This window comes from Coregonus lavaretus (assembly GCF_964263955.1).
Source record: "Coregonus lavaretus genome assembly, chromosome: 18".
Taxonomy (NCBI): Eukaryota; Metazoa; Chordata; class Actinopteri; order Salmoniformes; family Salmonidae; genus Coregonus; species Coregonus lavaretus.
In genome coordinates this window covers 3,653,572-3,797,750 of record NC_140005.1, presented here as the reverse complement: position 1 = coordinate 3,797,750, position 144,179 = coordinate 3,653,572, and the positions used below count along the sequence as shown (strand labels likewise).

The following is a 144,179-nucleotide window of genomic DNA, read 5'->3' as shown; positions in this document are numbered from 1 at the left end:
GCTGCGTTTGACGTTGCATGTGACGGGGAACTGCACAACCCTTCATGGACGCAGCCGGAAAATGAGTCTATATAATGATCATTCGCTTGAAGGACATTTACTGTTTGTTAGGCTGGTTCTTGGTGTGCCTTGAGTTATCTTTTTTAACATAATCCTACAAAACAAACTGAGTCCATCTCACAAACAGTGGTCCTTCGAGACAGATATGAACCAACCAACCTTTTGTACAATAATCAACCGAGCAGTGTGGAACAACACTGTGTGTGTGTGTGTGTGGTTGTGTGGTTGTGTGTGTGTGGTTGTGTGGTTGTGTGTGTGTGTGTGTGTGTGTGTGTGTGTGTGTGGTTGTGTGTGTGTGGTTGTGTGTGTGTGGTTGTGTGTGTGTGTGTGTGTGTGTGTGTGTGTGTGTGTGTGTGTGTGTGTGTGTGTGTGTGTGTGTGGTTGTGTGTGTGTGTGTGTGTGTGTGTGTGTGTGTGTGTGTGTGTGTGTGTGTGTGTGTGTGTGTGTGTGTGTGTGTGTGTGTGTGTGTGGTTGTGTGTGTGTGGTTGTGTGACAGAGTAAGTTATTGAGAGAGAGTGAGGGATGCTGAAGGAGGAGCAGGCAACAGATCCAGGAAGTGTGGATGGGTTAATAAGCACCACCAATCTTCTTCCTGTATCGTGTCATTGGCTAACTGTCCAGCCACACCTCTCTCTCTGGGTTGCCATGGAAACGGCTCTACTTTCTCTTAATTGACGTTACAGGGGGAGGTTCTTTATTTACTGCAGTGTCCCATATAACACTCTATTCTCTATATAGTGCACCCTATGGGCCCTAGTCAATGGTAGTGCACTACATAAGGAAATAGGGTGTCATTTGGGATGCGGCCAGTGACTGCTGCACCAGCACCTTAGTCACAACACAGGGGACAGCAAGTTTGATCTATCGCTCTCACTACTTATGAATCAATGACAACCACATAAGTTGTGGTCCTCTGTAGCTCAGCTGGTAGAGCACGGCGCTTGTAACGCCAAGGTAGTGGGTTCGATCCCCGGGACCACCCATACACAAAAAATGTATGCACGCATGACTGTAAGTCGCTTTGGATAAAAGCGTCTGCTAAATGGCATATTATAAGATCATTCAATGATAAAACTGGGCAGTAACGTAGCACGCTAACTGCTTTTTTTGCCCACCTGGGTTGTTCTGGACCTCTGATCTGGTGGTTATTTTAGCACTCTCACTAGAACACCATGTCACCATACTGTGACGCAATCTAAACCACATTCATTGAGATCATTCTTTGAAAAAAACTGTGGGTAAAATGAATTAATAGTGTAGCCAGTTTACTGCGTTTGTGGCAGAGAAACTTGTAGTGTGTATTTTGTGTGTGTGTGTGTGTATGTACAGTGCATTCAGAAACTATTCAGAACCCCTTCCCTTTTTCCAAATGTTGTTATGTTACAGCCTTATTCTAAAATGGTTAAAAAACTATAAAAACAATAAAAAGATCCTCATCAATCTACACACAACAGCACACAACGACAAAACAAAAACAGGTTTTTAGATTTTTCTGACAAAAAACAGAAATACCTTATTTACATTCGTTTTCAGACCCTTTGCTATGAGACTCGAAATTGATCTCAGGTGCATCCTGTTTCCATTGATCATCCTTGAGATGTTTCTACAATTTGATCTGATGAAACCAAGATTAAACTCTTTGGCCTGAATGCCAAGCGTCACGTCTGGAGGAAACCTGGCACCATCCCTACGGGGAAGCACGGTGGTGGCAGCATCATGCTGTGGGGATGTTTTTCAGCGGCAGGGACTGGGAAACTAGTCAGGATCGAGGGAAAGATGAAGGGAGCAAAGTACAGCGAGATAGATTATCTAATCTGTTGGCGTAGTGATGTGAACATGTGTGGTCTGTCTGTTGTCACGCTTTGCCTCTGGTGTGTCCAAACCTTTGACTGGTACTGTATATCCATGCATTCCGATTAGGGGAACGGTGCTGACTGATGCCGTGTCCAAATACCCATACTTGCATCCTAATTAATAGTAAGACATTTGACATTTGAGTTTCCGGGAAAAGGAATGTTTTATAGTAAGTGAAATTGTAAAAAAATCAAGTATCATTTAAATACCCGGATGCCATACTCGTTTCAGTTGTTCACCTTGTTGAAAATTCACTGCACACTATTGAGGAAGATCATTGTTTTTTCACACCCACGTGTGTTCAACAACGGCTGATAATCAGAATAGGGGGCGCACTCTACAAAAATGAATGAATGGCGATGAACAAAAATGAATGAATGGCGGGGAACAAAAATGAATGAATGGCGGGGAACAAAAATGAATGAATGGCGGGGAACAAAAATGAATGAATGGCGGGGAACAAAAATGAATGAATGGCGGGGAACAAGCGTGATTGCGCATTTCGATGACGCCTTCTCAGTATGGATGAGTAGTCTGTTGATATTTGTTGCTTACTGCATTGTACTAAACAGTACGTTCTAAATAGTATGCAGTACGATACAGTACACAGTATGCAGTTTTAGTAAGTAGTAGGCAAGCCACGGCCTGAGTGTTCCTGTAAACAACTTAACTGCCACGCTAGGCGAGTCATTAGACAGAGATGGAGGATTTGGATCCTGCAGCCCTATATCCATCCATCAATATATCCATCCGTCCATCCATCCATCCATCCATCCATCCCACAAGAGGAGAGAGGCTGCCTGGATCTTTAATTTAAAGACCCTTTGCTCCCTTCGGTCTCAACGTAGACTTTGATCTGAAAACATTCTTGTGATTATTGTGATTTTGCTATTCATTGTAAATGTTTTGTGGGCCTATGTAGCCAAGTTGTATCTATGATCGTATGCTATCTATTCATGTTTTTTTGTATGTTCTGTTTATCTGTGAATTAACCAATGCTATTAGGCCACAACTGGCCATGATTACAGACACCTGTGTGTGTCCTTTGACACTATATAAACTAGTGACCCGCCGTGTTTGTCATTAAACCCTGATGAAGACAGCTTGTCTGTCCAAACGTTGGTTATTAGGTTATTAAATTATTGCATCTGAGCTCCTAGAGTGTGAGACGCTCCTCTTCTTTTTCAAGTGTTCTACTCTGCTAGCCAGCACCTCTCCTAAACAGGTGTTCTACTCTGCTAGCCAGCACCTCTCCTAAACAGGTGTTCTACTCTGCTAGCCAGCACCTCGCCTAAACAGGTGTTCTACTCTGTTAGCCAGCACCTCTCCTAAACAGGTGTTCTACTCTGCTAGCCAGCACCTCGCCTAAACAGGTGTTCTACTCTGTTAGCCAGCACCTCTCCTAAACAGGTGTTCTACTCTGCTAGCCAGCACCTCTCCTAAACAGGTGTTCTACTCTGCTAGCCAGCACCTCTCCTAAACAGGTGTTCTACTCTGTTAGCCAGCACCTCTCCTAAACAGGTGTTCTACAATGCTACCCAGCACCTCTCCTAAACAGGTGCTCTACTCTGCTAGCCAGCACCTCTCCTAAACAGGTGTTCTACTCTGCTAGCCAGCACCTCTCCTAAACAGGTGTTCTACTCTGCTAGCCAGCACCTCTCCTAAACAGGTGTTCTACTCTGTTAGCCAGCACCTCTCCTAAACAGGTGTTCTACTCTGCTAGCCAGCACCTCTCCTAAACAGGTGTTCTACTCTGCTAGCCAGCACCTCTCCTAAACAGGTGTTCTACTCTGTTAGCCAGCACCTCTCCTAAACAGGTGTTCTACTCTGCTAGCCAGCACCTCTCCTAAACAGGTGTTCTACTCTGCTAGCCAGCACCTCTCCTAAACAGGTGTGCGTTTCTTTCGCCTCTATATTACTGAGTGAGAGTCTATCTCAACAATTGGTCTTCAGCAACCTATAAGAGATGGTTATTGGAACTTCAGGAAGCAACCTCCAATTACTACACCCGCTATAACATCTGCTAAACACGTGTATGTGACATAAAATTTGATTTGATTTGATTGGTGGAGTGCTCCAGAGATGGTTGTCCTTCTGGAAGGTTCTCCCATCTCCACAGAGGAACTCTAGAGCTCTGTCAGAGTGACCATCGGGTTCTTGGTCACCTCCCAGACCAAGGCCCTTCTCCCCCAATTGCTCAGTTTGGCCGGGCGGCCAGCTCTAGGAAGAGTCTTGGTGGTTCCAAACTTCTTCCATTTAAGAATGATGGAGGCCACTGTATTCTTGGGGACCTTCAATGCTGAAGAAATGTTGTGGTACCATTCCCCCAGATCTGTGCCTCGACACAATCCTGTCTCGGAGCTCTACGGACAATTCCTTCGACCTCATGGCTTGGGTTTTGCTCTGACATGCACTGTCAACTGTGGGACCTTATATAGACAGGTGTGTGTCTTTCCAAATCATGTCCAATCAATTGAATTTACCACAGGTGGACTCCAATCAAGTTGTAGAAACATCTCAAGGATGATCAATGGAAACAGGATGCACCTGAGCTCAATTTCGAGTCTCATAGCAAAGGGTCTGAATACTTGTAAGGTATTTCTGTATTATTTATTTCTAAAAACCTGTTTTCGCTTTGTCATTATGGGGTATTGTGTGTAGATTGCGGAGGACATTTTTTAAAAAAAATCCATTTTAGAATAAGGCTGTAACTTAACAAAATGTGGAAAAAGTCAAGGGGTTTGAATACTTTCCGAAGGCACTGTATGTACAGTGGGGAGAACAAGTATTTGATACACTGCCGATTTTGCAGGTTTTCCTACTTACAAAGCATGTAGAGGTCTGTAATTTTTATCATAGGTACACTTCAACTGTGAGAGACGGAATCTAAAACAAAAATCCAGAAAATCACATTGTATGATTTTTAAGTAATTAATTTGCATTTTATTGCATGACATAAGTATTTGATCACCTACCGACCAGTAAGAATTCCGGCTCTCACAAACCTGTTAGTTTTTCTTTAAGAAGCCCTCCTGTTCTCCACTCATTACCTGTATTAACTGCACCTGTTTGAACTCGTTACCTGTATAAAAGACACCTGTCCACACACTCAATCAAACAGACTCCAACCTCTCCACAATGGCCAAGACCAGAGAGCTGTGTAAGGACATCAGGGATAAAATTGTAGACCTGCACAAGGCTGGGATGGGCTACAGGACAATAGGCAAGCAGCTTGGTGAGAAGGCAACAACTGTTGGCGCAATTATTAGAAAATGGAAGAAGTTCAAGATGACGGTCAATCACCCTCGGTCTGGGGCTCCATGCAAGATCTCACCTTGTGGGGCATCAATGATCATGAGGAAGGTGAGGGATCAGCCCAGAACTACATGGCAGGACCTGGTCAATGACCTGAAGAGAGCTGGGACCACAGTCTCAAAGAAAACCATTAGTAACACACTACGCCGTCATGGATTAAAATCCTGCAGCGCACGCAAGGTCCCCCTGCTCAAGCCAGCGCATGTCCAGGCCCGTCTGAAGTTTGCCAATGACCATCTGGATGATCCAGAGGAGGAATGGGAGAAGGTCATGTGGTCTGATGAGATAAAAATAGAGCTTTTTGGTCTAAACTCCACTCGCCGTGTTTGGAGGAAGAAGAAGGATGAGTACAACCCCAAGAACACCATCCCAACCGTGAAGAATGGAGGTGGAAACATCATTCTTTGGGGATGCTTTTCTGCAAAGGGGGCAGGACGACTGCACCGTATTGAGGGGAGGATGGATGGGGCCATGTATCGCGAGATCTTGGCCAACAACCTCCTTCCCTCAGTAAGAGCATTGAAGATGGGTCGTGGCTGGGTCTTCCAGCATGACAACGACCCGAAACACACAGCCAGGGCAACTAAGGAGTGGCTCCGTAAGAAGCATCTCAAGGTCCTGGAGTGGCCTAGCCAGTCTCCAGACCTGAACCCAATAGAAAATCTTTGGAGGGAGCTGAAAGTCCGTATTGCCCAGTAACAGCCCCGAAACCTGAAGGATCTGGAGAAGGTCTGTATGGAGGAGTGGGCCAAAATCCCTGCTGCAGTGTGTGCAAACCTGGTCAAGACCTACAGGAAACGTATGATCTCTGTATTTGCAAACAAAGGATTCTGTACCAAATATTAAGTTCTGCATTTCTGATGTATCAAATACTTATGTCATGCAATAAAATGCAAATTAATTACTTAAAAATCATACAATGTGATTTTCTGGATTTTTGTTTTAGATTCCGTCTCTCACAGTTGAAGTGTACCTATGATAAAAATTACAGACCTCTACATGCTTTGTAAGTAGGAAAACCTGCAAAATCGGCAGTGTATCAAATACTTGTTCTCCCCACTGTATCTCTATTGCCTCTCTGTCCCTGGATGGATGGATGCTGTCAGTCTCTGGTTACGCAGACAGAGGCAGGCAGGCACTGGAGAGAGGAGATGAGAGGAGAGCTGACAGAAGGCAGTCAGAAGTAGCAGCAGTCTGGACCAGAGCCAGGCAGGCAGGCAGGCAGGCAGGCCCTCCGCTCTGCTCCACTGTGCTCCACTCCGCTCCGCTGTGCTCCACTGTGCTCCGCTCCGCTGTGCTCCACTCCGCTCCGCTGTGCTCCACTGTGCTCCGCTGTGCTCCACTCTGCTCCGCTCCGCTCCGCTGTGCTCCACCGTGTGCTCCACTGTGCTCCACTGTGCTCCACTGTGCTCCGCTCCACTCCGCTGTGCTCCACTGTGCTCCGCTCCGCTGTGCTCCACTCCGCTCCGCTGTGCTCCACTCCACTGTGCTCCGCTGTGCTCCACTCCACTGTGCTCCGCTGTGCTCCACTCTGCTCCGCTCCGCTCCGCTGTGCTCCACTGTGTGCTCCACTGTGCTCCACTGTGCTCCACTGTGCTCCACTGTGCTCCGCTCCGCTCCGCTGTGCTCCACTGTGCTCCGCTCCGCTGTGCTCCACTGTGCATTAGCCCTGCTGGTCTCCTGCCCCTCCTCTGACTGAACGTCGCCCAGCAAGAGAGGGGATCTGGCAGCGTCTCAAATGGCGCCCTGTTCCCTGCATAGTGCACTGCTTTTGACCAGAGCTCTGGGTATGGTCTTAACATGTGCAAACTTTGCCGTTTAAAAGTAGTGCACTATCTAGGAAATAGGGTGCCATTTGGGATGCAGATTCTTTCTGTGGACAGGAAGAGCCACAGCAGCACAGAACACTGCACTTGACAGGGAAATGGGCAAGCTGCGGTCTGCTGGGTGTCATGTCCGTCGGTCAAAAGGTCATCAAACAGATCAGACTGATATTCTGATTTACCACATTGAAATGGAGGCACTGAAATGGCTTGGATGCACTGCCTTGAAAATGAACTATTGAAATAAAGTTTTTGGGCCTCTCAACCTAAATATTATATATGGTTAAGATTTAGCAGCCAAAAATAACATTGACTGGGGGTGGGGGGGGGTGAAGTGGTGGAAAACATGTTGAAAATAACATTTACCGTCTGGGGAGGATGTTTGGTGATGGTGGAGCAGGATCCAGAATGAGGAAAGTCCCCAATGGCAACAATGCATGACACAGCAGACAACTAGACGTTAGGCTAGACAATGAGTTTCAGCTGAGTCATTTAACAGCCACCTAGTGATAGAAGGTTAACGAGGTATGACCGTAACCCCTGCTGTGGCAGACAGCCAATCAAGAAGACAGCAGACCTCAGGAGGCTCCTGTCTGCGTGCATGCGTGAGTGGACTACATTACCCAGGATGCTCCAGGAGTCCTCAGCTCCTCTCCTCCGACACTCAGTGTCTCATACAATATTCAGTCCTGGTAGGAGATGGGGTCTCCATGCGACAGAGTACAAACAACCAGAAGGGGGAACACACACACACACAGGGAGGCCCTGCCACTGATGCTGCCTGCCTGTTAGACAGCCCAGTGAACACACCAGGACACCCCAACCCAAAATATCCCCCCCTTCCACATCCATACAATTTCCCCTTGCCCCAAGCGACAGGAACGACTAGGCTGAATCCTTCTTCTAATAGTACTCATAAATCGTAAACAGACAATAATGTAGTAAAGGCTCTGTGTGTGTGTGTGTGTGTGTGTGTATTAGAGAGACTGTTACTGAAAGGGGTCCTCTGTGCCTAAAAGGCCTGGGGGACAGAGAGAGAGCGAGACACCCCCCACCCCCTCTAATAAAAATGAAGCATGAAATTCACAACACGTGCCTACCCTCCCCATCCCTCCCCTCGGTGGCGTCTCTATTGTCAGGCCGAACAGCTCAATAATTGACTTCTTATCATTTATTAACAGAGAGGGCTATTAGGCAGGTGGGGACGTCTGCTCTGCACCGGGACCTCACTGTGTCTGATCTGAGAGACAAAGCACTGCGCTACACTGGTGGCACGCGACGGACGGGGTGGTGCCACCTCTTATCCCCCATGTACCATGCCGCTCTGTCATTGCATGTCCATGTACAGTGGGGGAGAACAAGTATTTTTGATACACTGCCGATTTTGCAGGTTTTCCTACTTACAAAGCATGTAGGAGGTCTGTCATTTTTTATCATAGGTACACTTCAACTGTGCGAGACGGAATCTAAAACAAAAATCCAGAAAATCACATTGTATGATTTTTAAGTAATTATTTTGCATTTTATTGCATGACATAAGTATTTGATACATCAGAAAAGCAGAACTTAATATTTGGTACAGAACCAAAATATATATATCCATATATACATTACATAATATATACTCCCCACTGTATATTACTACGACACTCAGCTGTAAGGAGAACATTAAGAATATATATCCTCTTTTATATATTATTTAAGACAAGTGTAGCTGCTAAAACGGTGCCTTGTCCAGGTCTAAAACCACATTAAGAATGGAATGAGAAGTTTAAAAGTTCTTGGCTGAGAGTTTGCCAGTGATTCTAATATTTTTGCAAGGCAAGATAGTTTTTTAGAAATTGGGCGGTAGTTATCTAGGTCAGAAGGATCTCCATCTTTGTAAAGAGGGAGGACGTGCGCCACCTTCCAGATCTGAGGGATAGCACCAGAAGCAGTTGTTAAATAGAAAATGTAGGTCAAAGGTTCTACAATGAGGGGGGAAGAAAGCTGCAGTAGAAAGAGTTCATGCGAATCAGCTCCTGTGGATTTTTTATATATAAATGTTTTGCAAGGCACTTAGTACATCATTGGCACACCTGTATTTGGGGAGTTTCTCCCATTCTTCTCCTGCAGATCCTCTCAAGCTCTGTCAGGTTGGATGGGGAGCGTCGCTACACAGCTATTTTCAGTTCTCTCCAGAGATGTTCGATTGGGTTCAAGTCCGGGCTCTGGCTGGGCCACTCAAGGACATTCAGAGACTTGTCCCGAAGCCACTCCTGCATTGTCTTGGCTGTGCTTAGGGTCGTTGTCCTTTTGGAAGGTGAACCTTTGCCTCAGTCTGAGGTCCTGAGTGCTCTGGAGCAGGTTTTCATCAAGGATCTCTCTGCACTTTGCTCCGTTCATCTTTGCCTCGATCCTGACTAGTCTCCCAGTCCCTGCTGCTGAAAAACATCCCCACAGCATGATGCTGCCACCACCATGCTTCACCGTAGGGATGGTTTTGGCCAGGTGATGAGTGGTGCCAGATTTCCTCCAGACGTAACACTTGGCATTAGTATTTGTATTTATTAGGGATCCCCACTAGCCAAGGCAGCAGCTACTCTTCCTGGGGTCCAAACATATTAAAACACTTACATTACATATAAAACAAAATATAAAACAGTACATCATATGACATTATTACACCACTACATATCTACAATACAAAATGTTTAATACCACCATACAACAATATCACAATGTGTGCGTATGCATGTGTATACCCTTGTGTGTGTCTCTTCACAGTCCCCGCTGTTCCATAAGGTGTATTTTTACCTGTTTTTTTTTTTATCTGATTCTACTGCTTGCATCAGTTACAGTTGAAGTCGGAAGTTTACATACAGTAAAATTGCATTTCATCTGGTCAAACACCATTTTTTCCAATTGTTTACTAAGGGTTGGTAACAGGCTGATTGGTCGGCTGTTTGAGCCAGTAAAGGGGGCTTTACTATTCTTGGGTAGCGGAAATACTTTAGCTTCCCTCCAGGCCTGAGGGCACACAAATTCTAGTAGGCATAAATTGAAGATATGGCAAATAGGAGTGGCAATATCGTACTGCTATTGTCCTCAGTAATTTTCCATCCAAGTTGTCAGACCCCGGTGGCTTGTCATTGTTGATAGACAACAATACTTTTTTCACCTCTTCCACACTCACTTTACGGAATTCAAAATTACAATGCTTGTCTTTCATAATTTGGTCAGATATACCTGGATGTGTAGTGTCAGCAATTGTTGCTGGCATGTCATGCCTAAGTTTGCTAATCTTGCCAATGCAAAAATTATTAAAGTAGTTTTGTGATGAATGAGCCATCTGATTAAATGACTGATGGAGCTTCGCCTATTCCACTCTGAAAAACACCATTGCACAAAGAACATGCTTATCTAGGCCTACACCAGGTTGCATTAAGTTAGCTGTGTTTTCTCTGACTCTTAGTACATTTAGCAAGCTAACTAACGTTAGCCAGCTAACTAGCAATTAGCATTAGTGGCTAACACAATTTATTTCAGCCACAACTTGCAAAGAAAAGACAGTAATAGCAGACAGTAGTTTGTAGACAGTAATTATATAACGCTTGTGGAAAGCGGCATCATTTTCACCAACATATTGTTGCATCCATCTGACCATGCAGACTGCAGAGTGAATGGCAAGAAAGTGCTCGTGGCGCCGTCGTCAAGCAATGGCTCTCTCCTTGAGTGACAGGGGGCGGGGCTTGGTGTGGGAAGCGGCATGCAGAAGGAGGAGGGGGAGGGTCTACACTTGACACTTTTACAGGACCAGTCAAAAGTTTGGACACACCTACTCATTCAAGGGTTTTTCTTTATTTTTACTATTTTCTACATTGTAGAATAATAGTGAAGACATAAAAAATATGAAATAACACATATGGAATCATGTAGTAACCAAACCAAAAAAGTGTTAAACAAATCAAAATATATTTGAGATTATTCAAAGTAGCCACCCTTTGCCTTGATGACAGCTTTGCACACTCTTGGCATTCTCTCAACCAGCTTCATGAGGTAGTTACCTGGAATGCATTTCAATTAACAGGTGTGCCTTCTTAAAAGTGAATTTGTGGAATTTATATCCTTCTTAATGCGTTTGAGCCAATCAGTTGTGTTGTGACAAGGTAGGGGGGGTATACAGAAGATAGCCCTATTTGGTAAAAGACCAAGTCCATATTATGGCAAGAACAGCTCAAATAAGCAAAGAGAAATGACAGTCCATCATTACTTTAAGACATGAAGGTCAGTCAATACAGAACATTTCAAGAACTTTGAAAGTTTCTTCAAGTGCAGTCGCAAAAACCATCTAGGGCTATGATGAAACTGGCTCTCATGAGGACCGCCACAGGAATGGAAGACCCAGAGTTACCTTTGCTGCAGAGGATAAGTTCATTAGAGTTACCAGCCTCAGAAATTGCAGCCCAAATAAATGCTTCACAGAGTTCAAGTCACAGACACATCTCAACATCAACTGTTCAGAGGGGACTGTGTGAATCAGGCCTTCATGGTCGAATTGCTGCAAAGAAACTACTACTAAAGGACACCAATAATAAGAAGAGACCTGCTTGAGCCAAGAAACACGAGCAACGGACTTTGACCGGTGGAAATTTGTCCTTTGGTCTGGAGTTCAAATGTGAGATTTTTGGTTCCAACCACCGTGTCTTTGTGAGACGCAGTGTGGGTGAACAGATGATCTCCGCATGTGTAGTTCCCCACCGTAAAGCATGGAGGAGGAGGTGTTATGATGTGGGGGTCCTTTGCAGGTGACACAACGTGTAGGTGTGTCCAAACTTTTGACTGGTACTGTACTACACTTGACACTTACATGTGACTTCTGCTATCAGAATACGAAGATCACATTGAAAACGCGGGTCTAGACGCACAAAAGTCTCATTGTGGTCTGATTGTGTTCAGATCGGGCTGACCAATTCCTGCACTGTGTGCGGACTTCTCCTCAGTTTGGACGCAATCGAAAGCGCATACAGTGGGCGACGTCATCAGCACTCCGCCCTCAAGTCTCTAGAAAACTTGTGTTTCAGGACCGAGAGGCACCTTTTCATTATAACGTTGGAGGAACATGTTCGCTGCAAGGGGCCAGGGTTCCGGTCTAGTAGCACAGTTTCGACTGCTCCTACAGTTATGTATAGTCTTCTAGTGTATATAGTTCCAATCATAACAATTGTCGTCTTCTTTTTTGAACTACTTTATTACTTATCAATTTGTGTATATTTTTTTATCATGTGTATTGCGTTGTTGGCCTCCTGTAGCTCAATTGGTAGAGCATGGCGCTTGCAACGCCAGGGTTGTGGGTTCACAGCCAAATCCTTCTGCATGCACACTGTACTTATTACAGTGATAATAGCCTGCAAAGGAGTAGAGTGTAGGTCAAAGTCTTGGGCTGCACTGCTTCATATTTTACACAGAGGTCAGGGGGTCATTGCATGAGGATGAATTGAACATTTTTGAAAGGCCATTTGCCAAATCAATAACATTTATTTACTTAAATGACCATTTTCTAGCATTAATGGTTCATAGTTAACATGGGATGGTAAAACAGACATGAATAGATAAGTAAAGTTACAAGGAAGCGTTTTTGGTGTAAATGTTACATAGAGAACGCAAAGTTCAAGAAGGCCCTATCATGGTAGCAGAGAGGCCTTATCAAGTAGCAGAGAGGCCCTATCAAGTAGCAGAGAGGCCCTACCAAGTAGAAGAGAAGCCCTATCAAGTAGTAGAGGTCCTATCAAGTAGCAGAGAGGCCCTATCAAGTATTAGAGAGGCCCTATCAAGTAGCAGAGAGGCCCTATCAAGTAGCAGAGAAGCCCTATCAAGTAGCAGAGAGGCCCTATCAAGTAGTAGAGAGGCTCTATCAAGTAGTAGAGAGGCCCAATCAAGTAGCAGAGAGGCCATATCAAGTAGCAGAGAGGCCCTATCAAGTAGCAGAGAGGCCATATCAAGTAGCAGAGAGGCCCTATCAAGTAGTAGAGAGGCCCTATCAAGTAGCAGAGAGGCCCTATCATGGTAGCAGAGAGGCCCTATCATGGTAGCAGAGAGGCCCTATCAAGTAGCAGAGAGGCCCTACCAAGTAGCAGAGAGGCCCTACCAAGTAGCAGAGAGGCCCTACCAAGTAGCAGAGAGGCCCTATCATGGTAGCAGAGAGGTCCTATCATGGTAGCAGAGAGGCCCTATCATGGTAGCAGAGAGGCCCTATCATGGTAGCAGAGAGGCCCTATCATGGTAGCAGAGAGGCCCTATCATGGTAGCAGAGAGGCCCTATCATGGTAGCAGAGAGGCCCTATCGTGGTAGCAGAGAGGCCCTATCATGGTAGCAGAGAGGCCCTATCATGGTAGCAGAGAGGCCCTATCATGGTAGCAGAGAGGCCCTAATAGTATCAAAGAGGCCTAAAGGTATCAAAGACGCCCTATTTCAGGTTGCATAGAGGCCTTTACAGATCTCTCTCTATCTCGCTCGCTCTCTCACCAGTAAAAAGCTACTGAATACCCTAAATAATATCTACTGTGCTTCAAAAGCTCTGTGATCCCATTCTACGGTTTCATCCCAAATGGCACCCCATTCCCTACAAAGTGCACTACTTTAGACAAGAGCACTATTTGTAATACAGTGCCATTTGGGACGCACCATCCTCCTGCTGCCCAGCGCCAAGCAGACCACACTGGCACTCGGAGAGAACATGGAGAGAACATATTCCCTTCCCTCCTCCCTCCTCCTCTCCTCCCTTCCCCCCTCCCTCCTCCTCTCCTCCTCTCCTCCCTTCCCTCCTCCCTCCTCCTCTCCTCCCTTCCCTCCTCCTCTCCTCCCTTCCCTCCTCCCTCCTCCTCTCCTCCCTTCCCTCCTCCCTCCTCCTCTCCTCTCCTCCCTTCCCTCCTCCCTCCTCCTCTCCTCCTCTCCTCCCTTCCCTCCTCCCTCCTCCTCTCCTCCCTTCCCTCCTCCCTCCTCCTCTCCTCCCTTCCCTCCTCCTCCTTCCCCTCCTCCCTCCTCCGTCCCTTCCTCCCCCCCTCCCTACTTCCCCCTCCCTCCCTGCAGTTGAGGAACAATGGGAAAGTCATTCTGCTTTGAAAGTTGATAAACTTGTAACCCCACTTTTGAGAAAATGGCCCTTGAATGTTTTGGTACACCCACTGGAGAGCTTTTCTTTGTCTACACCCATTCAGCATCGTTCACACCCTCTTAAGCCTTAGCCCCACCCAGGATTCACATGTGAGGCCATGTGCTAAACAGAGTGAGTAGTTTAGTAAACAACCAAAGATTTCAAGACTAAAAGTGGTAAAAGTAGTAGTCTACAATAAGGAAAAACTCCAGGTAAAAATATACTCTATCTAGTCCTTGGCCTATATCCTAATCTGACTTTGGTGCAGGTCATGTTGTTCTTCACATTACCGTCTCTGGTAAACACACACTATATCAAATAAAATCTAAGTTTATTGGTCACATGCACAGGATACAGAAGGTGTAAACGGTACAGTGAAATGGTTACTTGGATATTTGCATAGCAGCACTATCAAAAAAGTGTCTAATTGTTAGATGACGCTTACCCAACACACTTGTCTAAATTGATGGGTCATGTGAAGGAAATGCTGTGGGCGAGCGGTTTGCTGATGTCAACGTTGTGAACAGAGTGCCCTATGGTGGCGGTGGGGTTATGGAATGGGCAGGCATAAGCTACGGACAACGAACACAATTGCATTTTATTGATGGCAATTTGAATGCACAAAAATACCGTGACGAGATCCTGAGGCCCATTGTGAGGCCCATGTTTAAGGTATGTGTGTCCAACAGATGCATATCTGTATTCCCAGTCATGTGAAATCCATAGATTAGGGCCTAATGAATTTATTTCAATTAATAATTTCCTCATATGAACTGTAACTCAGTAAAATCTTTGAAATTGTTGCATGTTGCGTTTATATTTTTGTTCAGTATAGCTGCATTTCCAATCAGATGTCTTACCGCCAAACCGGTCAAGCACAACTGTTTTGTCCTGCCGAGACAATGTTGGAGTGAAAGGAGGGCATATCAGTTGCCCTTTTTAATCCCTGAAAACAAATTGAAGAAATAACAAATATTTGCTACATGTCATTAGCTGGCTAGCAAGTTCCCCAATTCAGGATTTAAAAACTGTCTGGGGGTTTACAATTAACACATTGTTGAATTTACAATTAAGTTCGTTTAGCTGTTCATCTCTACACAACTGATAAGCAGGACGACGTCGTCTATCGCGTCCCATTTAGCTAGCTAGCTTGGCTAGCCGGCTGATAAACACAAGGTGACTCAATTTGAATTCAACATTTATATAAAGTAGCTAATTTGTTAAACATTTTTTTACATACATTTGTGAATAAATAACCTTATTCTTCTGGAGAGAAAAAAAAATGCTCCCATATCGGGGACTTCTGCAATTAATTCAGTTCCAATCATTGAGCTAGGTTCCAATGGGACACTTTTAGTCACTACTTTGCCTTACGATCTCGTTCAAGGGCTTTGGAACCAATGACCTATTTAACCTTTTCCACTTTTAATATTGCAGATAAATTGTGGATTATATCATTTTAATTGTTTGCATCATTTCTAATCCCTTAATTTTGTATGTATTTATTTATTATTATTTTTCCCTAACTGTACCATCCCTCCCCTGATTGGAGTAAACTAACGGACAACAATCATTCTACTGCTATTTACAGCTATTTTTCGCTCACATCTACGGTACCTGTAGTTAAATAATGATACATACACTACCGGTCAAAAGTTTTAGAACACCCCCATTTTTCCAGTTTTTTTTTAAATTTCAGCAGTTCAAAGTCCAGTGAATGACCTGAAATGGTACAAAAGGTAAGCGGTAAACTGCCAGAGGTTTAGAAAAAAAGTTTTGGTTACCAAAAACTGAAAAATAATGTACATTTCAGAGTTATAAAAAAATGCCTTTTTCAGGGAACAAGTAATGGGTTAACAACCTACAGCTGTTCTGCAGCAATGGAAGTAAATTACATTTACATTTTAGTCATTCAGCAGACGCTCTTATCCAGAGCGACTTACAGGAGCAATTAGGGTTAAGTGCCTTGCTCAAGGGCACATCGACAGATTTTTCACCTAGTCGGCTCGGGGATTAGAACCAGCGACCTTTCGGTTACTGGCACTACGCTCTTAACCACTAAGCTACCTGCCGCCCAAATTAAGCCTTGAAAGTTGATGCTAACAATTACTACAGGTGTCCCAACTTTTGTTGATTACTTACAAACCCTCTGTCTGTATAAAAGCAGCGTTGGAACAGACTGTATTACTATACCCTCTTCAGCATTATTTGGACAGTATTGTCCTGCAGGAAGTAGTATATTGCTATCATAATGGCAAGAAAAAGGGCAATTAACAAAGGAAGACAGACAGACCATTATAACCCTTAAAAGTGTAGGTATTTCCTTTAAAGAAATTGCAAAGAAAGCCAAGGTGTCCTACACCATCAAAAGGCACTTGGAAACTGGAGGAAACTCTGACAGGAAGGGGTCTGGCAGACCCAAAGCCACAACAGATGGACTGAACATCAGGGGGGAGATGGTATATGAAAAAGCAGAGGTTGCCAATGAATTCAACTCTTTTTTTTTTACTTCTGTTGCCAGCAAGCTGGTTAGCAAGCTGCCCACCAGTTCTGGTTTGTATGGAAACAAACAAGTCAAGAAGTATTATGCCGAGTTAGGGGTTCAGCCAAACTCTTTTTCTTTTGCAAATGTAGCAACAGCCAACTGCTTAAATGCTCCAAAGCCACAGGCCTAGATAATATTCCTGCAAGGTTTCTTAGAGATTCTGCTGAGCAAATTTCCCCTTGTATTACGCATATCGTTAATCTCTCTCTTGGACAAGGCATCTTTCCCAGGGACATGAAACACACTAAAGGTATACCTCTGTATAAGAAGGGGATAAAGTCTGACTCTGGGAATTATAGGCCTCTATCTATCCTCAGTATAACATCAAATATCCTGGAGAGAGTTGTACACAAACAAATGTATGAACATGTCAACAAACAAAGTCTAATGTATGATTTTCAGTCGGGTTTTAGAAAGACGTACTCCACTGATTCATGTCTACTTTACTTGACTGACTTCATCAGGGAAGAGATTGATGAGGGAAATCTCTGTGGAATGGTACTCTTGACCTACAGAAGGCCTTTGATACAGTTAACCACTGTCTCCTAATCTCCAAACTGGAGGCGCTGGGGTTAAGCAGTATCCCTCTAGGCAGGGTAAAGTCCTATTTATCAGGTAGGAAGCAAGTGGTAGAGGTTAATGGTTCACTGTCTCAGGCAAAACCAATGAGTTGTGGCGTTCCGCAGGGAAGCGTGCTTGGGCCTCTACTGTTTTTACTGTATATTAACGATACGAAAGATGCTTGTTCTTGCCGTCTTTTCCTTCATGCGGATGACTCTACACTTCTGGTGTCTCACAAAAGTAAAACTATGTTGGAGAGCATACTTAGCACAGCGCTTACTAACATTAGCAAATGGCTTGGAGATAATAAGCTGTCTCTGCACTTAGGTAGAACTGAGGCAATTCATTTTGGATCCAGACCTAAATTGAGCAGGTCCTCTGAAAGTTATGGGGTGAGGTGCTGACTACAAAAACCTCTGTTAGCTACCTGGGATGCATCCTTGATGGAAGCTTGGGAGGTGTGAGCATGGCCACTAACGTGCTAGGGAAGGTTAATGCCAGTCCTACGTTTTGGGCTAGAAAGTCCAAGCTGCTTGATAAGGACGCCATGAAAGTGCTAGCCACTTCCCTCATTCAATGCCATTTTGACTACACTAGTACTTCCTGGTTTGGGGGCTTCTCTAAGCTTATGAAGGGGAAGCTCCAGATAGCCGAGAATAAGCTGATCAGGGTGGTATTGAAGGTGAGCCCACGTACTCACATAGGCAGGAGCTGCTTTCAGGAACTCAACTGGCTGCCTGTTGAGACTAGGGTGTCCCAGATTAGACTGGGTTTGGTTTACAGGAGAATTTATGGTTCTAAGCCCAGATATCTAACTGATTACTTTTCCCGTGTTAGGGATGCACACAATCACAGCACCAGATCAGGTGTTGCTAATGTGTGCTTATACAGGTTCAGGAGTAATGCTGGGAAAGGTACTTCAGAGTGGAATGAGTTGCCTCTGCCCATAAAACGACGTCCTCTCTGGGCAGCGTTAAAAATAAAGTAAAAAACTGTTTGATGTCTTCTGTGCCCATATGAATGACCCCTATGATGTAACTGCAATGATGAGATAGATGTTCTTCTTCTTAGTCTTTTGTTTTATTATCTTGTTGTCGTACTGTGTTCAACCGTGTTCCATCTTGCCCAGCCATCTTGTTTCCAGAGGACCACAATGGAAATAAGTCCCAGACTTTATTGTGTGTTATCCTCGAGGATTTTACTCATGTGCATGTATGGCTTTTTCAAGTTTTATGTGTGCTTATTTTTTTTTAAATGGTTGAATTATTAAACAAACAAAAAAAAGTTTTGAGAGTCAACAGCTTGCGTGATAGGCGGCTCACAGGACAACAGCTTCAAGCACAGCTTAACACTGGTCGAAGTAAGCAAGTCTCAGTTTCAACTGTGAAGAGAAGACTTGGAGCTGCAGGTTTGACAGGTGGAGTGGCAGTAAGAAATCCATTCATTGCTAAGATGGCAAAATAAGAAAAAGAGTCTTGCCTGGGTCATGAAGCACCGCCAGCGGACTACTGAAGACTGGAAGAAGGTCATATGGACCGATTGAAATATTCGGTTCATCACGCAGGATTTTTGTACGCCGTCGAGAAGGCGAAAGGATGGATCCTCAGTGTGTGACACCAACTGTCAAACATGAGCGAGCAGAAGGGTGAAAGCAAAGCAACCTACAAGTGCAACACGTTTGTGGGAACTTCTGCAACAGTGTTGGGAAGAGCTTTCCGAACAATATTTGATTTCCATTATAGAAAGACAAGTGTGTTCGGCTGTTATGGCTGCAAAAGGTGGCTACTTTGATGAGTAAAAAACGTAGATTACATTTTGTTAAACAAAGTAAATCCATGATTTATTTTTTGTCTCCAATTGTTTATTTGTTCTATGCTTTAATTTCATCGTACATTAAGACATTAAACTGTGTGAATTTCAATAAAAACTGGAAAAATTGAGGTGTTTAAAACTTCTGACCGGTAGTCTCCGACCACTACTTTGTATCCTTTTCTCTCTCGCTCTCCTCCAACACTACTCACTCTGCCCCTACTCAGATGGTAATGTGCCGTCGCAACCTTCGCTCTCTCTCTCTCTCCCGCTACTCTCTCCTCTTCCATCCTATCATCTCTTCCCTCTGCTAAATCCTTCTCCCTCCGATCTCCGGATTCTGCCTCCTCAACCCTCCTCTCCGCCCTTTCTGCATCTTTTGACTCTCTATGTCCCCTATCCTCCCGGCCGGCTCGGTCCTCCCCTCCTGCTCCGTGGCTTGACGACTCATTGCGAGCTCACAGAAGAGCGGAAATGGAGGAAAACTAGACTCCCTGCGGACCTGTCATCTTTTCACTCCTTCCTCTCTACATTTTCTTCCTCTGTTTACGCTGCTAAAGCCACTTTCTACCACTCTATATTTCAAGCCTCTGCCTCTAACCCTAGGAAGCTCTTTGCCACCTTCTCCTCCCTGCCGAATCCTCCTCCTCCCCCTCCCTCCTCCCTCTCTGTGGATGACTTCGTCAACCATTTTGAAAAGAAGGTTGACGACATCCGATCCTCATTTATTAAGTCAAATTACACCGCTGGTCCTGCTCACACTGCCCTACCCTATGCTTTGACTTTTTTCTCCCCTCTCTCTCCAGATGAAATCTTGCGACGGCCGGCCGCCCAACAACCTGCCCGCTTGACCCTATCCCCTCCTCTCTTCTCCAGACCATTTCCGGAGACCTTCTCCCTTACCTCCCCTCGCTCATCAACTCATCCTTGACCGCTGGCCATGTCCCTTCATTCTTCAAGACAGCGAGAGTTGCACCCCTCCTCAAAAAACCTACACCCGATCCCTCCGATGTCAACAACTACAGACCAGTATCCCTGCTTTCTTTTCTCTCCAAAACTATTGAGCGTGCCATCTCTAGCCAACTCTCCTGCTATCTCTCTCAGAATGACCTTCTTGATCCAAACCAGTCAGGTTTCAAGACTGGTCATTCAACTGAGACTGCTCTTCTCTGTGTCACGGAGGCTCTCCGCACTGCTAAAGCTAACTCTCTCTCCTCTGCTCTTATCCTTCTAGACCTATCTGCTGCCTTTGATACTGTGAACCATCAGATCCTCCTCTCCACCCTCTCTGAGTTGGGCATCTCCGGCGCTGCTCACTCTTGGATTGCGTCCTACCTGACAGGTCGCTCCTACCAGGTGGCGTGGCGAGAATCTGTCTCCGCACCACGTGCTCTCACCACTGGTGTCCCCCAGGGCTCAGTTCTAGAACCTCTCCTAATCTCTCTATACACCAAGTCACTTGGCTCTGTCATATCCTCACATGGTCTCTCCTATCATTGCTACGCAGATGACACACAATTCATTTTCTCCTTTCCCCCTTCTGATAACCAGGTGGCGAATCGCATCTCTGCATGTCTGGCAGACATATCAGTGTGGATGTCGGATCACCACCTCAAGCTGAACCTCAGCAAGATGGAGCTGCTCTTCCTCCCGGGGAAGGACTGCCCGCTCCATGATTTCGCCATCACGGTTGACAACTCCATTGTGTCCTCCTCCCAGAGTGCAAAGAACCTGGGCGTGACCCTGGACAACACCCTGTCGTTCTCCGCTAACATCAAAGCGGTGACCCGATCCTGCAGGTTCATGCTCTACAACATTCGGAGAGTACGACCCTACCTTACACAGAAAGCGGCACAGGTCCTAATCCAGGCACTTGTCATCTCCGTCTGGATTACTGCAACTCGCTGTTGGCTGGGCTCCCTGCCTGTGCCATTAAACCCCTACAACTTATCCAGAACGCTGCAGCCCGTCTGGTGTTCAACCTTCCCAAGATCTCTCATGTCACCCCGCTCCTCCGCACACTCCACTGGCTTCCAGTTGAGGCTCGCATCTACTACAAGACCATGGTGCTTGCCTACGGAGCTGTGAGGGGAACGGCACATCCTTACCTTCAGGCTCTGATCAGACCCTACACCCAAACGAGGGCACTACGTTCATCCACCTCTGGCCTGCTAGCCCCCCTACCTCTACAGAAGCACAGTTCCCGCTCAGCCCAGTCAAAGCTATTCGCTGCTCTGGCACCCCAATGGTGGAACAAGCTCCCCCACGACGCCAGGACAGCGGAGTCACTGACCACCTTCCGGAGACACTTGAAACCCTACCTCTTTAAGGAATACCTGGAATAGTATAAAAGTAATCATTCTACCCCCCCTCCCCCACACAAAAAAAAGGGGTTGTCCCACTGGCTATCATAAGTTGAATGCACCAATTTGTAAGTCGCTCTGGATAAGAGCGTCTGCTAAATGACGTAAATAGGGAATAGGGTGCCATTCTCTGGTCAAAAGTAGTGCACTATATAGGGAATAGGGTGCCATTTGGGACTCACCCTTGGTCAGCCCCTCTGTCAGGTTTGCTGAAGTTCAAAGTCATAAATAAACCCTTATGGGCCAGGGGTCTTGGGTAATGCCTTTACAGGTCATAAATAAACCCTTATGGGCCAGGGGTCTTGGGTAATGTCTTTACAGGTCATAAATAAACCCTTATGGGCCAGGGGTCTTGGGTAATGTCTTTACAGGTCATAAATAAACCCTTATGGGCCAGGGGTCTTGGGTAATGCCTTTACAGGTCATAAATAAACCCTTATGGGCCAGGGGTCTTGGGTAATGTCTTTACAGGTCATAAACAAACCCTTATGGGCCAGGGGTCTTGGGTAATGCCTTTACAGGTCATAAACAAACCCTTATGGGCCAGGGGTCTTGGGTAATGCCTTTACAGGTCATAAACAAACCCTTATGGGCCAGGGGTCTTGGGTAATGTCTTTACAGGTCATAAATAAACCCTTATGGGCCAGGGGTCTTGGGTAATGCCTTTACAGGTCATAAATAAACCCTTATGGGCCAGGGGTCTTGGGTAATGTCTTTACAGGTCATAAATAAACCCTTATGGGCCAGGGGTCTTGGGTAATGTCTTTACAGGTCATAAACAAACCCTTATGGGCCAGGGGTCTTGGGTAATGCCTTTACAGGTCATAAATAAACCCTTATGGGCCAGGGGTCTTGGGTAATGTCTTTACAGGTCATAAATAAACCCTTATGGGCCAGGGGTCTTGGGTAATGCCTTTACAGGTCATAAATAAACCCTTATGGGCCAGGGGTCTTGGGTAATGCCTTTACTGACATTTCACAAAATTACTAATATCTTGACGTGGGGAGGTAAATAAATAATGAGCCTATTTAATGCACTAGGCAGTGGCTGCGCCTCAAAGAAAACCCTATAACACACGTGTTATATTGGCCCTGGTCAAAAGTAGTGCACAACATGTGAACTACTACATAGGGAATAGGGTGCCATTTGGGACTCGCAGTGAGTCGTGACTGACAATGCGTTTATCGGACTGCAAAACAAGAGTACAGATAAGAGAAAGAAGCAGGGAATTATGAAAAAAGGAGTGATTAAAAGAGGGAGGGAGGGAGAGAAAGAGGGAGGGAGGGAGGGAGAGAGGGAGGGAGGGAGAGAGGGAGAGAGGGAGAGAGGGTAGGAGGGAGAGAGGGAGGGAGGGAGGGAGGGAGGGAGGGAGAGAGAGGGTAGGAGGGAGAGAGGGTAGGAGGGAGAGAGGGAACATTTGGAGGATTAGTAGCTCATGACCATTCCAAGCCTGTAACTCTGTCCTGTAACTCTGTCCTGTAACTCTGTCCTGTACCTGTAACTCTGTCCTGTACCTGTAACTCTGTCCTGTACCTCTGTCCTGTAACTCGGTCCTGTACCTGTAACTCTGTCCTGTAACTCTGTCCTGTAACTCTGTCCTGTCCTGTAACTCTGTCCTGTACCTGTAACTCTGTCCTGTACCTCTGTCCTGTAACTCGGTCCTGTACCTGTAACTCTGTCCTGTAACTCTGTCCTGTAACTCTGTCCTGTAACTCTGTCCTGTAACTCTGTCCTGTAACTCTGTCCTGTACCTGTAACTCTGTCCTGTAACTCTGTCCTGTAACTCTGTCCTGTCCTGTAACTCTGTCCTGTCCTGTAACTCTGTCCTGTAACTCTGTCCTGTACCTGTAACTCTGTCCTGTAACTCTGTCCTGTCCTGTAACTCTGTCCTGTACCTGTAACTCTGTCCTGTAACTCTGTCCTGTACCTGTAACTCTGTCCTGTCCTGTAACTCTGTCCTGTCCTGTAACTCTGTCCTGTACCTCTGTCCTGTACCTGTAACTCTGTCCTGTACCTGTAACTCTGTCCTGTCCTGTAACTCTGTCCTGTCCTGTAACTCTGTCCTGTACCTGTAACTCTGTCCTGTAACTCTGTCCTGTACCTGTAACTCTGTCCTGTCCTGTAACTCTGTCCTGTCCTGTAACTCTGTCCTGTAACTCTGTCCTGTACCTGTAACTCTGTCCTGTACCTGTAACTCTGTCCTGTAACTCTGTCCTGTAACTCTGTCCTGTAACTCTGTCCTGTAACTCTGTCCTGTACCTGTAACTCTGTCCTGTAACTCTGTCCTGTAACTCGGTCCTGTACCTGTAACTGTACCTGTAACTCTGTCCTGTAACTCTGTACCTGTAACTCTGTCCTGTAACTCTGTCCTGTAACTCTGTCCTGTACCTGTAACTCTGTCCTGTACCTGTAACTCTGTCCTGTAACTCTGTCCTGTACCTGTAACTCTGTCCTGTACCTGTAACTCTGTCCTGTAACTCTGTCCTGTACCTGTAACTCTGTCCTGTAACTCTGTCCTATACCTGTAACTCTGTCCTGTAACTCTGTCCTGTAACTCTGTCCTGTAACTCTGTCCTGTACCTGTAACTCTGTCCTGTAACTCTGTCCTGTAACTCTGTCCTGTAACTCTGTCCTGTAACTCTGTCCTGTACCTGTAACTCTGTCCTGTAACTCTGTCCTGTAACTCTGTCCTGTAACTCTGTCCTGTAACTCTGTCCTGTACCTGTAACTCTGTCCTGTAACTCTGTCCTGTAACTCTGTCCTGTAACGCTGTCCTGTAACGCTGTCCTGTAACTCTGTCCTGTAACTCTGTCCTGTAACTCTGTCCTGTAACTCTGTCCTGTAACTCGGTCCTGTAACTGTCCTCCAATCATTTCTAATTTTTCCTGAATTGTGCACTCGTTCCCTTCTCTCCACAAATTTAAAATCATTAGATTGGTGTAGGCATGAGCTATAAGGAATTTCCAATATATTTCTTAAACCAATAATTTCCTTTCAAATCCATGAAGGGAAGTGAACAAGTGTACACGTCAGAAGAAAGGAGCGATGGGGCCTCCCGAGTCGCGCAGCGGTCTAAGGCACTGCATCGCTGTGCTTGAGGCGTCACTACAGACCCGGGTTCGATCCCAGGCTGTGTCGCAGTGAGTCCGTACGGGAGTTGCAGCGATGGGACAAGACTAACTACCAATTGGGGAGAAAAAGGGGTAAAAAGTACAACAACAAAAAAGAAAGGAGAGATTATTGGGCCGTAATCCTAGTCTGATCTGTAATCTGTAATCTAGTCTGACACTGTAAGGTCTTTCTGGGTTTATTGTCTCACCATTAACCTCATTCTCTGTCTGCAATCTCCATTAATAGCCCAAAAAGGTCCTGGAGCATTTAAGCTTCATCATTTACTAATCTCTCATTTTTCTCCCCAATTGGCGGTTACAGTCTTGTCCCATCGCTGCAACTCCCCTACGGACTCGGGAGAGGCGAAGGTCGAGAGCCGCGCGTCCTCCGAAACACGGCCCTGCCAAGACGCACTGCTTCTTGAAGTACTAACAGATCTCACAACGAACGAACGCACCATAATCACAGAGCTATTTGGTTCATATGAACCACACGTTTGGAAATAAGGAGGTCACTTCCCTGTAACATCTAGGATGATCAAAGGAAACAGGATGTAAACCTGGCCAGGAATCCCACAGAGGAACACGTAGAGTCGGGTAGGCTGCATTCGGAAAGTATTCAGACCCCTTGACTTCTTCCACATTTTGTTACGTCACAGCCTTATTCTAAAATTGATTAATTTAATATTTTTCCTCATCAATCTACACACAATACCCCATAATGACAAAGCAAAAACAGGTTTTTAGAAATGTGAGCTCAGGGGCATCCTGTTTCCATTGATCATCTTTGAGATGTTTCTACAACTTGATTGGAGTCCACCTGTGGTAAATTCAATTGATTGGACATGATTTGGAAAGGCACACACCTGTCTATATAAGGTCCCGCAGATTGACAGTGCATGTCAGAGCATAAACCAAGCCACAAGGTCAAAATAATTGTCCGTAGAGCTCCGAGACAGGATCGTGTCGAGGCACAGATCTGGGGAAGGGTACCAGAAAATGCCTGCAGCATTGAAGGTCCCCAAGAACACAGTGGCCTCCATCATTCTTAAATGGAAGAAGTTTGGAACCACCAAGACTCATAGTGCCCTCTTCTATATATAGTGCCCTATTCTATATATAGTGCCCTATTCTATACGTAGTGCCCTATTCTATATATAGTGCCCTATTCTATATATAGTACCCTATTCTATATATAGTACCCTATTCTATACATAGTGCCCTATTCTATATATAGTACCCTATTCTATACAAAGTGCCCTATTCTATACGTAGTGCCCTATTCTATACGTAGTGCCCTATTCTATATATAGTACCCTATTCTATACATAGTGCCCTATTCTATACATAGTGCCCTATTCTACAGTGGGGAAAAAAAGTATTTAGTCGGCCACCAATTGTGCAAGTTCTCCCACTTAAAAAGATGAGAGAGGCCTGTAATTTTCATCATAGGTACACGTCAACTATGACAGACAAAATGAGGAAAACAAATCCAGAAAATCACATTGTAGGATTTTTAATGAATATATTTGCAAATTATGGTGGAAAATAAGTATTTGGTCAATAACAAAAGTTTCTCAATACTTTGTTATATACACTTTGTTGGCAATGACACAGGTCAAACGTTTTCTGTAAGTCTTCACAAGGTTTTCACACACTGTTGCTGGTATTTTGGCCCATTCCTCCATGCAGGTCTCCTCTAGAGCAGTGATGTTTTGGGGCTGTCGCTGGGCAACACGGACTTTCAACTCCCTCCAAAGATTTTCTATGGGGTTGAGATCTGGAGACTGGCTAGGCCACTCCAGGACCTTGAAATGCTTCTTGCGAAGCCACTCCTTCGTTGCCCAGGCGGTGTGTTTGGGATCATTGTCATGCTGAAAGACCCAGCCACGTTTCATCTTCAATGCCCTTGCTGATGGAAGGAGGTTTTCACTCAAAATCACACGATACATGGCCCCATTCATTCTTTCCTTTACACGGATCAGTCGTCCTGGTCCCTTTGTAGAAAAATAGCCCCAAAGCATGATGTTTCCACCCCCATGCTTCACAGTAGGTATGGTGTTCTTTGGATGCAACTCAGCATTATTTGTCCTCCAAACACGACGAGTTGAGTTTTTACCAAAAAGTTCTATTTTGGTTTCATCTGACCATATGACATTCTCCCAATCCTCTTCTGGATCATCCAAATGCACTCTAGCAAACTTCAGACGGGCCTGGACATGTACTGGCTTAAGCAGGGGGACACGTCTGGCACTGCAGGATTTGAGTCCCTGGCGGCGTAGTGTGTTACTGATGGTAGGCTTTGTTACTTTGGTCCCAGCTCTCTGCAGGTCATTCACTAGGTCCCCACGTGTGGTTCTGGGATTTTTGCTCACCGTTCTTGTGATCATTTTGACCCCACGGGGTGAGATCTTGCGTGGAGCCCCAGATCGAGGGAGATTATCAGTGGTCTTGCATGTCTTCCATTTCCTAATAATTGCTCCCACAGTTGATTTCTTCAAACCAAGCTGCTTACCTATTGCAGATTCAGTCTTCCCAGCCTGGTGCAGGTCTACAATTTTGTTTCTGGTGTCCTTTGACAGCTCTTTGGTCTTGGCCATAGTGGAGTTTAGAGTGTGACTGTTTGAGGTTGTGGACAGGTGTCTTTTATACTGATAACAAGTTCAAACAGGTGCCATTAATACAGGTAACGAGTGGAGGACAGAGGAGCCTCTTAAAGAAGAAGTTACAGGTCTGTGAGAGCCAGAAATCTTGCTTGTTTGTAGGTGACCAAATACTTATTTTCCACCATAATTTGCAAATAAATTCATTAAAAATCCTACAATGTGATTTTCTGGATTTTTTTCTCTCAATTTGTCTGTCATAGTTGACGTGTACCTAAGATGAAAATTACAGGCCTCTCTCATCTTTTTAAGTGGGAGAACTTGCACAATTGGTGGCTGACTAAATACTTTTTCCCCCCACTGTATATATAGTACCCTATTCTATACATAGTGCCCTATTCTATACATAGTGCCCTATTCTATACATAGTACACTATTCTATACGTAGTGCCCTATTCTATATATAGTGCCCTATTCTATATATAGTACCCTATTCTATATATAGTACCCTATTCTATACATAGTGCCCTATTCTATATATAGTACCCTATTCTATACAAAGTGCCCTATTCTATACGTAGTGCCCTATTCTATACGTAGTGCCCTATTCTATACGTAGTGCCCTATTCTATACATAGTACACTATTCTATACGTAGTGCCCTATTCTATACGTAGTGCCCTATTCTATACATAGTGCCCTATTCTATATATAGTACCCTATTCTATACATAGTGCCCTATTCTATACATAGTGCCATATTCTATACATAGTACACTATTCTATACGTAGTGCCCTATTCTATATATAGTGTCCAATTCTATATATAGTACCCTATTCTATTTATATATATATATATATATATATATATATATATATATATATATATATATATATTTCCCTATTCTATGCATAGTGCCCTATTCTATACATAGTACCCTATTCTATACATAGCACACTATTCTATACGTAGTGCCCTATTCTATACGTAGTGCCCTATTCTATATATAGTGTCCAATTCTATATATAGTACCCTATTCTATTTATATATATATATATATATATATAGTACCCTATTCTATATATAGTGCCCTATTCTATATATAGTGCCCTATTCTAAATATAGTGCCCTCGGTAGAGCATGGCGTTTGCAACGCCAGGGTTGTGGGTTCGATAAAATAATGTATGTGCTAACTGTAAGTCGCTCTGGATAAGAGCGTTTGCTAAATGACTAAAATGTAAAATGTAAATGTCTTTTCTATACATAGTACCCTATTCTATATATAGTACCCTATTCTATATATAGTGCCCTATTCTATACATAGTGCCCTATTCTATATATAGTACCCTATTCTATTTATATACATAGTGCCCTATTATATTTATAGTGCCCTATTCTATACATAGTGCCCTATTCTATACATAGTGCCCTATTCTATATATAGTGCCCTATTCTATATATAGTACCCTATTCTATACATAGTGCCCTATTCTATACATAGTGCCCTATTCTATTTATATATATAGTACCCTATTCTATATATAGTGCCCTATTCTATATATAATACCCTATTATATACATAGTGCCCTATTCTATTAATATATATAGTGCCCTATTCTATACATAGTACCCTATTCTATACATAGTGCCCTATTCTATACATAGTACCCTATTCTATACATAGTGCCCTATTCTATACATAGTGCCCTATTCTATACATAGTGCCCTATTCTATACATAGTGCCCTATTCTATACATAGTGCCCTATTCTATACATAAATAATAATAATAATTGGTCATTTAGCAGACGCTCTTATCCAGAGCGACTTACAGGAGCAATTAGGGTTAAGTGCCTTGCTCAAGGGCACATCGACAGATTTTTCACCTAGTCGGCTCGGGGATTAGAACCAGCGACCTTTCGGTTACTGGCACAACGCTCTTAACCACTAAGCTACCTGCCGCCCACATAGTGCCCTATTCTATACATAGTGCCCTATTCTATACATAGTGCACTAACAGAAGTAGTTATACTGAATAGGATGCCATTTGTCATGGGGCCATTGGTTCAACAATCTAATTAACTTTCATTTAGGCAAACTGATTAAGGTGCAACTCGAATAGAGAGCAATATGTTTAAAAAAAAAAATATTTCTTGATTAGAAACATGTACCACAAACTTCAGAAGAGGTCATCTCCATGTGAAAGGACCCATGAGCACCACCATGTGAAGTCCATAGGAGCGTGTCAAATTCAGTCTATATTTTTTTAGAAATTAAGACGAATAGAGAGCAATATGTTTAAAAAAAAAATGATTTCTTGATTAGAAACATGTACCACAAACTTCAGAAGAGGTCATCTCCATGTGAAAGGACCCATGAGCACCACCATGTGAAGTCCATAGGAGCGTGTCAAATTCAGTCTATATTTTTTTAGAAATTAAGACACACAAAGTATTCAGACCGCTTCACTTTTTCCACATTTTGTTACGTTACAGCCTTATTCTAAATTGGATTCAATTGTTGTTGTTGTCCCCCCCAAGTGTGACCATCGGGTTCTTGGTCACCTCCCTGACCAAGGCCCTTCTCCCCCGATTGCTCAGTTTGGCCAGGCGGCCAGCTCTAGGAAGAGTCTTGGTGGTTCCAAACTTCTTCCATTTAAGAATGATGGAGGCCACTGTGTTCTTAGGGACCTTCAATGCTGCAGACATTTTTTGGTACACCTTCCCCAGAGCTGTGCTTCAACATGATCCTTTCTCTGAGCTCTACGGACAATTACTTCGACCTCAAGGTTTGGTTTTTGCTCTGACATCCATTGTCAACTTTGGGACCTTATTTAGACAGGTGTGTGTCTTTCCTAATCATGTCCAATCAATTGAACTTACCACAGGTGGACTCCAATCAAGTTGTAGAAACATCTCAAGGATGATCAATGGAAACAGGATTCACCTGAGCTCAATTTGGAGTCTCATAGCAAAGGGTCTGAATACTTATATAAATAAGGTATTCCTGTTTTTTTTATTTTTAATACATTTGCAAACATTTCTAAAAGCCTGTTTTCGCTTTGTCATTATGGGGTGTGGTGTGTAGATTGATGAGGATTTATTTGTATTTAATCTATTTTAGAATAAGGCTTTTACGTAACAAAATTTGGAAAAATTCAAGTGGTCTGAATACTTTCCAAATGCACTGTATACCATGGAACAATATCAGTTAAACAGGGTTTGCTGCCTGCTGCCATGTCGCCCCTTGACTCGTGATTGGAACCCTGGAAAACGCGGAACAGTACAGAAACACACATGAATGGCCTGGACGGTGTTGTTTAAATGGACATCATCTACACATTAAAACACACTGCGGTGCAATATCAAAGACTGGATATCGTGACAAGGCTAAAAAGAAAGTACTGAAAACAGGAGATGTTTTATTTCCAGGAAGAGATAACAAGTGAAAAAATGAGACGAGTGGAGTGAATGAGGAAATGGAAGGAAGGCAGGCAGCCAATAAGGTGTGGCGGTGTTGTGCAGTGACGCTTAGTAGAGTCAGCCGAAAGCAGGATTGATCGGCCAGCAGAGAGAGAGAGGGTATCAAAGCACTTCATGAGGGGTGACGGGCGGACATCTGCATCCCAGAGGAAACCCAATTACCTATATAGTGCACTACTTTTGACCAGAGCCCTACGGGTGAGGCAGATATGGGCCCTGGTCAAAATCAGTGCACTACATAGGGAACAGGGTGCCATTTGGCATGCATCCTAGTAGGGTAACGGTTGCTCTCGCCAGCCCTGTCCTGTCTGCCCTCTAGGGCCTGCAGTCTCAGCAACCTGGGGTGTGTGTGTGTGTGTGTGTGTGTGCGTGTGTGGTGTGTGTGTGTGGTATGTGTGTGTGTGTGCGTGTGTGGTATGTGTGTGGTATGTGTGTGTGTGTGCGTGTGGTGTGTGGTATGTGTGCGTGTGTGTGTGTGTGTGCGTGTGGTGTGTGGTGTGTGTGGTGTGTGTGTGTGTGTGTGGTGTGTGGTGTGTGGTGTGTGTGTGTGTGTGTGTGTGTGTGTGTGCGTGTGTGTGTGTGTGTGCGTGGTGTGTGTGGTGTGTGGTGTGTGTGGTATGTGTGGTATGTGTGTGAGTGTGCGTGTGGTGTGTGTGTGTGTGTTTGCGTGTGTGTTGTGTGTGTGTGTGTAAGTTGGTTGATCCTGATGGTAGTGTTGGATATCTCTTACATAACAGTAGCAACACTTACTGAATGACATACACATTCCAGCAGTTACATCGTCTTCTGGATCCTAAACCACGTCGAGACACATCATACATCTCTATGGTCTAGTCTTCATTCACAGTACAGTAAATAGTTCTAGCATCTTCCTCAGCTCAGGGACACTAAACCACGTCTGGCACACATCATTCAATAAACCAAATGAATTATAGGATATCTATGGTCTAGTTAGCCTTCATTTTGATTTGTGTGGGAATCGAAACTAGTGTGGATTCACAAGAACAAAAGAAAACATCAACAATGCTACCCATTTAGCCTGCTACTGCCAGGACCCCACCAGTCCTACTCTACATTCCCTGTGCGGTGCGGTCGGTGCGAGGGAGCTGCAGGAAGGGGGGACAAAGAGTTGAGTGTTCAGATACCCGGGGACTCCAAGGCTGCGTCCCAAACGGCACCCTATTCCCTATTTAGTGCACTACTTTAGACCAGGGCCCTAGTCAAAAGTAGTGCACTACATAGGGAACAGGGTGGCATTTGGGACGATCCTAAAGTGACATCTCAGCATTCTCAGCCTCCAACACACGGGACAGAATAGGACTGTTGGTCAGCCTACTGGGTCCAGCTGCTGCTGTTCAAGGGTCCACTCAACCCCTCAAGCCCTCCTCGGTCTCAACACACACACACACACACACACACACACACACACACACACACACACACACACACACACACACCCTGCTCTCGGTGTGTCTCAGGGTGTCAAGGAACAGAACAGCACTGATAGCACACACACAGGGTTCACCACACACACACACACACACACACACACACACACAGGGTTCACTACAGCACAGCACCACTGATCAGACAGACAGACTGAAAGACAGACAGACACAAACACAGCTCTGCAGTAGAGTGGGCTACAGAACAATATTTACGTCAAGGCATCAAGGGCCCAAGGAGAACAATCCACTGTAGTGTATGATGGAAAGCCTGACTTCTGACTTTGTGACCAAGTCAGCGGAAAGTGGCAACGTCCAGATGTTGTAGAGGTGACGGTTGCTGCAGCCATCATCCTGTTGCCTATAGGCTAACAATCAATCGGAGTGAATCAATGATGAAGCCTGAATGTACACTGAACAAAAATATAAATGCAACATGTAAAGTGTTGGTCCCATGTTTCATGAGCTGAAATAAAAGATCCCCAGAAATGTTCTATACGCACAAAAAAATCGTATTTATCTCACATTTTGAGCACACATTTGTTAACATCCCTGTTAGTGAGCATTTCTCCTTTGCCAAGATAATCCATCCACCTGACAGGTGTGGCATATCAAGAAGCTGATTAAACAGCATTATCATTACACAGGTGCACCTTGTGCTGAGGACAATAAAAGGCCACTAAAATGTACAGTTTTGTCACACAACACAATGCCACAGATGTCTCAAGTTTTGAGGGAGCGTGCAATTGGCATGCGGACTGCAGGAACGTCCACCAGAGCTGTTGCTAGATAATTTAAATGTTCATTTCTCTACAATAAGACTCCTCCAATGTCATTTTAGAGAATTTGGCAGTATGTCCATCCAGCCTCATGTTGCAAGGATCTGTACACAATTTCTGGAAGCTGAAAATGTCCCAGTTCTTCCATGGCCTACATACTCACCAGACATGTCACCCATTGAGCATGTTTGGGATGCTCTGGATCGACGTGTACTACAGCGTGTTCCAGTTCCCGCCAATATCCAGCAACTTCACACAGCCATTGAAGAGGAGTGGGACAACATTCCACAGGCCACAATCCACAGCATGATCAACTCTATGCGAAGGACATGTGTCGCGCTGCATGAGGCAACTGATGGTCACACCAGATACTGACTGGTTTTCTGATCCACCCCCCTTCCTTTTTTGTGACCAACAAATGCATATCTATATTCCCAAATCATGTGAAATCCATAGATTAGGGTCTAATGAATTCATTTCAATTGACTGATTTCCTTATATGAACTGTAACTCAGTAAAATCTTTGAAATGTGTTTATATTTTTTGTTCAGTGTAGTTTTAGCGCATCTACTTGACCATAATGACCATAATCATTGCGCATCTACTTGTCTGGTCTGTGCGGAGCAGACGGGAAAAACGGAGAGAAGAGCAGATAATGTGCGATGGAGAGGGACAGAGAGCAGTCGCTTCGTGAGGTATCTCTACCTGAAAATACATGATCTAAGTGATTGATAGTTGATATTCAGCAGTCATTCAAGTCTGCCTTATTTACTTTGAAGAACTACTAAAATTGTGATTTAGTCAGTCAGCATAGGCAGCAGCTCTATAGAAGTGAGATGACTTGGAATGAAATAATAAAGTCATCAAATAAAACTAATGGAATATACACAACAACTGAAATATTTTATTATAGTCTTATTTATAAATGATGTTTAATAAGTGATAAGCGGTAATGGGCAGTCACTACCATCACGGGACTTTTACTAATTGTTTTATTCTGTGTTACAGCGTTCAACCCACATAATTCATACTGCAAAAATATTCGAAAACTGAAATAGAAAACCGTGATTGTTTTTAAGTTTCAAACCGAAACGGAACCGACCTCAAAAAGCACTAATCGCTCAGCACTATTCAACAGGGAAGTCCCTCAGATCTTTGTTCTACTAAAAGGACCCAGAGCCATGTATATAAAGTCTCTAAACATGAATAGAGTCAGGGTAATGTTATATGACCATACAAGTCTAGGGAGTCAGGGGGTAGTGCGTCCAGCCCAGTACATCCCTGGGGCCAAGCTTCCTGCCATCCAGGACCTACAATACCAGTCAACGGTTTGGACACACCTACTCATTCAAAGGTTTTTCTATATTTTTACATTGTAGAATAATAGTGAAGACATCACAACTATGAAATAACACACATGTAGTAACCTAAAAAGTGTTAAACAAATCAAAATATATATATTTTTTGAGATTATTCAAAGTAGCCACATTTTGCCTTGATGACAGCTTTGCACACTCTTGGCATTCTCTCAACCAGCTTCATGAGGTAGTCACCTGGAATGCATTTCAATTAACAGGTGTGCCTTCTTAAAAGTTAATTTGTGGAATTTCTTTCCTTCTTAATGCATTTGAGCCAATCAGTTGTGTTGTGACAAGGTAGGGGGGGTATACAGAAGATAGCTCTATTTGGTAAAAGACCAAGTCCATATTATGGCAAGAACAGCTCAAATAAGGAAAGAGAAACGACAGTCCATCATTACTTTAAGACATGAAGGTCAGTCAATACGGAAAATGTAAAGAACTTTGAAAGTTTCTTCAAGTGCAGTCGCAAAAACCATCAAACGTTATGATGAAACTGGCTCTCATGAGGACCGCCACAGGAATGGCAGACCCAGAGTTACCTCTGCTGCAGAGGATAAGTTCATTAGAGTTGCCAGCCTCAGAAATTGCAGCCCAAATAAATGCTTCACAGAGTTCAAGTAACAGACACATCTCAACATCAACTGTTCAGAGGAGACTGTGAGAATCAGGCCTTCATGGTCGAATTGCTGCAAAGAAACCACTACTAAAAGACACCAATAAAAAGAAGAGACCTGCTTGGGCCAAGAAACACAAGCAATGGACATCAGACCGGTTGAAATGTGTCCTTTGGTCTGGAGTCCAAATTTGAGATTTTTGGTTCAAACCGTCGTGTCTTTGTGAGACGCGGTGTGGGTGAACGGATGATCTCTGCATGTGTAGTTCCCACCATAAAACATGGAGGAGGTGGTGTTATGGTGTGGGTGTGCTTTGCTGGTGACACTGTCTGTGATTCATTTAGAATTCAAGGCACACTTAACCACTGCAGTGATTCGCCATCCCATCTGGTTTGGGTTTAGTGGGACTATCATTTGTTTTTCAACAGGACAATGACCCAACACACCTCCAGGCTGTGTAAGGGCTATTTTACCAAGAAGGAGAGTGATGGAGTGCTGCATTAGATGACCTGGCCTCCACAATCCCCCGACCTCAACCCAATTGAGATGGTTTGGGATGAGTCGGACCGCAGAGTGAAGGAAAAGCAGCCAACAAGTGCTCAGCATATGTGGGAACTCCTTCAAGACTGTTGGAAAAGTATTCCAGGTGAAGCTGGTTGAGAGAATGCCAAGAGTGTGTAAAGTTGTCATCAAGGCAAATGGTGGCTATTTGAAGAATCTCAAATATAAAATATATTTTGATTTGTTTAACACTTTTTTAGTTACTACATGATTCCATATGTGTTATTTCATAGTTTTGATGTCTTCACTATTATTCTACAATGTAGAAAATAGTAAAAATAAAGAAAAACCCTTGAATGAGTAGGTGTGTCCAAACTTTTGACTGGTAGTGTATATACTAGGCGGTGTCAGAGGAAGGCCCCAAAAGATTTTAAGCATTTCACGGTAAGGTCTACATCTGTTGTATTCGGCGCATGTGACAAATAAGATCTGATTTGATATAGGGCATAGGGTGCCATTTTGGGACTGGCTCTGGTCAAAAGTAGTGCACTATGTACGGAATAGGGTGCCATTTGGGACTCACCCTTGATGCTGGGGGGACTCGGAGACAACCTTCTTCACCCTCTCATTCAAAACCTTCCTAACTCGTCTGCTTTAGTAGTTGTGTGTTTAACTTGGAAAGTCCTTTATTAAAGCCAGAGACCTTCATGGGGAATAGGGTGTCGTTTGGGAGGAAAACCCGACTGATTTCTTCTATTGACAGTTCTTATGAAGCAGTGGTACTAGCGATTACACTTTCAACGGTTATTTCAGAGCTAACCCTTTCACACCTCAGTGCGTAGGACTGGACACCTTTATAAATGGGACTGCCGTGCCCAAATGGTACACTATTCTCTATATAGTGCACTACTTTAGACCAGATAGGGCTCGCTCTAGTCTAAAGTAGTGTACTATGTAAGAAATAGGGTGCCATTTGGGACAGAGCCCTAGCCTGAAGAGGAGCAGGAGCAGAAGCTGAGTCAAACATAAGGGAGGTGGATCAATACAGAGCCACACTGGTGCACCACAGGACAACACACTGAGTGGCAGTTCAATTCACACTGAACCAGTCCCACATGTCTCAATCTAACTCTAAGTCAAGTATCTACCGTAACTGTATTTGAATACATCTAGTGCAGATAAGCAATCTAACGACACTACCTATAGCTTCCTCTTTAGACCAAACACGTTGCTGTAGATCAGTGAAAAATTAAAAGTAGTTTAAAGCTACAATATGTAACTTTTTGGGCGACCCGACCAAATTCACATAGAAATGTGAGTTATAGATCTGTCATTCTCATTGAAAGCCAGTCTAAGAAGCAGTAGATCTGTTCTATGTGTTCTATTTCTATGCTTCCCATTCTTAAGTTTCATTTTTGCATATTTTACTTTTGGTTTTGTACACCAGCTTCAAACAGCTGAAAATACAACATTTTTGGTTATGGAAAATATATTTCACAGTGGTTTAGATGGTACAATGATTCTCAACACAATGACTGCTTGCTTTGACACATAAACTGAAATTTGGCTAACTATTATGATTTGAGCAACCAGGAAATGGCAGAGAGATTTCTGCATAGTGCACCTTTGGGCTCCCGAGTGGCGCAGCGGTCTAAGGCACTGCATCTCAGTGCTTGAGGCGTCACTACAGACCCCCCTGGTTCGATTCCAGGCTGTATCACAACCGGCCGTGATTGGTAGTCCCATAGGGCGGCGCACAGCGTCGTCTGGGTTTGGCCGGTGTAGGCCGTCATTGTAAATAAGAATTTGTTCTTAAATGATTTGCCTAGTTAAATAAAGGTCAAATAAAATATATAAAAAGAAAGAAAGAAATCCATGTAATACACACCAATGACATTTCACCCACATGTTTGTTACACACACAAGGTGAATAATGTACTGTAAGCAGATAAATACAGTATTAATTAAGTGCCTCAGAGCAGGAGTACTGATCTCGGGTCAGGTCCCCTGTGTCATTATATTATTATTATTATTCGTTATGATCTAAAAGGAACAACTGTCCTACTTTAGTGCAGGCAGGCCTGCCTGGATAAAGCCAAGCCATGACATGAGCAAACAGCTTCTAGGCCCAAGTGTTGCTGAAAGTCAGTCAGCTTCCTCAGAGAAACAAAGCTGTCGAGAGTGGATGACCACCCTATTCCCTGGTCAAAAGTAGTGCACTGTGTAGGGAATAGTTAGGGTGCCATTTGTGACGCAAACAGTGTTCAAGAGATTTCTGCTAAATCATTCTGTTTGTTTCAATATTTAGATTCAGTTTTGGAATCCATATTCCTGTTCTGCTATTGGGCTAGGCCAATATTCCTGTTCTGCTATTGGGCTAGGGCAATATCCTTGTTCTGCCATTGGGCTAGGGCAATATCCCTGTTCTGCCATTGGGCTAGGGCAATATTCCTGTTCTGCCATTGGGCTAGGGCAATATCCTTGTTCTGCCATTGGGCTAGGCCAATATCCCTGTTCTGCCATTGGGCTAGGGCAATATTCCTGTTCTGCCATTGGGCTAGGGAAATATCCCTGTTCTGCCATTGGGCTAGGGCAATATTCCTGTTCTGCCATTGTCCAGGCCTATATGACACAATAAGGTGCCTCAAGAAAGAAATCAGAATCTCTTGATTATGTTCTCCTTTGTTGCAAGCACCATAATTGCATCCAGATTGCGTCGTGTGATACTGGCTTTATATTTCAGAGGTCTGTGTTGCCTTGTCCCTCCAGTGGGCTCCCACCCCTATCCTGGCTGGTGGTCTGTGTTGCCTTGTCCCTCCAGTGGGCTCCCACCCCTATCCTGGCTGGTGGCCTGTGTTGCCTCGTCCCTCCAGTGGGCTCCCACCCCTATCCTGGCTGGTGGTCTGTGTTGCCTCGTCCCTCCAGTGGGCTCCCACCCCTATCCTGGCTGGTGGTCTGTGTTGCCTTGTCCCTCCAGTGGGCTCCCACCCCTATCCTGGCTGGTGGTCTGTGTTGCCTCGTCCCTCCAGTGGGCTCCCACCCCTATCCTGGCTGGTGGTCTGTGTTGCCTCGTCCCTCCAGTGGGCTCCCACCCCTATCCTGGCTGGTGGTCTGTGTTGCCTCGTCCCTCCAGTGGGCTCCCACCCCTATCCTGGTGGAACCAGGCAGCCATCGGTCAGGCTGGTTTCACCACCAGGCTAGGTTACCTCTACCCTAAATAACATCTGATTTCCTCCTCAGAAGATGTTTTCATAGCTGGCATGACAACAACCATAAGAGGTGAAGAATAACAAACTCGAATGGTCATCTTCATGCCAGCCATATGGCATGAAAACATGGTATTGCTTACCAGCCACAGCTGACCATCAGCAGATGTGGACATCATATTTGGCACTTGATGGGACATTAGAGAGATGAGGGCGTCCAAACCATAGCGATCCATCCTAAGGTCCAAACCTTCAAACTCAATTGGGTGCGTCGCATCCATTTCTGTTCGGAACTCATTGGTCCTGGGACAAGGCTACTGGCTAGCCTAGCTAGTTTAGTTATGCCTAAACTTTGGCATCGAGAGTAGGCCCTACTGATGTGGTTAGCTAGCTATCATTTAACTTAGGAAGAAACGTTCTGGAAGTCCCGTTGAATAGGATAGTAATTGTCTAACATTTTGTCACACAGTCAATGCAATGGGCTGGCTGTTCTTCTGAGGCGACACTATTAACAACCACCACTGCAGTTCAGCAGCTGTATTATGCATCAGAGCAAACTGTCTGCTGGCCTTAGCACTATCAAGTATGTCAAAGCATAGATGCTGTGGGGACAAGACAAGGGGACAAGGAACACGACTTACCTCGGGATGCAACTCGGGGACGATCCATCTATTTCCCATGTGGCGAACAGGTTCATTGGCACGGGTCTGTTGAGCGCCCCGCTACCGAAGCTCAGCCGGCCACTTCGCTCCGCCATGGTTCGTTGTGAGCCTGCCTAAACGTCCACACGAGCCGAGTCGGTAAAATATGTATATACCTATCTGAATAAAATGTATTTGTCTTGAAGTGCGTTGGTAAAAAAAAAAAAAAAAAAACAGTTCTTCATGCGGTTAAGTTCATACAATGTGGAGTCAGTGCAGCAGGTTATTCCAGACGAAATGCTCCCATGTCGGACTCGCATGCAATGTTCCCCAGAACTGCAGTACTTTGCTCCCACTGCCACCCCCAGGAAATAACGTCATTGCTGGCCATGGACGCATTCTCGTTCAGAACCGGCACAGGCTGGCGAAGTGGCATGCAAACAATGTCCTTGCACCGCTCGCTCCATCCAACCTACATGCAGAAATGTGTCAAGAAAATGTATAATGCAATGTATATGAATAGATGTATTGTTATCTAGCTAGAAGGCTCTGAAACAAGTGGATTTACTACACCCCAAACATGCTACAGATTCACTCGTCTCCAAGCAACCGACTAGGCGTGGTCTGCAGGTGCATCTTCTCAAAAATGGTTTTGATGCTCCCAAGGTTAGTGCACATATTTTCTGCATGAACATCAGCCCATGAAATGTGTAAAACGTATTATTGAAGATTGTCTATACATATATAAACATCATTGGGACTATCGCACAGTTATTTTATTTTCCATACACCGTTACCAGTTTGCTTGGGGTAACCTAGACCAATATTGGACCAAAGGAGCCTAACGTTACTCCTTTGTCCAAGGACCTTACATGTTATGTTTAACTTTAAAGGGCGAATTGGCTCTGGAAGCAAAAACAGCAAAATACTCCATCTAAAGGTGAATCGATTCTCAATCTCATTACATTTACGTCATTTAGCAGACGCTCTTATCCAGAGCGACTTACAGTTAGTGAGTGCATACATTATTTTAATTTTTTTCATACTGGCCCCCCGTGGGAATCGAACCCACAACCCTGGCGTTGCAAGCGCCATGCCCTACCAACTGAGCTAATGTTTCATTACCGTTCTAGAAACATAAATCCCTCTACTTTCATATAACATCAAAATAATTTCAGAAAAGCAAAATACACACTTACTGTACACCAGTGGAGGCTGGTGGGGGGGAGTTATAGGAGGACAGACGTATTGTAATGGCTGGAATGTGGTTTCCATATGTTTGATGTGTTTGATACCATTACATTTATTCCATTCCCGCCATTACAATGAGCCCGTCCTCCTATAGCTCCCCCCACCAGCCTCCACTGCTGTACACTTTTGTAACGGGTTTTAACACAGTTGCAGCAGACAGTACCTTTCAGTGACAACATGTTTGTGGAGTCTGTCTTCCGTTTACACACGTGTTCAGAGAAGCAGATATCTAATTAGCACAGATAGTCCACTCTGTCTTCTGTCTGTTTTCCGTGAACAAGCGCTGTAACATGGAAATATGACCTTTGGGAATCCTAACCTTTATAAAGGTGTGTATCAATTTAACCTTTTTTATTTTTTTATTTTTTTATGATTTCTCGCTGATATGAAAGATAAGGAAGGTCCTTATATGGTTCCAAAACCGTACCGCAAGAGATGCGTGTTAATGTTCAGACCGAGCGTCACTGCTCTTAACAAAACTCCCAACCAACAGAAGACATCTTCGTCCAATGACTCTTATGTGTAATGTAATGGAACTGAGAGTCATGATCAAAGGCTAGGGGTAACCCTGACGATTCAGCATTCTAATTTAGTGGGTGCTTTGTTGCAGAAATGACAGGTTACAAGACACACAGAAAAGAGGAAGCTGGACTGTCTGACTTTGGACATATGTACTGTATATACACCATTGATTGGGACTTGTCACACTGTTCTTTTTCCCCATACAGTTAGCTTTTTATGACCTTGAGGAATTGGCACTAATTTTGTGGGAGCTTATTTGCAATTGACAAGATAGTTACTAACAAGATAGACATAAAAAGGGATTTTTCCAATAAACGGGAATAATGGGTCACCAGGCTCATATATATGCAGGCCAATTCAAATGAGGCAAAAACTAACAATCTAAATAATTTCACCGATGCATTTACATTGTGTGTAACAGTGACATAACTGTAGTAACTGCATCGATTTGAGACAGCTGTATGACCCTATTAGCACTTCAGCGCAATCGATGTGTGGTAATCTCATTGAACATTGTCTACACTTACAGCTCAATTCTGCCACCTAGTGGTATATATAGGGATACAGTATGCAGTTGTAAAATACAGTATTTATTTTTCAAATTGCAGATTGTATTCCCAAAATACATCCCATTACTTGGTATAGATCATTTTTTATTTAACCTTTATTTTGACAGGGAGTCATATAGAATAAAACGTTATTGTCCATCCAGGATGGATATTTTTCTTTGGCATCACCTTACATTAAAAGGATCACATACCCATACATTGTGGGTTCGATTCCCACGGGGGGGGCAGTATGAAAAATGTATGCACTCACTGACTGTAAGTCGCTCTGGATAAGAGCGTCTGCTAAATGACTAAAATTTAAATCTAATTCTTACATCACACACATTTAAACAAGTCAGTCCATCATACTGCATAACCTAACAACGTATAGAGGACATTGATACATTCACTCACAACTGACCGCTGCCCCAACTGCACTGGCTAGATAAGTACATATACCAATATAATTGACGTTGCATTTAGTAGTCCAACAGCACAAGGAACGAACGAATGTTCGAACACGTTCTTTTTGGCCGTGGGCGTTCTGAAGCGCCGGCTAGATGGAAGCCTCTGGAACTGAGGGTGTAGTGGGTGGGAGGAGCCAACGACAGCCAGGTGTAGAGGGTGGGAGGAGCCAACGACAGCCAGGTGTAGAGGGTGGGAGGAGCCAACGACAGCCAGGTGTAGAGGGTGGGAGGAGCCAACGACAGCCAGGTGTAGAGGGTGGGAGGAGCCAACGACAGCCATGTGTAGAGGGTGGGAGGAGCCAACGACAGCCAGGTGTAGAGGGTGGGAGGAGCCAACGACAGCCAGGTGTAGAGGGTGGGAGGAGCCAACGACAGCCATGTGTAGAGGGTGGGAGGAGCCAACGACAGCCAGGTGTAGAGGGTGGGAGGAGCCAACGACAGCCAGGTGTAGAGGGTGGGAGGAGCCAACGACAGCCAGGTGTAGAGGGTGGGAGGAGCCAACGACAGCCAGTGCCTTCTTTTTGGTTGCCTTGTGGAACAGACTGTTCAGCTGTGCCTGTGGTCAACAAATTACTTTGCTGTCTCTGCTTACTATTCTGCTCAGTTTGCTTTTGCTCCTCAGGCTCAGATTACCATACCAGACTGTTCCTCAGATTACCATACCAGCCTGTTCCCCAGATTACCATACCAGCCTGTTCCCCAGATTACCATACCAGCCTGTTCCCCAGATTATCATACCAGACTGTTCCCCAGATTACCATACCAGCCTGTTCCCCAGATTACCATACCAGCCTGTTCCCCAGATTACCATACCAGCCTGTTCCCCAGATTATCATACCAGACTGTTCCCCAGATTACCATACCAGACTGTTCCCCAGATTACCATACCAGCCTGTTCCCCAGATTACCATACCAGACTGTCATATTGAATGTTAGGATGGTCTCCACCAGCTCAGATTACCATACCAGACTGTTCCCCAGATTACCATACCAGACTGTTCCCCAGATTACCATACCAGACTGTTCCTCAGATTACCATACCAGACTGTCATATTGAATGTTAGGATGGTCTCCACCAGCTCAGATTACCATACCAGACTGTTCCTCAGATTACCATACCAGACTGTCATATTGAATGTTAGGATGGTCTCCACCAGCTCAGATTACCATACCAGACTGTTCCCCAGATTACCATACCAGACTGTCATATTGAATGTTAGGATGGTCTCCACCAGCTCAGATTACCATACCAGACTGTTCCCCAGATTACCATACCAGACTGTTCCTCAGATTACCATACCAGACTGTTCCCCAGATTACCATACCAGACTGTTCCCCAGATTACCATACCAGACTGTTCCTCAGATTACCATACCAGACTGTTCCCCAGATTACCATACCAGACTGTTCCCCAGATTACCATACCAGACTGTTCCCCAGATTACCATACCAGACTGTTCCCCAGATGACCATACCAGCCTGTTCCCCAGATTACCATACCAGACTGTTCCCCAGATTACCATACCAGCCTGTTCCCCAGATTACCATACCAGACTGTTCCCCATATTACCATACCAGACTATTCCCCAGATTACCATACCAGACTGTTCCCCAGATTACCATACCAGACTGTTCCCCAGATTACCATACCAGACTGTTCCCCAGATTACCACACCAGACTGTTCCCCAGATTACCATACCAGACTGTTCCCCAGATTACCATACCAGCCTGTTCCCCAGATTACCATACCAGCCTGTTCCCCAGATTACCATACCAGCCTGTTCCCCAGATTACCATACCAGACTGTTCCCCAGATTACCATACCAGCCTGTTCCCCAGATTACCACACCAGACTGTTCCCCAGATTACCACACCAGACTGTCATATTGAACGTGAGGATGCTCTCCACCAAACTGCTGGCCACCCTCTCCAGAACATCTTGGCTGACCCCCAACCCTTTCAATTTCCTGACTAAAAGCAGGCACTGGCTTGCTTTAAAAATATATATATATATTTTTTAAACATTCTCTGTAAAACTCAGCTTGTCATCAATTTGTTTCCCTAGGTATTTAAAACACTGAACCACCTCCACTGGTTGGTCGTTCAGAGACAGTGGTTGGGACATTGGCAGGTTGCTGCTATTGATGATCAGCTCATTTGTCTTCTCTACAGTGATGCCGAGGACACTTGACTGGCACCATTCTTGAAGATTGTTGGCCTGTTGAAAATAGCTGTCCCCTTCTGACGTAGCATCTTTCAAAAACACTCCCACCAGAGCCATGTCATCCGCGTACTTGAAAAGCTCACATTGTTTGCTTCGATCTTCATCGTAGAGAACAACAGCGGTGAAAGGATGCACCCCTGGGGCGCGCCCCTGTGTTCAGGGTCAGTTCATCAGAGAGTGCCCCATTCATCAGGACCCTCTGTGGGCGGTCAGTTAAAAAGTCCTTGACCCAACCCTGCGAGGCCTCCGTTGGCATTCAGGTCCAGTGGTCGTTTCAGCAGTGTGTGTATTTGCATTGTATTGAAAGCGGAACTAAAATCAATAAATAAAATGAGTGCGTATGATTTTGCATGTTGAAGGTGACTAGCCACCATGTTCACCAAGACTAATAGATAGATCAGATATCATACATGTATAACTTTTAAGCGGATGGCCCTGCGGATGTGGATGGTACTCTGACTTATAGTAACAGAGTCACGACACCGGGCTTAAACTCTTAAATGTGACTACACGTAATCTATGTAATCCCAGAAAGTAATGTTTGATCATGAGAGGGCCATGAACAAAAACTAGTAATGCTGTATACTCCAAGAAAGGTTCAATTCTCACCTTTCTGGTATAAAATAGTTATGAGGTGTAGTCTCTTTAAGGACACAAGCTCAAGTACACAGTACAAATATGATAAAATTATGATATATTTTAAATTATTTATTACCTATTGAACCAAACTGTATGCATAAGGCTTGAAATGACTTGTATGCTTTCTAAATATAGTATAATCACATGATAAAACTGCTAGCTATAAGATTTCACCTTCCTTAAAACTACATATTTGTATGTTCAGTGTTAGAGAAAATGTGCATCTTTTTTAAAGGTCTCTCTTGATCAAAACGTCTGCCCCCACCACTGTGAATGTCTCACAGAGCTCTAGCCTGGCTTCCTGAAGTCATTAGGAACTCGCCTTTCATCTCATATTAATATTGTCCATATATGACAAACAGAAATTGTTTTGTTTAAAATCTATGAATTATTTTTTGATTAATGGTTTTAAATAGATCTCTGAATGTGCTATAGAGATGAAACCACTCTCTCCTGCTGCGCTGAGATGAAAGGATTGCAGGCATGTGCTTTGACAGTGGCTGTGATTTATGGTTCTGCCAGGAGTTGATGGACAGTCGGAAGAGCGAATGAAATGGTAGGAGGGACATCCCAGCTTCAAGTGGTTTCAGATTTCACATCCTATGTCACACAGGCTAAAAATATATACAGTGCCTTCGTAAAGTATTCAGACCCCTTGACTTTTTCCACATTTTGTTACGTTACAGCCTTATTCTAAAATTGATAAAATATTGTTTGTTTTCAGCAATCCACACACAATACCCCATAATGACTAAGCGAAAACAGGTTTTTAGAAATGTTTGATAATTTATTTAAAATAAAAAACAGATACCTTATTTACATAAGTATTCAGACCCTTTGCTATGAGACTCGAAATTGAGCTCAGGTGCATCCTGTTTCCATTGATCATCCTTGAGATGTTTCTACAACTTGATTGGAGTCCACCTGTGGTAAATTCAATTGATTGGACATGATTTGGAAAGGCACACACCTGTCTATATAAGGTCCCACAGTTGACAGTGCATGTCAGAGCAGAAACCAAGCCATGAGGTCGAAGGAATTGTCCGTAGAGCTCCGAGACAGGATTGTGTCGAGGCACAGATCTGGGGAAGGGTACCAAAAAATGTCTGCAGCATTGAAGGTCCCCAAGAACACAGTGGCCTCCATCATTCTTACATTTTGTGTTTGGAGATGGGAGAACTTTCCAGAAGACAACCATCTTTGCAGCACTCCACCAATCAGGCCTTTATGGTAGAGTGGCCAGACGGAAGCCACTCCTCAGTAAAAGGCACATGACAGCCCGCTTGGAGTTTTCCAAAAGGCACCTAAACACTCTCAGACCATGAGAAACAAGATTCTCTGGTCTGATGAAACCAAGATTTAACTCTTTGGCCTGAATTCCAAGCGTCACGTCTGGACGAAACCTGGCACCATCCCTACGGTGAAGCATGGTGGTGGCAGCATCATGCTGGGGGGATGTTTTTCAGCAGCAGGGACTGGGAGACTAGTCAGGATCAAGGGAAAGATGAACGGAGCAACGTACAGAGAGATCCTTGATGAAAACCTGCTCCAGAGCGCTCAGGACCTCAGACTGTGGCGAAGGTTAACCTTCCAACAGGACAACAACCCTAAGCACACAGCCAAGACAACGCAGGAGTGGCTTCGGGACAAGTCTCTGAATGTCCTTGAGTGGCCCAGCCAGAGCCCGGACTTGAAACCGATCGAACATCTCTGGAGAGACCTGAAAATATCTGTGCAGCAACGCTCCCCATCCAACCTGACAGAGCTTGAGAGGATCTGCAGAGAGGAATGGGAGAAACTCCCCAAATACAGGTGTGCCAAGCTTGTAGCATCATACCCAAGAAGACTCAAGGCTGTAATCGCTGCCAAAGGTGCTTCAACAAAGTAGTGAGTAAAGGGTCTGAATACTTATGCATATGTAATATTTTCAGTTGTTTATTGTTAAAACATTTGCAAACATTTCTAAAAAACAGTTTTTGCTTTGTCCATTATGGGGTATTGTGTGTAGATTGATGAGGGGGGAAAAAACAATTGAATCCATTTTAGAATAAGGCTGTAACGTAACAAAATGTGGAAAAAGTAAAGGGGTCTGAATACTTTCTGAATTCACTGTACTACTGGGCTATCGCTCAATGCAAGACATTTCCATCTACGGTGTCCACAGATCGATTCATAAGCAAAAAATGTTGTTCGGAACTGGTACCAGAACCACGCAGGTCCCCTAAAACATGGGACTTTACATCCTAAGAGGTTTTAAACCCTGCAAAGAAGGGTGCTGGGCAAGGATCCCGAAAATGGGCAGGGATGTGACTCAGATAAAAGGGGGCTTTTTCTACCTGGCAACAGGGACAGTTGAACCGTTACACCCAGGGAGCGTATACCCAGGCTAGACAGGCTCAGCGAATGTGGTGTGGAACGGGTGCACAGGTGGGTCAGTGTGTCAGAGGGGGTGCTGTAGGAGGACAGAGTGCCGGCCAGCCAGTCCAGATACACTCCTTCTTTGTGGGAGTGTAGTGGGCTTGTTATTGTGTCTGACAGTGTAATCATCATCGTGATGAATAGGCCTCCAGGACTTATCGTTGTATCCAAGCCATGTTGGGGTCCAGTGCAGTGTGAGCTCACAAGCAATCTGATGGAGACATAAATACTAATCGTCATCATTTATGTTAAGGCAACATGCATCCCTGTTTGCAGCTCCAATCTGGCTACAGTTGATATTCGTTTGGACTATAGGTAAAGCTCAAGTAAAGGTGTAGTTGTGCCAAAAGAAAAAAAATTACAGCTTTGTTTTTAACTGCAAACAATGCTTACGTTTCTCAAGCGCTGATTTTAACCAACACTTTGCATTCATGGTCCACACTGTGAGACAGCAAAAGATCAAAACGTGTTTGTTTTTTGTTTGTTTTTTAAAACCCAGTGAAAACAGTAGCCATGTTTCCGACTGTTAAATAATTACTACAATAGTAGAAAACTGTCTGCTCATTATTGCTCTTTCTTAAACAGTCCTCTGAGTGTTCAGACTCCCCAAAATGACCAGTACATTTCAAATAGCTGTGATAGATATGAACACACAACTAATTGCCACAGCTTGTGGTTGAATAGCTGACAATATTTTATGCAGTAATAAAAAAAATTAAAAAAATTAAAGAGAGTTCAGTCAAAATGCATTAACCAGGTTTTGACTCAACATTCAATGAGTATCTACCTGAGTTTCTCCAAATTACAGTCTGGATCCGCCAGTCCAGCAGAGAGTAGCTTCACTCCTGAATCTCCTGGGTGATTGTAGCTCAGGTCCAGCTCTCTCAGGTGGGAGGGGTTTGACCACAGCCTTCTTCTTACTCCACAGAATGACAACCTGCAAGAAGACGTTCACTCTTAGAAATAGACCCATTGGTACTATCTGATCCCAAATAATATCCATTCATGTCAAATGCAACACACAGGGGAGAAGTACTGACCTCAGTGTCTCCCGTTTACAGTGTGGACCTTCCAGTCCAGCAGAGAGCAGCTTCACTCCTGAATCCTGCAGGTCATTGTCACTCAGGTCCAGCTCTCGCATGTTGTGAGGTGTTTGAGCTGAGAGCGGAGGCAAATGCTTCACAGCATCTCTGTGCGAGGTTCCATCCATCCAGACAATGTGGGGTGTAAAACAATAGTTCATAGTGTTTTATACCAGGATTCAATCCGTTGAGCGCTGCTCCTGCGTAATTGCATTAACGTTAAATGATATCGGCTCAATCGGAAATGACCTTTAAATGTCAAGCGCGCTACACCACGGCTCGGATTGATTCCCAGCCTTAAGAATGTTTAAATTGAGATCAGAATCTGCCAAGCTATTGGCTCACAAATAAAAAATTATGCAGTTTAGAAATTGCCTTAACTCGCACAATTCTGAGATCGTTATCGTTACCATGGTGATGGTCAATTATTGGATAATCTCCTCCCCCTTTTTCCCAAATGAATCCACAGACATACATGTGCAAGTCAAGGCATATCGATACCAATGAGCACCTGTCAAAAATGAAATGTGCAGCACTTCGGGTTTGTTATGTGTTACTGAAGGCTGGAGGCTCAGAAGACCTTCCTTCGATCTGGAGTCTTCAGGTCAAACACATAATAATAATATGCCATTTAGCAGACGCTTTTATCCAAAGCGACTTACAGTCATGCGTGCATACATTTTTTGTGTATGGGGTGCTCCCGGGGATCGAACCCACTACCTTGGCGTTACAAGCGTCGTGCTCTACCAGCTGAGCTACAGAGCTGACCACGTCCAGCTCCCCTTCTGAAGTCAGCAACACAAAAGCACAGAGCTGACCACGTCCAGCTCCCCTTCTGAAGTCAGCAACAGAAAGGCACAGAGCTGACCACTGTGCAGGTGACACTTTGGCTTCTGAGAGACTTCCTGATCTCAGGTAGCTTTTGATCGCCTCCACTAGAGAATGGTCGTGCAGCTCATTCAGACAGTGGAACGGATTGATTCACCTCTCCGGAGAGGGATTCTCCCTGATCTTCTCCTTGATGTAGTTCACTGTTTCCTCGTTGGTCTGTGAGCTGCTTCCTGTCTGTGTCAATAGGCCTTGTAGGAGAGTATGATCCAGTGAGAGGTCCAGAAGGAAGCGGAGGAACAGGGACACGTGTCCATTCTTACTCTGGAAGGCCTTGTCCACAGCACTCTTGTGGAGGATGGTTGTAGGCGTGTCTTGAAATATCTGAGGTTTTCTGGTGGGGGTTTCTTGCTTGGTTAATAGATTTAATTTAAATTTAATATTTAATATGCCATTTAGCAGATGCTTTTATCCAAAGCGACTTACAGTCATGTGTGCATACATTTTTTGTGTATGGGTGGTCCCGGGGATCGAACCCACTACCTTGGCGTTACAAGCGCCGTGCTCTACCAGCTGAGCTACAGAGGACATTGTCGTTGTTGAATGTGACAAACACAAACGCAGCAGCAAGAAACTCCTGGACGCTCAGAGGAACGAAGCTGAACACACATTCCCCTGGAACAACCCACGCTCCTCTCTGAACGTCTGTGTGTGCACACTCCTGAGTACACTGACACTTCTCGTACATCAATGCCACACTCTCTCAGGTCTTCCTCACAGAAGATCAGATTGCCTTTTCTCCAGCTGTTTGGACGGCTAGTTTCCCCAGCTTCAGAATCTCTTCATCCAGTTTTATGTGTGAATCTGTCTCGGCTCTCTCCCGTCCCCCCTGAATATTTCTGGGTCTTGTGTAATACGTTGCAGTTCAAGAAGTGTGAGTACATCTCAGTCAGAGTCTTGGGCATCTCTCCCCTCTCTGCTTCTCTCCCCTCTCTGCTTCTCTCCCCTCTCTGCTTCTCTCCCCTCTCTGCTTCTCTCCCCTCTCTGCTTCTCTCCCCTCTCCAAAAGTCTCTCTGGGACAGTGGCAGAGGTCCAACTGGAGACTGCCCATGACGTAGGGGCTCCTTGATGACTTTATGTGTGTGATGATTCTGCTGGACAGGTTCTCATCAATGGTCACCTCATTGCCTCTCCCTAAAAGATGATGTTGGTATTACCTTTGTTCTGCTTGCAACCAAAGTCTTCCAAGATACACTGAACAGAAATATAAACGCAACATGCAACAATTTAAAAGATTTGACTGAGTTACAGGTCATACGAGGAAATCAGTCAATTGAAATCAATTAATTAGGCCCTAATCTATGGATTTCACATGACTGGGAATACAGATATGCATCTGTTGGTCACTGATGCCTCACAATGGGCCTCACAATGGGCCTCAGAATCTCGTCACGGTATTTTTGTGCATTGAAATTGACATTGATAAAGTACAATTGTGTTCGTTGTCTGTAGCTTATGCCTGCCCATACCATAACCCCACCGCCACCGTGGGGCACTCAGTTCAGCAAACCGCTCGTCCACACGACGCCATACACATGATCTGCGGTTGAGAGGCCGATTGGATGTAGTGCCAAATTCTCTAAAACGACGTTGGAGGCGGCTTATGGTAGAGAAATTAACATTCAATAACATTCCTGCAGTCAGCATGCCAATTGCATGCTCCGTCAAAACTTGAGACATCTGTGGCATTGTGTTGTGTGACAAAACTGCACATTTTAGAGTGGCCTTTTATTGTCTCCAGCACAAGGTGCACCTGTGTAATGATCATGCTGTTTAATCAGCTTCTTGACATGCCACACCTGTCAGGTGGATGGATTATCTTGGCAAAGGAACATTTTGAGAGAAGTAAGCTTTTTGTGCGTATGGAAACACCTCTGGGATCTTTTATTTCAGCTCATGAAACATGGGACCAAAACTTTACATGTTGCATTTATATTTTTGTTCAGTGTATGTTTACCCTCTAGTTGGTATTGTCATTGGAACAACTTAGTCCTTTTTTAACAGACTAAGTGCGATTTATCTATTTGACAAGCATTCCGTACAAGAGAAATAAAGTATTTCCTTTATTTACCACGGCAAATCTACTGTGGCAATTTAGCCGACCCTTTGTATGAATGGAAAGTAATGTTGGTGTAGCCTCCTGTAGACTATCTGATTTGTTCCCTATTTATGTCCATTAAGACAACCGTCTTTAAAATAGAATGTATAGTTTGGTAATTTCTTATCAAGATAGAATGTATAGTTTGGTCATTTCTTATCAAGATAGAATGTATAGTTTGGTCATTTCTTATCAAGATAGAATGTATAGTTTGGTCATTTCTTATCAAGATAGAATGTATAGTTTGGTCATTTCTTATCAAGATAGAATGTATAGTTTGGTCATTTCTTATCGAGATAGAATGTATAGTTTGTTCATTTCTTATCAAGATAGAATGTATAGTTTGGTCATTTCTTATCAAGATTGGGGGTCAAATATCTCTGGACTGTCCATATCTGAAATGTGTAACCAAGGGTGTTTTCACAGTTAGTGCACTTATAAAAGATCCGATCTCAGTCCTCTTTAAAAGATCAGAACTCAGTCCTCTTTAAAAGATCCGATCTCAGTCCTCTTTAAAAGATCCGATCTCAGTCCTCTTTAAAAGATCCGATCTCAGTCCTCTTTAAAAGATCCGATCTCAGTCCTCTGTAAAAGATCCGATCTAAGTCCTCTTTAAAAGATCAGATCTCAGTCCTCTTTAAAAGATCCGATCTCAGTCCTCTTTAAAATATCTGATCTCAGTCCTCTTTAAAAGATCTGATCTCAGTCCTCTTCAAAAGATCTGATCTCAGTCCTCTTTAAAAGATCCGATCTCAGTCCTCTTCAAAAGATCCGATCTCAGTCCTCTTTAAAGTGAACTCTGGGGTTTAAAAAAAAAGAGTAAAATAACTCACTTCTCTTTGTATTCACACTGCCCTTGCCTTGGAATGAGGACTCAATTATTTTGCCAGTTCACTTCACTTATTTTGTGGTCCAAGTCCTCTTTGCATTCACATTGCTATGTTTAGAAAGGAACCAAGATCTTTTTCCAATATTCACTCGATGCAGTTCAGTCATCTGCACCCAATACAGCTAGCCTTCAGCATATTCTTATAGCCTACATATTCTTACCTCTGTTGATTGATATCCATTGAATTTTGTCAATTTTCTGATTTAGAAAGATTTGCACAAATATGAAACGATAGATGGTATCATCATATAACAATATCAATTTAGATCATACAAGGGACATTTTTCAGTTAAGTGCCTGCACCTGCTGTCCTTTCAAATTCAAATCCAAATGTTTCAGTTGGGCAGTTAGGTTCCTGCAAGAACCCCCACCAACTAAGGAGGTTCCTCGATTAACCCCACCTCCTATGGGGTTCTTGGAAGAACCTTTTTGGGGCAATTTTCAGTCCCAAGAACCTTAAGGTTCTTTGAAGAACTTTGAGGATCTTAGACGAACCCTTGTTGAACCCCTAATTTTTTTTGAGTGTGCAAGTCATCATCTTCTCTCTTTTGTGGCAGGGGTTATAGTAGGAGAAAGAGTGTTGCAGTAGTCTAGTTTGTCGTGTGGGAGTAATGACAAGCGAACCTGGGGAGCTTTGTGTTCACATTGCTCTAAGAAAGGGAACCGAATCGCAGAATTCAAGCAAACCGAACTCAGACCGCGTCTCGAGATGGTCCAAGTTCGATTCGCTTCGGGACTCTTTTGAGGAGTCTGATTTCCTTTGGAGTGTTCACGGTGCACATAACATTAAGCGAACCGCACTGAGTTCACAAAAATTGGCTGAAAGGGACCAAGTGTGAAAACACCCTAAATCAAGTCATGGGGGGGGGGGGGGGGGATTGAGTTATTTGTGCCAGAAATTGAGTGGGCAGATATCAAAACACGCTGACACCATAGGTCTAAATGCAGGGCAGGGGCCAGAACGAATCAGATGGACGGGCATTTGATTTCGATAGACGGGCCCGTTTATTAATGGCGCCAGAACGAATCAGATGGACGGTCATTTGATTTCGATAGACGGGCCCGTTTATTAATGGCGCCAGAACGAATCAGATGGACGGTCATTTGATTTCGATAGACGGGCCCGTTTATTAATGTGTGGGATAATAAAGAAGATCATAGGCAGCTCGTGAGTTTCAAGGTTGGTGAAGCTTACAATGTATCCCACCATTTCTACCTATCTGCGTGCCAGTTATGATTATTTTTTATATGCACATTTTCGTGGAACAGTTTCATTTCAATAATAAAAATCCGAATAATAAAAATCTAAAAGTTAAAATTCAACTAAAGCAAGAGCACCAGCCTTTGCCATATGGACACATTGATTCACCGTGATCCATTGGCGGCTAAAGACATTAGCGCATGGAACTCAGAGATAGCCTATAGGCCAATGCAGCAGAAGGTCTATAACTTCCGTCATCAACTAAGTAAAATAAACAGTAGAAACAGTAGAAAATATTGGGATTAAAATGTAGGTTCTTAATCCCTCTACTCCGCCTGTCTGCCTTTTCTTTCTGTCTTGGTTTGAGTTGTAGCTGGTGAAGTGCGACATTGTATCAACTCAGCAGGTTGGCGGGCACACGTGCTCCCTCAACAGAGAAACCACACACGTGCTCAATGCTCACATGGAGCACTCCAAACAAAAGACAATGAAAAAATTGACAAAACTCCTAAATGATGGTTATATGAAATAAACCAAAACTTGTTTCTCACAAGTGTAGCAGGTTGTGAACGCTGCAAACAACGTTTCCACTCCGATAATGAGAACGGTACATGACTGTAATAAGTGCATTAATAGAACATGACGGGGATTAACGGTACATTTACTAGGCATACTGGTTACACATGTAATGGGGAATTTATAAAAAATAAAGAAACAATCAAAGGGCAAACAATTTACTCAATGAAATAATGAATGTGCAAGAATTGGCGGGAGACAGTGGAGCACATTCTGGAAAGAGAACAATATCTTCGCCACACACCCCTCCCCTTCTTCTTGTATCAACATTTTTAAATTATACTGAAGACACATTATCTTCACACATTTGAGATGCTTTTCACTGACAGCCGAAACTCAATCATCAGTTCGGCCTATTGCCACGCGTCTTACCCAAATTGCTGGCTTCCCAAATAGGCATAGACCTATGCTCTTGTGATTTGAAACAAGCCACAGCTATTGTTTTTAAAATAGTGTAGTGTATTGAGATTATGATGGTGTTAAATGTTTTTTAAGTAGGAACTGAAAGAATGTTGATTTTAGTATCTAGAGGGAATGTTTTAGTGTAACGCCACATACAACAGACAGGAAGTGTGTTGTAGACAGGAGAGACTGGTGATTGGCCAGAAGAGGGAGCATCCTTTGCATTGTTTATAAATAGGGGCTAGACTACAGAAAGGGCAGAACGGCCATTCCAATCTGAGGCGCCGTTCTCCGGGTGTCATGTCACCTGTCACTTATGCTGAAGCTTGTGATCTGAATAAACTTATGATCAAGGATTCAGTATGAGCGGACTCCTTTGTTTATCAGCAATAATTGCCACCACTCACTCGATACGACATTAGCTAATGATCATCTGTGGCTTAAGTCAAGCGTTCTGATAAAGTATTTTGAATGATTTTATTTAGACAGGAGTAATTATATAATTTTGGCAAAACATCAATTTACTTTAGGGGAAGCCAGCATCCGAACAGTGCGCTGTGCACCCGATAATTAGTGGCTGAAACCAGAGAGCTGTATATAATGACGAGATGCTCTTGTCTCCTCCCTAACAATGTGAGTCGTTGTCCCAAAGGCGGGGGATGCATCAGGCAAGTTTAGGTCTGCAGATTATGCCCATAGAAACGCATTAGGCTTATTCAGGACAGATTTGGGTGAGAGTGTGCCCTCTCCCTTCGTCTCTTCCTCTCTGTTGAAACTAGAGAGTGAAACCGCGCGTCTCGGTCTTGCGATACACCGAGTATAGAAAACATTAAGAACACTTGCTCTTTCCATGACATAGACTGACCAGGTGAATCCAGTTTAAATCTATGATCCCTTATTGAGGTGACTTGTTAAATCCACTTCAAGAAGCGTAGACGAAGGGGTGGAAACATGCTAAAGAAGGATTTTTAAGCCTTGAGACAATTGAGACACAGGGTGAATAGGCAAGAACCCAAATGTAATGTAACTTTTAAGGCGATCCCGACCAAATTCACATAGATATAGATATATCATTGTACTTGAACGCAAGTCTAAGAAGCGGTAGATCTGTTCTATGCGCGCTATTTCTATGCTTCCCGTTTAGTTTAGTTTTAGCGTCTTTTACTTTCGGTTTTGGAACCCAGCTTCAAACAGCTGAAACTACAATATATTTGTTATAGAAAATATATTTCACTGAGGTTTAGATGGTACAATGATTCTCTACACTATACTAGCTTATTTTGTCACATAAACAAAAATTAGCCTAATTATTAGTGTTTTAGCAACCAGGAAATGGTGGAGCTATTTCTGCATATTGCATAGTGAATGGGGTATGGTAGTAGGTGCCAAGCGCACCGGTCTGGGTCAAGACCTGCAATGCTGCTGGGTTTTTCAGCTCAACAGTTTCCCGTGTGTATCAAGAATGGTCCACCACCCAAAGGACATCCAGCCAACTTGACACAACTGTGGGAAGCATTGGAGTCAACATGGGCCAGCATGCATGTGGAACGCTTTCGACACCTTGTAGAGTCCATGTCCCGATGAATTGAGGCTGTTCTGAGGGCAAAAGGGGGTGGGGGGGTGCAACTAAATATTAGGAAGGTGTTCCTAATGTTTGGTATACTCAGTGTATGTAGCTCATGGACTGTATCTGGTGCAGTCTGCTAGACCACCCCAGGCCACGATTGAACTCAATTTTGACCGTTGAATCATTACCTTAGGTTCACTAGAAACCTTAAAATGTCCTCTTTTTCGATAATATAATAAATATCCCGAAATGCATTTCGGATACACTTGACACTTGTATGTTGTAGTAGAGATCAATATCCATCCTGTGGTAGTGATGCTACACTATACAGTGAGGGGAAAAAAGTATTTGATCCCCTGCTGATTTTCTACGTTTGCCCACCGACAAAGAAATGATCAGTCTAATTTTAATGGTAGGTTTATTTGAACAGTGAGAGACATAATAACAACAACAAAATCCAGAAAAAAACGCATGTCAAAAATGTTAGAAATTGATTTGCATTTTAATGAGGGAAATAAGTATTTGACCCCTCTGCAAAACACGACTTAGTACTTGGTGGCAAAACCCTTGTTGGCAATCACAGAGGTAGTTGGCCACCAGGTTTGCACACATCTCAGGAGGGATTTTGTCCCACTCCTCTTTGCAGATCTTCTCCAAGTCATTAAGGATTCGAACCTGACGTTTGGCAACTCAAACCTTCAGCTCCCTCCACAGATTTTCTATGGGATTAAGGTCTGGAGACTGGCAAGGCCACTCCAGGACCTTAATGTGCTTCTTCTTGAGCCACTCCTTTGTTGCCTTGGCCGTGTGTTTTGGGTCATTGTCATGCTGGAATACCCATCCACGACCCATTTTCAATGCCCTGGCTGAGGGAAGGAGGTTCTCACTCAAGATTTGACGGTACATGGCCCTGTCCATCGTCCCTTTGATGCGGTGAAGTTGTCCCCTTAGCAGAAAAACACCCCCAAAGCATAATGTTTCCACCTCTATGTTTGACGGTGGGGATGGTGTTCTTGGGGTCATAGCCAGCATTCCTCCTCCTCCATACACGGCGAGTTGAGTTGATGCCAAAGAGCTCGATTTGGGTCTCATCTGACCACAACATTTCACCCAGTTCTCCTCTGAATCATTCAGATGTTCATTGGCAAACTTCAGACGGGCCTGTATATGTGCTTTCTTGAGCAGGGGGACCTTGCGGGCACTGCAGGATTTCAGTTTTCTTGGTGTTTTCTTGGTGACTATGGTCCCAGCTGCCTTGAGATCATTGACAAGTTTAGTTCTGAGCTGATTCCTCACCGTTCTCATGATCATTGCAACTCCACGAGGCGAGATCTTGCATGGAGTCCCAGGCCGAGGGAGATTGACAGTTATTTTGTGTTTCCTCCATTTGCATATAACCGCACCAACTGTTGTCACCTTCTCACCAAGCTGCTTGGCGATGGTCTTGTAGCCCATTCCAGCCTTGTGTAGGTCTACAATCTTGTCCCTGACATCCTTGGAGAGCTCTTTGGTCTTGGCCATGGTGGAGAGTTTGGAATCTGATTGATTGATTGCTTCTGTGGACAGGTGTCTTTTAAACAGGTAACAAACTGAGATTAGGAGCACTCCCTTTAAGAGTGTGCTCCTAATCTCAGCTCGTTACCTGTATAAAAGACACCTGGGAGCCAGAAATCTTTCTGATTGAGAGGGGGTCAAATACGTATTTCCCTCATTAAAATGCAACTAAATTTATAACATTTTTGACATGCGTTTTTCTGGATTTTGTTGTTATTCTGTCTCTCACTGTTCAAATAAACCTACCATTAAAATTCTAGACTGATCATTTCTTTGTCAGTGGGCAAATGTACAAAATCAGCAGGGGATCAAATACTTTTTTCCCTCACTGTATATCCAGAAGTATGTTGACACACCTTCAAATTAGTGGATTCGATTATTGTAGCCACACCCGTTGCTGACAGGTGTATAAAATCGAGGACACAGCCGTGCAATCTCCATCGACAAACATTGGCAGTAGAATGGCCTTACTGAAGAGCCCAGTGACTTTCAACATGGCACCATCATAGGATGCCACCTTTCCAACAAGGCAGTCCGTCAGATTTCTGCCCTGGTCAACTGTAAGTGGAAACGTGTAGGAGCAACAATGGCTCAGCCACAAAGTGGTAGGCCACACAAGCTCACAGAACGGGACCGCAGAGTGTTGAAGTGCATAAAGATCGTCAGTCCTCGGTTGCAACATTCACTACTGAGTTCCAAACTGCCTCTGGAAGCAACATCAGCACAATAACTGTTTGTCGGGAGCTTCATGAAATGGGTTTCCATTGCCGAACAGCCGCACACAAGCCTAAGATCACCATGCGCCGGCTGGAGTGGTATAAAGCTTGACTCCATTGGACTCTGGAGCAGTGGAAACACATTCTCTGGAGTGAGGAATCACGCTTCACCAACTGGAAGTCCGACGGACGAATCTGGGTTTGGCGGATGCCAGGAGAACGCTACCTGCCCCTATGCATAGTGCCAACTGTAAAATTTGGTCTGGGGCTGTTTTTCATGGTTCGGGCTAGGCCCCTTAGTTCCAGTGAAGGGAAATCTTAACATTCTAGACGATTCTGTGCTTCCAACTTTGTGGCAACAGTTTGGGAAGGCCCTTTCCTGTTTCAGCATACAAAGTGAGGTCCATACAGAAATGGTTTGTTGAGATCAGTGTGGAAGAACTTGACTGGCCTGCAGAGCCCTGACCTCAACCCCATCGAACACGTTTGGGATGAATTGGAACGCCGACTGCGAACCAGGCCTAATCGCCCAACCTCACTAATGCTCTTGTGGCTGAATGGAAGCAAGTCCCCGCAGCAATGTTCCAACATCTAGTGGAAAGCCTTCCCAGAAGAGTGGAGGCTGTTATAGCAGCAAAGGGGGACCAACTCCATATTAATGCAATGTTCGACGAGCAGGTGTCCACATACTTTAAGAGGCAACTTGAATTAACTCAGATATAATTTTTTGTCCAAAATTGGTGCCGGATCCACTAAATCTGTTTAGAAAGGTTCAGCGCTGCTCTCCCTGTCAAGCATATTCTGTGCGATACCATAATGTGTAGTGCATGCAAATTCTACAGCGCGGATTCCTTGACCGAGGATTATTGCTTGCAGGATAGGTTGACTGCAGTCTTTAATCCTTAGGGATATCTGGTGCACTTGGCTGCTGCCATCAGTTTATCCCCATCTAATGTTGTCAAACAATTGTGAACTAAGGCCACATTTACAGCAACACTGACAGCTGTGACTTATCGGACTATGGATATTCTTCTTGGTGTGTGCAATACAACGCTGTAGAGAACATTAGCCTGATTCCAGATCGGTTTGTGCCATCATTTCATTCAACTCCTTGCCAAATATGTGGCATGATAAACAGACTGGTACCCAGGCTAGAAGAAAATGCCATTTAAAATATAACCTTTTCTGTAGAATGGCTTTCATTAATAAAAATAGAAAATTGCAAGTAATGTTCTTTGTAGAAAATAAATTTGACTCAACAATTAATATTTAATAGAGACGTACAAGTACCCATTTAATACGAATTAGTGAAGAGCATATATACAATATTTTTCTGCAAATGTTAAAACTAAACCTTGTGGGAAATGTTTTCCCAATACCCATCCGTAAATGATCATGTTAGTTTAATTTATATGAGGTCTGGGGTGTGGAATGGAATCACTGACAGGGCACTAATGGTGATGGAAATATAACATTGTATTGATTAGATTCATAACAGAAAGCTTGGACAGAACGTTTCACTTCAAATGGTACATTTCATACAGATGTTATGAGACTTACAATCTGCAGGGAGAACAGTAGATAATCAAAAGGAATGAGACCCAATCAAAAGCTCTCAAATCGCACTATACATTTAATTAAAAAGGTTCAGTTTTCAAAAGGAAAATGTTTAATTATTCATATGGCAAAAAAACAAAACAATTAGAAGTTGAATTGAGGAAGCGCGATCCAAGCTATAAAACAAAGGCTCCCAAAAAGAGAAAAAAATCATTACAGGGCATCCAAGATACTGGCACAATGACCAAAGAGCCGATTATTTATTTTTTTTTAAACGAGAGATTGTGGGAGAACTTCACCAAACGCAAGCCTCTTCATTCATTCCACACTAGCAAGCAAGCAGGCCGCCACGGTCCCAGCACGACAACGCTTCAGCCCATACCACGACACCACTAGAGGCTGGTGGTCACTTTAAAATGAGAAGACAGGCTAATTGGAATAGATGGAATGGAATCAATGGAACGCTATCAAACATGGTTCCATTAATTCCAGCCATTACAATGAGCCGGTCCTCCCTCCAGCCACCACTACACACACCCAGTGCAGCTCAGTGCTGGCTCTCAACCGAAGGGGAGCGAGACTGCTTCCGGGCTGGAGCAGGGGAACCGGGAGGAGGCGTGCGAGAACTGGGGGCAGGGGAACGGGAGCGAGGGGCTGGGGATCTGGAACGGGACGGGGAGCGCGAGGTGGAGCGATGTGCAGCCCTGCCCCCCCCTCCTCCAGAGGAAGGCTTCTTCTCCGGGGTACGGCTGGCCGAGCGAGATCGGGGGCTCCTGGAGCGGTTACGACTCCTGCTACGGCTGGGGGACTTGGAGCGGGGGGAACGGGAACGGCTACGGGAGTAGCTACGAGAGCCACGGGAACGACTCCTGCTGTGGCTGTTGGAAGAGATTAAAATAGTTATTAGTTTTACCCCACCACCAAGAGAGCATTGGTTGGTGCAAAGCCTTAATGTATTGTTTACACTCCCCTGGACACATGTCAATCCCCACTTCCACCCACATGCCCATCTCCATCTAATTTCCTTACTGTCAAAACACCTACATACATACATACATACATACATATATATATATACATATATATACATATATATACATATATATATACATATATATATATATATATTATGAGAACATTGGTTTACAACTGTAGCTGGAAAATGACAGTCAAGTTCCCGTGTTTGTCTAGTCTCAGTGAAACTATAAGTTGCAACCGGAAAAAGAGATACTAACCGGCTCTTGCGATCCTCAGACAGTTTCAACTTGCGTCCATTCAAGTCTGTTCCATCAAGCTTATCGATGGCATTCTTCATTTCACTGTGTGATGCAAACTCCACCACCCTGTAGAGTGAAATCACATTCAGTTGACAGGCTCATTTCATAACAACAACCGTTCAACCTAACAACCGTTCAACCTAAGGTATTTGTGTTTTCAGTAGAGCACAACAGACCTTTATTTATTTATTTATTATTAAAACAGAACATTTGGGTTTCTTATCGGACAAGCCCGAGGTAGTCTCTCCCCGTCTCAGTCCACAACGAACATGGGTCATCGTGCAACAGATTAAACGTTTTGCAACGGAATCCAACTAATGAATAAACCCTGGACCAACTGGGCAGGCAACTCAACTCACCCTTCATTCTTGTTGGTTCTGTGGGCATCCACAAAGGTGACCTCTCCAACTTTCCTCATCAGGTCTTTCAGGTCCTGTGGTGAAGCATACACGAGTCAGGTGACTGGCTAACAGACTGGATAATGTGGCTGAGAGGGTTCTGTGAACCTGGGCAAGACTAATAAGTAACTCACGACAGCAACATCCATCCACCCCTGTAATACTGACTTTCACTTTTAAAAAACGCCCTCGTCTGAAAATGCTAAAACACCGAATGATTAGCGTGTTTTGTTGACGAGCCACTGAAATAGCTTCACAGGTAGGCCAACTTGGTTAACTATCTTACCCAAAGGAGAAACGTCCTAACACTATTTGGATCCTTGGTATGGTGTTTGTTTCAGGTTTGTGGGCAACTAGGATTGATGGTAACAACAACAACAAAAAAGATTAAAAAATATATATTAAGGTGGTGAGACGCGACAAATCCCTTGTGTTGTGGTGGCTTGTATATGTTCAAGGTTTGTGTCTACTATAGTGGTTTTAGGGGGCATCGTTGAACTAAAAATAATATAATTCTGTGCCGATGTATTTTCATTTTATCCTAAGCTCCTACTTTAATCAATGGGTTCTTTCATTAACATATTAAGTAGCCTAGTATAATTCCATAAGGGCTTATAAACTTATAGAAAGATTTCTCCGGTAAGACTAGGGTATATGATTCTACTCTGTTCCTCCCAACCCTTAACAAACCCAATCACATGAGTTATATGTTACTTACCATTCCATACCCAGGAAGACATTAGCAAAGAGCCACTTGTCCAAATAGCGGACCAATGGGAACCAATGCAGTCACAGTGTTAAGCCCTTGAGAAACGACCTCCCCTCAGCCTTGACAGACCCGGACTCCGGCCAGCCTCCACAAGGGACCACCAGAGAGCAAGTAGGGGGGAAGGAAGGAAGGGGTGTGCAGTGTGCCCAACTGTCAACACCCCCCCAGCTCCATCAGCAACAGAAAAAGACCCAAACGGGAGAGTGTAGGGAACGTGGAGTGGATTGAGGGGGTTACAGGCTGGCTGCAGTCGGGGGGGGTTTCCACCAGACCAGACCACCTCCAGACTGGGCCTACGTGGGACCATCCTAAGGCTATCCTGCGCTAGACCACTTCCTCCCGCTACGGGGCCCAGCCAAGATTTAGACCAGCGGCAACTGCGTGTAAGGAGAGGCACCAAATGGACACTATTGAAAACACAACCAGCAGAGGGCGCTATGCACAGACACCTCCAGGGAGGCGGTGCATGCAACTCCTTTATAAAAAATGAATAACCAGTTAAGAATAAGCTCATAAAATAAAAAGAAAAAGGTTAAGATGTGCTTGGTTAGATTTACCTTTTCGTCTAAGAAGTGCTTATTCTTGAAAGATACAGTAAAACGAAGTCAAGAAATAAACAATTCTGAATTCACAACATCGAAAGTGGGCCTTGCCGTTCTATTCACCTAATGGACTATTTAGCATATAGCTATGGTTTGTTAATAAATGAAAAATGTGCACGTTTCAATAAAAATGCTGCTTCACATAGGCTAAAAGAATTGGCAGTACCAGAGCAAGTAAAGGCTAATTGTCTTGTATCACATTGAACCAGATGGGTGTAACCCCTCACCTGCCAACTGATCCTTGACGACAGGTTCTCCACGATGAGTCTGTGTTCCGTTCGTACAGGGGGACCATACCTACTGCACGGGTGGAAGAGAGCAAAGTTGTAAAATGGAAGAGATAATGTTTTTATAGTTACCAATCACACTCTGAAAATTACAAACAAACAAAAAACATTTACATGTTGAACACTAAACTCTAAATCACATTGACTAAACTCCATTCACTGCAAGTAAACTTCAAAACTCCTAAAATTGTCAGGTTTTCCAGAAATCATATATATGGAAGCAGTAAGCAGGAAACTCAGGTCTCCAACCAGGAGTTTTTGGGGGAAGTTTAGTGAGAGGTTGAAATTAGGTCTGATTAGTCTATACCTGGAGCCACCACTGTGACCACCAGACCCCTGGCGGTAGCTGCTGAAACGAGGTGAGAAGCGTCCTCCTCCTCCTCCGCCGCCGCCACCACCACCCATCCCTGGTCCACCACCCCTCCCTCTTCTGGATCGGGCATGCTCTATAGTCACCCTATACGGACAAAACAGTTAATACTGAGGCTACAGAAATTACTGATAAGAGAAAATTAATTCACACACACTGAATGCAGCTAGGCCCAAGTCAGAGAAAAAGGTGTAGCAGTTCTGTGTAAATATCAACAATACCACTACTATAGTATTAGAAATGATAGTATATGGAGTACATATATGGGCGGCAGGTAGCTTAGTGGTTAAGAGCGTTGTGCCAGTAACCGAAAGGTCGCTGGTTCTAATCCCCGAGCAGACTAGGTGAAAAATATGTCGATGTGGCCTTGAGCAAGGCACTTAACCCTAATTGCTCCTGTAAGTCGCTCTGGATAAGAGCGTCTGCTAAATGACCAATTATTATTATTATTATATGCAAAAACACATTTCACCATTGATCTTTCTTGAGACATTGAAGAATGCATCCAAATCTTTACCTTTCACTACAGAGTTCCTTGCCATTCAGCTCGTATACTGCATCATCCGCATCTCTGTGGTCCTCAAACTCCTGGTGAAAGACAAAGGGGGAGGGGGTTAGCTAATTATGGTCGGGTTCTAAACAACTGGTTACTCTAAAAAAACCGAGCTCTGAGTGGGAAAATCGATTTGAAAGGTCATCCAACTCTGGCCTCTTTCTAATGCTCCGACACATTTTCGTTTTATTTATTTATATATATATTTTTTTGTCTGTTTAAAAAAAATATTATTATTATTTATTTGTATTCTATTTTTTTCTACTATAATTTTTTTTTTTTGGAGGGGAGGGGGTAGGAGGATTACTTTTATACTATTTTTCCGAGTTCCCAGTTGTTTTGAACGCGGCATAACAACCCAAACGTTCACTGACAACGACAAAGTCTGACCACCCCAGGGATTTGGGGCACTGGTCAGCCGAGCTGGTAGACTTCCATTTTTGACTAGCCAGGGTCCGAAATCCATGCAATGTAATATTAGATAAAATACAACATTTCACTAGTCGGCGGGCTAAGTTAAGTTAGTTGGGAACATTTTCTACTAGCCCGATCTGAAAAGTAATAGTTATGGGTTAACTAAAATGTCCATCCCTGCCCCTAACAATGCCAATGGGCAAGGCAGACTTACCACAAAGCCGAATCCGTTCTTCAGATTTACTTCTCGGATCCGTCCATATCCCTTGAAGAATTTCTCCACGTCCCTCTCGCGAGCGTGGGGGCTCAAACGACCGATAAACACACGACATTCACTCATGATTATACTCTGGAACAAAACACAAAAAGACGTTTGGGACATGAGTTATTCGACTATAAACAGTAACGTTAGCCCCAAACACGTAGCTAGCTAACGGACAAGGCCCAGACCAGCGCATGCTAGCTAGCTAACTAGCCAAGCGCTAACAATACGTTACTGAAGTGCACTTTCGCCAAGTTTAGCAGCCGTTAGTCGTGCCAGTTAATATTAGCCAGATAGTCAGTATAGGTTCGGCAACGTAATCAGTTAATTTCACTTGATATAAGAAAAACTAGTTAACTACCGTTTTATATTAAATAAATCCCAATCGATAAGGCGTGGGTATGTACACGTTAGCTAGCTAACGTTACTAGCCAGCTGAAAGTCGTTAGCTTTCTGCTAGGTTAGCTGCAACACTAGCTTGGCACTTGGATAAAATGTTAAATCATTACATTATTGATTTGCCAAAAAATGTGTGCCAGTCTGCTAACTAACAACAGTAAATGATAGAAACGTGCAGCTCACCTTTCTGTCGTCTCTTCGTTACTTCTGATAGCTCGCTTGTGCGTATCAAAATGGCGACAACGAGGGGGTAACCGGATGTACTTCAGCGCCAAGGTGAATGGGTGTGTTCCAGACCTTTTCAAAACACTTCCACAAAACCCCTGATCTGTAAATGAACAACCTCAACATTAACAAAAAAACGTAGCGAAAATGTACATACAAATAGCCAATCTTTACGACACATTTCCCGCTGTCCATCTCATCTCACTGGACTCAAATGATTGTATGCATTGCAAATGACGTAAATGTAAATGTAACACAAACTCAAGGACAAGAACAAAATACATGACTGTTATTAATGTATCTTTATTCTGTTACCATTCTTAAAATTGTGGCATCGTCTTTCAATTCGGAAAAGCACATTACCAATTGAGGTTAAAATTGACACAATACACTAGAAAAAGTTATCTGACTGTTCTTCTCTGTAGAAAGTGTCAAAAATGATTTCAATGGTAAAGCATGGAATACTGACATTTACAGAACCCATTTAAATTCCAAGGATAAAAAAATTGTACTGATAATGCCAAAAAAAAAAAAAAACTTTTATGACACTACGCATAAAAAAGAAATACAAATATAGATTATTTAAAAACATAAGTATATAAACAAATAAAGTTTCCCCCCACCCAGTTGTCATGGAGATGGTGTATGGTAATGAGACACCTGTGTAACAACCACAGGTCATGTGATTTCCTTCCTGAGAGGGGGATGGGGTTGAAGCAAACATACAGTAAACCAAGGAGGAGCAGAGAAGGAAAGGAGGATATTGTTCTCCAGAAAGATGTATGGAATGCAATGGAGTGGGCTTCAGAATGCATACTATTGACTCTACATGAGCAGCATTATAAATGCATGAACAGAAAAGGGTGAATAACATGTATCCTTATGTCTGTCTCATCTGGAAAAAACATTTTTGATGTTTTATTTATGGGATAGTAGTCAGTGTAGTCCAGGACTTGACTGGTAGGACCACTTCCCCCTTGTTTCAGGGGAGCACATGTGTAAATCCAACTAATTCAGAGACATATCCACATCAATTCAAAATACATTTTGAAACAAAACCCTTTTCCTTCACACCAATGCTCACACTGTAACACAACCCCCCCCCCTCTCTCGACAGGCCCCCCACACACCAAACTCAATCACTCTCTATGGAATCAACTGGGAAGGCAGTCGGGGAGGCAGCTGGGAGTGTCAACCAAGGCCTGTGATTCAACAGCTACTACAAGTTTCACAATGAAAGATTCCCATTGAAGAAGTGTGTAAATGCAAGTTTCAGAGTCATCTGACAGTGTTATTACATTTACATTTACATTTTAGTCATTTAGCAGACGCTCTTATCCAGAGCGACTTACAGGAGCAATTAGGGTTAAGTGCCTTGCTTAAGGGCACATCGACAGATTTTTCACCTAGTCGGCTCGGGGATTAGAACCAGCGACCTTTCGGTTACTGGCACAACGCTCTTACCCACTAAGCTACCTGGCAAATTACATGGGGGGGGGGCAGACACCATTTTGTTAAACAATGCACGAGACCATGCCATGGACAAATAACACCCTAATGTAATACTGTAATGACCCGGGCTGGTGTCACCGGGTCACCACAATACTAATATGATCAAATTTTATCATTAAAATAAATATGATCAGAGATGAATTTAGATGTCTTCACTTGTTGTCGAATCCTTTTCTCTTGGCACATTGTTTTTCAGTTAAGAATGACGTTTTAACAGAAATGTGCTGGTTAAATACAACCCAAATGTAGTTACTCCTAACCAGAGCATACATCGCTATAGATGGTTCTGCTCCTACAACTTTTTAAAATAGCCAGAATATTAACTCACCACACACGTCAACAAAACAAACATCTCTGACGATTACAACCGAAGGCCAAGTAAGGGCTACCTCTTGAAACTAGCCGAGAGTATCATCCTGCTAATGCCACAATAACAATAAAATAATAAATAATTGGTCATTTTAGCAGACGCTCTTATCCAGAGGCGACTTACAGGAGCAATTAGGGTTTAAGTGCCTTGCTCAAGGGCACATCGACAGATTTTTCACCTAGCGGGCTCGGGGATTAGAACCAGCGACCTTTCGGTTACTGGCACAACGCTCTTAACCACTAAAGCTACCTGCCGCGGTAGTCTCAGACAGAGAGATACTTAGACATAGGGTGCACATTTGGGATGCGACCAACAGCTGTATCTCCGTGGTGTCAGATATACATCTAGTCTAAAGAAGCAGCAGCTCTGGAAGGAGAGAATCAGGGATGAAGGCTGACAAAAGTTTAAAAGTTCCTGGAAAAAGACAAATACTAGAAAGTAGCTCAGACCTGCCAGTACATCGCGTAGCTGTGGTCGATCTGAGAGAGAGCCACGTCACGCTCTGAGTTAGTTGGTCAACACCTATATAACAAATCCTTCAGAATATATCTACCGTACTCTCAAAGGGAGAGAACCAGGGAAAGGATCCAAGTACCTGTGGATTTTGCAGGTCCCCTGGACCGGCGGCTCCATGAGTTAGCACTAGCAGTCTAACTAATCATCCATCCCTGTCTCTGTTCTCAGAAGTGGTACTTAGAGGTCAGGAGGGGTTATTCAGTCAGGCCCACAGATATTACATCACTACATTTCCTCCAGAGGTGACCTGGTGACCTTCTGGTCCAGAGTTCAGAGGTCAAAGGTAATTGAAAGAGAGTTCTATTGGCTATTCTCTTAAGACCTACAGTCATTGGTTCAGACCCGTGTATGGCGACAGCTGTGTGAGAATCCAGTGCCCGCCCCAGCGGTCCCGGAAGCTGAGTTGGGGTCCTCGTCGCTGGACTCCCCGGCCTCCCGCTCGTCCTTGTGGAGGCCCATGCTGATGTGGCTCTGGAGGGCCGCGGGGGTCAGCCACTCCTTAGGGAGGCAGGTCTGGAGGAAGGGCACGCAGGAGCTAAAGTAGGCCAGGCGGTTCACCCAGCGAGGGATCTCACGCCCACACAACAGCTGGAATAGAATGAATACAACTTCAAAATACTCCACAAAATATATTTTATATTCAATAGGCATTACTCCTTTTTAAAAAATGATTGTATATCTCTTATGAAATTATCCAGTTATCAGTCATCAAGTTATTCACAATAAACGTAAATATATTTTAGATACTGTATGTGTGATCAAATTGAAACAAATGTTGAATAATTGCATGAATGTTTCTCCTACAGACCTCAGACAGCGAGGATGAGAAGTGGTTGCAGTTCTTGTGCATTAGATGGTAGGCGTTGCCCTTGAAATCTCTCCCCAGCTCCTCCATGATTTTGTCCATATCCTCCTCTGCAAAGTCTGTTGTGCCCAGAGCGATAGCCTCCCTGTGTAGAATGAAGAAAAGAAAGCTGATATGGACATACCAAACTTGGAAATACCGTTACTGGGTGTAAAGGGTCATTAGTTGAGTAATTCCTCTCCTGTATTTGATTTACTGTAAAGGTTCCTACCTTTGACCTGTTTAACTGACAGTATAAAATGTCTGCCAGTGTTGAATGTTATGGTTAAAGTTTGGCTCCATTCTGGGTCGGGGACACACTGATAATGTATCTGTCACACTGTGTGATTCTGTAGCAGCTGATGTTGTGAATTCCTACAAGCCTCTCGGGCTGGTGTTTAGAGAACATTTGGTGCTATCTGATTAGTATATACAGTGCCTTCAGAAAGTATTCATACCCCTTGAAATATTCCATATTTTGTTGTTTTACAGCCTGAATTCAAAATTGATTAAATATATTTTCTCTCTCTCACCCCTATGCACAATACTCCATAATGACAAAGTGAAAACATGTTTTTAGAAATTCTTGCAAATGTACTAAAAATGAAATGCAGAAATATCTAATTTACATAAATATTCACACCCTTGAGTTAGAATCACCTTTGGCAGCGATTACAGCTGTGAGTATCTCTGGGTAAGTCTGTAAGAACTTTGCACACGTGGATTGTACAATATTTGCCCATTATTATTTTCAAAATTTTCAAGCTCTGTCAAATTGGTTGTTGATCATTGCTAGACAACCATTTTCAAGTCTTGCCATAGATTTTCAAGCAGATTTAAGTCAAAGCTGTAACTTGGCCACTCAGGAACATTCACGGTCTTCTTGGTAAGCAACTCCAGTGTATATTTGGCCTTGTGTTTTAGGTTATTGTCCTGCTGGAAGGTGAATTAATCTCCCACTGTCTGGTGGAAAGCAGACTGAACCAGGTTTTCCTCTAGGATTTTGCCTGTGCTTAGCTCCATTCCGTTGATTTTTTATCCTGAAAAACTCCCCAGTCCTTAATGATTACAAGCATACCCATAACATGATGCAGCCACCACTATGCTTGAAAATATGGAGAGTGGTACTCAGTAATGTGTTGTATTGGATTTGCCCCAAACATAACACTTTGCATTTATAACAAAAAGTTAATTGCTTTGCCACATTTTTTGCAGTATTACTTTAGTGCCTTGTTGCAAACAGGGTGTATGTTTTAGAATATTTGTATTCTGTACAGGCTTCCTTCTTTTCACTCTGTCAATTAGGTTAGTATTGTGGAGTAACTACAATGTTGTTGACCATCATCAGTTTCCTCCTATCACAGCCATTAAACTCTGTAACTGTTTTAAATTCACCATTGGCCTCATGTTGAAATCCCTGAGCAGTTTCCATCCTCTCCGGCAACTGAGTTTGGAAGGACGCCTGTATCTTCGTAGTGACTGGGTGTATTGATACACCATCCAAAGTGTAATTAATAACTTCACCATGCTCAAAGGGATATTCAATGGCTGCTTTTGTTTTTTACCCATCTACCAATAGGTGCCCTACTTTGTGAGGCATTGTAAAACTTCCCTGATCTTTGTGGTTGAATCTGTGTTTGAAATTCACTGCTCGACTGAGGGACCTTACATATAATCGTATGTGTGGGATACAGAGATGAGGTAGTCATAAAACAAATCCTGTTAAACACTATTACAGAGTCCTGCAACTTATTATGTGACTTGTTAAGCACATTTTTACTCCTGAACTCATTTAGGCTTGCCATAACAAAGGGGTTGAATACTTACTGACTCAAGACGTTTCAGCTTTTCATTTTTTATTAATTTGTAAAAAAAATGAAATAAAAAAAAGAAACATAATTCCACTTTGACATTATGGGGTGGCAGCGGTCGGTGCCGTTTAAGATGAGGGAGGACAATACTCTTTTTAATGAGCAGGGCCTTATTTCTATTACAGCATATTGGACGACTGTCATTCATACAGTGAGGGAAAAAAGTATTTGATCCCCTGCTGATTTTGTACGTTTGCCCACTGACAAAGAAATGATCAGTCTATAATTTTAATGGTAGGTTTATTTGAACAGTGAGAGACAGAATAACAACAACAAAAATCCAGAAAAACGCATGTCAAAAATGTTATAAATTGATTTGCATTTTAATGAGGGAAATAAGTATTTGACCCCCTCTCAATCAGAAAGATTTCTGGCTCCCAGGTGTCTTTTATACGGGTAACGAACTGAGATTAGGAGCAAACTCTTAAAGGGAGTGCTCCTAATCTCAGCTTGTTACCTGTATAAAAGACACCTGTCCACAGAAGCAATCAATCAATCAGATTCCAAACTCTCCACCATGGCCAAGACCAAAGAGCTCTCCAAGGATGTCAGCGAGAAGATTGTAGACCTACACAAGGCTGGAATGGGCTACAAGACCATCGCCAAGCAGCTTGGTAAGAAGGTGACAACAGTTGGTGCGATTATTCGCAAATGGAAGAAACACAAAAGAACTGTCAATCTCCCTCGGCCTGGGGCTCCATGCAAGATCTCACCTTGTGGAGTTGCAATGATCATGAGAACAGTGAGGAATCAGCCCAGAACTACACGGGAGGATCTTGTCAATGATCTCAAGGCAGCTGGGACCATAGTCACCAAGAAAACAATTGGTAACACACTACGCCGTGAAGGACTGAAATCCTGCAGCGCCCGCAAGGTCCCCCTGCTCAAGAAAGCACATATACAGGGCCGTCTGAAGTTTGCCAATGAACATCTGAATGATTCAGAGGAGAACTGGGTGAAAGTGTTGTGGTCAGATGAGACCAAAAGCAAGCTCTTTGGCATCAACTCAAATCGCCGTGTTTGGAGGAGGAGGAATGCTGCCTATGACCCCAAGAACACCATCCCCACCGTCAAACATGGAGGTGGAAACATTATGCTTTGGGGGTGTTTTTCTGCTAAGGGGACAGGACAACTTCACCGCATCAAAGGGACGATGGACGGGGCCATGTACCATCAAATCTTGGGTGAGAACCTCCTTCCCTCAGCCAGGGCATTGAAAATGGGTCGTGGATGGGTATTCCAGCATGACAATGACCCAAAACACACGGCCAAGGCAACAAAGGAGTGGCTCAAGAAGCACATTAATGTCCTGGAGTGGCCTAGCCAGTCTCCAGACCTTAATCCCATAGAAAATCTGTGGAGGGAGCTGAAGGTTCGAGTTGCCAAACGTCAGGCTCGAATCCTTAATGACTTGGAGAAGATCTGCAAAGAGGAGTGGGACAAAATCCCTCCTGAGATGTGTGCAAACCTGGTGGCCAACTACAAGAAACATCTGACCTCTGTGATTGCCAACAAGGGTTTTGCCACCAAGTACTAAATCATGTTTTGCAGAGGGGTCAAATACTTATTTCCCTCATTAAAATGCAAATCAATTTATAACATTTTTTACATGCGTTTTTCTGGATTCTTTTTTTGTTATTCTGTCTCTCACTGTTCAAATAAACCTACCATTCAAATTATAGACTGATCATGTCTTTGTCAGTGGGCAAACATACAAAATCAGCAGGGGATCAAATACTTTTTTCCCTCACTGTATTCCATTCACCCAGTTCAATGTAACATCGATAGGTTTAGGCTACTACATGATACTGTCACGGTCGTCGTAAAGGAGAGTAGACCAAGGCGCAGCGTGTGAAACGAACATGACTTTATTTAATTAAAGTACTAAATACAAACAAAACACGACTCGTGAAGTCCACGGTTACACTGACCGAATAAGGAACAAAAACCCACAACACCCAAAGGAAAACATACAGATTAAATATGGCTCCCAATCAGAGACAACCAGCCGACAGCTGACACTCGTTGCCTCTGATTGGGAGTCACACAGGCAAACATAGAAACAGAACAACTAGAATACCCAACATAGAAAACGAACACATAGAATGCACACACCCTGGCTCAACATATAGAGTCCCCGAGCCAGGGTGTGACAGTACCCCCCCCTAAAGGCGCGGACTGCGACCGCGTCTAAACACTCCAAACAGGGGAGGGCTGGGTGGGCATTCCTCCTCGGAGGCGGCTCCGGCTCCGGCCTTGACCACCACCCCTCCATAATACCCCCGTAGCGCCCCTGGTCCGGTCTGACCCCGCTGGCTGGATCTGGACTGGACATTGACGGAGCGGATAGCTTACGCTCCGTTGTGGAGCAGCTGACCGGTCTTACCAGGCTGACGACTCGCCCCCCGGGCTTGGTGCGAGTAGCAGGAACGGGCTGAACCAGGCTGACGACTCGCATCCCTGGCTTGGTGCGAGTGGCAGGAACGGGCTGGACCAGGCTGACGACGCACACCGTAGGCTTGGTGCGTGGAGCAGGGACAGGCCGGGCTGGGCTGTCGACGCACACCGTAGGCTTGGTGCGTGGAGCAGGGACAGGCCGGACAGGACTGTCGACGCACACCGTAGGCTTGGTGCGTGGAGCAGGGACAGGCCGGGCTGGGCTGGCGACGCACACCGTAGGTTTGGTGCGTGGAGCAGGAACAGGCCGGACAGGGCTGTCGACGCACACCGCAGGCTTGGTGCGTGGAGCAGGGACAGGCCGGGCTGGGCTGGCGACGCACACCGTAGGCTTGGTGCGTGGAGCAGGGACAGGCCGGACAGGGCTGGCAAAGCACACCGTAGGTTTGGTGCGTGGAGCAGGAACAGGCCGGGCAGGGCTGGCGACGCACACCGTAGGTTTGGTGCGTGGAGCAGGAACAGGCCGGACAGGGCTGTCGACGCACACCGCAGGCTTGGTGCGTGGAGCAGGGACAGGCCGGGCTGGGCTGGCGACGCACACCGTAGGTTTGGTGCGTGGAGCAGGGACAGGCCGGGCTGGGCTGGCGACGCACACCGTAGGTTTGGTGCGTGGAGCAGGGACAGGCCGGGCTGGGCTGGCGACGCACACCGTAGGCTTGGTGCGTGGAGCAGGGACAGGCCGGACAGGGCTGGCGACGCACACCGTAGGTTTGGTGCGTGGAGCAGGAACAGGCCGGGCAGGGCTGGCGACGCACACCGTAGGCTTGGTGCGTGGAGCAGGAACAGGCCGGGCTGGGCTGGCGACGCACACCGTAGGCTTAGTGCGAGGAGCAGGAACAGGCCTGGCAGGGCTGTCGACGCACACCGTAGGCTTGGTGCGTGGAGCAGGGACAGGCCGGGCTGGGCTGGCGACGCACCCCGTAGGCTTGGTGCGTGGAGCAGGGACAGGCCGGGCTGGGCTGTCGACGCACACCGTAGGTTTGGTGCGTGGAGCAGGGACAGGCCGGGCTGGGCTGGCGACGCACACCGTAGGTTTGGTGCGTGGAGCAGGGACAGGCCGGACCGTACTGGGAACACACACCACTGGCTTTAAACGGGGATCAGGAACGGGCCGGACCGGACTGGCAATACACCTCAGTCCCTCTCGCCGTGCCTCTACGACTTCCTTCCCTCCTCTCGCCAATGGCTCCCGTAACCCGGTGGCCTTCTCTCCTCTTCTCCTATTTCGCCCTGTGGCAGCCTCCTGCTGCCCAGTCGCCCATGCCGTGTGCCCCCCCCTAAAAAATTATTGGGGGTGCCTCTCGTCCGTCCGACGATGGCACTGCTGACGCCGCTGCTCCTCTCTCGCCAGGGCCTTGATCCTACCCCAAGGTCCCTTGCCCCCGAGCATGTCCTCCCAGGACCACACTTTGCCCACCTGGGCCATCGCCAGCCTCTCCATCTCCTTTCCTGGCGCTTCCTCCCATGACCAGGCTGCCTGCTCCTGGACACGCTGCTTGGTCCTTGTACGGTGGGTTTTTCTGTCACGGTCGTCGTAAAGGAGAGTAGACCAAGGCGCAGCGTGTGAAACGAACATGACTTTATTTAATTAAAGTACTAAATACAAACAAAACACGACTCGTGAAGTCCACGGTTACACTGACCGAATAAGGAACAAAAACCCACAACACCCAAAGGAAAACATACAGATTAAATATGGCTCCCAATCAGAGACAACCAGCCGACAGCTGACACTCGTTGCCTCTGATTGGGAGTCATACAGGCAAACATAGAAACAGAACAACTAGAATACCCAACATAGAAAACGAACACATAGAATGCACACACCCTGGCTCAACATATAGAGTCCCCGAGCCAGGGTGTGACAGATACTCTAATGTCCCTATACCCAGAGGTTGCTACAACCTATGAATTAAAGTTTACAATGTAGGTGCACAGGTCGAGATAAATTTGAGTAATCAAGGTGACAGACAGTGACACATTCAATACCGCCTTGCACACTCTTGCCTGCATCTAGCTGATCTAGGGTGTAATCATTAGTCCAACAGTTGCAAACGAGAGTTTCTATTGGACAAATTCAGGTATGTTTATCCCCGTTTCGTTCTGTTTAAGAAATGTTTTTCAACAGTATTGGCAGAACGAATACACCCCTGATCACACGCAAACACAGTTCACTTTCATAGCAGCCACATAAAAAAAGTCCCTTTGATCGTTGTATTCCTTCTAGCATCTACGCGCTCTCCTCTCACCTTTTCCCATTGATTGTGGACTTCAATGCACAACACATCAGCTGTAAGTGACCAGGCGGAAAAACCTTTCGATGCCAAACCTTCATATCATAACCGCTACACACAGCCTTTATCGTTGTCACTATATTAATATCATAGTCAACACAGCTACCAGAACTAACGTGTTAGTAAACCCGCTACAATCATGCTTTACAGTGTAGAGTTGCATGGTATACCGATACCACGGTAATATCACGGTCCCAAAAGGTCATGATACTTATGATACCAACGTTTTAGAGTATCCTAGTACCGTTTCATATGATACTACCGGCTTTTTCAGCCCTACCGATCTTAAGAACCTTCTGGCGCCTGTTATAAAATGTTTATAGTCAGTTTTGTTTATCAATTTAATTTAAGCGAACAGTCACTAGTCTCTTGTATGCGCAGGTCCAATAATATCCACTTCACTTCCATGTGCATATCACGTGTGGCAGCTGTAATCAGCCAGCCGCATCCCCTACCAGACCTCACTCACCTGCTTCTCTCTGAGTCTGTTCTTCACGCGCGTCTTTTCCTCCGTCAGTAAAAATAAAATTATATATATATATATATTATTTAGTGGTGATGCAAACCAAGACTCTGTTGTTAGATTTGTTAGATTTGAGCAGCACGCAAAGCGAGCAATGTTAATACATTGTATGATTTCATCGCCTGTTATAACCAAGAGCACAGACCAGTCTGAGTAGATTTTGCAAGTTCACTGTCATGTAGCCTCTGAGTGCCAGAGAGGGGAGATGGAGCACCGCTCGCAGCTTTACAGCAAAGAAAACGGCTCTTCTCTAACCTAAACTGTAAAAAAAAAAAAAATATCACCCATATATAACCGGAGGTGGCTTTTTTTTCTTTCTGTAGTGATTCGCGCGCATTTTATATAATTATTGGTTTGATAACAAACAACGTTGTTCAGTCATGTTACGTAGCAAACTAACAACCTGGTAACTTGACGGTAGGTCGAGGCTAATTTGATTGGCACAGGAAGTAAGGAAAAGGCTACTATTTTAATTGTTTATTTTATTTAAACTTTTTGAGATGTGCTCCAAAAGGTTGGATTCATACAGGCCTAATGGAAGACTAAAGTATACTGAACAAAAATATAAAACGCAACATGCAACACTTTCAAATGTTTTACTGAGTTACAGATCATATGAGGAAATCAATCAATTGAAATAACTTCATTAGGCCCTAATCTATGGATTTCACATGACTGGGAATACAGATATGTTGGTCACAGATACCTTTTAAAAAATGGGCCTCAGGATCTCGTCACGGTATTTCTGTGCATTCAAATCGCCATAGATAAAATGTAATTGTGTTCCTTGTCCGTAGCTTATGCCTGCCCATACCATAACCCCACCATGGGTCACTCTGTTCACAACGTTGACATCAGCAAACCGCTCACCCACACAATGCCAGTGGTCCGCAGTTGTAAAGCTGGTTGGACGTACTGCCAACTGCCAAATTCTCTAAAACGATGTTGGAGGCAGCTTATGGTAGAGAAATGAACATTCAATTCTCTGGCAACAGCTCTGGTGGACATGCCATTTGCACACTCCCTCAAAACTTGAGACATCTGTGGCATTGTGTTGTTTGACACAACTGCACATTTTAGAGTGGCCTTTTATTGTCGCCAGCACAAGGTGCACCTGTGTAATGATCATGCAATTTAATCAGCTTCTTGATATGCCACACCTGTCAGGTGGATGGATTATCTTGGCAAAGGAGAAATGCTCACTAACTGGGATGTAAACCAATTTGTGCACCACATTTTGGAGAAATAAGCGTTTGTGCTTATGGAAAATGTATGGGATCTGTGTGTTTGTGGTAGAGAGAGAGTGGTGTGTGTTTATGAGTGAGGGAGACCGAGAGAGTGGTGTAATAATATAATAATAATAATAATAATAATAATAATAATAATAATATGCCATTTAGCAGACGCTTTTATCCAAAGCGATTTACAGTCATGCGTGAATACATTTTTAGGTATGGGTGGTCCCCGGGGATCGAACCCACTACCCTGGCGTTACAAGCGCCATGCTCTACCAGAGGACCATGTGTTTATGAGTGAGGGAGACAGAGACAGTGAGTCATTTAGGCAGGTTACCTTCGCTTTCTTGGGCACAGGGACTATGGTGGTCTGCTTGAAACATGTAGGTATTACAGACTCGGTCAGGGAGAGGTTGAAAATGTCAGTGTAGACACTTGCCAGTTGGTCCGCGCATGCTCTGAGTACACGTCCTGTTAATCCGTCTGAATGTTGTAAATGACCTGTTTAAAGGTTTTGCTCACATCGGCTACGGAGAGCGTGATCACACAGTTGTCCGGAACAGCTGGTGCTCTCATGCATGCTTCAGTGTTGCTTGCCTCGAAGTGAGCATAAAAAGCATTTTGCCCGTCTGGTAGGCTCGTGTCACTGGGCAGCTCGCGGCTGGGTTTCCCTTTGTAGTCCGTAATAGTTTGCAGCCCCTGCCACATCCGACGAGCGTCAGAGCCGTAGGCTATATTTGATTTAAACTTGTGTTGAGAAGAACGCGTCGGAGGCAGGTGGCAGCGGAGTGAGGAGAAGAGAAAACGGCCATTGGGCCTAGAAAAAGCGCAGAGAGAGGAAAAGTTACCTTAGTTTATGATCAACTGAATGAGGAACATTATGGAATAATGTAGACTAATGCAGTTAATTGAAGGCATGTATCACATTCTGCTTATACTGAAAATCCCAAAGTCATATCCAACCGTTATACTAATAGAGCAATAGTCATGCGTGGTCACCTACATTAGATTGTAATTTCAGCACCATTTTGATTGGGACAGCCCAATCGCGCTGCTTTGATACAAGTGTGGGGGACTCGTCTATAAAATCAATCAATGTCAGATTTTAATTTCCACTGAATCTCAGTTCGGATCTTCGGTAACAATTAGGCTGGGGAAATGTTCACTAAAGTTGAGGTGAGTGCTAATGATCATCATTATTCTAGTTTGCTCATGTATCAGCTGATCAGAACATTTTGCTAGCATTTTATACAACTGGATTTTGCTCTTCACTCGCGTAGTAGCCTGTCCTACTCCCGAACAAAAGCCTGTGACTTGTCTGATAATCAATCTATGTGATTTTGTTTTCACTGAATCTCTGTCTGTATATTTGGTTAATTGATCTCTGGCTGGACAAGTGAAATGTATTTGTTTATCTATCACTGATCAGAAACATTTAGCATGTAATAATGTAGCATGTAACAATGTAGCATGTAATAATGTAGCGCGTAATAATGTAGCGTGTAATAATGTAACATGTAATAATGTAGCATGTAATAATGTAGCGTGTAATAATGTAGCGTGTAATAATGTAACGTGTAATAATGTAGCGTGTAATAATGTAGCGTGTAATAATGTAGCGTGTAATAATGTAACGTGTAATAATGTAGCGTGTAATAATGTAGCGTGTAATAATGTAGCATGTAATAATGTAGCATGTAATAATGTAACGTGTAATAATGTAGTGTGTAATAATGTAGCATGTAATAATGTAGCGTGTAATAATGTAGCGTGTAATAATGTAACGTGTAATAATGTAGCGTGTAATAATGTAGCGTGTAATAATGTAGCATGTAATAATGTAGCATGTAATAATGTAACGTGTAATAATGTAGCGTGTAATAATGTAACGTGTAATAATGTAGCATGTAATTGATCTCTGGCTGGACAAGTGAAATGTATTTGTTTATCTATCACTGATCAGAAACATTTAGCATGTAATAATGTAGCATGTAACAATGTAGCATGTAATAATGTAGCGTGTAATAATGTTGCATGTAATAATGTAGCATGTAATAATGTAACGTGTAATAATGTAGCATGTAATAATGTAGCATAAATCAAGAGCATTATGTATCTATTGACTCACATAGTAGCCTTTATATAGAGTCAAGGCTATTCTTCCGTCGTCCCAATTACACTGGAACGCAAAATCCTGACTCCTAACTTTATTCTGTAATCCATAGGTTGGTTGCATTATCAAAACACGTCTCGCCTACGCATGTCAAAACACCGCTATAACATGCGCTGTCTCGTATTCCTGCCCATATGAGAGCTTCGGAAGAGAATGTGTGATCAACAAACCGTATGAGAGTAGATATAGATTTTTATTTTTTTTTTAAACAGAGTCGGTCCCCTTTAAGATACCTTTATATTAAACATTTTCCTCTCTTCATCTCCCCTTTATTCATGATCTGATCTGCCATCTGTATAATTATCAACTCGATTTTGACAAATAGGAGATATTCTGTCATTCGTTGGAGGTTATCTAGCAAATTTAGCAACTTCGGTCATTTGACCTTTGTTATACTGCCGTTACAAAGTTTGTATGATTCGACAACGCTATAGCCTACTCGGGGTGCGCGCTCTGTGAGTCCTGAGCGCGTTCTGTGTCGAGATAACCAAGGCCTACTGCTGAAATGCACTGAATTAATAATTGAGGAACATGATAACGCTCTGAATTTATGAATGGCCTGTTTTGCAATTCACAACAACGTCATTGGCGATCAAAGTCACTGTATCACTATCAGTTTCACTTGCTGTAAAATCTGTACACAGTCAGCCGGCAGTGTGGCGCAGCGACAATCTTATTTCGGGAGAACCCTGTCATAGTGACCAAATCTTGGTTTTAAACGCTTAGAAATTGGCATTTTTGCGGTATTTCCCGGGATTCTCTGGATAAATATGAATTATTCCCGGTATTGAAACTTGGTAGATTTTCTGGAAAATATTAATCCATAACCTCCAGCACAGAAGCAGAGAAAATGGTCTAAGGACCTTCAGAAAGTTTTCACACCCCTTGACTCTTTCCACATTTTGTTGTGTTACAGCCTGAATTTAAAATGGATCAAATTGAGATTTTTTGTCACTGGCCTTCACACCAGTGGAAGCTCCTCAGAGGAGGAAGGGGAGGACCATCCTCCTAAGTGAATTTCCTATAAATAAAAATAGTGTAACATTAAAAGTTATCATTTTTAGATAAAAATATACTAAATATATTCACGTCACCAAATAATTGATTAAAACACACTGTTTTGCAAAGAAGGTCTACAGTAGCCTCAACAGCACTCTGTACAGTAGCACCAGGATGTAGCCGGAGGACAGCTACTTTCCGTCCTCCTCTGGGTACATTGACTTCCATACAAAACCAAGGAGGCTCTTGGTTCTCACTCCCTTCCATAGACTTACACAGTAATTCTGACAACATCCGGAGGACGTCCTCCAACCTATCAGAGCGCTTGCAGCATGAACTGACATGTTGTCCACCCAATCAAAGGAGCAGAGAATGAATCTAATATTGAAAGCATAAGCTACAGCTAGCTAGCACTGCAGTGCATAAAATGTGGTGAGTAGTTGACTCAAAGAGAGAGAGAAAGACAATAGTTGAACAGTTTTGATTCCTTAAAAAATGAAGGAGAAGCAAGAGAGGCTGGGGATATATATATATATTTTACTTTCACTTACTTAGCTAGCCAATGCAGCTAGCTAGTTTAGCCTACTCAAACACCCGACTCAAACAGAGAGGGATGCTATGTTAGCTAGCTGGCTATGACTATCCAACACTGGAACTCTTCCAAGTCAAGGTAAGCTTTTGGTTTTATTAATTTATTGCCGCCGGTTTAACTGCTAAACTGCTTGCTGCTGACTGTACACTGTACTAGGAATGGAAGCAATTAGTGTTGTCACGATACCAACATCTTACAAACGATATGATACCAGGCCAAGTATCATGATACCGAGTAGTATCACGATACCACGGTGGAAAGAAATCAGTTTCCTAGAATCCTGTTCGTTCCCCCCGACGCTTGTTCACGTTTTCTAAACGTTCTCCAAAAACCTGTCACTGAAATCCACACTTCTACTCAATACAACACATTTAACTTAACTTCACACTGTTCAGTGTATAATAGAATACTACATAGAATGGCTGATTTGCTCATATTTGCAAAGGCCTACCTGTGATTTGGCTGGAGGAATGGGAGGAAGGAATATACATCAGTGGAGGCTGCTGAAGGGAGGACGGCTCATAATAATGGCTGGAACGACGCAAATGGAATGGCATTAAACACATACAGTGGGGAAAAAAAGTATTTAGTCAGCCACCAATTGTGCAAGTTCTCCCACTTAAAAAGATGAGAGAGGCCTGTAATTTTCATCATAGGTACACGTCAACTATGACAGACAAATTGAGGAAAGAAAATCCAGAAAATCACATTGTAGGATTTTTTATGAATTTATTTGCAATTTATGGTGGAAAATAAGTATTTGGTCACCTACAAACAAGCAAGATTTCTGGCTCTCACAGACCTGTAACTTCTTCTTTAAGAGGCTCCTCTGTCCTCCACTCGCTACCTGTATTAATGGCACCTGTTTGAACTTGTTATCAGTATAAAAGACACCTGTCCACAACCTCAAACAGTCACACTCCAAACTCCACTATGGCCAAGACCAAAGAGCTGTCAAAGGACACCAGAAACAAAATTGTAGACCTGCACCAGGCTGGGAAGACTGAATCTGCAATAGGTAAGCAGCTTGGTTTGAAGAAATCAACTGTGGGAGCAATTATTAGGAAATGGAAGACATACAAGACCACTGATAATCTCCCTCAATCTGGGGCTCCACGCAAGATCTCACCCCGTGGGGTCAAAATGATCACAAGAACGGTGAGCAAAAATCCCAGAACCACACGGGGGGACCTAGTGAATGACCTGCAGAGAGCTGGGACCAAAGTAACAAAGCCTACCATCAGTAACACACTACGCCGCATGGGACTCAAATCCTGCAGTGCCAGACGTGTCCCCCTGCTTAAGCCAGTACATGTCCAGGCCCGTCTGAAGATTGCTAGAGTGCATTTGGATGATCCAGAAGAGGATTGGGAGAATGTCATATGGTCAGATGAAACCAAAATAGAACCTTTTGGTAAAAACTCAACTCGTCGTGTTTGGAGGACAAAGAATGCTGAGTTGCATCCAAAGAACACCATACCTACTGTGAAGCATAGGGGTGGAAACATCATGCTTTGGGGCTGTTTTTCTGCAAAGGGACCAGGATGACTGATCCGTGTAAAGGAAAGAATGAATGGGGCCATGTATCGTGAGATTTTGAGTGAAAACCTCCTTCCATCAGCAAGGGCATTGAAGATGAAACGTGGCTGGGTCTTTCAGCATGACAATGATCCCAAACACACCGCCCGGGCAACGAAGGAGTGGCTTCGTAAGAAGCATTTCAAGGTCCTGGAGTGGCCTAGCCAGTCTCCAGATCTCAACCCCATAGAAAATCTTTGGAGGGAGTTGAAAGTCCGTGTTGCCCAGCGACAGCCCCAAAACATCACTGCTCTAGAGGAGATCTGCATGGAGGAATGGGCCAAAATACCAGCAACAGTGTGTGAAAACATTGTGAAGACTTACAGAAAACGTTTGACCTATGTCATTGCCAACAAAAGGTATATAACAAAGTATTGAGTAACTTTTGTTATTGACCAAATACTTATTTTCCACCATAATTTGCAAATAAATTCATTAAAAATCCTACAATGTGATTTTCTGGATTTTCTTTCCTCAATTTGTCTGTCATAGTTGACGTGTACCTATGATGAAAATTACAGGCCTCTCTCATCTTTTTAAGTGGGAGAACTTGCACAATTGGTGGCTGACTAAATACTATTTTCCCCCACTGTAGAAACCATGTGTTTGATACCATTCCACTGATTCCTCCCTAATTAAGGTGCCACCAACCTCCTGCAGTATACAGTGCCTTCGGAAAGTATTCAGACCCCTTGACTTTTTCCACATTTTGTTACGTTACAGCCTTATTCTAACATGGATTAAATTGTTTTGTTTTTTTCCCTCATCAATCTACACACAATACTCCATAATGACAATGCAAAAACAGGTGTTTAGAAATTTTTACTAGTTTATTAAAAATAAAAAACTGAAATATCACATTTACATATGTGATTACAGCCTCGAGTCTTCTTGGGTATGACGCTACAAGCTTGGCACACCTGTATTTGGGGAGTTTCTCCCAATCTTCTCTGCAGATCATCTCAAACTCTGTCAGATTGGATGGGGAGCGTTGCTGCACAGATATTTTCAGGTCTCTCCAGAGATGTTCAATTGGGTTCAAGTCCAGGCTCTGGCTGGGCCACTCAAGGACATTCAGAGACTTGTCCCGAAGCCACTCCTGCGTTGTCTTGGCTGTGTACTTAGGGTCGTTGTCCTGTTGGAAGGTGAAACTTCACCTTAGTCTGAGGTCCTGAGCGCTCTGGAGCAGGTTTTCATTAAGGATCTCTCTGTACTTTGCTCCGTTCATCTTTCCCTCGATCCTGACTAGTCTCCCAGTCCCTAGCGCTGAAAAACATCCCCACAGCATGATGCTGCCACCACACCATGCTTCAGCGTAGGGATGGTGCCAGGTTTCCTCCAGACGTGACGCTTGGCATTCAGGTCAAAGAGTTCAATCTTGGTTTCATCAGACCAGAATCTTGTTTACATTTACAATTTAGTAATTTAGCAGACGCTCTTATCCAGAGCGACTTACAGTTAGTGAGTGCATACATTTTCATACTGGCCCCCCGTGGGAAACTAACCCACAACCCTGGGGTTGCAAGCGCCATGCTCTACCAACTGAGCTACAGGGGACCACCATGTTTCTCATGGTCTGAAAGTCTTAAGGTGCCTTTTTGCAAACACCAAGCGGGCTGTCATGTGCATTTTACTGAGGAGTGGCTTCCATCTGGCCACTCTACCATAAAGACCTGATTGGTGGAGTGCTGCAGAGATGGTTGTCCTTCTGGAAGGTTCTCTCATCTCCACAGAGGAACTCTAGAGCTCTGTCAGAGTGATCATCGGGTTCTTGGTCACCTCCCTGACCAAGGCCCTTCTCCCCCGATTGCTCAGTTTGGCCAGGCGGCCAGCTCTAGGAAGAGTCTTGGTGGTTCCAAACTCCTTCCATTTAAGAATGATGGAGGCCACTGTGTTCTTGGGGACCTTCAATGCTGCAGAAATGTTTTGGTACCCTTCCCCAGATCTGTGCCTCGACACAATCCTGTCTTGGAGCTCTACGGACAATTCCTTCGACCTCATGGCTTGGTTTTTGCTCTGACATGCACTGTCAACTGTGGGACCTTATATAGACAGGTGTGTGCCTTTCCAAATCATGTCCAATCAATTTACCACAGGTGGACTCCAATCAAGTTGTAGTCTCATAGCAAAGGGTCTGAATACTTATGTAAATGAGGTATTTCTGTTTTTTATTTTTAATACATTTACAAGCATTTCTAAAAAACTTACAATTTGATTTCATTAGATTTTCTAGAAATCTGGCTTTTTTTACGGGTTCGGGCTCGTGTGTCAATTATGCCTTGAAATTATGGCGACTTCGTGGGAAGTAGCCTAAATACAGTAGGCTAGGCTAAATGATTCCATGGGTTTAACCATAGCGTAACAAGGCTAGGCTAAAGGATTCCATGGGTTTAACCATAGCGTAACAAGGCTAGGCTAAAGGATTCCATGGGTTTAACCATAGCGTAACAAGGCTAGGCTAAAGGATTCCATGGGTTTAACCATAGCGTAACAAGGCTAGGCTAAAGGATTCCATGGGTTTAACCATAGCGTAACAAGGCTAGGCTAAAGGATTCCATGCAACAAACTGTTTTGATAATGTGCTTTAAAAAAATGTGGCAATCTGCTGGTCCATATATTATGTATTTTGAAAATGTTGTAATTTCCCGGGTCTTGTCATTAAAGTTATTTTTTTTGTAACCCAGTTACTGGTGTTAATCCCTACTGGAGGTGTCTCCCTGTTGCAACTTGTATTAAACCAAAATTGATTTACGATTGACTATATCCGCGACTGCTATTCTCTTGTTCACTTGAAAATCCCATTTACACTGGGCTAAAATAATACTGTGATAATGGAATGCAAGTTCCACACACACCGAATATATTACTGCTCCTCTGTACTTTATTCCTGAACCCAAATTTTACAACGTTTCAACAAGAAAATATTCTGTGTGCAAGCCTCTCATTTATCTCCCTGTATAGAAACCAGTATCAGTCACTCCTGTCCCAAACACCATCCATTCTGCTACAATGAAGGAATACCAGGCAGCCGTTCAGTAAGCCTAGCCTGCTCCTCTCAATACAGTACTACAAAACAAGAGTATTTTTTTCCCCCTTGTTTCTGTTGTGAAACAGCGGCCATTGACCCCTTTTTATGTGACTAGGCACTTTGTAGAACCCTGTGTGTGTGTGTGTGTGTGTGTGTGTGTGTGTGTGTGTGTGTGTGTGTGTGTGTGTGTGTCTGTGTGTGTGTGTGTGTGTCTGTGATAATGTAAACTCACTTGAATTTGAAGGTCTCTCCTAATTCAGTGGTGTTTCCAGGGTTTATTTCAAATATACCACTAAATGGGTACGGATGACCTCCATATGCAAACTCTGTAATAAAGATGAGAATAAGGGAGTATATTGGGTCAATTGAACATCAGTAATGTATCATCGCTCACATTACAGGTGTGAGAAAGAAAAGAGACAGTAAATGCTGTCGCGTTCCAACAAAGGTGCACGAACTGTGTAGCAAGATATCGTGTGGTGTGAGAAGATATCGTGTGGCGTGAGAAGATATTGTGTGGTGTGAGAAGATATCGTGTGGTGTGAGAATATATTGTGTGGCGTGAGAAGATATCGTGTGGCGTGAGAAGATATCGTGTGGCGTGAGAAGATATCGTGTGGCGTGAGAATATATTGTGTGGCGTGAGAAGATATTGTGTGGCGTGAGAAGATATCGTGTGGCGTGAGAAGATATCGTGTAGTGTGAGAAGATATTGTGTGGCGTGAGAATAAATTGTGTGGTGTGAGAAGATATCGTGTGGTGTGAGAAGAAATTGTGTGGTGTGAGATGATATCGTGTAGTGTGAGAAGATATCGTGTGACGTGAGAAGATATCGTGTAGTGTGAGAAGAAATTGTGTGGTGTGAGAAGATATCATGTGAGAAGATATTGTGTGGTGTGAGAAGATATCGTGTGGTGTGCGAAGATATCGTGTGGTGTGAGATGATATCGTGTGGTGTGGGAAGATATTGTGTGGTGTGAGAGAGAAGATATTGTGTGGCGTGAGAAGATATCGTGTGGCGTGAGAAAATATTGTGTGGCGTGAGAAGATATCGTGTGGCGTGAGAAGATATTGTGTGGTGTGAGAAGATATTGTGTGGCGTGAGAAGATATCGTGTGGCGTGAGAAGATATCGTGTGGCGTGAGAAGATATTGTGTGGTGTGAGAAGATATCGTGTGGTGTGAGAAGATAGTGTGTGGCGTGAGAAGATATCGTGTGGCGTGAGAAGATAGTGTGTGGCGTGAGAAGATATCGTGTGGCGTGAGAAGATATTGTGTGGCGTGAGAAGATATCGTGTGGCGTGAGAAGATATCGTGTGGTGTGAGAAGATAGTGTGTGGCGTGAGAAGATATTGTGTGGCGTGAGAAGATATCGTGTGGTGTGAGAAGATAGTGTGTGGCGTGAGAAGATATCGTGTGGCGTGAGAAGATATCGTGTGGTGTGAGAAGATAGTGTGTGGCGTGAGAAGATATCGTGTGGCGTTAGAAGATATCGTATGAGAAGATATTGTGTGGTGTGAGAAGATATCGTGTGATGTGAGAAGATATCATGTGGTGTGAGAAGATATCATGTGGTATGAGAAAATATTGTGTGAGAAGATATTGTGTGGTGTGAGAAAATATCGTGTGGTGTGAGACGATATCTTGTGGTGTGAGAAGATATCGTGTGGTGTGAGAAGATATCGTGTGGTGTGAGAAGATATCGTGTGGTGTGAGAAGATATCGTGTGGTGTGAGAAGATATTGTGTGATGTGAGAAGATATCGTGTGGAATACCCTGTGAAAGTTACGTCATCTTCCGCGTTACTTCCGGGTCATGTCCCCTAATCTTTTGAATGGACTTGACGATTATATTATCAAATTCGTGAAAATGCGGTCATGTAAGATATACATAACATTTTATTTGGGTTTGTGGATGAATTTACTTCAGCCAGATGCCTTTTATTAAGTGTTTTGCTGAAGACCATTGCTCTACATTTTTGCTCGTTGAAGACCATTCAAAAAGACTACAAACGTTGTTTTTTTTTAAACTACAAGGCTACTTCCTGGAAAATGACGTGTCACTTTTATAGGATATAAAAAAAAGTGTATGATGTAGCAGACACAATATCTTCTAGGTACAGTCTGTGACTGAGGGCATTATGAATAAGACCAGTCAGTCAGTCCGTCTGTCTGTCTGTCTGTCTGTCTGTCTCTCTGTGGGTTGATGCTAAACTCTCTTGCTCTCTCCACACATTATGATTCAATGGTGAGTGGGTTCAGGAGGATAGAACACAAAATGATAGAATCTCAATGGGATAGAAGCTGTGGAGAGACATTCCACATCTAACATTCCACATGTAACATTCCATTTAGCCAACAGCACACTGGTTGATTGATTGAGTGAGTGAGTGAGTGAGTGAGTGAGTGAGTGAGTGAGTGAGTGAGTGAGTGAATGGCTGGATGTATGAATGAATGAAAAAGTAGTGAAGGTCTTCCTCTGTACCTCGGCCATAGATCTCAATGCCTGAGTGGTAGACTCCAACACCCAGATTGGAAGTGTACTCGTTGATCCAGTACTGAATAGAGAAAGAGAGATTCAACAGTTAGAATGCAATGTCCTGGAATGGTTAGAATGATGTTTTTTCCTTTGAATCGTCCTATGAGAGTGAGTTTGCATGTTTGTATTTTCATTTAAAATCCTGAAATTTATGCCAAGTAAATTGTAATCAAAATGTTAATAGAAGCAGGTCTGACCACCAAGCACCTGTTCACAGAAACACCGTTGGGGGAGGGGAAGGCAAGGGATGCTACTCATATTTCATCTACACGTGCGGTGGTGTTAACACCCCTATTCCTTACCCCCACAGAAACCCCCTCTTATAATAATAATAATAATAATAATAATAATAATAATAATAATATACCATTTAACAGACGCTTTTATCCAAAGCGACTTACAGTCATGTGTGCATACATTTTTACGTATGGGTGGTCCCGGGGACCGAACCCACTACCCTGGAGTTACAAGCGCCATGCTCTACCAATCAGGGGCTGTAATTAGGCTATCAAGAGTCTCAGAGTAGAAGTGCTGATTTCAGTTTAGCCTTTTAGATCACAATTAACAAGGTTACATGGACAGGGAAGCCAGATCCTAGATCAACTTTATACATATGGCCCCAGACCTTTGGTAACATCCCATCCCCCACAGATCCTATCTCCTCCCCAAATCAAATCAAATGTTATTTGCCAGGCTTCGTAAACAACAGGTGTAGACTAACAGTGAAATGCTTCCGGGCCCTTCCCAACAATGCAGAGAGAAAAATAATAGAAAAATAATAACACAACGATAAATCCACAATGAGTGGATGTGCAGGGGTACCAGGTAATAACATGGCTATATACCCGGGGTACCAGGTAATAACATGGCTAAATACCCGGGGTACCAGGTAATAACATGGCTAAATACCCGGGGTACCAGGTAATAACATGGCTATATACCAGGGGTACCAGGTAATAACATGGCTAAATACCCGGGGTACCAGGTAATAACATGGCTAAATACCCGGGGTACCAGGTAATAACATGGCTATATACCCGGGGTACCAGGTAATAACATGGCTATATACCCGGGGTACCAGGTAATAACATGGCTAAATACCCGGGGTACCAGGTAATAACATGGCTATATACCCAGGGTACCAGGTAATAACATGGCTAAATACCCGGGGTACCAGTTAATAACATGGCTAAATACCCGGGGTACCAGGTAATAACATGGCTAAATACCCGGGGTACCAGGGAATAACATGGCTATATACACAGGGTACCAGGTAATAACATGGCTATATACACAGGGTACCAGTACTGAGTGGATGTGCAGGGGTACCAGGTAATAACATGGCTATATACCCGGGGTACCAGGTAATAACATGGCTATATACCCAGGGTACCAGGTAATAACATGGCTATATACCCGGGGTACCAGGTAATAACATGGCTATATACCCAGGGTACCAGGTAATAACATGGCTATATACCCGGGCTACCAGGTAATAACATGGCTATATAGACCGGGTACCAGGTAATAACATGGCTATATACACAGGGTACCAGTACTGAGTGGATGTGCAGGGGTACCAGGTAATAACATGGCTATATACCCGGGGTACCAGGTAATAACATGGCTAAATACACAGGGTACCAGGTAATAACATGGCTATATACACAGGGTACCAGGTAATAACATGGCTATATACCCGGGTACCAGGTAATAACATGGCTAAATACCCGGGGTACCAGGTAATAACATGGCTATATACCCGGGGTACCAGTTAATAACATGGCTAAATACCCGGGGTACCAGTTAATAACATGGCTAAATACCCGGGGTACCAGGTAATAACATGGCTAAATACCCGGGGTACCAGGTAATAACATGGCTATATACCCGGGGTACCAGGGAATAACATGGCTATATACACAGGGTACCAGGTAATAACATGGCTATATACACAGGGTACCAGTACTGAGTGGATGTGCAGGGGTACCAGGTAATAACATGGCTATATACCCGGGGTACCAGGTAATAACATGGCTATATACCCAGGGTACCAGGTAATAACATGGCTATATACACAGGGTACCAGTACTGAATGGATGTGCAGGGGTACCAGGTAATAACATGGCTATATACCCGGGGTACCAGGTAATAACATGGCTATATACCCGGGGTACCAGGTAATAACATGGCTATATACCCAGGGTACCAGGTAATAACATGGCTATATACCCGGGCTACCAGGTAATAACATGGCTATATAGACCGGGTACCAGGTAATAACATGGCTATATACACAGGGTACCAGTACTGAGTGGATGTGCAGGGGTACCAGGTAATAACATGGCTATATACCCGGGGTACCAGGTAATAACATGGCTATATACCCGGGGTAGAGTGATAGAGTGACTAGGCAACAGGATAGATAATAAACAGTAACAGCTGTGTATGTGATGAGTCAAAAGAGTTAGTCAAAATCAAATCAAATTAATTTATAAAGCCTTTTTTACATCAGCAGATGTCACAAAGTGCTATACAGAAACCCAGCCTAAAACCCCAAACAGCAAGCAATGCAGATGTAGAAGCACGGTGGCTAGGAAAACTTCCTAGAAAGGCAGGAACCTAGGAAGAAACCTAGAGAGGAACCAGGATCTGAGGGGTGGCCAGTCCCCTTCTGGCTGTGCCGGGTGGAGATTATAAGAGTACATGGCCATTAAGGCCAGATCGTTCTTCAAGATGTTCAAACGTTCATAGGGTCAAATAATAATCACAGTGGTTGTAGAGGGTGCAACAGGTCAGCACCTCAGGAGTAAATGTCAGTTGGCTTTTCATAGCCGAGCATTCAGAGGTCAAGACAGCAGGTGCGGTAGAGAGAGAGGGGGGGGGGGAGTGGGAGAGAGAGGGTCGAAAACAGTAGGTCCAGGACAAGGTACCACGTCCCGGGGGAACAGGTCAGGGTTCCATAGCCGCAGGCAAAACAGCAGAAACTGGGTTCAGCAGTACGACCAAGTGGACTGGGGACGGGGACAGCCTGGAGTCCTGAAGCATGATCCTAGGGCTCAGGTCCTCCGGGAGGAAGTGGTGGGGGGGGGGGGGGGGGGAAAGAGAGCGAGTGAGCGAGAGAGATGGGAGAATTTGAGGGAGCATACTTAAGTTCACATAGGACACCAAATAAGACAGGAGAATTTCACCAGATAGGACAGGGCCAACCAGGCAGGATATAACCCCTGTGCAGAAAGTGTCAGTGCAGATAGTTAAATAGTAACCAATAACTACTCAGACTAACTACAGAGCATTCAGAAAGTATTCAGACTCCTTCCTGTTTTCCACATGTTGTTACGTTACAGCCTTATTCTAAAATTGATTAAATTAAATCTACACACAATACCCCATAATGACAAAGCGAAAAACAGGTTTTTAGAAATGTGTGAAAATGTATTACAAATAAAAAACAGAAATACCTAATTTAGATAAGTATTCAGACCTTTTGCTATGAGACTCGAAATTGAGCTCAGGTGCATCCTGTTTCCATTGATCATCCATGTTTCTACAACTTGATTGGAGTCCACCTGTGATTTGGAAAGGCACACACCTGTCTATATAAGGTCCCATAGTTGACAGTGCATGTCAGAGCAGGATTGTGTCTAAGCACAGATATGGGTAAGGGTACTAAAATGTGTCTGCAGCATTGAAGGTCCCCAAGAACACAGTGGCCTCCATTATTCTTAAATGGAAGAAGTTTGGAACCACCAAGACTCTTCCTAGAGCTGGCCGCCCGGCCAAACTGAGCCATCGGGGGAGAAGGGCTTTGGTCAGCCAAAGCTCCGACTTGAACCCGATCTAACATCTCTGGAGAGACCTGAAAATAGCTGTGCAGCGACGCTCCCCATCCAACCTGACAGAGCTTGAGAGGATCAGCAGAGAAGAATGGGAGAAATCTCCCCAAATACAGGTGTGCCAAACTTGTAGCGTCATACCCAAGAAGACTCGAGGCTGTAATCGCTGCCAAAGGTGCTTCAACAAAGTACTTAGTAAAGGGTCTGAATTCTTATGTAAATGCGATATTTCAGTTTCTTATTTTTTGTTTTTGCTTTGTCATTATGTCATGGGGTATTGTGTGTAGATTGATGACGGAAAAAACTATCCATTTTAGAATAAGGCTGTAACGTAACAAAATGTGGAAAAAGTCAAGGGGTCTGAATACTTTCAGAATGCACTGTATTTAGCTTGGGGGTAGAAGCTGTTCAGGGTCCTGTTGGTTCCAGACTTGGTGCATTGGTACCGCTTGCCGTGCGGCAGCAGAGAGAACAGTCTATGACTAGGCTTGCTGGAGTATTTTACAACTTTTAGGACCTTAATCTAACACCGCCTGGTATAGAGGTCCTGGATGGCAGGGAGCTCGGCCCCAGTGACTGGGCGGTATGCACTATCCTCTGTAGCGCCTAGCTGTCGGATGCCAAGCAGTTGCCATACCAGGCGGTGATGCAGCCAGTCAAGATGCTCTCATTGGTGCAACTGTATAACTTTTTGAGGATCTAAGTGCCCATGCTGAATCTTTTCAGCCTCCCGAGGGGGAGATGCATTGTCGTGCCCTCTTCACGACTGTGTTGGTGTGTGTGGACCATGAAAATTCCATAGTGATGTGGACACACCAATGAACTTAAAGCTGAGGGGCCCCCATGCTGAGGGTCAGCGTGGCGGATGTGTTGTTGCCTACCCTCACCACCTGGGGGCGGCCCGGCAGGAAGTCCATGATCCAGTTGCAGAGGGAGGTGTTTAGTCCCAGGGTCCTTAGCTTAGTGATGAGCTTGGAGGACACTATGGTATTGAATGCTGAACTGTAGTCAATGAACAGCATTCTCATGTAGGTGTTCCCTTTGTCCAGGTGGGAAAGGACAGTGTGGAGTGCAATAGAGATTACGTCATCTGTGGATCTGTTGGGGCGGTATACAAATTGGAGTGGGCCCAGGGTGTCTGGGATGATGGTGTTGATGTGAGCCATGAACAGCCTTTCAAAGCATTTCATGGCTACAGATGTGGGTGCTTCGTACCGATAGTCATTTAGGCAGGTTACCTTGGCGTTCTTGGGCACAGGGACTATGGTGGTCTGCTTGAAACATGTAGGTATTACAGACTGGGTCAGGGAGAGGTTGAAAATGACGCTCCCTGCGGCTTTGTGAATGTTAACCTGTTTAAAGGTCTTACACACATCAGCTACAGAGAGCGTGATCACACAGTCGTCCGTAATAGCTGGTGCTCTCATGCATGGTTCAGTGTTGCTTGCCTCGTAGCGATCATAGAAGGTACGTAGCTCGTCTGGTAGGCTTGCGTCACTGGAGAGCTTCGCGGCTGGTTTTCACTTTGTAATCCGTGATAGTTTGCAAGCCCTACCACATCCGACAAGCGTCAAAGCCGGTGTAGTAAGACTAGATCTTGATCCTATATTGACGCTTTGCCTGTTTGATGGTTCATCGAAGGGCGTAGCGGGATTACTTAAAAGCTTCCGGATTAGTGTCCCGCTCCTTGAAAGCAGCAGCTCTAGCCTTTATCTCAGTGCGGAAAATGCCTGTAATCCATGGCTTCTGGTTGAGATATTTACGTACGGTCACTGTTGGGACGACGTCGTCGATGCACTTATTAATGAAGCCGGTGACTGATGTGGTAAACTCCTCAATGCCATCGGATGAATCCCGGAACATGTTCCAGTCTGTGCTAACGATCAGACCTTCTCCTGTACCCTTGTGTGTGGGATGGGGGGGGGGTAAAAGACATTCACATCCCACCAGCTGGACCCTCCATTAATAATAAATACTTTCCTGACTGACACGGTGCTAGTGAAATGACAGTGTCTTCAAAACACTACCTGTAAGCTTACTGTTGCAGGCTCTCACATATGGTATTCAGCTAACTATTCCGTCTTTTTTTTTTAGAATTGGTGGACTGATAATGCAAAGAAGCTAACTTTATTTTGTGGACTAGAGTTCTGGAGTTCTATGTTATTGGTCTTTCATTTGAATTTGACACTATCTTAGTCTTAGTGCTTAGTCCCCTCCTGTCCTCCCTGTTCACCCACGACTGCGTGGCCAAGCACGACTCCAACACCATCATTAAGTTCGCTGACGACACAACGGTGGTAGGCCTGATCACAGACAAGACAGCCTATAGGGAGGTCAGAGACCTGGCAGTGTGGTACCAGGACAACAACCTCGTCTAGGTCCAAAAGACTTCTCAACAGCTTCTACCCCCAAGCCATAAGACTCCTGAACAGCTAATCATGGCTACCCTGACTATTTGCACTGCCCCCCCACCCCATCCTTTTTACGCTGCTGCTACTCTGTTAAGTATTTATGCATAGTCACTTTAACTCTACCCACATGTACATATTACCTCAACTACCTCAACTAGCCGGTGCCCCCGCACATTGACTCTGCAACGGTACCCCCCTGTATATATAGCCTCCCTACTGTCACTTTATTTTACTTCTGCTCTTTTTTTCTCAACACTTTTTTTGTTGTTGTTTTATTCTTACTTTTTTTGTTTAAAATAAATGCACTGTTGGTTAAGGGCTGTAAGTAAGCATTTCACTGTAATGTCTGCACCTGTTGTATTCGGCGCATGTGACCAATAAAATTTGATTTGATTTGATTTGATTTTCCTCAACGTGAGCAAGACAAAGGAGATGATTGTAGACTACAGGAAAAGAAGGGCCGAACGCGTCCCCATTCATATCGACGGGGCTGTAGTGGAGCAGGTTGAGAGTTTCAAGTTCCTTGGTGTCCACATCACCAACAAACTATCATGATCCAAACACACCAAGACAGTCGGGAAGAGGGCACGACAACACCTTTTCCCCCTCAGGAGACTGTTCTCTCTGCTACCGCACGGCAAGTGGTACCGGAGTGCCAAGTCTAGGTCCAAAAGGCTCCTTAACAGCTTCTACCCCCAAGCCATAAGACTTCTGAACAATTAATCAAATGGCCACACGGACTATTTAAAGTCACTTTACCCCTACCTACATGTACAAATTACCTCGACTAACCTGTACCCCCGCACATTGACTCGGTACCGGTACTCCCTGTATACAACCTCGCTATTGTTATTTTATTGTGTTACTTTATTTTAATTTTTTTTACTTTAGTTTATTTAGTAAATATTTTCTTAACTCTATTTCTTGAACTGCATTGTTAGTTAAGGGCTTGTAAGTAAGCATTTCACGGTGCTGTATTCGGCGCACGTGACAAATAACATTTCCTGATTTTGATCTGCACACCACTGAAAGAGAGCCTCGGTATCTGGTAAAACCATGTCTCGCATCTCTTCAGTCTAAAGCTGGAATGCTGCACGCAGTCTCCGAGGGACTCCCACATTACATTCAATTGTCTTTCTGTCCATGCAGAAATATCATGCCTCATTTCACACCCATCCTCCAGTCTCTCTCTCTCTCTCTCTCTCTCTGCGTCACTGTCTTTTAGAAATCAACCCATCACTCCTTCAGTTCTCTCAATGCACAGAGTACAGTAATTCAAACGTATTCCTGTCTTCACTTGTCTTAACCTTATTGTTGTTATTCAAAAAGTGTTTAGGACTCTACGAACCAGGGTTGGGGTGAATTCCATTTCAATTCACTCAATTCATTGCTTTTCAATGAGGAAAATAGAAATTGGAATTTGCTCCCAAGTCCCAACCCATGATCACTTCTCTCGCTCTCTTTGGGGTCGCACCCTTCTCTTTCTAAGGGTCGCACCCTTCTCTCTCTCTGGGGTCGCACCCTTCTCTCTCTCTGGGGTCGCACCCTTCTCTTTCTCTCTGGGGTCGCACCCTTTTTTCTCTCTGGTGTCGCACCCTTTTCTCTCTCTGGGGTCGCACCCTTCTCTCTCTCTGGGGTCGCACCCTTCTCTTTCTAAGGGTCGCACCCTTTTCTCTCTCTGGGGTCGCACCCTTCTCTCTCTCTGGTGTCGCACCCTTTTCTCTCTCTGGGGTCGCACCCTTCTCTCTCTCTGGGGTCGCACCCTTCTCTTTCTAAGGGTCGCACCCTTCTCTCTCTCTGGGGTCGCACCCTTTTCTCTCTCTGGGGTCGCACCCTTTTCCAGCAGCCCCTGCATGACCTGTAGTGTGCCAGCCAGAGGGTCCCAGACATAGAGCAGTCCGGGCAAATGCCAGATGGGCCGGTCCATCTTTAGTCCAGCGGGCCGGTCTAAATTGGGGGATTCAAGCAGAATACTGTTATCCAAATAGGCCGGTGTGTTAGAAATGCCCGTGCCGATTTCTGGTCCCAGTCTGTCCCTACTCCCTGCAAAGCAGAGCTACGCTGGGATTTAATCAGGCGTTTGAGCAGCTGTGACTTTCAGCTCCACTGGGGTCCTCATCTGTGACTGCTGGCCTGGAGATATCAGAGGGGAGGAGAGGAGCCAACTATGCACCTGCCTGGTTGTCAAATCCATCCCTGTGTGTGTGTGTGTGTGTGTGTGTGTGTGTGTGTGTGTGTGTGTGTGTGGGTTGGATCTTCTATCATTGTGGGGACCTAAAATCCCCACAAGGATAATAAAACAAGGAAAATTATCACTGGTTGGGGACATTTCCCACAACCCCATGAGGACAAAGGCTATTTTAAGCTTAGGCGTTAGGGTTACAATTAGGGTTAGGGGTTAGTGGTTAGGTTTAGGGTTTGGGTTAGGGTTAGGGGTTAGTGGTTAGTGGTTAGGTTTAGGGTTTGGGTTACGGAAAATAGGATTTTGAATGGAAATTAATTTCAGGTCCCCACGAGGATAGAACAAAACGTGGATGTGTGTGTGTGCAAAGAGACTAAATATTGTGTGTGTGTGACAATAGTAGGTTAGTATGTTACATTGATTCACAGGCAAAATAATGGCACTGAGTGAAAACACACAATCTTACCATATCATACACATTAAGGATGACAGGTTCATTAGCCATGGTTTAATCCTGAGATGGGAAGGCAACGTCCTCCTCTCCCTCCGACGTAATTGCGCTTAAGTAATAGTAGCACCTTCTCGCCCCGACACCCAAGAGGCGCATAGGATTGGATTCTGCTGATGTGCGCTTCCCAGATGGGCTACTCACACCGCGGCGTATTGGACCGGACGAAGCACCGGGGTGGAGGGATGGTGGATCGCATGTCTGTCATGCTCCGCCCTCAGCCAAAACGAGAAATTATGTCCGTTCCAAAGCCAAGAGTATCTAGATTCTAGAGGTAGAAAAAGTATCAAATATCAAGGGGGTGAAACGTCAAAGGTTCATATTTAGCTTTCTGGCTGTAAAGACCACAGGCACGCACAAAATCCCGCGTCTAATTAGCTCGCTAGCTAGCTCGAACTAGCCAGTTGCAGAACTGTTGAACACGGCCCATTTCCATTACCCAAAGCGTAGACAAATAGGGGCTCTGGAAACCAAACCTTCGCATAAACTGCGATCAATCGACTGTGAAGCTAAAACAGCAGTTGCCAAAACAGCACAGCTGGCCTGCGAGGATGATGATGATCAGAGAGGAAGAGGCGAAGCGAGAGGGATAAATGGCCCCAAAATCTGTCTTCTCCAGCAGGTGGCGTTTTTTTCCCGGAAACATTGAGAAAAAAAAAAAATTTTATATCGGAGTTGTGCCCGTTGCTCATGCGTGTATCTGCCCTCTCATTGGCTAGAATGGTCCCACCCGGTCTCGCCTCCTCCCGACTGCTTCCCGTTTTGAAGACATGTATTTTCACGTTAGAGCGACCACTTGACCATCTGGGAAATATAATGGATAATCTGTGTGATGATGCTTGTGTACGAATCTGGGATATCACTTTTCTCTCAAAGGCGGCGATAAGGAAAAAACTGCTAGCATATAACTTTTTTAAATTTTTTAATTTCACCTTTATTTAACCAGGTAAGCCAGTTGAGAACAAGTTCTCATTTACAACTGCGACCTGGCCAAGATAAAGCAAAGCAGTGCGATAAAAACAACAACATAGAGTTACATATGGAATAAACAAAACGTACAGTCAATAACACAATAGAAAATATATATACAGTGTGTGCAAATGTAGTAAGTTATGGAGGTAAGGCAATAAATAGGCCATAGTGCAAAAATAATTACAATTTGGTATTAACACTGGAATGATAGATGTGCAGAAGATGATGTGCAAATAGAGATACTGGGGTGCAAATGAGCAAAATAAATAACAATGTAAATAACAATATGGGGATGAGGTAGTTGGGTGGGATAATTACAGATGGGCTGTGTACAGGTGCAGTGATCAGTAAGCTGCTCTGACAACTGATGCTTAAAGTTAGTGAGGGAGATAAGAGTCTCCAGCTTCAGAGATTTTTGCAGTTCGTTCCAGTTATTGGCAGCAGAGAACTGGAAGGAATGGCGGCCAAAGGAGGTGTTGGCTTTGGGGATGACAAGTGAGATATACCTGCTGGAGCGCAGACTACGGGTGGGTGTTGCTATGGTGACCAATGAGCTAAGATAAGGCGGGGATTTGCCTAGCAGTGATTTATAGATGACCTGGAGCCAGTGGGTTTGGCGACGAATATGTAGTGAGGGCCAGCCAACGAGAGCATACAGGTCACAGTGGTGGGTAGTATATGGGGCTTTGGTGACAAAACGGAGGGCACTGTGATAGACTACATCCAATTTGCTGAGTAGAGTGTTGGAGGCTATTTTGTAAATGACATCGCCGAAGTCAAGGATCGGTAGGATAGTCAGTTTTACGAGGGCATGTTTGGCAGCATGAGTGAAGGAGGCTTTGTTGCGAAATAGGAAGCCGATTCTAGATTTAACTTTGGATTGGAGATGCTTAATGTGAGTCTGGAAGGAGAGTTTACAGTCTAACCAGACACCTAGGTATTTGTAGTTGTCCACATATTCTAAGTCAGCCACCGAGAGTAGTGATTCTAGTCGGGCGGGTGGGTGCAAGCAGCGTTCGATTGAAGAGCACGCATTTAGTTTTACTAGTGTTTAAAGCAGTTGGAGGCTACGGAAGGAGTGCTGTATGGCATTGAAGCTCGTTTGGAGGTTTGTTAACACAGTGTCTAATGAAGGGCCAGATGTATACAAAATGGTGTCGTCTGCGTAGAGGTGGGTCTGAGAGTCACTAGCAGCAAGAGCGACATCATTGATATACACAGAGAATAGAGTCGGCCCGAGAATTGAGGCACCCCAATAGAGACTGCCAGAGGTCCAGACAACAGGCCCTCCGATTTGACATATTGAACTCTATCTGAGAAGTAGTTGGTGAACCAGGCGAGGCAGTCATTTGAGAAACCAAGGCTATTTAGTCTGCCAATAAGAATGCGGTGATTGACAGAGTGGAAAGCCTTGGCCAGGTCGATGAATACGGCTGCACAGTACTGTCTTTTATCGATCGCGGTTATAATATCATTTAGGACCTTGAGCGTGGCTGAGGTGCACCGATGACCAGCTCGGAAACCAGATTGCATAGTGGAGAAGGTACAGTGGGATTCGAAATGGTCGGTGATCTGTTTGTTAACTTGGCTTTCAAATACTTTCGAAAGGCAGGGCAGGATGGATATAGGTCTGTAACTATTTGGATCTAGAGTGTCACCCCCTTTGAAGAGGGGGATGACCGTGGCAGCTTTCCAATCTCTGGGGATCTCAGACGATACGAAAGAGAGGTTGAACAGGCTAGTAATAGGGGTTGCGACAATTTCGGCGGCTAATTTTAGAAAGAAAGAGTCCAGATTGTCTAGCCCAGCTGATTTGTAGGGGTCCAGATTTTGCAGCTCTTTCAGAACATCAGCTGTCTGAATTTGAGTGAAGGAGAAGCGGGGGGGGGGGGGGCATGGGCAAGTTGCAGCGGAGGGTGCAGAGCTGGTGGCCGGGGTAGGGGTAGCCAGGTGGAAAGCATGGCCAGCCGTAGAAAATGCTTGTTGAAATTTTCGATTATTGTAGATTTATCGGTGGTGACAGTGTTTCCTAGCCTCAGTGCAGTGGGCAGCTGGGAGGAGGTGCTCTTATTCTCCATGGACTTTACAGTGTCCCAAAACTACTTTTTGGAGTTAGTGCAACAGGATGCACATTTCTGTTTGAAAAAGATAGCCTTTGCTTTCCTAACTGATTGTGTATATTGGTTCCTGACTTCCCTGAAAAGTTGCATATCTAGCTGGCAATAGATTTCCGTATTGTTTTAAGGTTCACTTTTGGCTTGTCAGCTGTGGTGGTAAAAGCTAGCAACAGCGCAGGTGTAGAACGTATCCAAGCCATGATAATCGTAGCTGGTGCAGCAGTTGAGTTCGCAGGCATCAGTCGCGGATGATGTGGCCCTTTTCATCACACAGATAGATCGAGAGTCGAGTCGTTTTTGCTGAAGCTAGCTACTGTCCTCCGTCTCTGTCCATTCGATGATATCCTCCCCACTGTTGATGATCACAAGTTTACTGGAGAACTGAGACCAAGTAGAGACTTTGGACAGGGTGGATAATGGTATAATATAAGGCAGTTTATTCAGAGGTAAAGATATCTGGAATCGCGTGCACGGACCCGTTCGTCAAACTCTTAGGGAGCTATCTGAAGAGAGCCCCGAAAACATTGTGTGCAGACATTTTATACAATAAATGATGTAGGTTGAATCTAGTAGTTCTGATCTTCTGATTGGTCCTGATGAGTTGGGCGAGGTCCCCTCCACTGTTGCATTGGCTCTGAGTCGGGTTCTCTGTCTTCAAATGTTCAGCCTAAAGGAAGGGGATTTTTGTGTGTGTGTGTGTGTTTAACAGTGATGATGTGTGTGTATGTGTGTGTGTGTGTTATCAGTGATGATGTGTGTGTGTGTGTGTGTGTGTGTGTGTGTTATCAGTGATGATGTGTGTGTGTGTGTGTGTGTGTGTGTGTGTGTGTGTGTGTGTGTGTGTGTGTGTCCTCAGAGCAAGAACTCGTGAGTTGGAAGAACTGAGAGACCTATGGCGTGGGTGTTGTCCTTGGCCACCTGCTGACAAGGCTGACAAGATAGGACTCTTTTGTCCATTGTTATAGGATAGGAACAGCATTGATTGAAAACAAACGCCCAACACAAAATGGGTCATGCACAAGATTTTAGTCAGACCAAGCTATAACATTATATATTTACTACGACACCACCCAACCATATCTCTCGCCGCGAAAAACGGTGTCCTCCGGTCTCGAGAAAACTGCTAAAAAGAAAGTGAATGAAATCATCCGAACCGTGTGGTGCGGGTTATGACCAGATGGGATACAGCTTTTGTCCGAATTTACGCAGCAGGTTAAGAGAATTAGGTTAGGAAAAATGCAAAAAAATAATGCAACTTTTGACGTTAATTGAACAAAAGCTGTATCCTTTCTAGCCATGACCTGTGGTGTACATCACAGCTGGCGGGACGGCATGCTTCTCTGTGAATGGGAACGAGTTAAAGGCGCTGCATGGTCAATTTGTCTGCGTTGGCCATGCAGCATTTACGGTGATACGGCCTCTGCAGAAGGCAGGGCATATTCATATTCCTTGCTCTTCAGGGAGCAGCGCAGAGCTGTTGTGAAGGAAGTCAATTTGTGTTTATACAGGACCCACCGCCACCCCCTACCATCAACCAATCATGTCAATGCTGAACTTATTTGAAACCCTCGGCATTGTTTCAAAATTTGTCCGATACAGTATGGAGCCCAATTTGGCCTCTGCATGCCACGGGAGGCTCCGCAATTGCGTCACACCATCGATACAGCGCCTCCGACCACATTTTGGGATCAAGCATACGTTTGCTTTTAGGAGCAGAAATGTTTGATTACGTCATCTTGCTACAGGCTGCCTCACAGCGTCCTCCAATCCACTACCCAATTGATCAAGGGCTGCATAAATGAGGAGAGAAAGAGCGCGTAGTTGCAGCAGTCAACAAAGCTTTTACCAAGAGAGCTATGCTTTTATTTGTAACTATTCACTTTTATAATCACGATTTATCATCACCACCATGTTCCTCTTCCACCTCATCGTCTTCCAAAGCCATGGGTGGAATCACCACCCCAACCCCTCCCATTTTTTTTTATACAGCAGAATCAGTAGCAACGTTAAGATCACAATGCATCACATTGATCATCCAAAAAATATAGCACTGTCTAACAACGATACAGGGGCAAAACATACACGATTTGTGAACTTGAATGTGCTGCATTCAGTATGTCTCTTACAGAAAATTCATAATAAAAGGTGACGAAATAATGGAAGTGAGTTATTTCACACAAACACACACCAAATGTGCTTTAAATGAAAACAAAATACAGTCTTATCCCAAATGGCACCCTATATAGTGCACTACTTATGATCAGAGCCTTAAGTATACATAGGGAGCCATTTGGGACATACCCTAGATTACAGTCATTGTTATTGTCACCCCAGTGACTCCATATAATACCATTAATTCCCTTTAGATTCTTGCCCACCACAGGCTCTACAAGCGCTTGTTGTAGGGCTCCTGTAGCTCAGTCGGTAGAGCGTGGCGCTTGCAACGCCAGGGTTGTGGGTTCGATTCCCACGGGGTGGGGGCAGTATGAAAAATGTATGCACTCACTAACTGTAAGTCGCTCTGGATAAGAGCATCTGCTAAATGGCTTAAATGTAAAATGTTGTCAGTGCTCACAATCAATACACAATTAGACAGACATACATTAGCTGCACATTGATGCAACACTTCTACTTGATGGCATCCCATTGCTCCTTGTCAAGCCAATGAATGACAAGAACTTGACACGATAGCACAAACAGACTGTCGCTCAGGTTAATTCAATTTCGCCACCCTAAAAGCTGCCAATTCAACCTCCTTGTCTAGAAAATATCTGGTACAAACATAACTTGTTACACTTTGATTTCATCTTTCATCTTAAAAGTTGGTCTATCACTCATCACAATTTCAATGTGCATTCTCATTCCCTCACGTTTGCAGAGTCAATTTGCTTTAGTCTGGGGTCGAAGACAAGTGGGCATAGGGAAACAATTTATTCTGCTCCACAAAGTTCACTGACCCAATTCAATACAATTCATGGCAAGGTTTCATTCGATCAAAAGTGGAACTATCCTACACCAAACTGGTGGTGGACACACAGAAGCAGAATAAACATACATGAAGAGGACAGCTTTTTTTGTTTGTTTACATGTAATCTCATTTTCATACTAGCTTGATTCTTGTTTAATGGGCAAAAGTGTAGAGATGTGGCCAAAAACCCCACAGCAATTCATTTGCTATATCAATAATCATAATCATCAATGCCTTTTTGAAAACAAACAATCAGTTTGGAGAGGTGATATTCTGTCCTCAAGTGAAGGGACAGTCAGGGTCCTAAGTCTGGGACAGCTGGCTGGCTAGGGTCCAGTTGGGTGCCCCGACTCCTGTCCAAGGTGACCGCATGAACAGTCTAAATGTACATTACAATGATTCATGCTGGTGCACGCAAATTCAACATGAATTTTAAGAGGTGCCCGAAACATTATCAAAACACACAGCATTTTGCATTACATTGCTACTGTCCTGGTCTGTTCTTCCTTGGCATGTACTTATTGAACTCATTAGCTTCTTATTAGTTAGCAGGGTGACACACACACACCTACATACAGTTAATACCAAAAGGTGTCATGGGCATTTAGATCTTCTTGAATTACTGTTTCGTGAGCGTATTAGAGCAGACATAGGCTACACTCAGACAAGGTGAGTTCATTAAGTGCGTCGTATATGAGCCCCAAGTCCATTACAATGGTTTTGAGGACAGCCATTTTAGCAACCCCTCGTAGTTTTCTGTCTGTGTCTGTTCTTGTTACGTGGGATTTGTCCCGCTCGAAGTGAGACCAGGAAAGAACTTGCCCTATTTTTGGCCACTTGTTGCTGCAGTTCGGCAGCGCGCTCAGCGAGTTGGTTTCCTTTAGGCTGCTATACATATTTATTTGGTTTGTCATTCTATCGTTTTTCATGGAATTTTAGTGGTAATTAATTAAATATTTGGAATGTATCAGATGACATTTTACAGAAATACTTCTACCAGCTCCGTGTATTCTCAAATTGAAAAAAGTGAGGGAGCGCCGCTCCCCCGCGCTCCAGCAGCACTACATATGGTTCCTGGTGAAAAGTAGTGCACTACATAGGGAATATGGTGCCATTTAGGACAAACTAACCCTATGACAAAACGCCCTTACGCTCACCTTAGACACCTATTTAGTCCACCCTCTATTACAGTGATTGGATGAGCTGCAGGAATGCTAAACGTTCACTAGGTGGCAGCATCAGGACTTTATCAGAGGGTTGGATCAACAGAACGGCTCCACATAGAGTTGTTGGACCTATAGTCATATTCGTTCGAAAGTCACAATATTTTGTTTTCCTTTGCAAACAAACGAAAGCAATAGATTAAGCGATATATTTCCCTTTCCATAAAACATGTAGCCTACTGCCGTTAATGTGTAAGTGAGCACATGCCTGGATTAGATTAACAGAAAATACTTGAATTACTTTTAACAATAACCCAAGCCTCCATGTGAACCTGGAAGCATTTAAAATACCATCTCTCTTTCAGGGACATAACACGGGATGCCTGGTTTACGTCAGCCCCAGTGCCAGTCGGTTTGTGCTATTGCGCTAACGCCTTGTCACGCCAAACTGTTTGGCTTGATGAGGACAGCATAGAAATAGGCAAGAGCACAAACAGATCTGGAACCAGGCTACTATGTTCACAGCGCATCGCCTGATTGAACATACCACCTCGTCAGTGTGACTAGTTTGAACCACCTCCCAACGCCAGGAGCCCAAACGTTACCTTCACATATATACAGCTACTGCACCCGGAAGTATTGTTGCTATAGAGACGGTTTTAGGACAAAGGAAAGATGAAAACAAAACATAGCTAATATGCATCTGTACAGAAGGACTAGCCAAATCAAAATACAGTGAGTGGGTTCTCATAGCCCACTGGCTCCCCCCAAAACAGATCAGCCATTCAGTTACAAAGGCTCCTCTGAGTGACTGAACACAACATGGCCTTTCCGTTTCCAAAACCTCCCTGTGAGAACAGGAAAATAATGAGCCAGCAGGCCCCTAGAGTGAGTCAGGGCTCAACTCTACAAATAAATCTCTCTCCTCCTGATGGATATAAATGATATCTTTGGAATAAACACGCTTTCTATCCACACCACGTGGTTCTGTCTGAGGAGCACAGCTCCGTTCAGCAGTAGGAATGCCATGTTCATTGTGAAGCCTACATCTTTCTTTTTCTTTGTTTGACCATGACAAAGTTAGCTCATTATCTCATGTCATTGGTGTTATCCCTGTGGCAAGAGGGCAAGAGAACAACATACGTTTAGCAACTATGATAATCACAAAATACACAGGAAAAATAATAAAAACAAAGATGCAGAATTCTAACGATATGAACAACTATAAATCCTGAAACATGGCTTACTTTTTTTTCCCCTAGTTCGTTTCTTCTTCTTCATTTTTTTGTTTTTTTTTGGCCTTCAGCAAAGTTCAGTCCCAGCTTTTGCTGTTAAAAATGCTTTGAGAAAGTTAGTGTGTTAAAAGTGCCTTCTCAGTTGTGGCTGGAAGCGTATGTAGAGGAAGGCAACGGCTGCAGCAGCTCCCAGGACAGCCACCAGTATTCCCAAGGAGGAGACAGAAGAGTCCCCATCTGGCCCGGAGCTGGTGGGACCATTCATCGCCATGGTGGGCTGTTGGGACAGAGAGACTTCTTCAGGGGCAGCAAAATAACACATCTTACACCATATCTGAGTTGTGTTCAGACCGAGGGATATAGCCTAGTACTATCGGAATTTGTCCAATAAGAAATGCTTCTTTCTGTTATCAGTTGTAAAACACTTTGCTACAATGTGCCCTAATGAACATAACCCACCCTGCCCAAGACGGTTGATTGAAAAGGCTCAGATGAGTGAGAAGAGCCTGTGGACGTCTCACTCACCCTCTGCTGAACGCGTAGCCGCACGTCCTCTCCTGCTGATCGGAAGAGCTCCACCGCTGCACTGTGTGAAAGGTTCTCCAGCTTGTGGCCATTAATCTACATAGCACAAACAGAGGAAAATAACATAATGGAGCTTGGTACACAGCAATCAGTTGAGGCTCCTCAGAGGAGGAAGGGGAGGACCATCCTCCTCAGTGAATTTCATACAAATTAAAATGGTAAAACATTAAAAAAGTTATCCTTTTTAGATAAAACTATACTAAATATATTCACGTCCCCAAATAATTGATTAAAACACACTGTTTTGCAAAGAAGGTCTACAGTAGCCTCAACAGCACTCTGTAGGGTAGCACCATGGTGTAGCCGGAGGACAGCTAGCTTCCATCCTCCTCTGGGTACATTGACTTCAATACAAAACCTAGGAGGCTCATGGTTCTCAACCCCTTCCATAGACTTACACAGTAATTATGACAACTTCCGGAGGATGTCCTCCAGCCTATTAGAGCTCTTGCAGCATGAACTGACATGTTATCCACCCAATCAAAGGATCAGATAATTCATCTAGTACTGAAAGCATAAACTACAGCTAGCTAGCACTGCATAAAATGTGGTGAGTAGTTGACTCACAGAGAGAGAAAGAAAATAGTTGAACAGTTAAATTAATTTCTTCCTAAATGAAGGAGAAGCAAGAGAAAAATAGTATTTTTTTTTCCACTTTCAGTTTCACTTAGCTAGCAAATGCAGCTAGCTAGTTTAGCCCACTGAAACACTCTGCTCAAACAGAGGGATGCTATGTTAGCTAGCTGGCTATCACTATCCAACACAACACTGGAACTCGGTAGTCACGGTAAGCTTTTGGTTTTACTAATTTATTGCCACCGGGGCCCGCCGGTCTAACTGCTTACTGACTATACACTGTAACATTACCGCATGATTGTAGCGGGTTTACTAACGCGTTAGTTCTATTAGCTATGCTGACTATGACGTTACTTTAGCTAATATTGTGACAACGGTTTGGCTTGGAAAGGTTTTTTCGCCTGGTCACATACAGCTGATGTGTTGTGCACTGAAGTCCACAAGCGAAGGGAAGAGGTGAGAGGAGGAGCGCGCATAACGTAGATGTGAGATGGAATACAACGTGGCTGCTATGAAACTGTGAACTGTGTTTATGCGTGATCAGGGCTGTATTCATTCCGCCGATTCTGTTGAAAAACGTTTCTTAAAACAGAAGCAAACTGAACAAAACAGGGATAAACACACCTGAATTTGTCCAATAGAAACTCTCATTTGCAACTGTTGGACTAATGATTTCACCCAATATCAGCTAGATGCAGGCAAGAGTGTGCAAGGCGGTATTGAATGTCAATGTCTGTCACATCAAATTTGTCTCTCGACCTGTGTGCACCTACATTGTAAACTTTCATTCATAGGCTAGGTTGTAGCAACCTCATGATGGGTATAGGGAAAATTTGAGTATCATGTAGTAGCCTAAACCTATCGATGTTACATTAATAATAATAAGCCATTTAGCAGACGCTTTTATCCAAAGCGACTTACAGTCATGCGTGCATACATTTTTGTGTATGGGTGGTCCCGGGGATCGAACCCACTACCCTGGCGTTACAAGCGCTGTGCTCTACCAGCTGAGCTACAGAGGACCACTGGGTGAATGGAATATGAATGACAGTCATCCAAAATGCTGTAATAGAAATAAGGCCATGCTCATGAAAAAATAATCGTCCTCCCTCATCTGAAACGGCACTGACCGCCACTGATAGCAATGTTATATGATCGAGAACTATAAATTGATAGTACCATGATCATTTAGGATCTCCCTTCCAGAGAAAAGGCTCATGTAATTAAAGCCACACTTCTGCAGTAGATGGCTGGAATCTAAAGCCTAATACACATTTCCTAGATAGACGATTGATTGATGGATTCAAACATCACATTACATTCCCCCTTCTTACCCTCTGCTCCCTAATCTACCAGTCGGCTGGCTCTCAAGCAATTGAGCCAGTGGGTACGAGGTTATCTGCTCCAAAACTCAAAAAGGTGAAAGTCCATCTTTACCGCCAATATCTTGTCTCCCTCTTGTAATCTGTCATCCAGCGCTGCAGCTCCATTCTCTTTGATTTTGGCCACATAGATCCCACTGTCATTCAGGACATCCTGCTGGTCCAGACCCCCCACGATGTTAAAACCCAGACCTGGAGGGAGGGAGAGGGGGGACAGGGAGAGGGACAGTGAGAGAGAGAGAGAGAGAGAGAGAGCGAGAGAGCGAGAGAGAGAGAGCGAGAGAGAGAGAGAGAGAGAGAGAGAGAGAGAGAGAGAGAGAGAGAGAGAGCGAGAGAGAGACATTTGAAATGTCTTTATTCTTTTGAAACTTCTGAGTGTAATGTTTACTGTTAATATTTATTGTTTATTTCACTTTTGTTTACTATCTACTTCACTTGCTTTGGCAATGTTAACACACGTTTCCCATGCCAATAAAGCCCTTAAATTGAAATTGAATTGAGAGAGAGAGAGAGAGAGAGAGAGAGAGAGAGAGAGAGAGAGAGAGAGAGAACAGTAAATGAAAGTTTCAGGTGAGGTACTTAGTATGGAGTTCTCATTACATGGACATTTGCTGACTGATAGCCTTCTGATTTACCTTCTGGATATTCAAAGAGGGAAAGGCCATAGAGAAATATAAAGTGTTCTAATTCTATGGGGAAGGCTATGTAACTATGGCAGTGCAGCAAGTATTATATGTTGGGGACAGGTCATGGGAGGTGTGGACTGAAGGAGAAGTCTGCTGATTAGAATGACGTCATCTATGTGGGACAAGGTACAAGCGGAACCATTCCAGAAGCAGCCTATAATTCCCTTCCATGCAGTCAGTCTTGTCATAAAATAATATTGCAGATGCGGTAAAGAGGTCAATGGAACTCCAAAAACAGTGGAAATGCCATGGAAACGCTAGTTTAACTCGACTCGTCTTGGAGATATGGAGGCTAGCTAGCTACATACGGGTATTCTCACTGGAGGTGACTGGCTAGAAAAATCAAATCAAATGTGATTGGTCACATGATCGTAAACAACAAGTGTATACTAACAGTGAAATACTTACCGGCCCTTACCAACAATGCAGAGAGAAAGAAAATAGAGAAATAATAGAAAAGTAAAACACGTAACAATAAATGCACAATGAGTAACGATAACTTGGCTACATACACGGGGTACCGAGTCGATGTGTAGAGGAACGATTTAATTGAGGTAGATATGTACATAACTAGGAATAAAGTGACTCGGCAACAGGTTAGATAAAACAGTACCAGCAGCGTATGTGATGAGTCGAAAAATTGTGCAAAATGGGGTCAATGCAGATAGTTATAGTTAACCAAATAGCTACCCGGACTAACTATTTAGCAGTCTTATGGCTTGGGGGTAGAAGCTGTTCAGGGTCCAGTTGGTTCCAGACTTGGTGCATCGGTACCACTTGCCGTGCGGTAATTGATTGGTTTCCTTATATGAACTGTAACGTTAACTCAGTAAAATCTTTGAAATTGTTGCGTTAACATTTTTAGTTCAGTGTAGTTAGCATTGCTAGCTAGAGCCTAATTTGTCTCGGTAGCAAAAGGAGGAAAATCCGATCTCCGTGACGTTCAAATTGAAGCCTATTTGCAATGACCAGATTAGCCACGACATTGGCAGAAGTTGAATAAAGACAGCCAGCCAGTTAACTGTTGCTAACTAGCGAGCTTGCTAGCTATCCAGGCCATCCGTTTGCAAGCTTGCTAACTAACAGTAGTTATGTCTGAGTTGCGACTGAAAGCTATTTTCTTACCTTGTGGTCCTCTTTTCAACTGTATATCCAGCACGGTAGGCGTAGTATACGTTGCTGACCCGTTCATGATGTAAGGAATCCGGAGGCCTGTTTTTGAGAGTAGTTATAAATGTGAAGGTGAACTCATGCAGGAGTACGGTCTCTGCTGCCTGCAGTTTGCTGCTCTCTGATGGACTAGAACTCCACTTCCCAGAATGCTCTTCAATCTACTGCTCTACTCATGACCTTTGATTGAACCACCCATAACTGATACTATCGTTCAAGAGAAACAGATGGTTCTCATCAATCTGGGGGTCCTAGCTGGGTAGTAGTATCCCTGGGGGTGCCTGACCCCCCCCATCATGTTAGTGATAACATGATGTGATCCTCAAGTCATCGGGAGATGACAGACACAGTCAAGGATTAATACTGAAAAATTAAGACACATTTTCTATGATTTATGAGCTAGATCTAGCTAAAAGACCTAGACCAGCCAACCAAGGCTCTGTCTATTATGCTAGTCCATCTAGCCTCACACACACACCATAACTCTGAAAGGCTAACCAAGACTGTGATTATAGACAGTAAAACACACTTAACATGTCAAATACAGCCGAAGCCTACAGTTCTGCTGTAATGAAAACATTGTGAAATGTAAGGACACGGCACCTTTGCCCCATTGGCCTAGACATTTCATGCAGAATAAACATGGTTACTTTCCCTAGGACTTTAAGAACAGATATCGCCTTCTCTGCTACCGTTACATAGCCCAGTACCTTTCCCTAATTTGTATAGATTATTTACCACGATATATATATGACAGTCCTTTGATTGTGCCCAGAATTACATCTCTGTAAGAAAAAATTAATTAAAAAAAGGCATTTTCCCATAGCCTATAGGACATGCTGTACAGGGCTTTTCACACTACTGAGCCAAACCAAGCTGCACTGAGCTGACCTGATTACCCATCCACCATGGTTCCTGGAACCGTGCTGAAAACGACAATGTGAAAAAAAAATATATATATATAATATCTGAGCTAGCAACAGTTTTGTTCAAGGCCCTGTAGTGTGAAAAGGGGTATACAGTGGGGGGGAAAAGTATTTAGTCAGCCACCAATTGTGCAAGTTCTCCCACTTAAAAAGATGAGAGAGGCCTGTAATTTTCATCATAGGTACACGTCAACTATGACAGACAAAATGAGGAAAAAAAATCCAGAAAATCACATTGTAGGATTTTTAATGAATTTATTTGCTAATTATGGTGGAAAATAAGTATTTGGTCAATAACAAAAGTTTCTCAATACTTTGTTATATACCCTTTGTTGGCAATGACACAGGTCAAACGTTTTCTGTAAGTCTTCACAAGGTTTTCACACACTGTTGCTGGTATTTTTATTTATTTTTATTTATTTCACCTTTATTTAACCAGGTAAGCCAGTTGAGAACAGGTTCTCATTTACAACTGCGACCTGGCCAAGATAAAGCAAAGTAGTGCAATAAAAACAACACAGAGTTACATATGGGGTAAAAAAAAAAACATAAAGTCAGAAATACAACAGAAAATATATATACAGTGTGTGCAAATGTAGCAAGTTATGGAGGTAAGGCAATAAATAGGCTATAGTGCAGAATAATTACAATAGTATTAACACTGGAATGCTAGATGTGCAAGAGATTATGTGCAAATAGAGATACTGGGGTGCAAAAGAGCAAAATAAATAACAATATAGGGATGAGGTAGTTGGGTGGGCTAATTTCAGATGGGCTGTGTACAGGTGCAGTGATCGGTAAGGTGCTCTGACAACTGATGCTTAAAGTTATTGAGGGAGATAAGAGTCTCCAGCTTCAGAGATTTTTGCAATTCGTTCCAGTCATTGGCAGCAGAGAACTGGAAGGAATGGCGGCCAAAGGAGGTGTTGGCTTTGGGAATGACCAGAGAGATATACCTGCTGGAGCGCAGACTACAGGTGGGTGCTGCTATGGTGACCAATGAGCTAAGATAAGGCGGGGATTTGCCTAGCAGTGATTTATAGATGGCCTGGAGCCAGTGGGTTTGACGACGAACATGTAGTGAGGACCAGCCAACAAGAGCGTACAGGTCACAGTGGTGGGTAGTGTATGGGGCTTTGGAGACAAAACGGATGGCACTGTGATAGACTACATCCAATTTGCTGAGTAGAGTGTTGGAGGCTATTTTGTAAATGACATCGCCGAAGTCAAGGATCGGTAGGATAGTCAGTTTTACGAGGGCATGTTTGGCAGCATGAGTGAAGGAGGCTTTGTTGCGAAATAGGAAGCCGATTCTAGATTTAACTTTGGATTGGAGATTCTTTATGCGAGTCTGGAAGTTGAGTTTACAGTCTAACCAGACACCTAGATATTTGTAGTTGTCCACATACTCTAGGTCAGACCCGTTCCTCCATGCAGATTTTGGCCCATTCCTCCATGCAGATCTCCTCTAGGGCAGTGATGTTTTGGGGCTGTCGCTGGGCAACACAGACTTTCAACTCCCTCCAAAGATTTTCTATGGGGTTGAGATCTGGAGACTGGCTAGGCCACTCCAGGACCTTGAAATGCTTCTTACGAAGCCACTCCTTTGTTGCCCGGGCGGTGTGTTTGGGATCATTGTCATGCTGAAAGACCCAGCCACGTTTCATCTTCAATGCCCTTGCTGATGGAAGGAGGTTTTCACTCAAAATCTCACGATACATGGCCCCATTCATTCTTTCCTTTACACGGATCAGTCGTCCTGGTCCCTTTGCAGAAAAACAGCCCCAAAGCATGATGTTTCCACCCACATGCTTCACAGTAGGTATGGTGTTCTTTGGATGCAACTCAGCATTCTTTGTCCTCCAAACACGACGAGTTGAGTTTTTACCAAAAAGTTCTATTTTGGTTTCATCTGACCATATGACATTCTCCCAATCCTCTTCTGGATCATCCAAATGCACTCTAGCAAACTTCAGACGGGCCTGGACATGTACTGGCTTAAGCAGGGGGACACATCTGGCACTGCAGGATGAGTCCCTGGCGGCGTAGTGTGTTACTGATGGTAGGCTTTGTTACTTTGGTCCCAGCTCTCTGCAGGTCATTCACTAGGTCCCCCCCGTGTGGTTCTGGGATTTTTGCTCACCGTTCTTGTGATCATTTTGACCCCACGGGGTGAGATCTTGCGTGGAGCCCCAGATCGAGGGAGATTATCAGTGGTCTTGTATGTCTTCCATTTCCTAATAATTGCTCCCACAGTTGATTTCTTCAAACCAAGCTGCTTACCTATTGCAGATTCAGTCTTCCCAGCCTGGTGCAGGTCTACAATTTTGTTTCTGGTGTCCTTTGACAGCTCTTTGGTCTTGGCCATAGTGGAGTTTGGAGTGTGACTGTTTGAGGTTGTGGACAAGTGTCTTTGATACTGATAACAAGTTCAAACAGGTGCCATTAATACAGGTAACGAGTGGAGGACAGAGGAGCCTCTTAAAGAAGAAGTTACAGGTCTGTGAGAGCCAAAAATCTTGCTTGTTTGTAGGTGACCAAATACTTATTTTCCACCATAATTTGCAAATAAATTCATAAAAAATCCTACAATGTGATTTTCTGGATTTTTTTCTTCTCAATTTGTCTGTCATAGTTGACGTGTACCTATGATGAAAATTACAGGCCTCTCTCATCTTTTCAAGTGGGAGAACATGCACAATTGGTGGCTGACTAAATACTTTTTTCCCCCACTGTATAAGAGGACTGAGATCTGATCTTTTATAAGAGGACTGAGATCGGATCTTTTAAAGAGGACTGAGATCAGATATTTTTAAGAGGACTGAGATCTGATCTTTTAAAGAGGACTGAGATCTGATCTTTTATAAGAGGACTGAGATCGGATCTTTTATAAGAGGACTGAGATCGGATATTTTAAAGAGGACTGAGATCGGATCTTTTAAAGAGGACTGAGATCGGATCTTTTAAAGAGGACTGAGATCGGATCTTTTAAAGAGGACTGAGATCGGATCTTTTAAAGAGGACTGAGATCTGATCTTTTATAAGAGGACTGAGATCGGATCTTTTAAAGGGGACTGAGATCGGATCTTTTATAAGAGGACTTTATGTGAAAACACCCTTTTGTCAGCATTAATGGAACATATGTATTGAATGGATGAATGGGCGAATGAATGGGCGAATGAATCCTGTAGCCTAGTGTAGTAGTGTGACTACCTACCGGTCTCCTCCAGGGATGGGTTCCCCTACTATGGTGATCAACAGCCTGGGCATGATGCCAGCATGGAGAGGCAGTTCGTAGGGCACTGGCTGAAACAGAGGGCACATTAACATCACAGGTCATCAGTCTTAGTGTTTTATTCAAAAAGATTAGACTAATAGAAGTAGTCTTTTTTTTTTAATCAACAACATATCCAATAGAAGTACACATTTCAAAAAATAATGGAAGAGGATTGCATAAAGAATGGGTAAGAATATTGAATATATGAGCTTTATTAAAATGACGTTATATCAGGTGCCAAGAGAAATGACCATTGACCACTATCCAGTGGCGACACTAAAACTGTCACTTAGTTGTAATTAAAACATAGTAGATGCATCCTCATTATATCGAGGAAGAAATACAAATAAAGTTTCTTTACAAATGCAAAACATTTCCCTATTGATACAAATATATCATGATGAGTAATGAAATGACTGTTGGCTAACTCTAGAACCGCACCTACATTCCAAACGCCACTGGAAGAATGAGTCATCCCCCTTAGAAGAGTCTCCACTACACCCTACACCAAACAAACCAGAACCTGAGACTAAATTAGAATGAGTCATCAGCCTTAGCAGGAATAACTGGATGAATTGAAACAACGTAATTTCCGTCAACCAGTTGTACCACCTCTTGATTAATATCATTTTATGGGCCATACATCCCAAAACGACTTCTTTAAACACTGCAATGCAAAAACAAATCAGAACACATGCAAAACACAAGTGATAGTGTTCTTTTATTTCAAATACATAACACAATTGACATTTCATCAATGCTGGCAAACACATAAGTACAGGAGGATTACTACCAAATTATATTTAGCTTTATTAGAAAGTAGCATAACATTTTATTGTAAAGATAAGTGTGACTTTAATGAAATAATATAAAATGTGTCGTTTCACAAAAGCCAAGGCTATGTATTGCACTTGAATGACAGCAAACATTTTTGGGTTCCCTTTCTCCCCCAGGTATGAGCTAGTAAAAACCTCTTACACAGACTAAATAACGCTGCTGCTTTTTCTTAAACCAAACCACAAGGTGATTTTGTAGTTCTTAAACCAAACCACAAGGTGAATGCTGCGGGTGGTGTCCTCATCCGACTGAAAATCTGACGAGTTCAGTGCTTTCAAAAATGTGGTGGATATGGTATATTATGTCTGGGCTGAAAGACAAGAATACATATGATATAACTGTAAATGATACATTATGATATAACTGTATATATTCTGTTGTTTTGCCTTGCCTTGTTTGCGCCCTGCAGAAAATACCTCAGAGCAGTGCACCTCAGACCAATATAATGTTATTGCGGTGATGGTTCTAGAAGATCAAGACCAGCAAATCCCTGATCCACCATCCTGAACGCTGCGCTCAATGTTAGCTTGCGAAATTAGGAAGGTAAAACGAGGCAAGGAAACCCCACAAAAAGAGCCACACCACGTGTACAGAGATCCTCCGGTGAAGACTAGGACAGAAGTGCACCAGGAAGCAAGCAAGCAGCAATGTGTGGTGTTTTAAAAGCATGTATTTACTCACCAGCATGCCTCCTGGAGCTGCTTGTCCCCCGTATGGTCCCGTGGGCCCTGGGTGGCCGGGCTGGGGAGGGAAGCCTCCACCGCCTCCACCGCCTCCAGGACCCCATGATCCAGGGGGGATTGGAGGGAAGGCCCCACCAGCGAACCCAGAGTAGGTGCCTCCTGCAGGAGGGAAGGCAGCTCCTGGACCTCCAGGCCCATACATCCCCCCACCAGGCTGGGCTCCTGGGTAAGCCACGTTGGGGTAGGGTCCTGGGGGTGCGCCGGGGCTAGTTTGGAAGGGTCCAGACGGGTACTGCATGGGGGCTCCAGGGAACTGGCCGGGGGCTCCACCAGGAGGGAACTGCCCAGGGAACTGTCCAGGTGCTCCAGGTCCGTGTGGGTATTGTCCCGGGGCTCCAGGTCCGGGTGGGTATTGTCCCGGGGCTCCAGGTCCGGGTGGGTATTGTCCCGGGGCTCCAGGCCCGGGTGGGTATTGTCCCGGGGCTCCAGGCCCGGGTGGGTATTGTCCCGGGGCTCCAGGCCCAGCTGGGTGTTGTCCCGGGGCTCCAGGCCCAGCTGGGTGTTGTCCTGGGGCTCCAGGCCCGGGTGGGTATTGTCCCGGGGCTCCAGGCCCGGGTGGGTATTGTCCCGGGGCTCCAGGCCCAGCTGGGTGTTGTCCCGGGGCTCCAGGCCCAGCTGGGTACTGTCCCGGGGCTGCAGGCCCAGCTGGGTGTTGTCCCGGGGCTCCAGGTCCGGGTGGGTACTGTCCCGGGGCTGCAGGCCCAGCTGGGTACTGTCCCGGGGCTCCAGGCCCAGCTGGGTACTGTGCCGGTACCCCTGGGCCGGGCTGGAACCCACCAGGGGCAGAGGGAGCTCCAGGATACTGCCCTGGTGCTCCGGGACCGGAGGAGAAGGGTCCTTGACTTCCAGGGAACTGCCCTGGGGCCCCTGGCCCAGACTGTGGGCCGCCAGGGAATCCCCCAGGAGCAGAGGGCTGTGTGGGGGCTCCGGGGGCCGCACCAGGCCATCCTGGGTTAGTGGGCGGAGGGGCGTTGGGGGCAGCTGGGTTGGGGTTTGCCACTTTCTTAGCTTGGCCCGGGACATCGTCCGCTATGGCATCTGCCAGCTTCATGCCAAAAAAACAGGGAGATTGGTACCATGATCTTCACCAACATATTTACCATCTTAAAACAGGCATACCTTGATAATAAACGTGATTGATAAAAGTAGCTAACTCACCGAGAAATCCATGTCCTGAAAGGTAATGGGGGGAAAATAAAGTTGTTAGGTCTGAAGCATACTCTATGGCCTATTAGCTACTTTAGTTAACAGCCTGAAGTAACTAGCAACATAGTTTGGTTATCACAAGCTACCTATAAGCTTTAAATTAAACTGGATTGCAGGCTGTTTAGTGTTGTACACATGCAGAACGCTAGCTGGCTCGATGTACAGTTAACGTTAGCTAACATTAGCTAGCAAACATTAGCCAGCTACCTAGCTGATTATACATATTTTTGCTGCTCAACGATCAAAGTACAATCAAGACATGTTTTTAAAGTATGTTAGGCTTTTCAACATTACCTCGACAAAAGAGGGACGTCTTTCAACAAATTATAAAGTTAGAAACAACTAAAAATGTGCCAGTTGAGAGATTAAAAATACTGTACAAAACTCCTGAAATAAAGGAAGTGCACAGTCTGCACTCACGCCTAGAATATGACGTCAACATTGGGCGGAAGGAAAGAGTGGAACCAAATGGGTGCGTTCCAGAGTCACATATATCTTCTTGGATTGCAGTCGGCAAATGAAGGTGACAGAACATTGAAAATGAATAAAAGTATATCTACCCTTTCTCCCTCAACTTTTATGTGAGTAAAATTCAACTAGTACAGTATGACATGATACAAAAATATTCCTAATAATGACTTTGAATTGGTGTGGGGCGGGGATTGGTCAGATCAGAGTCACAAGTTTATGTGGGCGGAAAAAATAGTGTTCTGCACTGCCCTCCTCCGGTCTAGACAGAACAATTGAGTCTGCGCTTCAGGGAAAATGGTAAGTTGTTGCTGAGGTGGGTTGAAAAACCTCAATAAATGTATTTTGCTAGGGCTTATTTTCAAGTAGCAACCGTTTGACACCCTCTGCCTGTATAATCGCCTCTTTCATTCGAAATGAGTTTCGCTTTCTGTACAATGTTTTTAAATATGCAGTTGTTCCACCCAGCTCATTGTGATATACTGCAACATGTGACGGTATGGAGCATAGATAGATAGATAGTTAGCTAGCTGGCTAACTGATAACCCCATGCATTGTCTGAGAAAGTTAGCCACATCAAATTCCATTGTAATTACCCTAGCTTCTCGATGAAACCAGCTAATTTCAGATCGTCAAAGTGCCGTGACCATTCTGTGTCAGATTCTATGCGCTTTGTTGTATAGAACGCAAGCCAGCTAGCTAGTTAGATACGCATTTCCTGTAGTTTGCTAGACCTAACTAGCTAGCTAGCTACATTTGGCTTCAAGACAAATTAAACTCGGCATTGTCAGGGATGCGCATCTCTCGTATTTGACAGTACCAAATATTTCTATAACCCTGTAGTTGCTAAATCATTGCACGTCGTTATTTCCTATTACCTGTCAAATCAAATCCAGAGCAGGCCATTGAACAAAGGAATTTAACCCATCATGAACAATGATTCTGGAATGTTATGTAAATGAAGATGCCTGCTCATTCCAAAAAGACACATAAATGATCAGGTGTGATCATGGATGGCAGCAATTATTTCACAAGTGAATAGAATTTGCAAGTTCAGAGACATGATATCTAACGCTTTGAGGTGTGAATGACCATCATTATTATTCTGTAGGCTATCATCAAAAGTTCCCAATCATGTGTTAGAGGGATCTGATCTCCTTTGAAATGAGAAATCATAACAATCCTTATTCCTGTTCCCATATTCATAAAGCCTTTTAGAGTAGGAGCGCTGATCTGGGATCAGGTCCCTCCCCCTGTCCATGTAATCGTATGTATTATCTAAAAAGCTAAACGGATCCTAGATCAGCACTCCAACTCTGAGAGGCTTTATGAATGCAGGTCCAGATATCTTTCCTTCTATCTGTTACTTTCAGAGTGAATCACTGGTTGTGTGTGACGTTGATGGAGACCTAGTTAAAAAGCTACGGGAGTTCCGCTTCCGGAAGGAGACTAACAATGCTGCTATCATCAGTAAGTATCCTCTTAATCCCAAATCTCAGTAAGTATCCTCTTAATCACAAATCAGTAAGTATCCTCCTAATCACAAATCAGTAAGTATCCTCTTAATCACAAATCTCAGTAAGTAAACTATTAATCACAAATCAGTAAGTATCCTCCTAATCATAAATCAGTAAGTATCCTCCTAATCATAAATCAGTAAGTATCCTCCTAATCATAAAGAATCTATAGTTGATAATGTTGTTTTTGCTTCTACACACATATTGTGCAAGGGTCAAGTGCTTGGGAAGGAGCAACATATTGACTGTTGAAGATCTGAGGAACATTTTTCCTAAATATTTTTTTGTGTTTTCTCTTTCTCAGTGAAGATTGACAAGGACAAGCAGCTTGTCATCCTTGATGAAGAACATGAGGTAAGTTGCCAGATTGGTTATTGTATGATGACGTCAGTGTTATAAGTGTCTTATCCACACACCTCTTATAGCATCTTGTATGATGTAGCATGGAACCTACTGTTGTAAAGTACATATTTAACTGTGCTTCTACATCTGCATTGCTTGCTGTTTGGGGTTTTTAGGCTGGGTTTCTGTATAGCACTTTGTGACATCTGCTGATGTAAAAAGGGCTTTCTAAAATATGATTTGATTTGAACCTTGATTGTCCTCTCTCTCATCCTAGGATATTTCTCCTGATGATCTGAAGGATGAACTGCCTGAAAGACAGCCAAGATATCCTTTCATCTATGCTGAACAAAAATAGATGCAACAATTTACTGAAGTTACAGTTCATATAATGAAATCAAGTCAATTGAAATACATTCATTAGGCCCTAATCTATGGATTTCACATGACTGGGCAGGAGCGCAGCCATGGTTGGACCTGGGAGGGCATAGGCCCACCCACTTGGGAGCTAGGCCCAGCCAATCAGAATGCCCCCCCACCCCCCCCACCCACCCACAAGTCTCCCATTGGCATGAATGCGTGATTTTTTTAAAAAAGTGAACGTTTTGAGCACAGTCAAATCGCTGCTATCATCTTTTTTATTTTAATCCTAAAAATTCTCCTTAACCCCCTTGTGCACGTTTGTGGTGTATAGCTACAAGTACCAACATAACGATGGACGAGTTTCTTATCCCCTCTGCTTCATATTCTCTAGTCCAGTGGGTAAGATAAGATCCGGTCCTCAACATCCCTGTAGCTACTATATCTGTAACCACACGTTTTGGCCCCATTTTGTAAAAGAAAGATTTAATTCAGTCTGCCGTTTTTTTTTTTTTTTTAACACCCGATGAGGTCATGGTAACTAAGGTTACCTTATTATTGGATAGCAAGATATGTTGTTTTCGTTGGAAGTGATTTAAGACATGGATAGAGCGGGTTTTAGTTTGACCCCCGTAGAGAGACATATCGTTGTATTTCCTAATTCTATTTCTATTTGTTTTGCCACGTCTCTTTTTTCTCAGGATGCAAACCCGAGCAGCAGATGATGTACGCTGGAAGCAAAAACAAGCTGGTGCAAACCGTCCAGTTGACTAAGGTTAGTGACCAAACTGTTTCTTTCATCTTTGGAGCTCAAAGCTATCTGGATTTAGTAATTAGCTAGTACTAAATCCATAAATTAGATTAGTATGTGTTTACATGAACTTGGCTTCAAAGATGTTGACTTATAGCTTGTGAAAAGGGGAGTTATCAGTCTTATATATCGTCTCCCCCTCATTTCTTCCAGGTGTTTGAGATCAGAAACACAGAGGACCTGACAGAGGAATGGCTTAGAGAGAAGCTTGGGTTCTTCGGTTAAGACGAGGCCATTTGGTGATCTAGTGGACTGAATGGTCTAGAGGAGGAACAAGACACTTGGGAAGAATACACCATACCTTACGTTTCCCTCCTCTATGTACCTATTCCCATACAATCTCCCTCTCCCCTTCAACATGTGCCAGTTTCCTGTGTCTATATAGAATTAACATTACCACTCCTACTGAGGTGGACAGAGCATTCCCTCTCCTACACGAGCAAAACTCAAGGAAAATTGAAAGGAATTGTCATGGCGGCAATTGCTTTTGAGTTTGAGTTTTGCTTGTTTAGTTTACATAATTATGACTTGATAGATTAGATTCTAACCACTTTTATTTTTTTTGGTCCTATTTTTATTTATTTTTATACTGTAATCAAAAGGATGGTTCTGGATATTAAGAGGGGAGCTTTGATTTGGGGAGCTGTTTTTTTTTCTTCAAATTAAGTCATAAATATATGACTTGTGGGAGGATCCTGGGTTGTGAAGGTACAACACGACTTTGATTCTTCTTTATACATTTTCAAGATGGAAGTGCCTCAAGGCTTGAAGCACTTTTGACCTTAATCACACAATCATAGCCATACATCCAAATTCAATGTATCTTTGATTATGTTGTGTGGAATTTCTCATTCTGCTTAGAAAGGTAGGTCAGTATAAAGAAATAAATTCATTTTTCACTCACTGATTTAAGTTTATATGACACAATATGACAACAAAGGATCTTAATCCAAATTACAATACTATAAAAAAACAGCTAAAATACAATTCACCATCTGGTTTCTGGGTTTATACGTTCTTATTGCAGTTGTTCCGGGGTAATGGAATTATTGATGCTATTGGTCGATAAGTAACATTTTAAGAGGCTGCAGACTGTTTTTGAGTGACACAAAGGACAGTTCGATATCTCTGTTCATCTTTGTTTAGTGGAGAATCAGTGTGATTCTTAGTGAGACTTTGCAGTGAGGTAATGTTTTCACCCCAAATGGTACACTATTCCCTACATAGTGCACTACTTTTGGTCAAAAGTAGTGCACAATGTTTTATACCATTTGAACTGTGTCCTTCAAAGTGCAGCACCTGTTTCGCCTACAAAGATTTTCACTGATACGTTCTCGAAAGAAACCTCTGTTTTGTTTTAGGGCCAGTTTCCCAGACACAGATTAAGCCTAGTCCTGGACTAGAAAGCTTTTTCAATAGAGACTCACTTAATGTGTGTCCGGGAAACCAGTCTGTGTCCCAACCTTGGACAGGTGTGAATACACTGGGAGATTAGAGAGTCATCTTTTTGCCTTTTTTAAATCCTTTATTTTTTAGCAGGCGTGAAAGAACTTGAAGAGCCGGTTTCCTGGGCACAAACTAAGACTAGTTCTGGACAAAAAAAGCACTTTCAGTGGAGATTCTCCATTGAACATGCCTTAGTCCAGGGCTAGTCTTTATCCTACAGTATGTCCAGGAAACCGCTCGACAAGTATACTGTATTACATTTGGATTGGTGATATTCCAAAAGGCTGTTTCTCTTTCCATCAGAGTATTCTTCCGAAGAACATATTTAAAATGTAAACTCCGAAAACAAACAATGACACTCTCTTTCCCTGTATAGTGCACCATAGGACTCTGGTCAAAAGAAGGGCACTATAAAGGGATTATGGTGCCATTTGGGACGGAAACAATGACTTACGTTTTACCATCTGCTGAAACGTGACATCAAAAAGCAAAATTAGACTATAGCTTTAAACATCACCTCATAATCCTGTATGTATGAACTGTACTGGAACATTCCTGTTTTTACTCTGAATTGTGCAATCAGCTGGTGTCAATGTGAAAAATGAAAACGCTTAATGAGCCGTAAAAAAAAAAAAAAAAAAACTTTGACGTGGTAAGCTACTGTAAATACAAGTGCATGCTTTCGTCAGTGTGTCTTTGTCCGACAGTTTGCATTATGACAAAAAACAGCCCAAACAAGCCTTCAATAGTATGTCAGTTTGTAGAGCATGTTCTTTGTTTTACACAGTGAATGTATCCTCAATAATGAATTCAAAATTGGCATACTTTGATTGACACAAGCAATAATATAGAGAACATGCATGCAAACGCAATCAAAGGGGGAAGTTGCTGACAAAGTGTGTTAAGATTAAACACTACAGTAGTTGGATAATTATCAACATGTTTTTTTAGATAATAGGTGTGTTCCAAATGTCACCCTGTTCCCTTTGTAGTGCACTTATTTTGACCAGAGTCCTATGGTCCCGTAGTGCACTATGAAGGGAACAGGGTGCCATTTGGAACTGATGAATAGAGATAATCAGCCCTGGAAATAATTATTCAATCTGCATTCATTAATAAGATATAGCTATATCCTTGTAGAAACATGTGGCCTATTAAGTGTCTTGATCGCTTTGAATTGATGTATTTTTCCTATTATAGTTCTGTACTTTCTCAGATCAACAGCTTTTATTAATTTTTTCATAACAAAACAGCAACTCAAAACATGTAACATATTCGGCTACCCAATGGTGTCAGTGAAACTTGTGAAATATTTGTATTTTTCCATGCGTAATACAGTTGTCCCAATAAAACAAAAATGATGTTTAATGTTGTATGCATTAAATGTAATATACAAAGTCACCATGTTGAATATCTGACGTGTGTCTGTTATAATGTATGTCCGATTATTATATGCCTATTATCACTTAAAACTGTTCTTCAGGGTGGGGGTCTCAAAGGCTTATTCTCTCTTTCTTGAAACTCCCGTGTTGCCAAAAGGCGCCTGCCGCGACGCTCTGGAACGCAACCTGAAGAAGGAACGTCTGTGCGTATGCCCAATGCCACGCCCCTTCCTGTCTCGCGGTCACAGCATCCTGTAGTTTCTTCCTGTAGTTTCTTCCTGTAGTTTCTTGCCTCTGGCAGGCAACAGATCTCTTGTGTCCGGCGACATCAGCCAGCAAGCTGCACAAAAATGGCGTTCACATTCGCGGCCTTTTGTTACATGCTTGCGTTATTGCTTACGGCCGCTCTTATTTTCTTCGCCATTTGGCATGTAAGTATATTGGTATCACAATCAAACAGTATGGTTTGAAAGATAATGTAGGTATTATAGAGAGCCAATGTTTATGTTCTAAACCAGTGGCAAACAGGCTTGTCACCCGTTAGCTAGTTTAGCTAACCAAGAATGAATGGCACACACCCATTCGTGTTGTTGGACCGAAACAACTTCAGTAATTCGTTTCTATCCACGACCAGAATATATGGCCTAGTTAGATATCCAGAGACAAATAGCTAGCTATTTATTTTACTCAGAATTTAAAATATACGATACGTAGTTAGCCATCCGTTAACATTTAGTTAGCTAGCTTTATATGGTAACGACAACTTATGCTCGCTAGCTTACATTTACATTTTAGTCATTTAGCAGACGCTCTTATCCAGAGCGACTTACAGGAGCATAGCTAACGTTAGCTTCCTAGTTATGGAGGTATCTAAATGGGTGAACACAGTAGTTGGCAAACTACGATAAGATGGCTAGCTAATACACGAATTAACCGGGGATTTCTGTTATTCTCCATCATGTTTTCTGTTTGTCCCAGTCTTCCAGATTCTAAACTTTCATCCCGACTCTGATAACAAGGTTTGATCCCTCTGAAGTGTCCTTAGCTAAAAACTGTTGTTGGGATGCCAGTTCTTAATCCACATGCCTGCATGTATAAGCCCTTGTGCTGGCGGCTGTACAGACCGTTGTTGTAGCTAGCTAGTACCTGAGGACATTATAGAAATGAGAGAACAAATATCCCCAGGAGGATACTGTTGTACTACAGTGTTTGTTTACAAAGGAAAACAGTTGTTGTTTTTTCCCCCTCGCTGCTTATGGCCATAGAGCCCCACGGTGGAAGTGTCCTAATATCCATAAAACCTAGCGGTCAAACAGGGAAATGGTTCCAATCGTTTTTCCACCATTCATTTTTCCCATAGAGAATTTTAGAAACACTTAAAATAAGGGCTGTGTTTCGTGTAGGTTTACTCTGGCGTGACGTTTTGATAACCATGTAAATCTCTCTCGGACAAGGTGACTTTTATCACTATATTAGGCTCTATTTACACTCAGATTCGAAAATGCTAATTGGTATCGAAGTAGAAATCATGCAAGACTACAAATCCCTGCAAACTCCTGCACATCATCTAGCTCAAATCAAATTGGCCACATGTGCCGAATACAACAGGTGTAGACATTACAGTGAAATGCTTACTTACAGCCCTTAACCAACAATGCATTTATTTTTAATAAAAAAAGTAAAATAAAACAACAACAAAAAAGTGTTGGAGAAAAAAAAAAGCAGAAGTAAAATAAAATAACAGTAGGGAGGCTTTATATACAGGGGGGTACCGGTGCAGAGTCAATGTGCGGGGGCACCGGCTAGTTGAGGTAATATGTACATGTGGGTAGAGTTAAAGGGACTATTAATAAATAATTAACAGAGTAGGAGCAACGTTAAAAATGTGGGTGGGGGGGGGGGGGCAGTGCAAATAGTCTGGGTAGCCATGATTAGCTGTTCAAGAGTCTTATGGCTTGGGGGTAGAAGCTGTTGAGAAGTCTTTTGGATCTAGACTTGGCACTCTGGTACCACTTGCCGTGCAGTGGCAGAGAGAACAGTCTATGACTAGGGTGGCTGGAGTCTTTGACAATTTTGAGGGCCTTCCTCTGACACCGCCTGGTATAGAGGTCCTGGATGGCAGGAAGCTTGGCCCCAGTGATGTACTGGGCCGTACGCACTACCCTCTGTAGTGCCTTGCGGTCGGAGGCCGAGCAGTTGCCATACCAGGCGGTGATGCAACCAGTCAGGATGCTCTCGATGGTGCAGCTGTAGAATTTGAGGGTCTGAGGACCCATGCCAAATCTTTTCTGACACCTTTTCTAACGGTGTCAATTTAAAAATTGCATAAGACAGTTAACAGAATTGTCAATTTAAAGAAATGTTGCCAATTTATTCATTACTAAATTTAGCTAACATTAGATAGAATCTCTGGATTAATTTACCTTTGCCTGAATTCCGCAGTCTCGTCCAGAACATGTCATTTGTAGTTCTTTATGATAGCCACATTAGCAGCTAATTAGCGTTTCATTTTTGGGGGGTAAATACAGGCAAATAAATTGATAAGTAACCTTGTCCTAGAGATTTACACAGTTGTCAAAATGTCATGCCAGGGTAAGCCTACATGAAACACAGACCTTATTTGAAGTGTTTCTAAAGTCCCCTGTGGGGAAATATGAATGGTGGAAAAACGATTGGAACCATTTCTTTGTTTGACCGTTTTATGGGTATTTATGACTCTATAGGCCATGACATTTGCAATCTTGATAATGATTTGCAATCTTTGTTTTTGTTCAATGATGCAGTTTTCTGTCATACAAGATGGGGGATGAAGTCATTTACTTACACATGCATTCTCTTTCTCTCCAGATAATTGCATTCGATGAACTGAAGACTGATTACAAGAATCCCATAGATCAATGTAACACATTGAATCCGGTAAGTAAAAAATTGATGGTTGCAGATGACGTCTTTCTCCTGGCTTCTTTGACTGCATGCTGATTTGCGTTCTATAATTTGTGTAGTAGGATGGATGAGGTTACGGCCTAGTAGTCAGGATGGATGAGGTTACGGCCTAGTAGTCAGGATGGATGAGGTTACGGCCTAGTAGTCAGGATGGATGAGGTTACGGCCTAGTAGTCAGGATGGATGAGGTTACGGCCTAGTAGTCAGGATGGATGAGGTTACGGCCTAGTAGTCAGGATGGATGAGGTTACGGCCTAGTAGTCAGGATGGATGAGGTTACGGCCTAGTAGTCACTCTAAGGATAGGTGAGGTTACGGCCTAGTAGTTAGGATGGATGCGGTTACGGCCTAGTAGTTAGGATGGATGAGGTTACGGCCTAGTAGTCAGGATGGATGAGGTTACGGCCTAGTAGTCAGGATGGATGAGGTTACGGCCTAGTAGTTAGGATGGATGAGGTTACGGCCTAGTAATTAGGATGGATGAGTTTACGGCCTAGTAGTCAGGATGGATGAGGTTACGGCCTAGTAGTCACTAAGGATGGATGAGGTTACGGCCTAGTAGTTAGGATGGATGAGGTTACGGCCTAGTAGTCACTCTAAGGATAGGTGAGGTTACGGCCTAGTAGTTACGATGGATGCGGTTACGGCCTAGTGGTCAGGATGGATGAGGTTACGGCCTAGTAGTTAGGATGGATGAGGTTACGGCCTAGTAGTTAGGATGGATGAGGTTACGGCCTAGTAGTCAGGATGGATGAGGTTACGGCCTAGTAGTTAGGATGGATGAGGTTACGGCCTAGTAGTCACACTAAGGATGGATGAGGTTACGGCCTAGTAGTCAGGATGGATGAGGTTTCGGCCTAGTAGTTAGGATGGATGAGGTTACGGCCTAGTAGTCACTCTAAGGATGGATGAGTTTACGGCCTAGTAGTCAGGATGGATGAGGTTACGGCCTAGTAGTCACACTAAGGATGGATGAGGTTACGGCCTAGTAGTCAGGATGGATGAGGTTACGGCCTAGTAGTCAGGATGGATGAGGTTACGGCCTAGTAGTCACACTAAGGATGGATGAGGTTACGGCCTAGTAGTCAGGATGGATGAGGTTACGGCCTAGTAGTCACACTAAGGATGGATGAGGTTACGGCCTAGTAGTCAGGATGGATGAGGTTACGGCCTAGTAGTCAGGATGGATGAGGTTACGGCCTAGTAGTCAGGATGGATGAGGTTACGGCCTAGTAGTCACACTAAGGATGGATGAGGTTACGGCCTAGTAGTCAGGATGGATGAGGTTACGGCCTAGTAGTCAGGATGGATGAGGTTACGGCCTAGTAGTCACTAAGGATGGATGAGGTTACGGCCTAGTAGTCAGGATGGATGAGGTTACGGCCTAGTAGTCAGGATGGATGAGGTTACGGCCTAGTAGTCACTAAGGATGGATGAGGTTACGGCCTAGTAGTCAGGATGGATGAGGTTACGGCCTAGTAGTCACACTAAGGATGGATGAGGTTACGGCCTAGTAGTTAGGATGGATGAGGTTACGGCCTAGTAGTCACTAAGGATGGATGAGGTTACGGCCTAGTAGTCAGGATGGATGAGGTTACGGCCTAGTAGTCAGGATGGATGAGGTTACGGCCTAGTAGTCACTAAGGATGGATGAGGTTACGGCCTAGTAGTCAGGATGGATGAGGTTACGGCCTAGTAGTCAGGATGGATGAGGTTACGGCCTAGTAGTCACACTAAGGATGGATTTCTCTTCTGCACTGTTATGCTGAATTACAACCGGAGTATCTCTGACTGTTATTAATCTACAGTGATCTTGTCAGCTGTCGAACTCTAACACATTTTTGTTTTTTCTAATCTGCTTTTTTTAATCTACAATTTTTATCGGCATAAAGACAGTTGAAAAGGTCAAAAAGATTAAAAGAGTCAAAATTGCATTGAAGGTTTGTACCAATCTTCGATATAAAATGGCCGTTTCGGTTCACGTTTGGTCTCCAGTCTTTCATTCTGCACGGGGGGAGTGTTTGCAAACGTCTTTTCAGTTAACGATTCTCAGAAGAGGTGCCCTCATTGGACTAATTTACATCAGAGTTATGGATTGAAGTCTCGGCTTTCTGTGCTCATTGATATCACAAAATGACTTAGCATAGCCAAACAGGCTCAATGCAGTTTCTAGGATGTTGTTAGACCTTGACTCAGTCTAACATCCTCAAGAGTTGAGTCCGTTGATGAAGTTAAACTGTCAGATTCCATTTCTCCTTTTGTTCTTTCTCATGCCTGAGCCAGTAACATAGCTGTCATGCATGTCAATGTCACTACGTTGCATTGTCTTCCTGTGTGTGACTTCTGTATCGCCCCGCCCATTTCCCCATGAGATATAGACTTCTGTATCGCCCAGCCCATTTCCCCATGAGATATAGACTTCTGTATCGCCCAGCCGATTTCCCCATGAGATATAGACTTCTGTATCGCCCATTTTCCCATGAGATATAGACATCTGTATCGCTCAGCCCATTTCCCCATGAGATATAGACTTCTGTATCGCCCAGCTATTTCCCCATGAGATATAGACTTCTGTATCGCCCAGCCCATTTCCCCATGAGATATAGACTTCTGTATCGCCCCGCCCATTTCCCCATGAGATATAGACTTCTGTATCGCCCCGCCCATTTCCCCGTGAGATATAGACTTCTGTATCGCCCAGCCCATTTCCCAGTGAGATATAGACTTCTGTATCGCCCCGCCCATTTCCCCATGAGATATAGACTTCTGTATCGCCCAGCCCATTTTCCCATGAGATATAGACATCTATCGCCCATTTCCCCATGAGATATAGACTTCTGTATCGCCCATTTCCCCATGAGATATAGACTTCTGTATCGCCCCGCCCATTTCCCCATGAGATATAGACTTCTGTATCGCCCAGCCCATTTCCCCATGAGATATAGACTTCTGTATCGCCCAGCCCATTTCCCAGTGAGATATAGACTTCTGTATCGCCCCGCCCATTTCCCCATGAGATATAGACTTCTGTATCGCCCAGCCCATTTTCCCATGAGATATAGACATCTGTATCGCCCATTTCCCCATGAGATATAGACTTCTGTATCGCCCATTTCCCCATGAGATATAGACTTCTGTATCGCCCATTTCCCCATGAGATATAGACTTCTGTATCGCCCAGCCCATTTCCCGGTGAGATATAGACTTCTGTATCGCCCCGCCCATTTCCCCATGAGATATAGACTTCTGTATCGCCCAGCCCATTTACCCATGAGATATAGACTTCTGTATCGCCCAGCCCATTTACCCTTGAGATATAGACTTCTGTATCGCCCCGCCCATTTCCCCATGAGATATAGACTTCTGTATCGCCCATTTCCCCATGAGATATAGACTTCTGTATCGCCCAGCCCATTTACCCTTGAGATATAGACTTCTGTATCACCCAGCCCATTTACCCATGAGATATATACTTCTGTATCGCCCAGCCCATTTACATTTACATTACATTTTAGTCATTTAGCAGACGCTCTTATCCAGAGCGACTTACAGTTAGTGCATACATAATTTATTTTATTTTTCATACTGGCCCCCCATGGGAATCGAACCCACAACCCTGGCGTTGCAAACGCCATGCTCTACCAACTGAGCTACATCCCTGCCGGTCATTCCCTCCCCTAGACGACACTGGGCCAATTGTGCGCCACCCCAATCCTGGTTCGAATCCAGGCTCTGTCGTAGCCGGTCACGACCCCATGAGATATAGACTTCTGTATCGCCCCGCCCATTTCCCCATGAGATATAGACTTCTGTATCGCCCAGCCCATTTCCCCATGAGATATAGACTTCTGTATCGCCCAGCCCATTTACCCTTGAGATATAGACTTCTGTATCGCCCCGCCCATTTCCCCATGAGATATAGACTTCTGTATCGCCCATTTCCCCATGAGATATAGACTTCTGTATCGCCCAGCCCATTTCCCCGTGAGATATAGACTTCTGTATCGCCCAGCCCATTTACCCTTGAGATATAGACTTCTGTATCGCCCAGCCCATTTCCCCTTGATTGGAGAGGACAGCAGCTTAAAGGGTAGACTTAGTTTCAACCAGTTTTACCAGACTGTTATGTTTCCATGTATGTAGCTGGCTCTTCATTGCTTCAGATATCATACATCAAAGCGTAAGGAAAGGGGTGAAACTGGGTTGAAACCGTGTTTCATTAATAATTTAAGGCTACGTCCCAAATGGCGCCCTATTCCCTATGTAGTGCACTACTTTTGACCAGGGCCCTGGCACCCTATTCCCTATGTAGTGCACTACTTTTGACCAGGAAGTAGGGTGTAAGACGCTGCAGTCTTGGTCAGTAGGAGGTGTAGTTATTTGTATTACAGTCAAAGAGGGTTCATCAAAAGCATTGGGAGGTGCCGAAGACGCGTGAATGTAGGGACCAACGTTATTGATGAAATAGTGCTACGTGCAGATGTTAACTGAAAAGACTTGCAAATTCTCAGGACATGCATGATTCTATACAACCTACCCTTTTGTTTGCATATAGTGTTGTGATAAGAATACACTTGTAATATCCCTGTTATAAAATTAACGGTTAGACCTATTTATTCACTAGTTGCCCGGGATTTAATGGAAATACTATATTTCCCAAGGAGATATTTAAAGTAGGGCCCAGACTACATTTTAATAGGTTGGGCTACAATTCAATATTTAAAGAGGGAGTATTCTATTTGCTCTGACTGGTCTCCGAAAGTTGATCATGGAGTTTGTGTGGACAGGGACAGGAGGCTCCTTAAACCAGGATTTAGAAAGGATATTTTATGGGATTAAATGACAAATGAACTGTGGGCCTCAAGACTGGTTAATCTGTGATGTATTACGGTGGATCTCAGGACTGGTTAATCTGTGCTGTATTACCCTGGATCTCAGGACTGGTTAATCTGTGATGTATTACCCTGGATCTCAGGACTGGTTAATCTGTGATGTATTACCCTGGATCTCAGGACTGGTTAATCTGTGATGTATTACTGTGGATCTCAGGACTGGTTAATCTGTGATGTATTACCCTGGATCTCAGGACTGGTTAATCTGTGCTGTATTACCCTGGATCTCAGGACTGGTTAATCTGTGATGTATTACCCTGGATCTCAGGACTGGTTAATCTGTGCTGTATTACCCTGGATCTCAGGACTGGTTAATCTGTGATGTATTACCGTGGATCTCAGGACTGGTTAATATGTGATGTATTACTGTGGGCCTCAGGACTGGTTAATCTGTGCTGTATTACCCTGGATCTCAGGATTGGTTAATCTGTGCTGTATTACTGTGGATCTCAGGACTGGTTAATCTGTGCTGTATTACTGGTTAATCTGTGATGTATTACCCTGGATCTCAGGACTGGTTAATCTGTGATGTATTACCCTGGATCTCAGGACTGGTTAATCTGTGATGTATTACCCTGGATCTCAGGACTGGTTAATCTGTGATGTATTACCCTGGATCTCAGGACTGGTTAATCTGTGATGTATTACCCTGGATCTCAGGACTGGTTAATCTGTGATGTATTACCCTGGATCTCAGGACTGGTTAATCTGTGATGTATTACCCTGGATCTCAGGACTGGTTAATCTGTGATGTATTACCCTGGATCTCAGGACTGATTAATCTGTGATGTATTACCCTGGCCAGGATTAGACCTGTTGAACCACAACCCTACTGCCTTTCTATGCCTTAACTATTCCAAGGTTGCCAGAAAATAAAGCAGCGGCGTAAGAATCAATTCTAAGGTGTCAAAAATAATGTGATGCTGAGAAGGTTATCCCAAATTGTTTGACCGTAATGCTTTCTAGACTAGCGTTTTGAGTTTAAGAGTTGTTTGCAAACACAACGACAGTAGATTTGCTAGACTTTGGCTCAAGCCGATATACATGATCACCTGGGGGTTTTGGAACAGATGGCCGTAGAATCTTAACACCCCTCAAGCTCAGCATTTTTAGGAATCACTGATTGGATGGTAAAGACAGGAGGAGTTACCTTTTACATAAAACACAGATTCATCTAGGAATAGAGTGCGTTCCAAATGGCACCCCGTTCCCTATATAGTGCACTACCTTTGACCAGGGCACGTTAGACCAGAGCCTTATCTGCCTTAGAGTAGGGCGCTATATAGGGGAAGGAGTGCCATTTGGGAGTCAATCCTACTCTATTTCTGTCAAGATGGGCGCCGCGTCACAGACCAGCAGTTTGGAATTTGCGGTTTAATCTTGCGTAACCAGAATTTGCCCTTTTTTAATAGTTCAGTTTTCTCCTATGGGCAACGTCATATAGGCTGTGTCCCAAATTACACCCTATTCCCTATATAGTGCACTACTTTTGACCAAGGGCCCCATCGGAAATAGGGGGTGCCATTTGGGACGTAGCAATAAAACCTTCTGCTATGTTATGTGGTCCTCTGTAGCTCAGCTGATAGAGCACGGCGCTTGTAACGCCAAGGTAGTGGGTTCGATCCCCGGGACCACCCATACACAAAAATGTATGCACGCATGACTGTAAGTCGCTTTGGATAAAAGCGTCTGCTAAATGGCATATTATTATTATTATTATTATTATTATTATGCTCTAGTGGAATATAAACATCTCCTTTTCACATGTTTAAATGTAGCAATACAGTGCAGGGATGTAACCCACTAAGTCCCGTCCCGTCCCCCCCCTCCATCTGTGGGCTGTGGTGGGTCATCATGACCCCCTCAACCACCCCTCCTTGATCGAATGCATGGCTTCCATGTAGTGATTCCATCTGCCCCCCCCCCCCCCCCCCCCCTTTCACAAGCCTGAGCCTACACCAGATGACATCACAATAGCCCTGTCCTGCCCTATGAGACAGACAGACAGGCTGACTCAGAGTTTACATCCCAAATGGCACCCTTATTCCCTACGTAGTGCACTACTTTTGACCAGGCCGGGGCCCATAAGTAGTGCAGTTTTATAGGGAATAGGGTGCCATTTTGGGACGTAGCCTAGGTGTGTGTGTGCGTGAGTTGATTCCTCCGGCCTGGTGTCATCTCTCTGGTCAAACCCATGACATGATGCATGTTCCACATCGTATGTCTCTTGGCAGTGCATGAAGGGTCATAGGTGCCCTGCTAACCACCCCAAGGTCTTGTGCAATGAGCATCTACTGTATGATGTATAGTCATGTAAACTCGTGATAAAATCATTAACCATGTGTGTTCCGGAGGGAACTATGTCTCTTCAAAATGTTTACGAAATCTGACTGTTTATATATTTTTCTCTGTTAGTGCCAATGTCTACTTAATTAATGTACATGGTGTCCTGTGTACTTTATTGCTTTGGTCATATCATTATTAACATCTCTGAGAGATTTTGAGATGTCTGTCTCTGATTATAGGTGTATTCCACTGTCTATTTCAGTTTAGTACGAGTCAGTTTTTATTTTCTGAAATCTGAAGACAAGTCCTGAGGCATCCTTCAGTGACTCCTCCCTGACTTGTCCAATCTGAAGACTGGTCTGAGGCAGCCTTCAGTGACTCCTCCCAGACTCTTGTCTTGTTCATATGACTCCCTCAGTATAAGGCTAATAATGTGTTTGTTTTACGTGCTCCTCCCAGCTGGTGCTCCCGGAGTATCTCATCCATGTGTTCTTCTGCGTGATGTTCCTGTGTGCTGCGGAGTGGCTCACCCTGGGCCTCAACATGCCACTGCTGGCCTACCACGTCTGGAGGTACTTACAGGTCTAGAACAATCTTGACTTTGGCCCGGGATTCAACCCTTGGAGCGCTGTCGGACAATGTGCTTTTTAAAAAAGGCAATGTTTCCGCGTGAGCACAGATCACATTAATGGTAAAATGCTGCAGATGTCGGCTCAATCTGAAAATTACCTTTAAATGTCAAGCACGCTATTATGCTGGATCAGATTGAGTCCAAGCCTTACATTACAACATTCCCTGTTGACTTTCAACCTTTAGATATTCTTGCAATTTTCATTTTTCATGATTTGTTGAAAACAACTTGATTTAATCTCGGACTGGGTGGCTGATTTCTGCTTGGTTATGCTCCCATTTGTAATGCTGCATTTCAGTGTTTAGTATTGTTTCTACAGAAACCAGTGTAATTTACTTAGAAACCAAGCTGACCACAGCAATGTGTCCTGTTTCATTACTGGTATGCCGGAAATACTTAATTTGTTTCTATAAGTAAATGTCTCGTGTTTTCATGCAGGTATACGACTAAATGTTTCATATGTTTCTGAAAGTATATCATACATTTGTCTCGAATGTTTCTCTGCAGGTATATGAGCAGGCCGGTGATGAGTGGTCCAGGACTCTATGATCCGACTACAATCATGAACGCTGACGTCTTGGCCTACTGTCAAAAGGAGGGCTGGTGCAAACTGGCCTTCTACCTCCTCTCCTTCTTCTACTATCTCTATGGGTATGTTATTATCTCTACTACCTCTACTATCTCTATGGGTATGTTAGTATCTCTACTACCTCTATCTTTATGGGTATGTTATTATCTCTACTACCTCTATCTCTATGGGTATGTTATTATCTCTACTACCTCTCCTATCTCTATGGGTATGTTATTATCTCTACTACCTCTATCTCTACTACCTCTCCTATCTCTATGGGTATGTTATTATCTCTACTATCTCTCCTATCTCTATGGGTATGTTATTATCTCTACTACCTCTCCTATCTCTATGGGTATGTTATTATCTCTACTACCTCTCCTATCTCTATGGGTATGTTATTATCTCTACTACCTCTACTATCTCTATGGGTATGTTATTATCTCTACTACCTCTCCTATCTCTATAGGTATGTTATTATCTCTACTACCTCTCCTATCTCTATGGGTATGTTAGTATCTCTACTACCTCTATCTCTATGGGTATGTTATTATCTCTACTACCTCTCCTATCTCTATGGGTATGTTATTATCTCTACTACCTCTCCTATCTCTATGGGTATGTTATTATCTCTACTACCTCTATCTCTACTACCTCTCCTATCTCTATGGGTATGTTATTATCTCTACTATCTCTCCTATCTCTATGGGTATGTTATTATCTCTACTACCTCTCCTATCTCTATGGGTATGTTATTATCTCTACTACCTCTACTATCTCTATGGGTATGTTATTATCTCTACTACCTCTATCTCTATGGGTATGTTATTATCTCTACTACCTCTCCTATCTCTATGGGAATGTTATTATCTCTACTACCTCTACTATCTCTATGGGTATGTTATTATCTCTACTACCTCTATCTCTATGGGTATGTTATTATCTCTACTACCTCTATCTCTATGGGTATGTTATTATCTCTACTACCTCTCCTATCTCTATGGGAATGTTATTATCTCTACTACCTCTCCTATCTCTATGGGTATGTTATTATCTCTACTACCTCTCCTATCTCTATGGGAATGTTATTATCTCTACTACCTCTCCTATCTCTATGGGTATGTTATTATCTCTACTACCTCTACTATCTCTATGGGTATGTTATTATCTCTACTACCTCTACTATCTCTATGGGTATGTTATTATCTCTACTACCTCTCCTATCTCTATGGGTATGTTATTATCTCTACTACCTCTACTATCTCTATGGGTATGTTATTATCTCTACTACCTCTCCTATCTCTATGGGTATGTTATTATCTCTACTACCTCTCCTATCTCTATGGGTATGTTATTATCTCTACTATCTCTATGGGTATGTTATTATCTCTACTACCTCTATCTCTACTACCTCTCCTATCTCTATGGGTATGTTATTATCTCTACTACCTCTCCTATCTCTATGGGTATGTTATTATCTCTACTACCTCTCCTATCTCTATGGGTATGTTATTATCTCTACTACCTCTCCTATCTCTATGGGTATGTTATTATCTCTACTACCTCTCCTATCTCTATGGGTATGTTATTATCTCTACTACCTCTCCTATCTCTATGGGTATGTTATTATCTCTACTACCTCTCCTATCTCTATGGGTATGTTATTATCTCTACTACCTCTACTATCTCTATGGGTATGTTATTATCTCTACTACCTCTATGGGTATGTTATTATCTCTACTACCTCTCCTACCTCTATGGGTATGTTATTATCTCTACTACCTCTATGGGTATGTTATTATCTCTACTACCTCTCCTACCTCTATGGGTATGTTATTATCTCTACTACCTCTATGGGTATGTTATTATCTCTACTACCTCTCCTATCTCTATGGGTATGTTATTATCTCTACTACCTCTATGGGTATGTTATTATCTCTACTACCTCTATGGGTATGTTATTATCTCTACTACCTCTATGGGTATGTTATTATCTCTACTACCTCTATGGGTATGTTATTATCTCTACTACCTCTATGGGTATGTTATTATCTCTACTACCTCTATGGGTATGTTATTATCTCTACTACCTCTATGGGTATGTTATTATCTCTACTACCTCTATGGGTATGTTATTATCTCTACTACCTCTCCTATCTCTATGGGTATGTTATTATCTCTACTACCTCTATCTCTATGGGTATGTTATTATCTCTACTACCTCTCCTATCTCTATGGGTATGTTATTATCTCTACTACCTCTCCTATCTCTATGGGTATGTTATTATCTCTACTACCTCTCCTATCTCTATGGGTATGTTATTATCTCTACTACCTCTACTATCTCTATGGGTATGTTATTATCTCTACTACCTCTCCTATCTCTATGGGTATGTTATTATCTCTACTACCTCTCCTATCTCTATGGGTATGTTATTATCTCTACTACCTCTCCTATCTCTATGGGTATGTTATTATCTCTACTACCTCTCCTATCTCTATGGGTATGTTATTATCTCTACTACCTCTCCTATCTCTATGGGTATGTTATTATCTCTACTACCTCTCCTATCTCTATGGGTATGTTATTATCTCTACTACCTCTCCTATCTCTATGGGTATGTTATTATCTCTACTACCTCTCCTATCTCTATGGGTATGTTATTATCTCTACTACCTCTCCTATCTCTATGGGTATGTTATTATCTCTACTACCTCTCCTATCTCTATGGGTATGTTATTATCTCTACTACCTCTCCTATCTCTATGGGTATGTTATTATCTCTACTACCTCTCCTATCTCTATGGGTATGTTATTATCTCTACTACCTCTCCTATCTCTATGGGTATGTTATTATCTCTACTACCTCTCCTATCTCTATGGGTATGTTATTATCTCTACTATCTCTCCTATCTCTATGGGTATGTAATAATATAATCTGCCTATTCAAGGCTCTGGTTTTCCTTTGTTTTCAAGTTTACTTGCCATTTATAGTAAATGCACTGGAAATTTTACAAGAGCTGATCTCCTCTGTTAGAAAGAATGATCCTAATGAATATCACACCATTAGTTTAACCAAGAGCCATTTTTGTATTTTTATCCAGTCTTCACTCCAGGCGATATGCCAGAGAATCGATATCAACATCCTCACCCTAAACAAAGTTTTTATTTTCATGATTTTTTCTAACAGGATGATCTACGTGTTGGTGAGCTCTTAGAGCGGTCGGAGCGGAAAGATCTGCATGTACAAGATGAATCACTTTGGTTTTAGTGGCTGGAGGAGAAGCTGAAACGGGACCTGCAGGAAAGATTGACCATTTACCACTGAGTGATACAAGATGTCCGCCGTTTCAACAGGATGGACAAACCCCCAACGCGGAGCGCCATTACCATACAGAGACATTTCTCCCTTTTTAAATTATTGTCTTCAATTTCGGTCGCAGCTTTCCTCTCTTTATCATAGTTTTAGTCAGTCCAAAACTAGATGCTTTCTGAGAGGAAGACTAACAACGACAGACCTTTGGACTCTTTTCCATTATGTGATTATTTGATGCTTTAAAATTGAATTTAAATAATATTTTTTGACCCTCCCTACTTTTGATTGTTTACAAAGTAGAACAGATATTCTGCATCGTCGGTTAGATTCAGAGCTGTGTGCTGTTTATTATAAACAAATAAATACTGAAATGACTGTACGGTATTTTGGATGTGAATTATATGCCAAGCTTGGCAACATTATTTTGTATTTGGGGGTTGTCATAATGACATGGTTATTAAATTGTAGAATATTGAAAATACTTTTCTTGCCCAGACACATTGAAAACTTGAACTCACCTAAGTAGGTGTGTGTGTATATAAAGGGTTGAATGCACGAGTAGTCTTCTCTTTATCACCTGATGGAAAATGTGTTGCACAGACTGGGACATCTTAAACTATTTTATATGTTTTGTAGGTTTGATATGCTTTCTGAACACCTCTTTCTACCCTTGTCATACATACTCGCTTTAAGGGGTGTTTTTCCTTGGTAGCAGATGCTAATAGGCTATTTGATGTGACGCTACAGAAATCCCCGAAACGTGTGTGTGTGATCATGAAACGTTCCTACTGAGGAATATCTGTGTAACCATTGAACCGGCTATGAACTCAAAAGGAAAAACAACCAACTCCATAATGTACCTGTTGATAGATTTGGCTTTACTTTAAAAATGTACATTTCAAATTTTGGCTACTAAAATTAACCATTATCACATTTTTTAAATTCTAGATTGAGAATGTCTTGTAAAATGTCACAAGGTGTTTCACTCCTATTACATTGTGACCTAACATATGTTGCTGGAGCAGTGATGTTTTATTTTCTCAAACTTGCAGATTTCAGGATTTTTTTAAATCAGATTTGTATTTCCAAATGCAAGAACGTGGGATGACTTTCTAAAAAGATTAAGATTGTTGTTATCCCAAGGTCTTCTGTAGTTGACCTGTAAGGTCATCAGGAAGTAGGTTGATCTGTTATACAGTTAATATTTTCTTGCCTTTTAAAATTTCCACATTCATACTAGAGTAGCTCATTTCACCAAGGAAAAGATTCAATCTGATCTCGTTTTGTCCGCTATGCACGTTTTTAAGGCCAATGTTCGGAGACCACATTCATGGTAAACGCTCCACGTGGTCGGCCCAATCGAAAATGACCGTAACGTCTGTAAACTTGAGTTCCGACTCCAAATAAACCTACCCCACTACACTAGATTGGTTTCATTTCCTGGTTCAATCGGGCGGCTATAGCTGAGCCAGTATTAGACTGTATCGAGCTGTAGAAACTCGGGAGCTCATGCCTCGGAACACAACAGTCCTGGATAGAAACCACTTTATTTAATCGTTTTGAATCAAAACAGTTCTTGCAACCCACATCAGGTATCAGCGCTCATCCATAAATCACAATGTAAAGCAGATATCAGAGCACAGCAACACCATAATCCCCGAAACTTAGTTTTTAGAACAATGGGTGTAATAGAACAAACTACATCCTTTTTTAAAGTGCTATAAAGAACACATTCTCACACAATCATGTCAAACCATCTCTTCTTGAGAGAGTTGATATTCATTCAATGCTTTTTATTACTCCCAATTAAATTTAAAACGAGATGATAACTGAGCTCTTCTAAAGGGTTGAAGGGGAATAGAATCACCGCGACACCGATCGCTCTGTTGAGACCGCTTTGCTTTCTTGGTAGGCAGAGTATTTTTCCCGGAACTCATGCAGGAAGTTATATTGCTGATCAAAAGGGAAATTACAGCAACATTATAGACAATCAATACATTAGTGGTTCCAGATCCGTTTCTGCTCTCTTGACAACTCATGGAATTGTCATGCCCAACTTTATAGCTCGACAGTGACAGCAATGGAGTTCGCAAGAGCACAAACAGATCTGGGACCAGGCTTCTACAATAATAAGCGATTTTTTTAAAGAAAGATTAGAAGTATCTCATCACCTTGACTGTCTGAATGGCCCCGCCCCCTCTGTGCTCTCTCAGGATCTCGATGGCTTTGTCGGGAGTCATGGAGACCGACAGCTTGAGAAGCAGACAGGCAGCAACTGTTGAAGACAGACCGACAGAGAGAGACATCCCGTTTAGAGTCATGTTGTTGACGATGTTGCGACAGAGACACCCGTTCAGAGTCAAGAAAAAATAAATAAACGCATACTTAGTCCAGAGCGACCCAGGCCTCCGTAACAACTGAGGAGAGAAGCACAGAGAACATGAGTAGTTAAACACTTGTTCGATTTTGTAAAGACAAAAACCTACACTTTAAAAACAGAAACCACCATCGCAAATCTTTTGATTTTGCGCCAATAGGAGCTAAAATGAATGCATCAAGTCAAACGTGAACTTCTCAAAAAAAAAAAAAAAAGGTGCATAATTGTATTGCATGACACCATCCGTAATCCAAACCAAATACTCTTTCCTACTCACTGGATGACAGTCTTCCTGTTGTTGTGTAGGTTGGCCTGCAGTGCCTCCAGTATCTGGCAGCAGTGCTCCAGGTCGGGGGTGCCCCCGTCAGGGAAGGGCAGGTGGTGCACCCGGAGCCCCTGCAGCCTGTAGGCCTCCAGGAGGCGAGGCACACGGTACTTATGGAGCTCTCCTCTGGTACAGAACACAAACACATCCTCCACCCCCTGGTTCTGCAGCTCACCTGGACAAAAGACATGAAGATATATATATATATATATATAAAAATATAAATAATACTGTAGGTGTCCCCCAAATGGTACCCTATTCCCTTACAAAAGTACACACATTTTACATTTTAGTCATTTAGCAGACGCTCCTATCCAGAGGGGTGCCATTTGGGACATGATGTCATCAAGCCGATTCAGAACAACACTACATTATTGCAGTCACATCGGCCTAGACTGCACCGAAAAGACAGAATAATCATCCCCCCCCCCCCACCGACAATGGATTGCCCATGCGGACAAAGACATAACAACCCATCCATCCGGTCTAACCATAGCCTCTCTTAGGGGAATTAGCCTACTATTATGAGACTTCATTTCACGGAAATAGGTCAACTTACCAACGTCTCGCTGTAAATTTCTTCGGATGTCTTTGAATTTGCACCCTGGCAAAGGACATATTCCAATAAACTGGGAGCACTCCGCTGCGGACAGCGGCAACCTGTCAGGGAGAACGGTTGATCCATTTGCTACCAGGCCCATTAGGCTACAGTGGCTTGCAAAAGTATTCACCCACCTTGGCATTATTCCTATTTTGTTGCCTTACAACCTGGAATTAAAATGTATTTTTTGGGGGGGGGTTTGTATCATTTGATTTACACAACATGCCTACCACTTTGAAGATGGAAAATATGTGTTATTGTGAAACAAACAAGAAATAAGACAAAAAAAAACTGAAAACTTGAGCGTGCATAACTATTCACCCCCCCAAAGTCAATACTTTGTAGAGCCACCTTTTGCAGCAATTACAGCTGCAAGTCTCTTGGGGTATGTCTCTATAAGCTTGGCACATCTAGCCACTGGGATTTTTGCCCATTCTTCAATGCAAAACTGCTCCAGCTCCTTCAAGTTGGATGGGTTCCGCTGGTGTACAGCAATCTTTAAGTCATACCACAGATTCTCAATTGGATTGAGGTCTGGGCTTTGACTAGGCCATTCTAAGACATTTAAATGTTTCCCCTTAAACCACTCAAGTGTTGCTTTAGCAGTATGCTTAGGGTCATTACCTCATTGTCCTGCTGGAAGGTGAACCTCCATCCCAGTCTCAAATCTCTGGAAGACTGAAACAGGTTTCCCTCAAGAATTTCCCTGTATTTAGCGGCATCCATCATGCCTTCAATTCTGACTAGTTTCCCAATCCCTGTCGATGAAAAACATCCCCACAGCATGATGCTGCCACCACACTTCACTGTTGGGATGGTGTTCTCGGGGTGATGAGAGGTGTTGGGTTTGCGCCAGACATAGCGTTTTCCTTGATGGCCAAAAAGCTCAATTTTAGTCTCATCTGACCAGAGTACCTTCTTCCATATGTTTGGGGAGTCTCCCACATGCCGTGTTTACTTATTTTTTTCTTTAAGCAATGGCTTTTTTCTGGACACTCTTCCGTAAAGCCCAGCTCTGTGGAGTGTACGGCTTAAAGTGGTCCTATGGACAGATACTCCAATCTCCGCTGTGGAGCTTTGCAGCTCCTTCACGGTTATCTTTGGTCTCTATGTTGCCTCTCTGATTAATGCCCGCCTTGCCTGGTCTGTGAGTTTTGGTGGGCGGCCCTCTCTTGGCAGGTTTGTTGTGGTGCCATATTCATTCAATTTTTTAATAATGGATTTAATGGTGCTCCGTGGGATGTTCAAAGTTTCTGATCTTTTTTTATAACCTAACCCTGATCTGTACTTCACCACTTTGTCCCTGACCTGTTTGGAGAGCTCCTTGGTCTTCATGGTGCCCCTTGCTTAGTGGTGTTGCAGACTCTGGGGCCTTTCAGAACAGGTGTTTATATACTGAGATCATGTGACACTTTGATTGCACACAGGTGGACTTTATTTAACTAATTATGTGACTTCTGAAGGTAATTGGTTGCACCAGATCTTATTTAAGGGCTTCATAGCGGAGGGGGTGAATACATATGCACGCACCACTTTTCTATTATTTATTTTTCTTCATTTCACTTCACCAATTTGGACTAGTTTGTGTATGTCCATTACATGAAATAAAAATAATAATCCATTTAAATTACAGGTTGTAATGCAACAAAATAGGAAAAACGAATACTTTTGCAAGGCACTGTATGTATAGATACATGGGTTACCTACTTGATCAGTGTGTGACCAGGCCAGTGACCTTTGCCCTGAGTAATGTGTCAGTGAGAAACTTGCCAGGAGATCTGGAACGGCGTCAGCTCCTCTTCACAAACTTCCTCTTCATCAGATGATGAATCAAACTCACTGGTCCTCATTGCTGCTGGCTGAGGGTTGGGAGGAAGGTATGTCAGTCACGCACATTTTAATGACATTAACCGCTAGCTAGTTACTGTAATGACAGAACAAGTAGATACACTGGGCCACTTTCGACTAAACACACACCCCATGTCTACAAGACCGTCTTGGTCAAGCGCTGTTTCAAGTTAACGTTAACTCCTGTAAGATCTCTCATATCTCTGTTAAAGGGGAATCAGTGATATAAATTAATTGTTAGGTAGCTAGATAATGTTTTGATATGAATGATCCACGAGCTAACTAGCTGGCTGACCTAGCTATGGACTTACCATCGCGCTAGCTAGCTGACGCTAATGGATTGCTAACTATTTTTTATGGCAACGTGAGAACATTGCCTGAAGTTAATCAGAAGCTATTCTGAACTAAAAATTAAATAATTTCTTACCAAATACACCATGAATTGATGTGCCAACCAATGTTGACAGCTAGCTCCTTTAGACAGATGGTTCGCGAAAGCTAGTCAGCTCCGATTTAAAAACAGACGAGCGTCCAAACCAGCCAATCAGATCCACGCTCTACTCGACCACGCCTATGGGGGCACTCGATTTACGCCTCGGAGTAGCCCGCCTCGGAGTAGCCCGCCCCGGAGTAGCCCGCCTCGGAGTAGCCCGCCCCGGAGTAGCCCGCCTCGGAGTAGCCCGCCCCGGAGTAGCCCGCCCGGAGTAGCCCGCCTCGGAGTAGCCCGCCCGGAGTAGCCCGCCTCGGAGTAGCCCGCCCGGAGTAGCCCGCCCGGAGTAGCCCGCCTCGGAGTAGCCCGCCCGGAGTAGCCCGCCCCGGAGTAGCCCGCCCCGGAGTAGCCCGCCCCGGAGTAGCCCGCCTCGGAGTAGCCCGCCATTCCAAACAATTCTTTCATTTTAAATTGTTTTATTTGCAGGTTGCTCATCTTGCACAGACGCGCCCAGGAGACACGAACTGAATCGAAGTATCTGTCAGTGTTTTTTCCTCGTACAAATGCACCCGCTACCAAAGGTTCAGGGCGCCGCCACAAGTGCAGTGCCAATTAATGAGATGTCCGTTTTTGCTAAGAAAAGTGGATTTGGATGGAGCACATTTGACTTGATGAGATGTTTCTTGATGATCTGAATGGCGGTGGCAAATAACGGTAAGATAACGTTAATAGTATCATCAAATTGTTAGTAGAATTTAATTTGAAGATGTTTCATCATTTCCTAAGGGCAGGTTGACTTGATGTTAGACTACATCATTATTATAACTTTTAGATGTAATTATTACATTTAAAGAACAAAGGTGATACATTGTAATTCTATAGTAATGTTTTAAAACAGGATTTCAGAAATCACTTTTCTTTCCAGGTGAACCTAATATATTAAAATAGAATAGAATGGAATTAC

General features: G+C 43.7%; 7 protein-coding genes across 11 annotated transcripts in view; 2 read left to right on the top strand and 5 right to left on the bottom strand.

Annotated features, from left to right (window-relative positions):
* Positions 1-39,508, bottom strand: part of pacs2 (phosphofurin acidic cluster sorting protein 2) — a 126,222-nt gene extending 86,714 nt beyond the window's left edge. The window contains exon 1 of the mRNA XM_084182502.1: positions 39,205-39,508. Within this exon, the coding sequence (XP_084038628.1) occupies positions 39,205-39,320 (116 nt within the window). The 5' untranslated portion in view covers positions 39,321-39,508. The remainder of the gene's footprint in view (positions 1-39,204) is intronic.
* A 20,196-nt stretch (positions 39,509-59,704) lies between these two features.
* On the bottom strand, positions 59,705-65,781 carry srsf5a (serine and arginine rich splicing factor 5a). The gene is made up of 9 exons (XM_084182483.1): positions 65,676-65,781; positions 65,319-65,463; positions 64,689-64,823; positions 64,025-64,095; positions 63,445-63,594; positions 63,078-63,150; positions 61,441-61,514; positions 61,040-61,147; positions 59,705-60,682 (listed from the first exon to the last, which is right to left on the bottom strand). Exons 3-9 carry the CDS (start codon positions 64,812-64,814, stop codon positions 60,352-60,354), a joined length of 933 nt encoding a protein of 310 aa, XP_084038609.1. The 5' UTR covers positions 64,815-64,823; positions 65,319-65,463; positions 65,676-65,781; the 3' UTR covers positions 59,705-60,351.
* A 2,227-nt stretch (positions 65,782-68,008) lies between these two features.
* On the bottom strand, positions 68,009-109,787 carry LOC311146040 (deubiquitinase DESI2). 2 transcript variants are annotated; one of them, XM_084182485.1, is made up of 7 exons: positions 109,636-109,787; positions 107,880-108,016; positions 105,807-105,902; positions 87,836-87,908; positions 85,585-85,678; positions 68,567-68,708; positions 68,009-68,346 (listed from the first exon to the last, which is right to left on the bottom strand). In XM_084182485.1, exons 1-7 carry the CDS (start codon positions 109,700-109,702, stop codon positions 68,095-68,097), a joined length of 861 nt encoding a protein of 286 aa, XP_084038611.1. In that variant the 5' UTR covers positions 109,703-109,787; the 3' UTR covers positions 68,009-68,094. The 2 variants fall into 2 exon arrangements, with proteins under 2 accessions (XP_084038611.1, XP_084038610.1); XM_084182484.1 differs by lacking the exons at positions 105,807-105,902; positions 107,880-108,016; positions 109,636-109,787 and adding an exon at positions 96,785-96,911.
* A 4,800-nt stretch (positions 109,788-114,587) lies between these two features.
* On the bottom strand, positions 114,588-117,077 carry LOC311146038 (uncharacterized protein). The gene is made up of 4 exons (XM_084182482.1): positions 116,964-117,077; positions 116,622-116,636; positions 115,402-116,508; positions 114,588-115,030 (listed from the first exon to the last, which is right to left on the bottom strand). Exons 3-4 carry the CDS (start codon positions 116,484-116,486, stop codon positions 114,961-114,963), a joined length of 1,155 nt encoding a protein of 384 aa, XP_084038608.1. The 5' UTR covers positions 116,487-116,508; positions 116,622-116,636; positions 116,964-117,077; the 3' UTR covers positions 114,588-114,960.
* A 42-nt stretch (positions 117,078-117,119) lies between these two features.
* LOC311146036 (glia maturation factor beta) lies at positions 117,120-123,014 on the top strand. 4 transcript variants are annotated; one of them, XM_084182480.1, is made up of 8 exons: positions 117,120-117,250; positions 117,340-117,437; positions 118,511-118,607; positions 118,959-119,008; positions 119,274-119,323; positions 119,676-119,758; positions 120,058-120,131; positions 120,321-123,014. In XM_084182480.1, the coding sequence occupies exons 2-8, from the start codon at positions 117,435-117,437 to the stop codon at positions 120,390-120,392; spliced, it is 429 nt and encodes a 142-aa protein (XP_084038606.1). In that variant the 5' UTR covers positions 117,120-117,250; positions 117,340-117,434; the 3' UTR covers positions 120,393-123,014. The 4 variants fall into 4 exon arrangements, 3 of the variants coding, with proteins under 3 accessions (XP_084038606.1, XP_084038605.1, XP_084038604.1); XR_014614650.1 differs by having other exon boundaries at positions 117,151-117,437; positions 120,321-122,571; positions 122,661-123,014; XM_084182478.1 differs by lacking the exon at positions 117,120-117,250 and adding an exon at positions 118,348-118,404 and having other exon boundaries at positions 117,379-117,437; positions 120,321-121,070.
* Positions 123,015-123,307: 293 nt separating this feature from the next.
* cnih1 (cornichon family member 1) lies at positions 123,308-138,013 on the top strand. The gene is made up of 5 exons (XM_084181814.1): positions 123,308-123,426; positions 125,843-125,911; positions 133,575-133,687; positions 134,254-134,397; positions 137,509-138,013. The coding sequence occupies exons 1-5, from the start codon at positions 123,346-123,348 to the stop codon at positions 137,534-137,536; spliced, it is 435 nt and encodes a 144-aa protein (XP_084037940.1). The 5' UTR covers positions 123,308-123,345; the 3' UTR covers positions 137,537-138,013.
* Positions 138,014-139,151: 1,138 nt separating this feature from the next.
* cdkn3 (cyclin dependent kinase inhibitor 3) lies at positions 139,152-143,300 on the bottom strand. The gene is made up of 7 exons (XM_084181699.1): positions 143,213-143,300; positions 142,708-142,796; positions 140,896-140,996; positions 140,289-140,511; positions 140,020-140,051; positions 139,806-139,909; positions 139,152-139,587 (listed from the first exon to the last, which is right to left on the bottom strand). The coding sequence occupies exons 1-7, from the start codon at positions 143,222-143,224 to the stop codon at positions 139,498-139,500; spliced, it is 651 nt and encodes a 216-aa protein (XP_084037825.1). The 5' UTR covers positions 143,225-143,300; the 3' UTR covers positions 139,152-139,497.
* Between the last annotated feature and the right edge of the window lie 879 nt (positions 143,301-144,179).

Bases quoted from the DNA above. Each gene is read 5' to 3' on its own strand.
- LOC311146040 (XM_084182485.1), bottom strand. From the start codon at position 109,702: ATGAACGGGTCAGCAACGTATACTACGCCTACCGTGCTGGATATACAG. The intron at 108,017-109,635 runs GTAAGAAAATAG...CCCTCCCTCCAG, and splicing joins GTTGAAAAGAGGACCACAAG to GTCTGGGTTTTAACATCGTG. The intron at 68,347-68,566 runs GTCTGTAGGAGA...ATTCTATTCCAG, and splicing joins TCTCATCCTCGCTGTCTGAG to CTGTTGTGTGGGCGTGAGAT.
- srsf5a (XM_084182483.1), bottom strand. From the start codon at position 64,814: ATGAGTGAATGTCGTGTGTTTATCGGTCGTTTGAGCCCCCACGCTCGC. The intron at 63,595-64,024 runs GTAAAGATTTGG...TTGTCCGTATAG, and splicing joins AAGGAACTCTGTAGTGAAAG to GGTGACTATAGAGCATGCCC. The intron at 60,683-61,039 runs GTTAGTATCTCT...CTCTTCCAACAG, and splicing joins TCTGAGGATCGCAAGAGCCG to CCACAGCAGGAGTCGTTCCC.
- cnih1 (XM_084181814.1), top strand. From the start codon at position 123,346: ATGGCGTTCACATTCGCGGCCTTTTGTTACATGCTTGCGTTATTGCTT. The intron at 123,427-125,842 runs GTAAGTATATTG...CTTTCTCTCCAG, and splicing joins TTTTCTTCGCCATTTGGCAT to ATAATTGCATTCGATGAACT. The intron at 133,688-134,253 runs GTACTTACAGGT...GTTTCTCTGCAG, and splicing joins CTGGCCTACCACGTCTGGAG to GTATATGAGCAGGCCGGTGA.
- LOC311146036 (XM_084182478.1), top strand. The intron at 118,405-118,510 runs GTATGTATTATC...TGTTACTTTCAG, and splicing joins CTCCCCCTGTCCATGTAATC to AGTGAATCACTGGTTGTGTG. The intron at 119,759-120,057 runs GTAAGATAAGAT...CTTTTTTCTCAG, and splicing joins CATATTCTCTAGTCCAGTGG to GATGCAAACCCGAGCAGCAG.
- cdkn3 (XM_084181699.1), bottom strand. The intron at 140,052-140,288 runs GTGAGTAGGAAA...TTCTCTCCTCAG, and splicing joins AACAGGAAGACTGTCATCCA to TTGTTACGGAGGCCTGGGTC. The intron at 139,588-139,805 runs GTGATGAGATAC...CCTTTTGATCAG, and splicing joins GGGCCATTCAGACAGTCAAG to CAATATAACTTCCTGCATGA.
- LOC311146038 (XM_084182482.1), bottom strand. From the start codon at position 116,486: ATGTCCCGGGCCAAGCTAAGAAAGTGGCAAACCCCAACCCAGCTGCCC. The intron at 115,031-115,401 runs GTGAGTAAATAC...CTTGTCTTTCAG, and splicing joins CAGCTCCAGGAGGCATGCTG to CCCAGACATAATATACCATA.